The sequence below is a fragment of the Bufo bufo genome, chromosome 6 (assembly GCF_905171765.1).
Source record: "Bufo bufo chromosome 6, aBufBuf1.1, whole genome shotgun sequence".
Classification (NCBI taxonomy): domain Eukaryota; kingdom Metazoa; phylum Chordata; class Amphibia; order Anura; family Bufonidae; genus Bufo; species Bufo bufo.
Genome location: NC_053394.1, coordinates 300,506,442 through 300,650,620, shown reverse-complemented (window position 1 = coordinate 300,650,620; position 144,179 = coordinate 300,506,442).

The following is a 144,179-nucleotide window of genomic DNA, read 5'->3' as shown; positions in this document are numbered from 1 at the left end:
CCTGCTGCCTGGCAGCCCCTGATCTCTTATAGGGGGCTATGATATGCACCTGAGGGGTTAATTGTGTGGATCACAGCCCCCTGTAAGAGATTGGGTGCTGCCAGGCAGCAGGGGGCAGTCATGTACACAGTTCGTAGTATATTCTAACTAGAAGCGTCCCCATCACTATGGGAACGCCTCTGTGTTAGAATATACTGTCGGATATGGTTGGATATGGTCAAGCACATGCCATGCCGCTCCATTTTTTCTCTTTGGGACTTGTGGTAATAGCCGAGTGCTGTCTACAGCGGTGTCATAGAAAATGAATGGAGCAACATGATACATGCTCACCTAGTTGCTTCATTAATTTTGGAGTACAAGGCCCATGTTCTTAAGATCTGTGGGGGTCGGAACGTTTGGACCCCACTAATTTCTAATAGTTATTCCGTATTCTGTGGATTGGGCATAACATCTTAAAAATTATATGGGAAATTACTTTTTATTTCTTTTTTACTTACTTGCTTACTATTTGGACCCGTTTATCTGCCATTGTTTTAGGCGATATATTAATGTGGAACCCCCCCAGGTACATAATCCAGATATAAAACACTCAATATGCAAATCATATCAGCAAGGTAACAGCACATAAATATTTAGATGCAGTGCAACATCTGGTCATCTGAGTGAGGTACAAAGCTGCCCCTGAGAATTTAATATTATGTAAACAAGCCAGAAAAAATACTTGAAAAAAGGTCACAGGAGAACAAAAAACATTAGTGATTACAGAGTAGGCCAATATAAACCCTCACCAAGTAGCAAAGCTCTTTATCTGCCTGCAGAGACCCAGCATTTGAAGATAGGATCATCTTCAGATATTAATCTGGTGTTTCACAGAGTTGGGTAGAGTGGTGATGGGAACTTAAAAACATGAGTAGGCACATGAATTGGAGCAACAAAAGGACATCGGGCATATCGTTTGATGTAATCTGAGAGGGCCTAAATAGAATTATTGACCCAAGGAATAGATGAAAGTAGGACAGGGCAAAACTGTTTTAATTGCACCAAAGGCTTCAGGTGTGAATGGTTACACAAGATGAGTGAGAGACCAGTTAGTAGGCCTGAAAATCAGGTAATCCCATCACTCCCCTGTACTTTGGTTTACCAGGAGGGTCCACTGTATTTTTTGGACCCAAATAAACCTTATCTGTGTAGAATGAAGGGATTTGAAAAATGGGGTTGGGACTGTAACTGGTAACTTCTAGAAATAATATAATATACTTGACAGAGTGTTCATTTTAAAGATATTACTGTGGCTGAACCATGTTAATGCGCCTATCAACCATCTGGAGCAATCTTCTTGAAAACAGCGAAACAGCTGCAAGAAATTGAATTTGTATGTAGATTCAGGACCCACTGTAAGCTGGATGACAAGATTCTTAAGAGACTGAGGTCCCCAATGAAGACTGAAGGAGCATTCTAGAGAACAGGCAAAATGTGAATGTAGTGAAATGTTCAAGGCAACTTGAATTTCCTAATAAACCTAAGGAATGGTAAAGTCTTCAGACAGGATGTCTTTCACCTAGACCTTCACAGAGGGGCTAGATTAGAGGGAGGTGATCTACTTCTACATGTTGCCCTTGAGGCCTATACTACAAAGTGTCTCCTTCATAAAGACCCAGTTGACCTGGTCGAAGTTCTTGGATGGAAGGTGGATCTAATCGCATTTGACTCTGTCCACCTCATGTTTAGTACTTTTTTGGTATTGTCTCGGAGCTCTCTGCCCACCATAAAACCCGCTTGGTGTGTTTGAATGACAGCTGCAAGCAGTGTGAACCGTCTGGTTGACCAAATCTTGTCAAAAAGTTTCACATCTGCATTTAGTAGAGAGATGAGTCTATAATTAGAACTTTGGATATGATTCTTCCTTTTCCTGTAAACTACCATAGCATGAGCTCTAAGGGAGTCCCTTGGAAGAACGGTTCCCATCTTGAGCATAGGGCCAAAGTCAAATCTGGTCTAGGTGTATCTATTAGTTTCTTATAGGAGGGAAGCGAGAGGCTGTCTGGCTCCAGAGTCTGCCCTGTCTGATATTCCTTAATTGCTGAAGCTCAGTTTCCAAAATTGGATCCTCTAGAATGTGCCTTCACTTTGCTAATATAAGTTAGACTAGAATTATAAATATACTCTTGACTGCTTTTTTTAATTTTTTTAATCAAAACTGTATTTATTGAACAGCAAAAGTCATTTACATATAGAGTCAACTGCAAAGTGTAGTATGCAGGTCAGTGCAATCTAGGACATCATCTTTACATATCAGCATATCTTGTTGACATTGACAGTAAAGGATAAGTACTTTTGTAACAAAACACAGCATTCGATTAAACAAACTACCCAACATAGAAACAAAAAGTACAGTGCAAGAGAAGAGGGGTGGAAACCAAGAAACATACAAGCAATCGAGGCTTGTTTGAGTATGTTTAGTGCATTATATCAGAGGAGTGGGGGGGGGGGGGGGGGGATCTATTATGCAGCCCTATCGGAAGCTGGGTTTAGATACTCAGAAGACAACTAAGGTGACCAGACCCACAAGAAAAAGGCCCTGTTTTTATTCTTACTTTTGAATTCTAATACAGAAATGAGGAAATAAGTGCAGCAGTATCCATTCAATTCAAGACTTAATCAGTTAGTTGGTGGTTGTCAGGAGTCCTTTTAAAGTGTCTTAGGTTAGAGGGAATTGAGAAGAGCTCTTTAAGGTGTTGTAAACGGGATCCAATGCTATGTTAAAGTCACCTCCAGAATTGCCATGCCTTCTGCAAAGTCATCGAAAAGGTCCATGTAGCTGGATGGTGCACAGTCCTGTCCACTGTTAAGAAGGTAAAAGGAGGCAAAAGTAAATACTTAAACAAACACAATGCAAAAACAAAAAACTAAATACTGGCTGAAAAATGTTAGTGTGTCTTATAGGACGAATGCTTAATGGAAGCGCTCATTAGTACCGCAGGATCTGGAAGCAGTGAATACAGTGCTCCTTGTGCTCTCTCTGTACTCACCGCTTCCTGGTCTTCTTCTGCAGATGCCATACGCTGTGCTGTGTCCTGCACAAAGTGTGAGGATAACGGAACAGGAGGAGGGAATTGATTTATTTATTTTTTGTCTGATCTGAGGGGGTCTGAACTAAGGTTTGATTAGGGGTCTGAGCTGTGGTCTAATTAGCATTAGTGGTCTGAGCTGCAGTCTAATCAGCATTGGGGTCTGATCTGAAATCTGATTGGGGGAATGAGCTACAGTCTAATTAGCATTGGTATGATCTGAGGTCTCTTTTGGGTGTCTGATTAACATTGGGGTCTGAGCTGAGGTCTAATTAACATTTGTGTCAAATCTCTTTTTATTAACCACTTCACATCTGGTTATAAGATATAAACATCCTATGGGTGGATGTTTAGCTCTGAATGGACGTTCTGGAACGTCCATTCAGAGATGGCAGCTGCACGCTAATCGTGCAGCTGCTGAGCAGGGGGCTCGCTGTCAGTGACAGCAGGGCAACCCAGAGAGAAGGCAGGGACAGTTCCCAGGTGTCCCTGCCTTCTAGATCACTGTATACACAGCGCTCGATGAGCGCTGTGTATACAGATCAGGAAGCGCTATGCGCTTCCTGTCCCGGCCCGTTGGTCATGTGACCGCCGAGGTCGGGAGATGGCAGGAGCTGTTGGTTCTTCCATAGACCTCGATCAGCCCTGCATTGAGGCTGTACAGCGTTGTATTCTGCTGTACAGCCTCTCTGGGGGTTGTATTTCCCCTGTAACTGGGGCTACTATGTCAGCCCCAGTTACAGGAGAAATCAACAGTGAAAAAAAAAAAAAGTTAAAGTTAAATGTCCTCCAGAGGTCTTGTATGACCTTATGGGGGACGCAAAGTGTAAAATAAAATAAAAAATGTTAAAAAAAATATATAAAAAAAGGTTTCACATGTCAAAAAAAAAAATCCCCAATTAAGTAATTTAATTTTTTTTTTTTAAATAGAAAAAAATTCATAAAATAAACATATTTGGCATTGCCGCGTCCATAACGACTAGCTCTACAAATATATCACATGATGCACCCGTCCGATAAACACCATAAAAAATAAAAACTGTGAAAAAAAAAACATTTTGTCACCTTACATCGCAAAAAGTGCAACTCCAAGTGATCAAAAAGGTGTATGTGCCACAAAATGGTACCAATAAAACCGTCACTTCATCCCACAAAAAATGAGCCCCTACATGATAATATCACTCAAAAAATATAAAAAAAATATAGCTCTCAGAACATGGAGACATTAACCACCTCCGGACCGCTGTACGCAGATTCGCGTTCCGGAGGTGGCAGCGCTGCGCACAATCACGCATATACGCGTCATATACGCGCATGCGCATCGCGGGCCGGCAAAATTAAAAGAACAAGTTCGTCACCAGCCTGCCAGCAACGATCATTGGCTGGTAGGCTGGCGATTTTCAAAAAATCCAATCACAAGTCATATAACAGATCATATTAGTAAATATGATCTGTTATATGGCTTGTCTGCTCCTGTGCTGGTCCTTTTCGTCGGTTGGATCCAGCACAGGAGCAGACTGAACTGTGAGTACACCAAACACTACACCTTAGCCCCAGATCACCCCCCTGCACCCCAATTAACCCTTTGATCACCCCTTTGATCGCCCCTGTCAATCACTAGTGAAAGGAAAAAAAGTGATCAGTGTAAACTGTCACTTTTTTTTTTTCACTGGTATTGACTGTTAGGTTTTAGGGATAGTTTAGGCCCCTTGGTTAGGTAGTTAGCGTCAGTTAGCGCCCACCCCACCGCACCGCAGTCACTTTTATTCGCTGATTAGCGTATCGCTAATCAGCATTTGTACTTTTATAGTATCTGTAAGTGATCAAAACTGATCACGGTCAGATCTATAATAGTATTAGTGTCACCTTAGCTCGCCCTCCACCCAAAACGCAGTGTTTGCCCGATCAGGCCTGATCGGTCGCCCACACGTGCGTTCACCCACGCCCGCCCCACCGCAGTGACAAAAAAAATATATTTTTTTGATCACTGCACATTCATTTTACACGCACTGCGGCGATAAAAAAATCAGTTTTGATATTTTTTATCAACCGCAGCGGCCTCCGGTACTTCGCTAGCCTCCCCTTTGTAAGACAGGTTTGCTTTTTTTCTTGGGTAGTCTCAGGGAATACCCCTAAATTTAGTAGTCTAAAATGTCAAACAGGGGGTATTCTTCTGAAGAGGCCTACAGGATTCTGACCCAGTCGGATGAGGAGTGGGAACCCTTATCTGACGAATCTAGCGGGTCAGAATATGAACCTGTGGAAAGCAGTGGCTCTCTGACCCAAAGTTCGGACGAGGAGGTTGAGGTCCCTGGCAGCACCAGGCGTACCCGGCCCCGTGTCGCTAGACCACAGGTTACGCAGGATCCGCTTCTAGAGCAGCAGAGTGGGGCTGTCGCTGCCGGATCACGTGATTGGCAGTCACCAACTTCAGCCGCACCTGTAGTTCCCCCTTTCACCGCCCAGTCTGGAGTTCGGGTTGAGACGGCTCAAATCGGTTCGGCCCTGGGATTTTTTGAGCTGTTCTTGACTGCGGAGCTCTTGGACTTAGTCGTGGCAGAGACAAACCGGTATGCCACACAATTTATATCCGCCAACCCGGGAAGCTTTTATGCCCAGCCTTTCCGGTGGAAACCAGTCCAAGTTTCCGAACTTAAAATTTTTTTGGGCCTTCTCCTCAACATGGGTCTAACTAAAAAGCATGAATTGCGGTCATATTGGTCCACGCACCCGATTCATCACATGCCCATGTTCTCTGCTGCTATGTCCAGGGCACGATTTGAGGCCATCCTCCGTTTCCTGCATTTTAGCGACAACACCACCTCCCGTCCCAGAGGCCACCCAGCTTTTGACCGGCTCCACAAAATTCGGCCCCTCATAGACCATTTCAACCAGAAATTTGCAGATTTGTATACCCCCGAGCAAAACATCTGCGTAGACGAGTCCCTAATACATTTTACCGGGCGCCTTGGCTTCAAACAATACATCCCAAGCAAGCGTGCCCGGTATGGGGTCAAATTGTATAAGCTCTGTGAAAGGGCCACAGGCTATACCCACAAATTTCGGATCTATGAGGGAAAAGATCAGACCCTGGAGCCGGTCGGTTGCCCTGACTACCTGGGGAGCAGTGGGAAGACAGTCTGGGACTTGGTGTCACCCTTATTCGGCAAGGGGTACCATCTTTATGTGGACAATTTTTACACAAGTGTGGCCCTCTTTAGGCATTTGTTTCTAGAACGGATTTGCGCCTGTGGCACCGCGCGAACTAGTCGCGTGGGCTTCCCCCAACGGCTTGTAACCACACGTCTTGCAAGGGGGGAGAGGGCTGCCTTGTGTAACGAAGAACTGCTCGCGGTGAAATGGAGAGACAAGCGTGACGTTTACATGCTCTCCTCCATTCACGCAGACACGACAATCCAAATTGTGTCATTGAAAAGCCCCTCTGTGTCCACGACTATAATGCACTCATGGGAGGGGTGGACTTCAATGACCAGATGTTGTCTCCGTATTTAGTTTCCCGCAGAACCAGACGCTGGTATAAGAAGGTGTCTGTATATTTAATTCAATTGGCGCTGTACAATAGTTTTGTTCTCTACAGTAAGGCTGGGAGAACACGATCCTTCCTCAAATTCCAGGAAGAGATCATCGAGAACCTCCTTTACCCAGGAGGTTCCGTGGCCCCATCCACCAGTGTAGTTAGCCGTCTACACGAGCGACATTTCCCCAGTGTCGTTCCTGGTACCTCAACCCAACCGTCACCCCGAAAAAGATGTCGTGTCTGTAGCAGGAGTGGAATAAGGCGTGACACCCGCTATTTCTGTCCTGACTGTCCTGACCACCCTGCCCTATGCTTTGGTGAGTGTTTCCGGAAGTACCACACACAGGTACACCTAGCATAGGGATTGCATCTCACAGGACAGGCACACAGGGCTATTAGGGCCCTTTTACTCACAGCTGCTGCAAACCTCTCCTTTCACCTACCCATTTTGGAAAGAAGACACCCCAAGGTATTCCGTGAGGGGCATGGCGAGTTCCTAGAATTTTTTATTTTTTGTCACAAGTTAGTGGAAAATGATGATTTATTTTTTTTTTTTTTTTCATACAAAGTCTCATATTCCACTAACTTGTGACAAAAAATAAAAACTTCCATGAACTCACTATGCACATCAGCGAATACCTTGGGGTCTCTTCTTTCCAAAATGGGGTCACTTGTGTGGTAGTTATACTGCCCTGGCATTCTAGGGGCCCAAATGTGTGGTAAGGAGTTTGAAATCAAATTCTGTAAAAACTGACCAGTGAAATCCGAAAGGTGCTCTTTGGAATATGGGCCCCTTTGCCCACCTAGGCTGCAAAAAAGTGTCACACATGTGGTATCTCCGTATTCAGGAGAAGTTGAGGAATGTGTTTTGGGGTGTCTTTTTACATATACCCATGCTGGGTGAGATAAATATCGTGATATGAGAAATATCTTGGCAAAAGACAACTTTTCCCATTTTTTTATACAAAGTTGGCATTTGACCAAGATATTTATCTCACCCAGCATGGGTATATGTAAAATAAAACAGTGCCAAAAAAGCAATTTTTTGTCACCTTACATCACAAAAGTTGCAACACCAAGCGATCAAAAAGGCGTATGCCCCCTAAAATAGTACCAATCAAACCATTACCTCATCCTGCAAAAAAATGAGACCCTAACTAAGACAATCGGTCAAAAAATAAAAAAGCTATGACTCAGACTATGGAGACACTAAAACATCATTTATTTGTTTAAAAAATGCTATTATTGTGTAAAACTTAAATAAATAAGAAAAAGTATACATATTAGGTATTGCCACGTCTGTAACGATCTGCTCTATAAAAATGTCACATGACCTAACCCCTTAGGTGAACGCTGTAAAAATAACTAAATAAAAACTGTGCTAAAACCTTGCCCCATAAATTGTAATAATGAATGATCAAAAAATCATATGTACCCAAAAATGGTACCAATAAAAACATCATCTCTTCCTGCAAAAAACGAGCCCCTGAACAAGACGATCAGCAATAAAATAAAACCTGCTCTATTAAAAGTGCACATGATCTACCCTGTCAGATGAATCTTGTAAAAAATAAAAACAGTGCCAAAGCAGCCATTTTTTGGTTACCTTGCCTCACAGAAAAAGTATTATAGAGCAATTAAAAATTATATGTACCCCAAAATAGTACCAATAAAACTGGCACCTTATCCCCTAGTTTACAAAATTGGGTCACTTTTGGGGAGTTTCTACTGTAAGGGTGCATCAGGGGGGCTTCAAATGGGACATGGCATCTAAAAACCAGTTCAGCAAAATCTGCCTTCCAAAAACCATATGGCATTCCTTTTCTTCTGCGCCCTGCCGTGTGCCCTTACATCAGTTTACAACCACATCTGGGGTGTTTCTGTAAACCGCAGAATCAGGGTAATAAATATTGAGTTTTGTTTGGCTGCTAACCCTCAATGTGTTAAAGAAAAAAATGGATTAAAATTTAAAATCTGCCAAAAAAGTGAAATTTAGAAATTTAATCTCCATTTTCCTTTAATTCTTGTGGAACACCTAAAGGGTTAACAAAGTTTGTAAAATCAGTTTTGAGTAACTTGAGTAACTTAAATAAGTTTCTGCAATGGGGGCATTTATGGGGGGTTTCCACTATGTAGGCCCCACAAAGTGACTTCAGACCTGAACTGGTCCTTAAAAAGTGGGTTTTGGAAATTTTCTTCAAAATGTTAAGAATTGTTTCTAAAATTCTAAGCCTTCTAACAAAATTAAATGACATTTACAAAATGATGCCAACATAAAGTAGACATATGGGGAATGTTAAGTAATAAATATTTCTGTTTTAAAAGCAGAGAAAATGAAATTTAGAAAATTGCAATTTTTTTCAATTTTGGATAAATTTGTATTTTATAAATAAAAGTTAAATATATCGACTCAAATTTACCACTGTCATGAAGTACAATGTGTCACAATAAAACAATCTCAGAATGGCTTGGATAAGTAAAAGCGTTCCAAAGTTATTACCACATAAAGTGACACATGTCAGATTTGCAAAATTAGGAAGTGGTTAACAGGATGGAAAAACAGATGCAGTACATAAATGCATAGAAATATATTTATCATTTTCACAAAAAGCATCCGGTATGTAAGGGTTAGTAAAGTAGCATTTCTGTATACTAACAAAGTTAAAGGGGTATTCCCATCATAATGATCACTGTTAAATATGTTAATGATTTGACAGTGATAATTTTTCTAAATATACTTGATTAACAAATTCCCACCGCTTAGGATAAAATTCATCCCTACTTACCTCATTGTTGTGATTCGGTCTCCCCTGGTTACGGCCACCGCTCTTCTCCAGAATCCCGGTGGCCGTGCTTGCGCAGAAGACTCCTTTTCTCCCGACCGGGCCGCTCTCTCTCCTGAACGCGCATGCTGCCGCACATGCGCGATGATGACTTCTTCCCGGCCAGAATAGTACAGAGCTGCGGACAATCAACGATACCGACGCCAGGTTTTTTAGGCAAGCAAGTGAACTTAGAGACCGGCTTCTGGATCGGGGTTACTCACCGAGGACAGTCTCGGCAGCCCTCCACAGGACGGCAAAGCTGAACCGTAACTCCTTGCTGGTGGAAAGGGTTAGAGACAAGACACCATCACACTTCGCCTTCAAGTATAACCCCGCTGCAGAAGTAATTAGGCGGGTCATTAATGAGAATTGGGATTTATTGAGAGGGGATCCTTCTTTAAACAAGTTTTCCAGTCAGCGACCGTTGGTCACATTTAGAAAATGCCCTACCCTCAAGGATAGGTTGGTCAATAGTGTATTTAGCAAACCCCAGGTGGAGACCTGGCTCAAAAAATCCAGAGGGAACTATAATTGTGGGCATTGCTCGTTTTGTGCACTTATGGTATGCAGCAAGTGGCTGCACATAGGGGGAGTGAAACACGCAGTACGCGACTTCATTAATTGTCGCACACCATATGTTGTCTACATAATTTTTTGTCCTTGTAAAAGATTTTATATTGGAAAAACCATACGTCCCCTTTTTGAACGTATCCGTGAGCATGTCGGGTCTATACGTTCAGGCAAAGGATTGACCATATCCGCACCGCCCACGATGCCCATCCGCGTTGTCTTTCCTTTGCAGGAGTTGAACATGTCCGACCCCTCCCTAGAGGAGGGGATCGGCACCGCCTGCTCCTGCAGAGGGAAGCAAGGTGGATAATGCTCACTGGGGCCATGGGGGATGCGGGGCTGAACGATATAAACGACATGACGGTTTTCCTTTAAGGGTTACCTTTGTGATATACATTTGTGCCGTTAATTAGTTATTTATTATTTATTAATTTTTCTAACCTGTCAGAGAGCCTTTCTGGCTCCTCTGGTTCTGAGTGTCCCTTTGTCCGTGCAGGATGATGAACCATCCACTACAATGCTGCGTAATGTTCTATAGTAATGATTTCATCCTTTGTATTTACTTATGTGTTACATGTCCCTTTCCGCATTTGTATGGTTTCGACTGTCATTTAACTGCGGCGCACAGCTGTTGGCCTCGGCTACTGAGCGCCGCCCCTATAAAGCGCAAGGAGGCGCGATGACGTCCACAGCGGCCAGAGGAAGCGCGATCACAAGCGCGAAACGGCCGTAGCCGCCACCACCTGCAATAGAATGTCCGCCCCAGAATCCCGCATGTAACTCTTTCAGAGGATGTTACAATAAAGAAGCTACTTCACAGCAACTTCGATGAGTGCCGCACATCTTTGTTTATCTTCTCTACATTGTTGCACATCTATGCACCATAATTTGCGACTTTTTGAGCTTCTCGGCACTTTCCTGAAGCGCTGATAAAAGCCGTCGCATTTACTATAACTTTCGCCAGAAAATTGTGGAAGTTATACCTGAAGTCTACGCCAGCCTGTAGCTGCCATAGACTTCAGTTTCTGGGGCACAGCAGGACAGAGATGCGCCTGGTTTCTTAAGAGGCTTCTGCCTCTTAACAAATCAGACACATCTCATTCCATTGCAGGGAGATCAAGACTGGCGGATGGATCTATATCTACCCCAATGTGTTTTCCAATGGATTCAAAATGAAAATCTTTCTCTATATTTGAATAACTAATGGTAAATATTAACTAACATATTTGTGCAATATGGTTATTTTCCAGACAGTAGTTCATTCCATGGTTGCTCATCTATTAGCTTACTTCTATCTAATATGTATGGCCACCTTAAAAAGTTGCTCAATGGTGAAAGTGACACAAAAGTTCAATTGTCAAATATGAAGCCACAGGTTGATGACCACTGCCCCGTTTTGTGTAAGATAACGATGTAATTCAGTAGGATTACTGTTTAAGATACAGTATATGAAGATAATAACCCTCATATAGTACAGAATACATGTGTTGTGTAATTCCAAAATGATTTGCAGAGGAAAACAGAGACGATGCATTGTGGTGACAGATGTTCTTTAATAATTACAGAAGTTTTTCACCTCTCTGTGTATCTACATTTTGTCACTTTATTTTATTTTTTTAGCTTTTCACCTTGTATCTTGCTAAAGCTTCCTTATAATGTGTCACTATATTGCACCTTCATCTTCTCACACACCTCAACTTACCAGGTTTTTCTCCCTTTTACTTCTATCACTTTTTTCCATCTTACAAGATGCCTACACTATCATCTGACAAGTTTCTGTGTCGTTCATTTTGCTCTTTGCCACATCTTTTAATTCTAACATCCTATATTAATTTCTGGATGAGTTCCCTCACTCTTCTCTCATCACTTCTAGATTGCCCCTATTTTCCTTTTTCACATTTCTACTTTTCATAATTTCAGCCACCTGCCTTGATTTGTTACCCTTTTGGTGTGTCATCGCCTGCCCCTCAAGCATTTCCTTTGTGTTTTTCATGCTTTCACTTTACTGTTTTCCATGCTGCTTTACCCATTCTCTTATCACGTTTCCTTTCTTTGCATACCATTTACGATACACTTAATTGGGTTGTGCCACGAAAAATATTCTACAGTTTTCAAACCAGCAACTGGATTTGAATACACTTTTGTAATTGCGTGCAATTAAACATTTAGTATAGCTACTGAGCGATTATAAAATGTATCTGTATAGCACCACCTGCTGTTTTTCCCTTATTTCTCTGTCCACCTCACTGAGGTGGTTGCACACACTCAGTTTAAATCTTCAATTGCCACTAGCCATATGTTGTTAGAAGCTGTGGCAGTTACAGGGTAAGAGCTACAGCAGAAAGGACATGCCCCCTAAGAAAGGACATGCCCCCTGAGCTGCCAGCCTGAAATAAATCTCTGAGAGTAATTGTAGCAATGAATGGAGAGATCTCTGGATCCATGAGAGGTATGGGGCTGGTTCTAGCTTTATTAGAAAGAGATTGCCATTTAGTATATGATGTCTGATTAAATTTTTTTACATCAATCATGGCATAGCCCTTTTAAAATTTACCTCTACTTTCAGGTGACTTTTCAGAATAAGCGCATGTGTGTACATTACAAATAGCAAAAATGTGTGGTTTACAGATGTGGTTTTTACAGCAATCCAACTGCTGTGGGTAAATATTCCTTACTTGTCAGTGTTCTCTGAGATAGTGGGGACTAGCTGCTATGATGTCTCCCATACATAGCTCACCTGGAAAAGAGAGTACCCTGCTCCCCTGTATCTGTATAGCACAGTCTCATAAGCAGCAGCGTGGAGGCAATTATACAGCTGTATTGAACAGTGTAACTATAAATCCAGCACTGGCATAAGATGGAAAACCTACTAGAAGCTGCATCATCATGGATGATATTATAGTGCATTGGATTTGTGAATCCAGTACAGCAGCGCCTCAGTAGCAATGTCTCATTTTTTTTAATTTTGAGCATTTTGTTTTCCTGGTGTATTTCAAGTCATATAAGAAAAACACAATACCTGGAGCATGCTGCATTAAAAAATAAATGTCACTGACCCATGAAATCTGCCACAAACAAAAATGTATATAGTGTGTTTTATATTCCAACATAGACTTTAAAGCATATGTGTCATTTCAGGTCGTGTGTGTAGATGAGGAGTGGAAAGTGGAACTAGACCTGGCAATATAATATAACATATTTTGATTTTTTTCACTATTTGCAGGTTCCAACTCTAATTGTTAGCTGTCCCTAAACTATTGGTTAGAGACTAGCTGCTATAATATATCTCATACACAGCACACCGAAAAGAGATCATGCACCCTGATTATTTTGTAGCACGGCCTCAAAGGATGCAACAGCATAAAGTACATTATAAAGCAGTACTGAGCAGTGCAGCTATGAATCTAGCACTGAGATGAGGCAGTAAAACACGGCAATTTCACACTCCGTGTGACAGCACTGTTTCCTGGAGTAAAAATTGTTGTTGTGACACAAACTTCTAGCATTATAATGATTTATATTGCTTTGTGTTCCTGCCCTACTTTGGCTGTACTGTACTGAATTGTACTCGCATAATGATGTCAGTACAATTCAGTACAGCCGCCATCAGACAGGAACACGCAGCATTATAAATCATTATAATGATGGGAGTTTATCACGATGTACACTGAATAAGTTACTGTGCACATTGATCACCTGCCCATATTTGGAGGAGCCTGGGGGCTGGCACGTGTATTCTTGCATGAGGTGTGTCGCCGCGATCTTGTGTTGTATCACGTGACCGCTCCGTCACTTAGGTTCTGCCTGTGCTGCTGGGGTTGGGCGCTCCCCACTGCTTGTGTCTCTGCAGTGGGGGCGTTGCTTCGCCGGCGCCTGTGACGTCGCGGTCACGTGCCTCGTCACGTGATCGCCGCGTCACTACCCCTCCGCCCCTTGGAGTTTGTGGCCTTAGTTTCTCCGGTGGCGCTGCCACTCAGACGCTCGGCCGCACCTACCGCACCGCCCCTGGCCCCTCCTCTATGGGATCATATGGGCCACTGATTGGTTCCCCTGGTGTAGTCTGGGCGTGCCTTCTGATGCACCTCTGACACTGCGGTCATGTGTTTGTTCACATGATCGCTCTGTCAGTCTAGTCCCGCCCTCACTAGGTGCTTTTGCCTCCTCTGATTGGTTCTCAGGTACTGGAGCCTCAACTCCATTGGTGCTGGCGTCATTCAGGTCCTGCAATCTTAATTATCTTCCACACACCTGTGTGGGCACTATATAGGGGAGATGTTTTTATATGTTTCCATATCCCTGGAAGAAGCCAGGTCTACTGGCGAAACGGCATTGGGTCAGGAGTCGGCCGAGAGATCTTTGCACCACTCAGGGTATGTTTATTTTTTTTCTTCTATTTAAACCTCAATTTCTACAATCGCCTCCTCTGTACTTTGTTTGGGTGTGGCTGTCATGAGGTTCTGAGGTATGCTTATTCAGCTAGCATTCTTTTTCCCTGTTATTTCGTGCACTGATCTCCCGGCCTCTCCTTGGGTCTTGCTCCTTATCTGTGTGTCCCGCCTTGTGCTGCCTTTTTTATCATGCATGTATGTATTGTTCATATATATTTATAATAAAGTTTTTTGGATTTTCATATATACGAAAGTCAGTTTCATTTTTTGGTGATTATTATGACTCCTTGGGGGTCCGTTTTCGATATTTATACTGTCCGGTTAATATTGGTTGACCATTATAAATCATTATAATGATGGGAGTTTATCACAGGACTCGGGAAATCCGTCTGTCACACAGACAGGGGCATACATAGAAATAATTAGGCCCCATATAAAAAATCTAAATTGGGCCCCTATGCTCTGTTCCTAGCCCCTCCCACTACCCACACATGGCTCCTCCCACTACTTACATTGGCTGCTCCCTGGCCACGACCCCTTTTCACCCAGAAACAAAGAAATAAAATGTACCACAAATAACCTAATCAAACAGGGATAACAAATAAAATACATGTAGCATCATAGAACGCCAGCTATTAGCAGAGCAAGTGCAGGGTAGCAGCTCACATGAGGCATTGCCCTCCTGCCTGTGCCCATGTATACTGGGCTTTAGCAGCTACATTTTAAAGGTTATGTACACTTTAAGCTTACAGCACTGGCAGTCACCCTTATGAACTCTGCCTGTTTGCTCTGCTGCTAAGTGTGCCCCCATAGCTCACCCCCCCTTATAAACTGTACCAGTGCCACCATAGCCCCCCTTACGAATAGTACCAGTGCCACCATAGTAACCCTAATGAACTACATTTGTGCCATCATAGGCCCCCTTATGAACTACACCAGTGCCACCATAGCCCCCTTTTGAACCGTACCGTTGCCACCATAAACTGCCTTATGAACCGTACCAGTTTCACCATTGCCCGAACCATACCAGTGCCACCATAGCCCCACTTTTGAACTGTACCAGTGCCACCATAGCACACTTTTGAATCAATGCCACCATAGCCCCCCTTTGTACACTGTCCCAGTGCCACCATAGCCCCCCTTATGAACAATACCAGTGCTACCATAGCCCTCCTTAAAGGCTAACTATTATTTTTATTTTATTTGCTAGTTTATTAGAGCTAGGCATGTATACCTGAGTTAGTCTGTCAATGGTTGTCAAAAGATCTGTAATTACCTTATAATAACAGCTTTCATTAATGTCCTCTGCCCCTTAAAAGACCGTTGCTATGCCTTATCTGCAGTGGCGACTCTAGGAACAATATATAAGGGGGGGGGGACAAAGATACCACAGTCAAAAATTGGGGAGGGGGGGCAAAAACTAAATAAGTATATATAAATAAGATTACTAAATACGAGAGAATTGCGGTATGCAGGGATACATTTATAATAAAACAATTTACTTACAAAATAAGCTATTCAGTCGTTTGCTGTGCCGTCCTCTGCTTGCTTCCGCAGATTCTTTCCCCTTCTTTCTGTCTCTCGTCAGTGCGCAGGCGTACTGTTATGGTAGATCTGTGGAAGACACACTGTTATGGGGGCATCTGTGGATTACACTGTTATTATGCCTCTCATCACTCCCATATCAGCCCCCATGCCTCATTATCCCCCATTATAAGCCCTTATGCCTCATTAGCCCCTATTATGCCTCTTATCACCCCCATATCAGCCCCCATGCCTCTCATTAGCCCCGATATCAGCCCTTATGCCTTATTAGCCCCATTATAAGCCATTATGCCTCATTAGCCAACATTATGCCTCTTATTAGCCCCCATATGCCTCATTAGCCCCCATATGCCTAATTAGCTCCCATATGCCTCATTAGCCCCCATTATAAGCCATTATGTCTCATTAGCCCACATTATGCCTCTTATTAGCCCCCATATGCCTAATTAGCCCCCATATGCCTCATTAGCCCCATATGCCTCATTAGCCCCCATATGCCTCTAATAGTCTAATTAGCCCCCATTGTGTCTCTAATTAGCCCCCATGATGCCTCTCATTAGCCCCCATTATGCATCATTAGCCACATTTTTTATAAAATAAAATAAACACTTACCTCTCCTGCTCCTGGACGCCGCCTGCAATTTTCTATCTCCTCAGTCGACTGTGCTCTGAACTGGCACGCACAGCGTGAGGTCACAGAGCGCCCTCACGCTGTGCGCAGCCCTGCACAGCCGACAGCCGAGGACCAGGAAGTGGTAAGTACAGAGCGTTTACCGCTTCCTGGTCCTTCGATACTAATGAGCGCTTCCATAATGGAAGCGCTCATTAGTATTCACCGGCCTGCTTTGGGGGGAATCAGCGGGGGGGCACCTGGGGGGGGCAAAAAATAACATAGGGGGGCCATTGCCCCCCCTCGCCCCCCTGTAGTGACGCCACTACTTATCTGTCTTTCCTTTAGTATAAACAGAAGACAGAGGGGCGGTCTTCCACACTGCATGCCTGCATTAGGCTTCAGAGTGAGGAGGCGTGTCTCTCAGTAATCCAATCTGATTGGCTGGCAGGGAGCTGCTGGCTACAGCAAGTGTGTATGGGAAGTGAGGGAAAGCAGATTTGGCCTCAGAGAACTGGCAGAGGAGCCCTCTTGAGAAGGTCCTCATATTGTAAATGTTTAAACTGCCGTAACTAAGGGATAAACTCAAGGAAAACAGTGGTATGTGAATAAACTAAAGATTGCTTTATGCATAATGCTGCTGCAGCAGTAACATATGCTAAAATTGATTTTTTGATGAAAACATGACAGTTACCCTTTAGGAACAGTACCACTGCCACCATAGCCCCCCTTATGAACAATGCCAGTGCCACCATAGCCCTCCTTAAGAACAGTACCACTGCCAACATAGACCCCCATAAGAACAGTACCAGTGCCACCATAGCCCACTGCTGTGCCTGCTGCTGCTTATAGTGTGGATAAGCAGTGCTCCTGGGCCCAACTCATGAACTTTTTATTTAAAAGAAACAGCAGTGCACAGGGCTGCTGACTTACTGTGTGCACTGTGGCTTGCTGGTCACAGAGAGGCAGACAGGGCCAATCTTCACACACACTGCAGATGACTGACCTTTGTCTGAAGCCTGGAGGATGATGCTGATCACAGCAGTCAGGTCAGTTCACAGCAGGGCCATCCAGCGGCAGTCCTGTGCCAGCACACATTCCCTTGCTAGGTGCACTGCGAGGCTAGCCACTCATTAGAGCTCCTTCATTGCTAAATGCTGATTGGTACATCAGCCAGTGCTGGACACACTTTATGTTATGGGTGAGGACAGTACCTGTGGCCGGGACGTGAACTGTGTAAGGGAGGGGGAGCCAGCCTGGGCCCGGCCCCCCTTTGGAGCCAAGCACAGGGGCTGCAGAAAGCCAGTAAGCAGGGCCCAAACCCAGTGAGTCCTTACTCTGCCCCCCCCAATACTTTAAAATAATTTTACCCCCTCACAGTAGTATTTCCCTCATTGTACAACTTTTACAGTAGTTTTGTACAGATGTGTGCCCCCTCACAGTAGTTATGCCCACATTGTGCCCTCCCACAGTAGTTATGCCCACACTGTGCCCTATCACAGTAGTTATGCCCACATTGTGCCCCCCTCACAGTAGTTATACCCTCTCTGTGCCCCTTTCAGAGTTGTAATGCCCTCTTTGTGCCCCTTCACAGTAATAATCCCCATTGTGCCCCTTTATAGTAATAATGCCTACTGTGCCCCCTTCATCGTAATAATCCCAATTGTGTTCCCTTCATATATATCAGAAAAGGCTTGTGGGAAGCTCACCAGAATAGAGCACGACCTGCTATCATCCCGTAGCTAGTAGTAATAAGAAATACAAAAAATGGTTGGCTCACAAGAAGTCAAATATAACTTATTTAATCCTCACTAATAAAATAACAATAATCCTTACGGGTCAATCATATCTAGACATGTAAGGGTCAGCCCCTAGAATACTGTTCTTTGCACAGATATCTACAATATGGTGCACATGACTGTAATGACACTAGAGGCCACTGTGGCTCTGAGAAAGAGGAAGCTGAACTGTTTCTGAGATACACAAGAGGTAGGAGGAGCCAGAAGTTCCCGGGGTTTGAGTCCTGGCTAGAGGTGGGAGTGCCCTGAGAGCTGGGAGAGGATGGCTGCAATGTTAGGAGCCAAGTAAAGGCTAGTGATGGGACATGGAGCCTGACTGATGGAGTCCTGAGAAGCTGGCTGTGCTGGAGACAGGCCAAGATAGACTCTGAACTGAAGTGCTGCAGTTGTGACCCAGAGAAAGAGACTGCACAGTGTGTTACAGAGGAGCCGGACCGTGTGTCAGAGACCACTACAAGCCGGATCCTTCCTGCCAGAGCTGAAGAAGATCTGCATCTGCTGTAACCAGAGAGAGAAAGACAGACAAGCAAGCGACCGAACCTGGAGCCAGACTGCATCTTATGGGATCAAGGAGAATCTGCAGAACTGTAAGTGGCACCGGTGCTTATCTGTGATAGGTTATAGAGTCATGGACTTAGTCAGTGCGCTGTAGAAACGTCCCCTGGGTAGCAGGGCTAGATAGGAGTATATTAGCTGAGTGTAGCCTGGACTCTGATGTGTATACTGTGGAACGCTTTTATTCTAACTCATGTTCATGTAATCTGTGTAAACCTGTTTATACTGTTAATCCGATTTTCCGGTAGTTACATCTGGTTCTTTAATAAAGATGGTTTTTGCTTCAGTCTCCTTGTCCGCTGTACTGTACTTGAATCCTGCCTTGCGGTCTCTCCCTCCTCTGACCGCTACAGACAGAAGCAATATATGTTACCAATGTAAAATGACAAATATAACAACATAAAATATCTAAAATAATCACGGTCCCTCCTTTGTAATGAGCTGCGGAGCTCTCGCAGCTCACAATATGATATGGTGACTGCAAAACTGTATATCCCAAGTTATAATTCCCTATGCAAAGTTCAAGCTTAGGCTCTATTTAAAGAGCGACATGTCCCCCTTGTTAATATTTTTGCCACTGAGGAAGAAACCTTTGCGGTTTTGAAACGCGTCTGGTGAGAAGAGTGACTGCATCCTTTAAAGACCCTGTGCTATAAGTCTATACCTTCGAATCCAGAGTGCTACTGAGTACAGAAAAAAGAAACCAACTCGATACAACTTGGCGACTGCAAAATCCAAGCATGCGTGCGCGGAGTCTCGATAATAGCGAGGAACAACTCGTGGAGCTGTCAGCATCCGGAAACTCACACTGCGCAGGGCGCGAAGTGCCGCCACCAGTGAAAGAACATCTGTGGAGCCGCCGGTGGGTAGCTAACATACAAACAGATATCGCTTTGTGGATCGAGCTACGAGGACCCGGTAAGAAGTGCACTTCATTTATACAACATCGATATATATGGGATGTCCATGCGGCGCATATGCGAGTGAGTGAACTTCCATATACTATACTAAGCCGGTTACTGCCAACTACCAAACGCACCAAATTAATCGCATAAGCATACTGGACTTAACCAGAAAGCTTGTGTCTTTGTTCAAAATCTGGATGACTTTGCATAGGGAATTATAACTTGGGATATAAAGTTTTGCAGTCACCATATCATATTGTGAGCTACGAGAGCTCCGCAGCTCATTACAAAGGAGGGACCGTGATTATTTTAGATATTTTATGTTATATTTGTCATTTTACATTGGTAACATATATTGCTTCTGTCTACATATGATTGATCCGTAAGGATTATTGTTATTTTATTAGTGAGGATTAAATAAGTTATATTTGACTTCTTGTGATCCGACCATTTTTTGTGTTCCCTTCATAGTAATAATGCCCATTGTGCCCCCTTAATAGTAGCAATGCCCACTGTGCTAGTAATAACCTCTGTGCCCCCTCCATAGTAGAAATCCCCATTGCGCCCCCTTCACAGTAATAATGCCCACTGTGCCCCCTTCACAGTAATAATGCCCTCTGTGCCCCCTTCATTGTAGTAATGCCCTCTGGCTCTGTGCCCCCTCCATAGTAGAAATGCCCATTGTACCCCCTTCACATTAGTAATGCCCTCTGTGTCCTCTCCATAGTAATAAAGCCTTCTGTGCCCCCTGCATAGTAATAAAGCCCTCTGTGCCCCCTCCATAGTAGTAAAAACCACAGTAACTTCTCAACTTGTCCCGTTCCTGAAGCTCACATACCTCTCTTCCCTGCAGGCACAGATCGCTCTGCGGCACTGTGTGGGTGGAGTTTATGCAGATTTCTGGGCTGCAGGCTCCGCCCATACAGGCTGGCAGCACGATCTGTGTGTGCAGGCTGAATGGTGGAGCGGGGACAAGCAAAGAGCTGAGCGGTGAGTGACAGGACCACAGCTCCCAGCGCTACAGCAATGAGCGCTTCCATCTGAATTGATGAAAGCGCTCATTGCTTCTGGCACCCTCCTGAGAGTCGGCACCCAGGGAGGACCGCCCCCACGCCCCCCCCCTCCCCCTTCCTTAGTACGCCACTGCCCAAACCTCACACATGGACTCAGGTTAGAAGCAGGATTTATTTAGCATAATTAGGGGGCAGAGCCTTCCATACATGACCCTTTCCCCACGGGCCCCATAGCAGCTGCGTGGTCTGCCTCTATTAGAGGTAGGCCACCGCACACAGAGCATATTTCTCACCCTAAATACTCTTGTGTGAAATTGTCCTTACTGAAACAAGCAGTCTGTGTGTCTCTCTCACTCCATCTCCTGACTGCCCTCTACATATACTTCTATGGGCAGCATGTAACCAGTCATCTGATCTGTCAAGAAGGTTTGAGCAGTTGTGGCTCATAAGTGGAGAAAGAGGCATTTTTCTCTAATAAGATATTTTACTTATATTCACTTGTACCACAATCTTAGACCCATTTCATTCCACTATACCTAATTTTGATCACCATAAAACCCAACAGTAGTACATTAGAGCCACTGAGGTCCTGTTATTATGTCTGTAACATGGATGCTCATTAGATTTGCAATAATGTGTTACTGTACTGCTATCTTGGTCTTAATCATTGCAGTCTGAGTTGGAGAATATTGGGTTAACAGCTGAGTACTTGCTTCCAATGTGCAGCAAATTACTATTTTTTTTCTTTAATTGCGCAGAGCATAAAACCATTGAGTCAGGCTTGCAATGATTATAGCCACATCCTCTGTCCTCGAACCTGCCGTAAACTTTTAGAGGAAGACTAGAGCAATTACTGTGTATTAAGGTGGGCACCTCTGAGACTGCAGAACCACAGACACGGCCGCTCTCTCTGGCCTTAGAAGCTAACACTGGAACATTTGGGGATTGCTTTGATATGATAGTTTGATATTGATCGTCAACAGATCCCTCATTAGCATCACTGTCATGGAAATGAAACACTTAGAGCTCTTCTTTGTCCTTAGCTTCTCATTGCACTTTACGTGATCCAGACATAATGCCTAAACGCATAAAGGCCTGTAGGAGACCTGCATTACATTGGGGCCGGGGTGTCAGGTAAAGTGCCTAACTCCCCACAATCACGTCTGAGGGGTCACCAGGGTTTGTTTGTCTGCTTTGAACCACTGACGGCAGCATTCACATCCTCCCACGCAGCATCCTTAGTGAGAGTTACCGTGACAACAGACAGCGAGGACCATACATGTAAGGAGTTATCACTTGTCTTGCTGCAGCTAGGCAAACTAGATGCCCTATAGTATGAGCGGCCATGTGCTTGCTTATCAGGTTATTTTTTCCTTCGTAAGGAACTGACATCCTGAACATGGAATTTAAGAATTTGATAGATAATTCACACTTGGCCTGAATAGCCTGCTCGTTTACTGCCAGCTGTAAAGCCACATAATCTGTTTGATCCTGTATCCAGTAAAATTTGTACATCCCCACACACACCTTTTTCATAAAGTTTATAACTGTGGCCTGCAATCTGTGGCTCTTCAGCTACTTGGAAACTATAACTCCTGACAACTGATTGGGTATGTTGTGTGTTGTAGTTCAATGAGACCTACGGCCACATTCTAAAAAGGGTTGTCTCAGAGGAAATAACCCCTATGTTGATCACCTTGACATATTTTACTAAATACTTGTATTCCCCACGAGATAACAAAACTGGAGCAGCTATTCTTACAGCTCTGCATCATGCCATTCTTCTTCTTTTCTTCTTAGAAATGTATGAATAGATTGGCAACTGGGTGTTACCATTTTCCTTGTTGTATGGTTGTCCCCCAGAACAGCTGTGACTGGACAGTATTTAGGGACATGATCCATGGTTGTAGAGTTCTAAGAAAAGATGATGCAGAATTGTTATTGGGGAACATAAGTATTTAGAGACTTGTCAGGAGAGCAGACATTTTGTCTTTAATGTCTTTTCCTCATTTCATTAGAACTAAGATATTGCCTTCTACATGCTGCTCATTTCTAGAAGATATTTCCTACTATGCCTAGCTATGCCGTTGTATGTAATCTCTCCCTGTTATCAGCCTTTTCAGAGGGGTCGAGGTTGAGCGTCATAGTTCTGTGATATTGTTATTGACAAGAAGACCAGGAAATTGTATGCTGCTTCCATGATGCCTGCGTTATTTCATGTATGTCCAGTCCTGGAAACCTCCAGAAAAATCTCCATCCATATGTGGGATAATAACCGCTCTTTTTATAAACTTTGCTGTTGTGAGCCACTGACTTTAGGATTAGTGCTACTTTAAGGGCTCATGCACTCAACCGTTGTCTGTTTTGCGGTCCGCAAAATACGGATACCAGCTGTGTGCATTTTGCTGAATGGAATGTCCGGCCCCTAATAGAACAGTCCTATCCTTGTCCATAACGCGGACAGGAATAGGACATGTTCTATAATTTTACAGACGGCACACGGAGTGCTGTCCGCATCTTTTTGATGCCCCATGTAAGTGAATAGGTCCACGTCCAACCCGCAAAAAATGTGGATTGGATGCGGCCCAAAAATATGTTTGTGTGCATGAACCCTAACACTAATTCATTGTGCAACTGCAATCAAGTAGTCAAACTACCTCCTGGGTTATCTACAGCCTCACATGGCTGATAGGAAAGCTCTGTGCCGCTTGAACTCACACAGGTAGCCATTGACTGTAATGGCCGTCCATGTGCATGAAGTAGCAAGGAGCATTGCTAGCGTGACCCTTGGGTTTTTTGCATAGTAAAATGAGACAGTTGTCACAACAGATGTTTTTTTCCTCCAAATAACCCATTTTTTTTGCTTATAACATATTAAGCAAGACACCTGTGCCCAAGCATGTATGTCTGTGCCACATGAGACAAGTGGGTGGGCATATTAATGCTTCCCCTCCTTATAAGTAGAATGAGATGTGCCAACTCATATTCCTAAGGCATAAGCAAAGTGGAAAGCTGCATTACCTAAAGCCATTCATGGATGTGAATGGTTCCTTTTAGTTGACTTAATGTGTGACTCTTTGAACTTCTGTACACATAAGGTGACCCTTCGTTGAACGATATACAAAAGTGATGAGTGGTTTCTGTCCACAGTGCCTCCTCGAAAAAAACAGAGCACACTGTCCATTGGGCTGCTGTGAGAGTGGATATGTAATAAATATACATTATGTATTTTTCATTCTGCACACACACACCCTCCCTCATCCCCTCACGTCAGTCTTCATTCCCCATGAGTCCTGATTAGCATGTTGGAACTCAGAGCAACTGGCGTCTGATTCTTCTCTCCCAGCCAAAAATTGATTAGACGCTTTCTGGAAATATGTGTAGCTAAACCGCTATGCTAATTGAGGGAAATGGAGTTGTGTTTTTGCATGCTTCTGCAGTGATATCACTCCTCCTGCACTGTTTTATGTTACAGACAGTAACTACTTCACTGCCAAGTGCAAAGTCTTACGCTTTTGAGACAAGAGAGTTAACTTATGATAAAAAGGGGGTGTCAGCTGTCATTCTGGAATGAAATGCTAAACCTGTGATGGCAATCTGCATAGAAGCCTTCCACGTGGCATTGAAACCCAGCCCTTTCACTTATTTTACACTGGTTATTGTATGTACTGATAGAAATCATGCCCTGCCTGTTCATATCCTTTTAATAAGCATTGTACTTGAGGTGCCTGCGGCATAAATGAAATTCAGACAATACCCAGTCATGCCAGTCACCATCTGATCTTGATCATTCACATGTAGCTTGGGATGGAATGTAAACACAAGTATACTACAAAAGTAAAGGTGAATGACTTCAAACTGGAATTGTTAAAGTGTTCAATAAACATACAAAAAGGGTTAAAGTTAAAAAAAGGGCATTTTGAGCTCTTAAAGGGGTTGCCCATTCCTTATATAGATGGTCTATCTTCCGGATAAGCCATCAGTATCTGATCAGCAGGGTCCAACTCTCTGCACCCCTGCCCTTTTGCAGTAGTGCTGGTGCCTGAACTACACAGCTTCATCCATTGTGCAGTAGTTCATTGAAGTGAATGGGAGCACTACTGCAGTAACCAGCTCCATCCAGTACACAATGGGTAAGACTGTGTAGTACAGTGCCAGAGCTACTGCAAAACAGCTGGTCAATAGACCCCCCACCAAACAGATATTGATGATCTATTGAGGCTGGGCAATCAGTAAATCAGTGGACAACCACTACAGTAAGGAGATAACTATACTGTACATTATAAAGAAACAGTGGAGGTCATTTACAAAGGCAGGCTTCTTTGCTGCTTGGGATTTGCCTAATTTGATAAGGCGTGCAGTACTACTTTACTGGAGTACATTTACGCCAACATTTTCACCTGTTTTCAGGCATAAATGTTTGTAAATTTGCCAGGGCTGATGTCTCGGCCTGGCCCCCGCCACTCACAAGTGGCTAGCACAGCGCTCATGCGACAAAATATTGTTGTGCTGGAATTAAAGTTCCAAAAAGGAGCCTTGCAACTATTTTCACTCCAAAATCTGGAGTAAAAATGTTTGTAAATGACCCCCAGTGTGTGTGTGTGTGTGTGTATATATATATATATATATATATATAATGTTCTTCACCACTGTGTGATCCTGATATGATAGCTTGTAGTCTGAAGACTGTTGTATGTTTCATGGCAACTCTGTACTGCGGTATATATGCTTCAGTCCTGATAATCTACTTGGAAATCACTCTACACTTTGTACAGATCCAGCTCCGTTCCATAGTTATGTTGCTGGCGGCTGCAGGTAACAGCCAATCATTGGGGGTGTCTAGCATCAGACTCCTGCTAATCTGGTATAGAGAAGAATTCCCAAGAATAGGTTATCAATATGCTTAGCCTAAAAAACCCTTTTAAAGTTTTTCTGATGCAGAGAATCAAATTTGCTGTATAGACAAAAAACTAAATTCTGTTTGCTCTCAGCCACCACTAGATGGAGCTTACTGTATACTGTTGATGCATTGAGCACGATAATAACATAGTATGCTGCAAATTCCAAAACTCCTTCTAGTCATAGCTGTAGCAGACAGGATTTTATCTTTGGATTCTGACTATGAGATTTGGGGCTCTTTTTCATAAAAAATAGAACCTTGACTCATTAAAAAATACATTAGAAATAAACTGACACAGAAGGTTGGAAACAAAAAGTGTATGGTTTTAAACAGTGGTCAGTTACTTTAAGGTCAACTGGAGTTTCCATTGCAATTATTTATTAGGGAGTCAAAATGAATAATGCCTGAGCAGTGCTGATAACTACTAAGCAATAGCCTTAATATGTTCAGGCTGCTGCTTAGTAATAAGGCCGTCGGGTGGATCTTCATGCTCTTTTGTGATGAAGGGCTTCTGCCATAGACAGACACATTGCCGAATTGTGACTATTAGAACAGAGTAAATGAGGCTGTTCTGGGTGCTGACAGGGGACTATATATTCTCTGCTGGAATGTTTCCTAAAGTCTTTTAAAAGATAAGAGTATTGAAACTAATTGAGGGGGTATATGACCTTTTAAAGGCCTGATATGTGCTAAAATTATACCGTTTTTTTTTTTACTCACGGATGTTCAAGTTTTTTAATTTTTAATTTTATTTTTTAAACCCCCCTCAGCCAATGGTACCTGTGAAGAAATTTATACTTAACTGCTCATGCCACTTTATTACTTCCACGCTTTCTTCATTGGACTTCTGGTCCCTTTCTGTCAACTTATGTACATATGGGTCAGGGGCGTAGCTAAAAGCTCATGGGCCCTGGTGCGAGAGTTCAGCTTGGGCCCCCGTCCCTCGGTGCTTGTTGGCAAGGGGCAGGGGAGCATATATCCTTCCTACTGCCTGAGGCAAACATTGAAAGGGCACCCCCTCATGCCAAATTCTTAACCTAACCCCTTCCCTCCAGCCAGAGGTGTAAATTGACCAGTATGCACTTTCTATAATGCCAGTGTCTTATGTGGCACAAGGGTCTTTGGGCCCCTCAGGCTCCTGGGGCCGGTAGCGACTGCTACCTCTGCACCCCCTATAGCTACGCCCCTGATATGGGTGTAACAACAAATACCTGAAGAAGTCAAAGGACCACAATACTATGCACATCCAAACAGTAATAGAAATGTATAAAAGAAAATTTTATTGGACAACACTAAGACATACACATTTAAAAAATTGTATACAATAGAACAATGTATTTGGTAGACAATAAAAACTAAACACAAATGCTGAACCCACAAATGTCCATAAATAAGGACCACAAATATAACCCAGCCAAATCGGATACACATATAAAGGTACCATTAAAGTGCATTAAGTAAATATAATGTGGCATCAGATAGAAGTCAAGAAAGACCAAGTTAGGTCAAAAATTTCTGCCATAACCTGTCTGCAGGACTGGTGTGGTGGGTTCGCAAGGGAAAGACGCCCCACGCGTATCGCCGGCGCAATCCGGCTTCCTCAGGGGTAAAGAGTAAATGAATAGTGTGCCCTATACATACTCATAACTGAACTCAATGAATTAAATGAAAATATGTACACATGTGCCCCCCAAAATATAATTATTGTCAAGCTTATGTACAGATGTGGTTATGTGCGTCACTGTACCCAATGACTGGCCTCAGCAGTGTCATGTCCCCAAATGGCACATTACTCCTGCTTGCTGTACAGCTTCAGAACAAGTTACTGCTGAGACCAGTCATTGGCTGCAGCGGCACACGTAACCCCATCTGTCCATAAGTTGACAAAGACCGGAAGGGGTTGATCAGCTTTTGCTTCCATACAATAGGTCATCACTAGCTGATCAGTGGGGGTCTGACACCCTGCACTCCTGTTGATTAGCTGTTCGGGTGTAGATCCAGTGCTGGAACCACAGAGCTCTGTCAACTGTGTAGTTGACAGAGCTTGTCACTGCAGCCCTGTTCCTATTGACATCAATGAAAGAAGCGCTGTAGTAATGAGCTCCTTCCTCTGTACAGTTGACGGTGTTGCTTAGCTCCTGTGCTGGGGCTACCCCTGAACAGCTTTGGTTAGGGGGCAGTTAGTGATGGCCTATCTTGAGAAAAGGACATCACTTAATAAAACCTGAACAGTCACTGTAAGCTAGCTAGCATTGTTTATTTGTAAGTTAATTTTCTGATCTCATAGTCCTCAGAAGATCACTGTAAATTGTGTAGAGCTACTACATTGTCCGATGTCCTCTTAAGGATTTATAGTGCAGTCCAGTGACAGATATAAGACTGTCCTGACACTCCTTATAAATCAAGGTAAATCCTGACCATAGTTTCTACGGTAACTTTCTAGGAGCTCTGCCAAGAGAGATGTTGATAGATTTTATATCCTTTTACATTTCTCCTTAGAAATTAAGGTGTGTTTCTGTGGTCTTATATGTGCTTACAAAGAAAAATGCAGGTAGAGATATGGCCACACTAGCACCACGTGCACAGTATAGATGCACAACTATGCTTTCTATTGCTGTTTGGGTTGTGTGTGTGTGTTATGCCTTAGTCTTTAGGGATCTGACTAAATGCAATTTTCTTTTCTAGATCTGACATGATGCTGTGGGATGCAGATTTATGAAGTTGGGGTTTCGGGAGCCAAAACATCTTTGACCTACAAGAGGCCCACTTAGGACTGTGTGGCTGCTGAAGAGAGGGGCTCCCTGCTTAGGGTCGGGGATGGTGGGTTAAGCTATAATTGTAGGGTTATGTATATGTTTTTAACCCCTTATGTTATTGTCTACACATTAGGTAACTACATCCCTATAAGTTATTTAAAGGTTGTAGCCACTTTGTGGGTCACATGGAATAATATTTTAAGCAAAAGTTACACAGTTCAAGTAAATTTACTTTATTATGATAAACTTAAATTTGTGAATATTAAGCTCACTTACTAGGGCACTTTCACACTAGTGGCAAGGAACTCCAGCAGGCTGTTCCGGCGGGTGAACAGCCTGTCGGATCCGTTCTGCCGCTAGTGCACGCGTGCCCCTGGACTACCTCTCCGGCCCCATTGACTATAATGGGGGCGGGCCGGAGTTCCGGCGGCACTACGGCAAACACGCCGAGAGGCAGCCGGAATAAAACTACATGAGGCGAATAGTATTGATTTTTCACCTTATTTTTGTCCTTCTGTAATACCACGAGTGACATGCCAATTATACAGCATATTAAAGGGGTTTTCTAGCAGAACAAAAAGCGGTGACGGTGGGGCCAGAGCGGCTTGAAACCATAAAACCTCCACCGATTACATGCCAATGCTGTTTTTACGCTACATGGGTCCCTGGTGATTTCAACTTCCTCTTCCTGTCTCGGCATGCAAAAAATGCCTCAAAATGCCCACTCTGTCGATTACTGGCAGAGACAGGGCATTGAGGCAAGGGCATTTCAAGACAATTTTTCTTTTGCAGGGTACCACGTTTAAGTGTGGACAGTCTCTGTATGTATTCATATGATATTCACATTAACCACTTGCCGTTACGGTAACGCCGATAGGCATCCGGACGGCAGCGCTCTCAGGTCTCAGTGACGCCTATTGGCGTCATCTCGTGAGACCTGAGATTTCCTGTGAATGCGTGCTCACAGGAGCGTGCGTTCACAGGATTGCGCAGTTCACAAGTTGAACTACAGCCTGCCAGCACTGATCATTGGCTGGCAGGCTGTAGATTTTTAAAATAACCAATCAAATAGGTATATCAGACGCTATTTTGTAAATAGCGTCTGATATACCTGCTACCTGCTCCTCTGGTGGTCCCTTTTGCTTGGATCGACCACCAGAGGACACAGGCAGCTCTGTAAGTATCATCAAACACCACACACACATTACACCCCCCTGTCACTTATTAACCCCTGATCACCCCATATAGACTCCCTGATCACCCCCCTGTCATTGATCACCCCCCTGTAAGGGTCCCTTATCACCGCCAGTTACTTAGCTACTTGTTAGGTAGTTAGCGCCCAGCCCACCGCACCGCAGTCACTGATTAGTCGCTGATTAGCGTAATCGCTGTCGCTAATCAGCACTAGTACTATATAGTATCTGTAAGTGATTAAGACTGATCGCAATCAGATCTATATCAGTACATTAGGGTCACCTTAGGCTCTACAAAAAACGCAGTGTTCGCCCGATCAGGCCTGATCTTGTGCCCACACTTGCGTTCAGTCCGCCCCACCGCATTATTTTTTTTCTGATCACTGCAAAAACACCGTAAAAACGCTGCGGCGCTATAAAGATCACTTTTGAGCTTTCTGGATCTTTATTACCGATCGCAGCTTTACTTCGCAAGCACTCCTTTTTACTAGGCAGGTCTGCTCTTTTTCCTGGGTAGTCTCAGAGGAATACCCCCTAAATTTAGTTAGCCCAAAATGTCAAACAAGGGGTATTCCGCTGAAGAGGGACGCCTCACCAGTGGTTCAGAATATGAACCTGTAGACAGCAGTGGCACTCTAACCGCTAGTGAAGATGATGAGGTGGAGGTCCCTGCTATGGTCAGGCGTACCCGACCCCATGTCAGTGTTCTGTATACCCCGCGTGATGAGCCTCATTTGCAGCAGAATGGTGCTAGCACTGATCTTTTTTATGGTGTTGCATACACCAGCAGCGCAGCACATCCTGGACCTTATACCAGCACTGCCGTATTCCCTGGTGAAGTGGTGAGCACCAGAAGGGCAGTTCAAGCCGGTACGGTGGCACGTGCAGTAACTCCCCCGTCGCAGCCACCACGTTCACAGGCCCGTAGAGCCCTTAGTCTCCCAGAGGTGCTGGCAAACCCAAATTGGCAATCCCCTGCTTCCACCGCACCCGTATTGCCCCCTTTCACCGCCCAGTCTGGAGTTCGTGTGGAGACAGCTCATTTAGGATCAGCCCTTTTTTGAGCTGTTCTTCACCGCAGATCTCTATGACTTTGTTGTGGCAGAAACCAAATGCTACGCCACACAATATATAACCGCCAATCCGGAAAGCTTCTATGCCCAGCCTTACCGGTGGAAACCAGTCACAGTTTCTGAATTTAAAATATTTTTGGGCCTTATCCTCAGCATGGGTCTAACTAAAAAAAATGTATTGCGGTCCTATTGGTCTAAAGACCCAATACATTACATGCCTATGTTCTCTGCTGCTACGTCCAGGGCACGTTTTGAGGTCATCATGCGCTTTATGCATTTCACTGACAATAAAACCTAGAGGCCACCCTGCTTATGACCGGCTCCACAAAGTTCGGCCTCTCATAGACCGTTTGTCATCCAGGTTTGCAGATGTGTATACCCCCAATCAGAACATCTGCATAGACGAGTCCCTTGTACATTTTACCGGGCGCCTTGGCATCAAACAGTACATCCCCAGCAAGCGCGCCCGGTATGGGGTCAAACTGTATAAGCTCTGTGAAAGGGCCACAGGCTATACATATCGTTTTAGGGTCTATGAGGGAAAAGACTCAAAACTGGAGCTGGTCGGATGCCCTGACTACCTGGGGAGCAGTGGCAAGATTGTCTGGGACTTGGTGTCACCCTTACTCCACAAGGGGTACCACTTATACGTGGACAATTTTTACACAAGAGTGGCCCTCTTTCGACACTTACATATAGTCGGAATTCAATGCTGTGGCACCGCGCGACCTAGTCGCCGGGGCTTCCCCCAACGGCTCGTTAATACCCGACTTGCACGGGGGGAGAGGGCTGCCTTGTGTGACCAAGAACTGCTCGCGGTGAAGTGGAGGGACAATAGGGACGTTTACCTTTTGTCCACCATTCACGCAGACACGACAGTACAAATTGAAAGGGCAACTGGAGTCATTGAGAAACCCCTCTCTGTCCACGACTATAACCTTCACATGGGAGGGGTGGACTTCAATGACCATATGTTGGCTCCCTATTTAGTTTCCCGCCGCACCAGACGCTGGTATAAGAAGGTGTCTGTTTATTTTCATTCAATTAGTTGTCTATAATAGTTTTGTTCTCTACAGTAAGGCTGGGAGAACGGGATCCTTCCTAAAATTCCAGGAAGAGATCATTTCGGAACTCCTGTATCCAGGAGGGTCCGTGCCCCAAGTCCCTGATGTAGTTAGCCGGCTACATGACAGACACTTCCCGAGTGTCTATCCTGGTACCCCAACTCAGCGTTCCCCAAGAAAAAGATGTCGTGTCTGTAACAGGGCTGGAATAAGGCGTGACACCACCGTTTTTTGTCCTAACTGTCCTGACCAGCCTGCCCTATGCATAGGGGAGTGTTTCCGCAAGTACCCCACACAGGTACACTATTAGTGTAGGGATTGCGTGACACAGGACAGGCACACAGGGATCTTAGGGCCCTTTCACACAGAGCTGCTACAAACCTCTCCTTTCACCTGGGACAAAGTGCATAATGTACTTCGCCACATCTCTGGGCGATTTGCGCTTTGCACATTGTCCCATGGGGAAGGAGAGGTTTGTCCTATAAAGGTTAAAATTTTTTTTAAAATAATCACAGGTAAGCAAAAAAGTTAATGTTCTGTTTCAAATGTTATATAAAGTTTGTAAAAGTTGATGTTAATAAATTTATTGCGTTACTGACAGTTTTTTTTTTAGCTTCTAGGTGGACCAAGCGATCAACCAGCTGCAGCACTGATGTGCATTCTGACAGAAGCATTGCGCTGCTGTCAGATTACACAAAGTCGGTGTATGCGGCGCTGCAAGACGAGATTTCTCCTCTGCAGTAAAAAAGATACGTTTGCCGAGGCTTATGAGCTGAGGGGCGGTGTTCATATGCTTTGGCAAACACTTTGTATAAAAAAAATAAAAATTCTGGCAATGATTTATTCATCCACATCGATTGATGTGAATGGAGAAATCGGGTTTGCCAGGGCATACGAGCTGAAGTGGGTTTGGATGTTGGGCGGAGCTCCTATGTCCTGGCAGACGCCTTTCCCCTCTTTTTTTTTGCACATTTTTTGGCAGAGATTTTTTCATCCACATTGATCGATGCGAATGAAGAAATCTGTGCCGTTCATTTTTTCTTTCAGCCCAGAGGCTGAACGGGAAAAAAAAAATCTCATTACCCGTATGCTCAATATAAGGAAAATAGCAGAAACTCCTAATGCTGGCCATACATGTAATGATTGTGGAGACCCTCAAATGCCAGGGCAGTACAAACACCCCACAAATGATGCCATTTTGGAAAGAAGACACCCCAAGGTATTCGCTGAGGGGCATATTGAGTCCATGAAAGATTGAACTTTTTGTCACAAGTTAGCGGAAAGGGAGACTTTGTGAGAAAAAACAAAAAAAATCTATTTCCGCTAACTTGTGCCAAAAAAATATCTTCTATGAACTCGCCATGCCCCTCACGGAATACCTTGGGGTGTCTTCTTTCCAAAATGGGGTCACATGTGGGGTATTTATACTGCCCTGGCATTTTACGGGCCCTAAAGCGTGAGAAGAAGTTTGGAATCCAAATGTCTAAAAATGCCCTCCTAAAAGGTACTCATTGGAATTTGGGCCCCTTTGCGCACCTAGGCTGCAAAAAAGTGTCACACATGTGGTATCGCCGTACTCAGCGGAAGTAGGGCAATGTGTTTTGGGGTGTCTTTTCACACATACCCATCCTGTGTGTGAGAAATTTCTCTGTAAATGACAACTTTTTCCATTTTTTTATACAAAGTTGTCAATTTACAGAGATATTTCTCTCACCCACCATGGGTATATGTAAAAATACACCCCAAAACACATTGCCCTACTTCTCCTGAGTACAGCGATACCACATGAGTGACACTTTTTTGCAGCCAAGATGCGCAAAGGGGCCCAAATTCCAATGAGTACTTTTATGATTTCACTGGGCTTTTTTACACATTTGGATTCCAAACTACTTCTCACGCTTTAGGGCCCGTGAAATGCCAGGGCTGTATAAATACCCCACAAGTGACCCCATTTTAGAAAGAAGACACTCCAAAGTATTCCGTGAGTGGTATGGTGAGTTCATGTAAAATTTTATTTTTTGTCACAAGTTTGTGGAATATGAGGCTTTGTAAGAAAAAAAAAATTTAAAAAAAGAAATTTCCGCTAACTTGTGCCAAAAAAAATTATCTTCTATGAACTCGCCATGCCCCTCACGGAATACCTTGGGTCTTCTTCTTTCCAAAATGGGGTCACTTAAGGGGTATTTATACTGCCCTGGCATTTTAGGGGCCCTAAAGCATGAGAAGTAGGCCTCCTGCACACGAACGTATTTTTTTGCGGTCCGCAAAAACGGGTCCCGTTTTTCCGTGATCCGTGACCGTTTTTTCGTCCGTGGGTCTTCCTTGATTTTTGGAGGATCCACGGACATGAAAAAAAAGTCGTTTTGGTGTTCGCCTGGCCGTGCGGAGCCAAACGGATCCGTCCTGAATTACAATGCAAGTCAATGGGGACGGATCCATTTGACGTTGACACAATATGGTGCCATTTCAAACGGATCCGTCCCCATTGACTTTCAATGTAAAGTCTGGAGTCCCTTTTATACCATCGGATCGGAGTTTTCTCCAATCCGATGGTATATTTTAACTTGAAGCGTCCCCATCACCATGGGAACGCCTCTATGTTAGAATATACTGTCGGATATGAGTTAGATCGTGAAACCTCATTTCCGACAGTATATTCTAACACAGAGGCGTTCCCATGGTGATGGGGACGCTTCTAGTTAGAATATACTACAAACTGTGTACATGACTCCCCTCTGCTGCCTAGCAGCATCCGATCTCTTACAGGGGGCCGTGATCAGCACAATTAACCCCTCAGGTGCCGCACCTGAAGGGGTTAATTGTACTATCATATCCCCCTGTAAGAGATCAGGGCTGCCAGGCAGCAGGGGGTAGACCCCCCCCTCCCCAGTTTGAATATCATTGGTGGCCAGTGCGGCCCCCCCCCTTCCTCCCTCTATTGTAATAATTCGTTGGTGGCACATTGTGCGCCCCCCCCTTCCTCCCTCTATTGTAATAAATCGTTGGTGGCACAGTGTGCGCCCCCATTGGCACCCCCTCCCTCTATAGCATTAACAACATTGGTGGCCAGTGTGCGGCCTCCCATCTACCCCCCCCCCCCCCCGATCATTGGTGGCAGCGGGTTACTAGCAATAGTACAATAGTAAAAGATTCATACTTACCTGGGAGCTGCGATGTCTGTGTCCGGCCGGGAGCTCCTCCTACTGGTAAGTGACAGTTCATTTAGCAATGACACTTACCAGTAGGTGGAGCTCCCGGCCGGACACGAACATCGCAGCAGCAGCCAGCAGCAGGTAAGTATGAATCTTCTACTATTGTACTATTGCTAAGTAACCATGGCAACCAGGACTGTAGTAGCGTCCTGGTTGCCATGGTTACCGATCGGAGCCCCAGCGATTAAACTGGGACTCCGATCGGAACTCCGCTGCCACCAATGATGGGGGGGGGGGGAGAGGGGAGATGGGAGGCCGCACACTGGCCACCAATGTTGTTAATGCTATAGAGGGAGGGGGGGGGCGATGGGGGGCGCACACTGTGCCACCAACGAATTATTACAATAGAGGGAGGGGGGGGCGCACACTGTGCCACCAACAAATTATTACAATAGAGGGAGGGGGGGGCCGCACTGGCCACCAACCTATTATTACAATAGAGGGGGGGGGGCCGCACTGGCCACCAATGATATTCAAACTGGGGAGGGGGGGGAGGGTCTGCCCCCTGCTGCCTGGCAGCCCTGATCTCTTACAGGGGGCCGTGATCAGCACAATTAACCCCTTCAGGTGCCGCACCTGAAGGGGTTAATTGTGCTGATCACGGCCCCCTGTAAGAGATCGGGTGCTGCCAGGCAGCAGGGGGCAGTCTTGTACACAGTTTGTAGTGTATTCTAACTAGAAGCGTCCCCATCACCATGGGAACGCTTCTGTGTTAGAATATACTGTCGGTTCTGAGTTTTCACGAAGTGAAAACTCAGCTTTGAAAAAGCTTTTATGCAGACGGATCTTCGGATCCGTCTGTATAAAAACTAACCTACGGCCACGGATCACGGACACGGATGCCAATCTTGTGTGCATCCGTGTTCTTTCACGGACCCATTGACTTGAATGGGTCCGTGAACCGTTGGCCGTGAAAAAAATAGGACAGGTCATATTTTTTTCACGGCCAGGAAACACGGATCACGGAGGCGGCTGCAAAACGGTGCATTTTCCGATTTTTCCACGGACCCATTGAAAGTCAATGGGTCCGCGAAAAAAAACGGAAAACGGCACAACGGCCACGGGTGCACACAACGGTCGTGTGCAGGAGGCCGTAGTTTGGAATCCAAATACTTAAAAATGCCCTGTGAAATTCTAAAGGTACTCATTGGAATTTGGGCCCCTTTGCGCATCTTGGCTGCAAAAAAGTGTCACTCATGTGGTATCGCTGTACTCAGGAGAAGTAGGGCAATGTGGTTTGGAGTGTATTTTTACATATACCCATACTGTGTGTGAGAAATATCTCTGTAAATGACAACTTTAAAAAAAAATTTATACAAAGTTGTCAATTTACAGAGATATTTCTCTCACCCAGCATGGGTACATGTAAAAATACACCCCAAAACACATTGCCCTACTTCTTCTGAGTACGGAGATACCACATGTGTGACACTTTTTTGCAGCCTAGGTGCGTAAAGGGGCCGAAAGTCCAACGAGTACCTTTAGGCTTTACAGGGTTGCTCACAATTTAGCCCCGCCCAAAATGCCAGAACAGCAAACACACCCCACAAATGACCCCATTTCGGAAAGTAGACACCCCAAGGTATTCACTGAGGGGCATAGTGAGTCCGTGGGAGATTTTATTATTTTTTGCCAGAAGTTAGCAGAAATGGAAACTTTATATATATATTTTTTTTCTCAGAAAGTGTCATTTTCAGCTAACTTGTGAAAAAAAATTAAATCATACATGAACTCAGCATGCCCCTCCGCGAATACTTTGGGGTGTCTTCTTTCTAAAATGGGGTCATTTGGGGGGTATTTATACTATCCTGGCATTCTAGCACCTTAAGAAACATGACAGGTGCTCAGAAAGTCAGAGCTGCTTAAAAATGCGGAAATTCACATTTTTGTACCATAGTTTGTAAACGCTATAATTTTTGCGCAAACCAATAAATATACACTTATTGGATTTTTTTTATCAAAGACATGTAGCACTATAAATTCTGACACAAACTTGTATAGAAATGTAATTATATTTGAACAATTTTACCAGGAAAAGTTAATAATACACTTTTTTTGATTAATATCAGAAAAATGAAAAATCTCAGCAGCAATCAAATACCACCAAAAGAAAGCTGTATTTGTGAGAAGAAAAGGAGGTAAAATTTATTTGGGTGCCAAGTTGCATGACCGAGCAATAAACCGTTAAAGTTGTGAAGTGCCGATTTGTAAAAAAGGGCCTGGTCACTAGGGGGGTATAAACCTGTGGTCCTTAAGTGGTTAAAGAAGCTGTCATCTTTTTTTTATCTCTAAACCTAAAGATATGTCTACATGTATGTCAAGTCAGATCTTACTGTTGCTTCATCCCTGCTACAAGTCTCCTTTCTGGTTATCCTGTGCTGCTCTGCTGTTTCTCTCTACTATATTCATTAAAATGGCTGCTGCTGTTTCAGAATTGCTTCCCATGTTGATGCAGTCTTGCCTTCAAGTCCCAAAATACTATTGTTCTAAGGGGGAGAGTGTAAATGAGGCTGGACATTTCCTCCATAATTTTGTTTCAACCCACTGATCCTCCTCCTGGCAGTCTGTATTCCCATCGCCCTAACAGGACCTTATTATGTTACTTGACCCCTGTTTTCAGACTTCCAAACATCAAAACACTTATTTGATTAAATTATGTTTAATTTCCTAATATAAAGGGGCTAACATAGATATATGCATATGTTGATTGTTTCATTTATCTGCTAAGCATAACCCATGGGACTTGATCTGGTCACATGATCATGAAATGTCAAAAGGTCCTTGAAGCTTAGTGATTCTAAGTAGTGTTGATCAAGCACCAAAGTGCTCGGGTGCTCTGGCCGAACATATCGGTATGCTCGTGTGTTCTACCGAGCACCCGAGCACAATGGAAGTCAATGGGAGAACCCCAGGCACCCCTTGCTCGGAAAAGAAGTGGGTGTCTGGTTCACAAAAAAAGGTTAGAAATTGATGGAAACCCCATCAAAATGGTTTGAAAACAGCATTAAGAGGATAGCTGGATGAGTCTTGGACTCCTACAATAAACAACAACATAAAGGCTATACGCCAAAATCCAGGTATATGCAAGCCATCAATCTATCCATGAGACAGATGACAGGCTTAGTCAGCATACCTTACAATGGCAGCCTTGTGCACTATGAGACATTCCAAACCAGCTCTCATCTGACTGAGAGCCAGCAAGCCTCAAAGTTACTTGAGATCTGTTGCATGGCTTGGGTGGACCTGTGTACCTAGATCAATATCATTAGGGAGACAAAGTTTTCTGATTGTCCTAACATAATATTCAATAACCTTTCTATACAGTTTTGTCATGTAAAAACTCATTTGCATAAACAGGGGCATATGAGCAGAATCTGCCTTGTTTTTCAGCTGAAAAACCATTTGCATGGAAAATTTGCGATCTACACTACTCATGAACAACGCCATCTATTGGTTTCATAGTCTTATGACAATACTATTACTCTTGTCATAAGACTATGAAACCAATAGATGGCGTTGTTCATGACATGAAGAGTGCCATCTATTGGTTTCATAGCTTTGTGACAAGATTATAAGTGTAGCCTTTTGCTTGGAAAATTCACGATAAAAATTTGCGATTAGAATATTCGCGATCTGCACTACTCATGAACAGCACCATCTATTGGTTTCATAGTCTTATGACAATACCATTACTCTTGTCATAAGACTATGAAACCAATAGATGGCGATGTTCATGAGTAGTGTAGATCGCGAATATTATAATCGTGAATTTTCCATGCAAAAGGCTACACTAATAATCTTGTCACAAGACTATAAAACCAATAGATGGCGCTGTTCATGTCATAAACAGCCCCATCTATTGGTTTCATAGTCTTATGACAAGAGTAATAGTATTGTCATAAGACTATGAAACCAATAGATGGCGCTGTTCATGACATGAACAGCGCCATCTATTGGTTTCATAGTCTTATGACAATACTATTACTCTTGTCATAAGACTATGAAACCAATAGATGGCGCTGTTCATGAGTAGTGCAGATCGCAAATTTTCCATGCAAATGGTTTTTCAGCTGAAAAACAAGGCAGATTTTGCTCATTTGCATGTCTTTCCCATATGTCCATGTTTATGCGTTTTTACATGACAAAACTGTATAGAAAGGTTATTGAATATTATGTTAGGACAATCTCCCTAATGATATTTATCTAGGTTCGCAGGTCCACCCAAGCCATCCAACAGATCTGAGGTAACTTTGAGGCTTACTGGCTCTCAGTCAGATCAGAGCTGGTTTGGAATGTCTCATAGTGCACAAGGTGGTCATTGTAAGGTATGCTGACTAAGCCTGTCATCTGTCTCATGGATAGATTGATGGCTTGCATATACCTGGCTTTTGGTACATAGCCTTTATGTGGTTGTCTATTGCATGTTGTAGATAATACGAGTTGAAGACACATCCAGCCATCCTCTTAATGCTGTTTACAAACCATTTTGATGGGGTTTCCATAAATTTCTAACTTTTTTTGTGAACCAGACACCCTCTCTTCTTCAGAGCAGGGGGTGCCTGGTTTAATGCTCGGGTCTCCCATTGACTTTCATTATATTAAATTGGACTCGAGCGCCCGCAGTATTCGGTCGAGCACTCGTATGTGCCGAGCATAGCGATGCTCGAGCCGAACAGCAGTTCGGCCGAGCATCCTCGCTCCACACTAATTCTAAGCATTCTATACTGGTGTGGAGAAGGTGGGGACTGTGATGGGAGGAATTAAGAGCTTCTGAGGGCAGAGGTACAGCAGAAGACAGTCTTCCTTTAGACTCTGCTTGTAGGTGGATCTGCACAGGAAGGAGATAAACTGGCTTCCTGTGGAAAGACATAATTATAGGGACAAAATGCTTAGTCCTATCTAAGTCAGGTGGTGCAGTAACTGAAAATGAAGATGTGAATTTCTGTTTAAATCAAACATCTAAGAATGTAACTTTATTAGTAAAGGAGGTTTAATATCTATTTGAAATGCAAGTCTGAAAATAACAAACATGGGAGTGGTTCTTTAAGCATCTCATAGGAATTCACAGAGAGACTGACTTCCTGTCCATGCATAGAGTGTCTATAATTTATAATTTGTCAGAATCAAGTAGTACAACTGAGAAACAGAAGAGAGCTGATAAATCAGAAATTAAGCACTTGGTAAGAAGATTATTTACCTCATGTACACTGCAAGTTGATGAAACAATACATTTTTTTACCAACGTGCTTTTATAAAGGCATATTCAACTTGCAAAACCCCATTTCTAGAATCCAGTAGCACATCTGATTCTTCCCCTTCTTTGTTCTCATGCCTCCTTATCCCCAGCTGTTAATCACTTCCTGTGTTGTTGACCACTCTGCGTATACACTTGATAGACACAACATAGGTGTTTATATATATATATATATATATATATATATGTATATATGTATATATATATATCTCAAAAAAACTACGGATATTTGGCTTGTGGATAACATTTCAGGATGAACCTAAAATGCACTATAACCTTTACAGGTGAACTTAATGTTACCTTCTCTAAACTTTTGAATGCACATGTCAGCTGTTCAATGTTTCGGTACTTTTTGCACAACTTGTTCTCTAACAAGGAGCTTAACAGCAAAATTCACAACAGATGTTTGATCCATGAATCGCCCAATAAATTTTCTGGTTCAACTAGAATTGGTATTTAAACAGTCCTCCTTATCATGAGACCAAAACGACACCTTACAATTGATCAACAGTACATCGTCATTGCGAGGCTTCAAGCAGGATGTTCTCAGACGGAAGTGGCCACTGAGCTTAGAGTGTCACAATGTGTCATCAGCAGGTTGCATCAGAGATACGGGGAGACTAAAAGAGTCACAGAAAGGCATAGAAGTGGACGTCCTTTGGCCACATCTCACACTGATGACCTCTTTATTGTGAACATTGCCCTGTAAAATCAGTTGATGAATGCCACACAACTCCAGGTACATTTAAGGGAGGTGAGAAGCACCCGAGTGTCATGTCAAACCATTCAAAACCATTTACATCAGCATGGTCTGCGTGCTAGATGGCCTGCAAGGGTACCTGACCACAGGCGTCATCGTCTTGCATGGGCCAGGGAGCATCTACGCTGGATGAGGGATCAGTGGGCCTCAGTGCTGTTCACTGATGAAAGTCAATTCGCGCTGAGCAGAAATGATGGTCACCAATAATGTTGAAGATGTCAAGGAAAGTGCTATGCATCAGCCGCTGTTTGCCTTTCGTGGTGGTGGAGTTATAGTGGGGGCAGGTGTGTCTAGTCAATACAGAACTGCCCTACACTTTGTGAATGGTACAGTGACAAGCCCATACTACTTGAATAACATCATTAATCCAGTCATTGTGCCTGAATCTCATTGAAAACCTATGGGATCAGCTGAGTCGCCGTGTAGAGGCTTGTAACTCTGTACCCCAGAACCTTAAAGACCTGAGGGCCGCCCTTCAAGAAGAGTGGGATACCATGCCTCAGCAGACAATAAGACGACTTGTGAACAGCATGAGACGTTGTTGTCAAGCTCTAATTGATGCTCAAGGCCACATGACAAGTTTTTGAGACATTGACATTTTTTGTGGGGGTATACCCACCAATGTTGTTGGCTTCTTTTTCAAGAAATTGTTTGAGATGAGGAAATCACCATTGCATGCTTCTACTTAAATGCCCTACTTTCATGATATAATATCACTGTAGCGTGAACTTTTTAAGTTTTCTATAAATTTCACCCGAAAGCCAAATATCTCTAACTTTTTGTGAGGTGTGTGTGTGTGTGTATATATATATATATATATATATATATATAATTGTAGGAAGGTGCAAGGGTCCGTCGTTGATGGAAGGTATGTGTCACTGAGGTTCCTGGCCTCGGTAAAGTAAGAGCCGGCATTTTCAAGTGTCAGCGGCAGCTAGTGCTGGTTGACACGTTGCTATTTTACTATGGCTGAAAGCTGATTCGGGCCGGCTCTTACTGGGAGTAGCCAAAGTGCTGGGTGGGTGGCTTCTCCCCACGCTCCAGGCCGGGTCTTTACTGGCCTATATCAAACCCAGCCAGCATTCTCAGCTGTGTGTGGATTACTCCTCTCTGACAGTGGAGCGCTGTCAGTCCCTGTGTGTTTTGGGATCTGAAAACGTGTGCCGTGCAAAAGGGCTGGGAGCCGCATGCTAAGAAACAGGCCCCTAAAGCCTGCTATGGACCACAGGTGGAAAAACTGCAAACCAGGTGAAGGTTTTTGTTCTGTGGACTTTTCATCGTGTGAGCAAACACCTAGACTGCAAAATGTCACTTTTTGTTTTTCCTTATGTGTGAATAAAACACTGAACTGTTTAAGTTAAAGACTTTGTGGTTGCCTCTATACTGCATCCGCTAGCCTGTCTACTAGAGCAAATCCCCACAGTTGGTGTTGGATGCAGGCAAACGCAGTGAGGCACGAGTGTATGTCCTATATTAAGCCGGCAAGGTTGCCACCCGTGTCCCCTGACAAAATGGGGACAGCCCTAGTGGAGGCTAACAAGCAGCAGCAGGAACTAACCAGCTGCTATTACAACATATGATGGCGTTGCAAGCGGCAGGAGCGTCCCAGAACGTCCACAATTCCCGGAAAGCTGTCCGTGCGGCGATCTCTAAGATGACCCCCCTCGGATGATGTCGAGACCTATCTGACAGTGTTCGAAAAGGTGGATGTGAGGGAGAGGTTACCCCGAGACCAGTGGGCTGAGATCGTCGCTCCATTCCTCGCATCTGGACCCCAGCAATTGTTTTTCAATCTATCCGATGATCAAGCGTCAGACTACCCGACCGTAAAAGATGAGATCCTGCCAAGACTGGGGGTGAATGTATTGGTCCGGGCCCAGTGGGTGCATCAGTGGGAATTTAACCCGGCTGAACATGCCAGACCACAATATTATGACATGCTACACCGGTTTCAAAAATGGCTGCAGCCTGACGTATTGACTCCCACTGCTATGCTGGACCGTTTGTTGGCGGATGTGTTCTGGAGGGCTTTGCCATACCCTCTCCAGCACTAGATCGGCCAGGTCTCTCCTGGTAATGCCTTAGAGATGGTCGACCTGGTGGAGCGCTGCGAGGCCACCAGAAGACTACAGATGGGTTCTTTTGGGAGGGGGCCCGTCAAACCCCGGAAATCTCCACCCCAGACCCGGCGGCTGGTGCCAGCAAAACCCGCCCGGGATGTACCCCCTAGAGACCCAGCCCCCGTGGTCTGCTGGCGGTGTTAGGATCCTGGACACATAAGGGCCACTGGTACCTCCGAGACTATAGACAATAGCCACCTGTGCCAGGTGGAAGTGGGGGACACTCTGGCAGTGGCACTGCTGGATTCAGGGAGCCTGGTGTCCCTGGTAAGTGTCACGGTGTGCTCTGTGCGAGGATGGCCGGGGCGCGCCTGGCGTCACCCGTTCCCATGGTAACCGCAATGGGGCTGAGCGCCGAGCTGCTCACTCGGCACTCGGCTGTATTGGAATTCAGAAGTCATGTGATGCTGGCCATGTCGCATGACTCCACCAGCGCCCTATTTAAACAGGCAATCTGCTGGCCACAGATTGCCTGTTATTGAGGTCTTTCCTGCGATTACTTACCTGGTTTGTTGATTCTCCTGCTCGTATTATACTTACCATCCGTCTCATCCTCCTGACGATCCTCTGCTTGCTCCTCTGGTATCTTGCTGCTCTCTTGGTTATAGACTCGGTTCGTTTTGACTGCTCTGTTGTGTGTTTTGTCCGTCTTCTCTGCACTTATGCTAGTTGAGGGTTTGTCGACCAGTTGTCCCTTGTCACTAGGACTTGCGAGGCAAGTAGGCAGGGACAGGGGTGCGGGTTGAGCTCAGTGGTCACTTCCCCACTCCCTGTGTGTGTGTGACAGAATAACAGGACCAAATTACCACTGTTACCATGAATCCTTTGGTTGCCCTGACAGAGTGCCTCCACTCCGCATTCACCTAGTTATGATATGGAGCCCCAGATAAAGCTTCCGGAACCATTTTCTGGTGACCGTAAAAAGTTTCTTTCCTTCAAAGAGAACTGTAAGCTTTACTCCAGCTTACCTTGTCATCTGGTTCTGAGAGTCAACGAGTAGGCATAGTTATCTCCTTACTACAGGGGGATCCCCAGGATTGGGCTTTTTCCTTGCCTTCCGATGCTAGTTGTCTCAGTTCCGTCGAGGGGTTCTTTCAGGCCCTGGGAACCTTGTATGATGAACCTGACAGGGCCATGGTAGCTGAAACCGTTCTTAAAGCTCTGGTTCAGGGAGATCAACCTGCAGAAGAGTATTGCACCCAGTTCAGAATATGGTGTGTTCCCTCTGGCTGGAATGAACCAGCCCTTAAAAGTCAGTTCAGTTCAGGGTTGTCCGAGAATCTTAAAGACCTATTAGTAAACTATCAGCTTCCTGAGAAATTGGAGGAGACTATGACCCTCGCTGTTCGACTTGACAGACGTGTTAGGGAGAGACAGCAGGAACGTTTGCTTTTTCCCCAGGAGACGGTCCAACCAGAGGTCTGTCCTATGAGCAGAGCCGATATCTCTTCTGAGGAACCCATGCAGGTCGGGATGACTCGTAGAGATTAGCGTCACCGACGTGGAGCTTGTTTCTTTTGTGGAGACTCAGACCATTGGATTAGCCAGTGCTCCAAGAAGCCTTCCTCCAGTAAATCGACCAAGACAAGGGATCCTAAGAACCAGGTATATCCAAACATGGTCAAGAATAAGGTATTAGTACCTATTACTATCTCCATGGGTAATAACAAATGTTCTAATAATGCTTTTATCGACTCTGGTTCTGCTGCCAACTTTATTGATCATAAATTTTCACTAGGGTTGGGCATTACGATTTTGACACTACCCACTCCCATCCACATCATGGCGATCGATTCCACCCCTCCCCCCTGGTGGTGATATCCTTCAATGTGGGTGTGTGTCACTCCGAAATGTGCTCCTTGTTAGTTCTTGAGAACTTACCAGTACAGATGGTACTGGGGATGCCTTGGCTCAAGTTGCATAATCCCATTATTAACTGGACCAAAGGAGAACTGGTGAAATGGGGGGTTAAATGCGACTCGTGCTTGTCTGTGGTGCAAGCTGGGGTTTCAGCAGAATCCGATACATTGCCTCTACTCATTAAGGAATATATGGATGTGTTCTCCTCATCTGACCCCGAGTCTCTACCACCCCATAGGTCTTACGATTGCGCCATTGAATTGGTAGAGGGTGCCAGGTTTCCTAAGGGACGCATCTATAATCTTTCTAGGCCTGAACACAAAGCCATGGAGGATTATGTTAAGGAGAATCTCAGTAAGGAGCACATTAGGCCTTCTGTTTCTCCTATGGGGGCGGGATTTTTCTTTGTCAAAAAGAAGGATGGACCTTCTAACGATTATCGGGAATTTAGATTACGATTAAGAATCAATACTCCCTCCCTTTGATTCTGCTGATTTGTTTCATCAAGTACAGCGGGGCTTCCTAGTTCTCTAAAATTTATTTGAAGGGGGCATATAACTTAATTTGAATCAAGGAGGGAGATGAGTGGAAGACAGCTTTCAATACTCCAGCTGGACACTTCAAATATCTTCTAATGAATAAAAAATTACTTAATTAAAAAATATCTTCTAATGCCTTTTGGACTCAGCAATGCGCCAGCGGTGTTCCAAAATTTTATGAATGATATTTTCAGAGAATTCTTGGGTAAATTTGTGATTCTTTACCTTGATGATGTTTTGATTTTTTTCCCCTGATCTTGAGAGTCATGTGTTTCATGTTAAACAAGTGTTGGAGATTTTGAGGAATAATCATTTGGCTGCCAAACAGGAGAAATGTATTTTTAAGTCACAAGAGATATTACATCTTGGGTATGTTCTCACTCCTCACGCCTTTAAAATGGATCCGAGCAAGGTATTAGCAATTATAGATTGGGTAAGGCCATCGTCCTTAAAGGCCTTACAACGTTTTTTTGGGGAACGCTAATTATTACCGTAGATTTATAAAGAATTTTTCAGTAATTGCTAAACCCTTGACCGACCTCACCAAAAAAGGCGCGGATCTGGATAACTGGTCTGTTGAAGCTACTGAAGCATTTGAAACTCTAAGAAAGGCCTTCAGTAGCGCTCCTGCTTTGATTCAGCCGGATCAAGAGAGACCTTTCATTGTGGAGGTGGATGCGGTCCTCTCACAAGGCCTCCCTACTCTTACCAATTTAAGGCCTTGCACCTTCTTTTCCAGAAAATTTACCCCACCGAGAGAAATTATGACGTGGGGAATCGGGAATTGCTAGCTATTAAATGGGCGTTTGAGGAGTGGAGGCATTTTCTTGAAGGGAAAAAAAGTGAATAGGCACAACCACCTTCTGGAGTGTATACTAACAATTTAATTCAGCACTTAAGCAATAAAACATTTATAATAAAATCTGGTATATATAGTGATCAATAAATAGCAGCAGTAGTATACAGCAATTCACACATCAAATAAAACAATATGGCAGAAAAATGTCCCAAAAATATTTTGGTGAGGATGTAATATATATCAGAGCAATATAGCAGCAGAATTGTCCAAAAAAGCAGCAGTATATGTCAAAATGGCAATAGGAATGTCCAATGTATTTGGATTAAGGATAGATAATGTGAATGAGGATAAATGCGCAATTAGTTTGATAAATGCGTCACACTTGATCCATGCGTCACACTTGGAAACAATCCAGAAAGGTCCCACTTATATATATATAAAGTTCTGATGCCCAGTACAACCACATAAAATTGCTTACCGCTCCTTCTCTCTGGTGTGTAGGTAGTCGTGGCATAAAATGCCTACTCATGTGTATGTCCAGACACAGTCCAGGAGGTGCGGGATGCCGGTTGTTCGCAGGGACGCTGGAGACACGTGTAACAGCTGAAATCGCGGAGTCAAGGACCTTCCGCTACGTAATCCAGTGGGCTTGTCTTTAGTGATGTCTAGGTCAGGTGTCTAATCAGGTGATCCGCAGGTCCTATGCTGATATAGGCAAACACTGTGTGTTTTCACAGGTCCTATGCGATAGCGATATGTAGTCTCTTCCTTCTTTAAAAATTCTTCTGTGTGCACACTGTACTTTGGTCCAGACTAGTTATGCAGGGTAGAGACGCTGCAGTTAGCTGGGGACTAGACGCGTTTGAGGCTACTTGCCTCTTCCTCAGTAGTTCCAGAACTGCGGTCTTCTAGTCCTTTATATAGGGCGTCTTTAAAGCGAACCTTTCACCTCATTTTCACTTTATAAACTAGCAACAGTACCTTATAGATTATCTTGAGTGTGTTGTTATCCATGTTAGTGCCGCTTTCCTGGGCTCTTTATACTTCAAAGAATCGTCTTATAAACTTCACATTCTGTGCTCCAACAGTCATGCAACCAGTCAAGGGGGTAGCCCTTCCATCTCCTCTGGCCGTACCGCCCCTGCCCTAACCCCTCCTCTATGCTCCTTAACTGACAGCCGGCTCAGTCGCCCGGACGGCGCTTCTGAAACCTGCGCATGCGCCGTCCTCCTGATTCGCCGCGCGATCCCGTCTTTCTTGCTGACAAAAGCGCGATCATGTAAGAGAATCGCGCATGCGCCTTACGCGATGCCGGCCTGTCTGCTCTCCTGTCTGCTCTCCCTCCCGTGCGCGCGCTCCACTATTGTCAGCAAGAAAGACGGGATCGCGCGGCGAATCAGGAGGACGGCGCATGCGCAGGTTTCAGAAGCGCCGTCCCGGCGACTGAGCCGGCTGTCAGTTAAGGAGCATAGAGGAGGGGTTAGGGCAGGGGCGGTACGGCCAGAGGAGATGGAAGGGCTACCCCCTTGACTGGTTGCATGACTGTTGGAGCACAGAATGTGAAGTTTATAAGACGATTTTTTGAAGTATAAAGAGCCCAGGAAAGCGGCACTAACATGGATAACAACACACTCAAGATAATCTATAAGGTACTGTTGCTAGTTTATAAAGTGAAAATTAGGTGAAAGGTTCGCTTTAATTGAGCATTAGAGAGGAAAACATGGGTCAAATTCCATATATGTAAGTAATGGAATCAGATCAGAGAATCCACTATAAATGGTAGTAGGTGCAATCCAATATATATTAAAATTATTACAATGCCATATATGATAAAATTATATATATATAATGCATATATAATAAAAATGTATATAACAAAAGTTGCATATATAATCACAATATTTAAAAATATAAAATCTCAAAATATAAAAAATATACCCATCCATCAATCTTAACCTATTGCGGTTTTGTTGCGTTTTCTCTGCAATTTGATCTCTATTCCATGGTAGTGGAATAATAGATGAAATTATTGGTGCCTGGGAGCAAGGGGAGATCAGAGTGCTGGAAAATAAAACAGCCGAACTCCGATGTCCCATCGGTCCCAGGCGACCAATTTAGAGAAAACCAAATACTTCTAAATCTGCATTAAGGCCCCTTGGAGTCAATGTTCCAAATTCAAAAATCCTTCTTGATTCAATACGAGACATACGTTTAATATGATTCCCTCTTCTCCAACTTGGTTGTACTTTCTCTATGGCTACATAACGTAGTGTACTGGGGTCCTGGCTGTGATATGTCTTGAAATGCCTTGATACAGTATGTTTCTCATATTGGCAATGTGTTCGGAAATTCTTTTCTTCAATGTTCGCTTTGTCCTCCCTATTAGGGATGAGCGAACCCGAACTGTACAGTTCGGGTTCGTACCGAATTTTGGGGTGTCCGTGACACGGACCCGAACCCGAACATTTTCGTAAAAGTCCGGGTTCGGGTTCGGTGTTCGGCGCTTTCTTGGCGCTTTTTGAAAGGCTGCAAAGCAGCCAATCAACAAGCGTCATACTACTTGCCCCAAGAGGCCATCACAGCCATGCCTACTATTGGCATGGCTGTGATTGGCCAGTGCAGCATGTGACCCAGCCTCTATATAAGCTTGGGTCACGTAGCGCTGCACGTCACTCTGCTGTTACAAGTGTAGGGAGAGGTTGCAGCTGCGACGTTAGGGCGAGATTAGGCAGTGATTAACTCCTCCAAAAGACTTCATTCAGTGATTGATCTACAGCTGTGGATCATTGAACTGCTGCTATTCAATTGCTCACTGTTTTTAGGCTGCCCAGAGCGTTTTTCATTCACTTTTTTCTGGGTTGATCGGCGGCCATTTTGTGTCTTGTGGTACGCCAGCACAAGCTGTCACCAAGTCCATTTAACCATCAATAGTGTGGTTATTTTTTGGCTATATCCTACATCAGGGTCAAGCTGTCATCAAGTGCATTTAACCATCAATAGTGTGGTTATTTTTTGGCCATATACTACATCAGGGGCAAGCTGAGCCTGTCACCAAGTGCATTTAACCATCAATAGTGTGGTTATTTTTTGGCTATATCCTACATCAGGGTCAAGCTGTTATCAAGTGCATTTAACCATCAATAGTGTGGTTATTTTTTGGCCATATACTACATCAGGGGCAAGCTGAGCCTGTCACCAAGTGCATTTAACCATCAATAGTGTGGTTATTTTTTGGCTATATCCTACATCAGGGTCAAGCTGTCATCAAGTGCATTTAACCATCAATAGTGTGGTTATTTTTTGGCCATATACTACATCAGGGGCAAGCTGAGCCTGTCACAAGTGCATTTAACCATCAATAGTGTGGTTATTTTTTGGCTATATCCTACATCAGGGTCAAGCTGTCATCAAGTGCATTTAACCATCAATAGTGTGGTTATTTTTTGGCCATATACTACATCAGGGGCAAGCTGAGCCTGTCACCAAGTGCATTTAACCATCAATAGTGTGGTTGTTTTTTGGCTATATCCTATATATGGGGCAAGCTGTCACACCAAGTGCATTTAACCATCAATAGTGTGGTTATTTTTTGGCTATATCCTACATATGGGGCTTGGCTGTGCTTGCTATTTTATTGAGGGGTGAAATACAATTGCCAAAATAGCAGTACCCTAAATCTGGTGTTTCAGCTGTGGCCAGCCAATTGTAATACTGTCTGCTGTCTGGCAAAGGATATATTTTTGTTCAGGGTTGAAATACAATTCCCAATTTTGCAATTCTCTAAATTAGTGGTTTCTGCTGTATCAGGCCTTCTTTAAATCTATCCCTAAAAGGGTATATTAGATTCAAGGTGCTGATAGGGTTATTCTCAATAACTTCACACACACGCTACTGTGCAATTCCAAGTCTAATTCTGTGTGTAAACGTATACCTGTCACCCAGCGCCTAAAAAATAGGCCTCCAATTTATATTCATCCAAATCTGTCATTATTCCTTTAGTTGGTCAAGTTATTTAGTGTCCGTCAAAGCACAGTTTTTGTTCTGGGTTGAAACACAATTCCCAATTTTGCAATTCTCTAAATTAGTGGTTTCTGCTGTATCAGGCCTACTTTAAATCTATCCCTAAAAGGGTATATTAGATTCAAGGTGCTGATAGGGTAATTCTCAATAACTTCACACACACGCTACTGTGCAGATCCAAGTCTAATTCTGTCCGTAAACGTATACCTGTCACCCAGCACCTAAATAATAGGCCTCAAATTTATATTCATCCAAATCTGTCATTATTGCTTTAGCTGGTCAAGTTATTTAGTGTCCGTCAAAGCACAGTTTTTGTTCTGGGTTGAAATACAATTCACAATTTTGCAATTCTCTAAATTAGTGGTTTCTGCTGTATCAGGCCTACTTTAAATCTATCCCTAAAAGGGTATATTAGATTCAAGGTGCTGATAGGGTTATTTTCATTAACTTCACACACACGCTACTGTGCAATTTCAAGTCTAATTCTGTGTGTAAACGTATACCTGTCACACAGCGCCTAAAAAATAGGCCTCCAATTTATATTCATCCAAATCTGTCATTATTGCTTTAGCTGGTCAAGTTATTTAGTGTCCGTCAAAGCACAGTTTTTGTTCAGGGTTGAAATACAATTCCCAATTTTGCAATTCTCTAAATTAGTGGTTTCTGCTGTATCAGGCCTACTTTAAATCTATCCCTAAAAGGGTATATTAGATTCAAGGTGCTGATAGGGTAATTCTCAATAACTTCACACACACGCTACTGTGCAGATCCAAGTCTAATTCTGTCAGTAAACGTATACCTGTCACCCAGCGCCTAAATAATAGGCCTCAAATTTATATTCATCCAAATCTGTCATTATTGCTTTAGCTGGTCAAGTTATTTAGTGTCCGTCAAAGCACAGTTTTTGTTCTGGGTTGAAATACAATTCCCAATTTTGCAATTCTCTAAATTAGTGGTTTCTGCTGTATCAGGCCTACTTTAACCACCTCAGCCCCCAGTGCTTAAACACCCTGAAAGACCAGGCCACTTTTTACACTTCTGACCTACACTACTTTCACCATTTATTGCTCGGTCATGCAACTTACCACCCAAATGAATTTTACCTCCTTTTCTTCTCACTAATAGAGCTTTCATTTGGTGGTATTTCATTGCTGCTGACATTTTTACTTTTTTTGTTATTAATCGAAATTTAACGATTTTTTTTGCAAAAAAATGACATTTTTCACTTTCAGTTGTAAAATTTTGCAAAAAAAACGAGATCCATATATAAATTTTGCTCTAAATTTATTGTTCTACATGTCTTTGATAAAAAAAAAATGTTTGGGTAAAAAAAAAAAATGGTTTGGGTAAAAGTTATAGCGTTTACAAACTATGGTACAAAAATGTGAATTTCCGCTTTTTGAAGCAGCTCTGACTTTCTGAGCACCTGTCATGTTTCCTGAGGTTCTACAATGCCCAGACAGTACAAACTCCCCACAAATGACCCCATTTCGGAAAGTACACACCCTAAGGTATTCGCTGATGGGCATAGTGAGTTCATAGAACTTTTTATTTTTTGTCACAAGTTAGCGGAAAATGATGATTTTTATTTTATTTTTTTTTCATACAAAGTCTCATATTCCACTAACTTGTGACAAAAAATAAATGCCCTGGCATTCTAGGGGCCCAAATGTGTGGTAAGGAGTTTGAAATCAAATTCTGTAAAAAATGACCTGTGAAATCCGAAAGGTGCTCTTTGGAATATGGGCCCCTTTGCCCACCTAGGCTGCAAAAAAGTGTCACACATCTGGTATCTCCGTACTCAGGAGAAGTTGGGGAATGTGTTTTGGGGTGTCATTTTACATATACCCATGCTGGGTGAGAGAAATATCTTGGCAAAAGACAACTTTTCCCATTTTTTTATACAAAGTTGGCATTTGACCAAGATATTTATCTCACCCAGCATGGGTATATGTAAAAAGACACCCCAAAACACATTCCTAAACTTCTCCTGAATACAGAGATACCAGATGTGTGACACTTTTTTGCAGCCTAGGTGGGCAAAGGGGCCCACATTCCAAAGAGCACCTTTCGGATTTCACTGGTCATTTTTTACAGAATTTGATTTCAAACTCCTTACCACACATTTGGGCCCCTAGAATGCCAGGGCAGTATAACTACCCCACAAGTGACCCCATTTTGGAAAGAAGACACCCCAAGGTATTCCGTGAGGGGCATGGCGAGTTCCTAGAATTTTTTATTTTTTGTCACAAGTTAGTGGAAAATGATGATTTTTTTTTTTTTTTTCATACAAAGTCTCATATTCCACTAACTTGTGACAAAAAATAAAAAGTTCTATGAACTCACTATGCCCATCAGCAAATACCTTGGGGTCTCTTCTTTCCAAAATGGGGTCACTTGTGGGGTAGTTATACTGCCCTGGCATTCTAGGGGCCCAAATGTGTGGTAAGGAGTTTGAAATCAAATTCTGTAAAAACTGACCAGTGAAATCCGAAAGGTGCTCTTTGGAATATGGGCGCCTTTGCCCACCTAGGCTGCAAAAAAGTGTCACACATCTGGTATCTGCGTATTCAGGAGAAGTTGAGGAATGTGTTTTGGGGTGTCTTTTTACATATACCCATGCTGGGTGAGATAAATATCTTGGTCAAATGCCAACTTTGTATAAAAAAATGGGAAAAGTTGTCTTTTGCCAAGATATTTCTCTCACCCAGCATGGGTATATGTAAAATGACACCCCAAAACACATTCCCCAACTTCTCCTGAGTACAGAGCAGCCTAGGTGGGCAAAGGGGCCCATATTCCAAAGAGCACCTTTCGGATTTCACTGGTCATTTTTTACAGAATTTGATTTCAAACTCCTTACCACACATTTGGGCCCCTAGAATGCCAGGGCAGTATAACTACCCCACAAGTGACCCCATTATGGAAAGAAGAGACCCCAAGGTATTCGCTGATGGGCATAGTGAGTTCATGGAAGTTTTTATTTTTTGTCACAAGTTAGTGGAATATGAGACTTTGTATGAAAAAAAAAAAAAATCATCATTTTCCACTAACTTGTGACAAAAAATAAAAAATTCTAGGAACTCGCCATGCCCCTCACGGAATACCTTGGGGTGTCTTCTTTCCAAAATGGGGTCACTTGTGGGGTAGTTATACTGCCCTGGCATTTTCCAGGGGCCCTAATGTGTGGTAAGTAGGTAAATGACCTGTGAAATCCTAAAGGTGCTCTTTGGAATATGGGCCCCTTTGCCCACCTAGGCTGCAAAAAAGTGTCACACATGTGGTATCGCCGTATTCAGGAGAAGTTGGGGAATGTGTTTTGGGGTGTCATTTTACATATACCCATGCTGGGTGAGAGAAATATCTTGGCAAAAGACAACTTTTCCCATTTTTTTATACAAAGTTGGCATTTGACCAAGATATTTCTCTCACCCAGCATGGGTATATGTAAAATGACACCCCAAAACACATTCTACAACTTCTCCTGAGTACGGCGATACCAGATGTGTGACACTTTTTTGCAGCCTAGATGCGCAAAGGTGCCCAAATTCCTTTTAGGAGGGCATTTTTTGACATTTGGATACCAGACTTCTTCTCACGCTTTGGGGCCCCTAGAATGCCAGGACAGTATAAATACCCCACATGTGACCCCATTTTGGAAAGAAGACACCCCAAGGTATTCAATGAGGGGCATGGCGAGTTCATCGAAAAAAAAATTTTTTGGCACAAGTTAGCGGAAATTGATATTTTTTATTTTTTTCTCACAAAGTCTCCCGTTCCGCTAACTTGGGACAAAAATTTCAATCTTTCATGGACTCAATATGCCCCTCACGGAATACCTGGGGGTGTCTTCTTTCCGAAATGGGGTCACATGTGGGGTATTTATACTGCCCTGGCATTCTAGGGGCCCTAAAGCGTGAGAAGAAGTCTGGAATATAAATGTCTAAAAATTTTTACGCATTTGGATTCCGTGAGGGGTATGGTGAGCTCATGTGAGATTTTATTTTTTGACACAAGTTAGTGGAATATGAGACTTTGTAAGAAAAAAAAATAATAATTCCGCTAACTTGGGCCAAAAAAATGTCTGAATGGAGCCTTACAGAGGGTGATCAATGACAGGGGGGTGATCAATGACAGGGGGAGTGATCAATGACAGGGGTGGTGATCAATGACAGGGGGGTGATCAGGGAGTCTATATGGGGTGATAACCACAGTCATTGATCACGCCCCTGTAAGGCTTCATTCAGACGTCCGTATGCGTTTTGCGGATCCGATCCATCTATCAGTGGATCCGTAAAAATCATGCGGACATCTGAATGGAGCTTTACAGGGGGTTGATCAATGACAGGGGTGTAAACAATGACAGGGGGGTGATCAGGGAGTCTATATGGGGTGATCACCACAGTCATTGATCACGCCCCTGTAAGGCTTCATTCAGACGTCCGTATACGTTTTTGCGGATTCGATCCATCTATCAGTGGATCCGTAAAAATCATGCGGACATCTGAATGGAGCTTTACAGGGGGTTGATCAATGACAGGGGTGTAATCAATGACAGGGGGGTGATCAGGGAGTCTATATGGGGTGATCACCACAGTCATTGATCACGCCCCTGTAAGGCTTCATTCAGACGTCCGTATACGTTTTTGCGGATCCGATCCATCTATCAGTGGATCCGTAAAAATCATGCGGACATCTGAATGGAGCTTTACAGGGGGTTGATCAATGACAGGGGTGTAATCAATGACAGGGGGGTGATCAGGGAGTCTATATGGGGTGATAACCACAGTCATTGATCACGCCCCTGTAAGGCTTCATTCAGACGTCCGTATGCGTTTTGCGGATCTGATCCATCTATCAGTGGATCCGTAAAAATCATGCGGACATCTGAATGGAGCTTTACAGGGGGTTGATCAATGACAGGGGTGTAATCAATGACAGGGGGGTGATCAGGGAGTCTATATGGGGTGATAACCACAGTCATTGATCACGCCCCTGTAAGGCTTCATTCAGACGTCCGTATGCGTTTTGCGGATCCGATCCATCTATCAGTGGATCCGTAAAAATCATGCGGACATCTGAATGGAGCTTTACAGGGGGTTGATCAATGACAGGGGTGTAATCAATGACAGGGGGGTGATCAGGGAGTCTATATGGGGTGATAACCACAGTCATTGATCACGCCCCTGTAAGGCTTCATTCAGACGTCCGTATGCGTTTTGCGGATCCGATCCATCTATCAGTGGATCCGTAAAAATCATGCGGACATCTGAATGGAGCTTTACAGGGGGTTGATCAATGACAGGGGTGTAATCAATGACAGGGGGGTGATCAGGGAGTCTATATGGGGTGATAACCACAGTCATTGATCACGCCCCTGTAAGGCTTCATTCAGACGTCCGTATGCGTTTTGCGGATCCGATCCATCTATCAGTGGATCCGTAAAAATCATGCGGACATCTGAATTGATCAATGACAGGGGTGTAATCAATGACAGGGGGGTGATCAGGAAGTCTATATGGGGTGATCAGGGGTGATCAGGGGCTAATAAGGGGTTAATAAGTGACGGGGGGGGGGTGTAGTGTAGTGTAGTGGTGCTTGGTGCTACTTTACTGAGCTACCTGTGTCCTCTGGTGGTCGATCCAAACAAAGGGGACCACCAGAGGACCAGGTAGCAGGTATATTAGACGCTGTTATCAAAACAGCGTCTAATATACCTGTTAGGGGTTAAAAAAAACACATCTCCAGCCTGCCAGCGAACGATCGCCGCTGGCAGGCTGGAGATCAACTCTCTTACCTTCCGTTCCTGTGAGCGCGCGCCTGTGTGCGCGCGTTCACAGGAAGTCTCGGCTCGCGCGAGATGACGCGTATATGCGTGACTCTGCGCAGGGCTGCCACCTCCGGAACGCGAATCTGCGTTAGGCGGTCCGGAGGTGGTTAAATCTATCCCTAAAAGGGTATATTAGATTCAAGGTGCTGATAGGGTTATTCTCAATAACTTCACACACACGCTACTGTGCAATTCCAAGTCTAATTCTGTGTGTAAACGTATACCTGTCACCCATCTGACAATGGACTGTTCCAGTTTTGGGTGACGTGAAGCCTGATTCTCTGCTATGACATGAAGCCTGATTCTCTGCTATGACATAAAGACTGATTCTCTGCTGACATGAAGCCAGATTCTATGTTATGGGACCTCTCTCCTCTGCCTGGGTGCCGGGGCCTAAATATCTGACAATGGACTGCTCCAGTTTTGGGTGACGTGAAGCCTGATTCTCTGCTATGACATGAAGACTGATTCTCTGCTGACATGAAGCCTGATTCTCTGCTATGGGACCTCTCTCCAATTGATATTGGTTAATCTTTATTTATTTTATTTTTATTTTAATTCATTTCCCTATCCACATTTGTTTGCAGGGGATTTAACTACATTTTGCTGCCTTTTGCAGCCCTCTAGCCCTTTTCTGGGCTGTTTTACAGCCTTTTTAGTGCCGAAAAGATCGGGTCCCCATTGACTTCAATGGGGTTCGGGACGAAGTTCGGGTCAGGTTCGGATCCCGAACCCGAACATTTCCGGGAAGTTCGGCCGAACTTCTCGAACCCGAACATCCAGGTGTTCGCTCAACTCTACTCCCTATATACTGCTTATCACATGTACATTGCAACAGATAGATCACATCTGTGGTGTTACATGTGAGGAAGTCTTTAATTTCCCATTTAAAATCGTTACTTGTAGATGTAATCTGATCTATTTTTCTATGATTATTTGTAATCTTACAATTCGAGCAACTTCCACATCTGAAGAAACCTTGCAAACCCACCCACTTAGTTATAGTGCCTAAGTTGGTATTATGATTATATTTGATAGTAGGCGCTATTTTAAGCGCTAGGGAGGGAACTTTAGTATAAATAATCTCAGGATGTGTTGGTAAAAGGGGGCCAGTTGTTTTATCCTCACGTAAAAGGTGCCAGTGCATATTAATTAGTTTTTCCACCTTCTTATATTAGGAATTAAAAGGAAGGATAAGTCTAATCTTCTCATCTCCTATTTCTATTTGTTTTTTATCTGTACTATCTTTGAAGAAAGAGGCCCTATCCATTGCTTTTACTTTATTCAGTGCTTTTTCTAGCAACAATGGTGGGTATTGTTTCTCATCAAAAAATTTTCTCATTTGTTCTGCCTCTTCTTCAAAATGTCCTTTCAATGTCCTTACAGTTTCGTTCAAGACGTCTGAATTGACTAACTGGAACATTGGCTAACCACCTAGGGAGGTGGCAGCTTGTATGTAAAATGTAGCTATTCCTAGTTATTGGTTTGCGGTATGTGCTGCAAATCAGTTGTGACTCTTTTACTGAAATACATAAATCTAGGAATTCAACTTGTCTCCTACTGACTATAGCAGTAAAAGTCAAATTTTTATCATTTTGATTTAATTCTGCTATGAATTCCATTAATCCATTCTCTTCCCCACTCCATATAAAAAGGATATCGTCAATATATCTTCGCCATAGGACCAGGCTGGCCCCCAGCCTCGGCTCAATCACCTCATGTTCCCATTGGGCCATGAAGAGATTGGCGTAGCTGGGGGCGAACCTGGTCCCCATGGCGGTACCCTTGGTCTGGAGGAAGAATTCGGAAGAATACCAGAAATAATTATGTGACAGAATATTTTCAATCCCTTTCACTGTAAACATAATTTGTTCTTCCTTTAAATGACTTTCTCTATTCAGCATTGTTTGTATTGCTTCAAGACTTTGATTATGTCTAATCGAGGTATATAAGGAACTGACATCTAATGTAACTAGGTACCATTGTGGATCATGTCTTAACGTCTCAATGGTTTTAATTATGTCCGTTGTATCTTTGATATAGGAAAAGGTCTTTTTAACACAGGGTTGAAGAATTCGATCTATGTAGTGTGACAGGTTACATGTGATGGATCCTATCCCTGAAATAATGGGACGTCCTGGTGGATTTTCACTATTCTTGTGCACCTTGGGTAGGCAATAGAATACAGGGATCCTCAGTTCAGTGTCCAAGGCAGAACAACATATGGCCCGGCACCCACACCAACAGATAAGTTGTTTGTCCCCGATCAATTCCGTCTCCGGATGTTGGGTGAGTGTCATGATTCTGTTTTGTGTGGACATCCTGTATCAAGAGTACTAAAGAGCTGGTATCAAGGTCTTACTGGTGGGTCCAAATAGTTTGCACCTCGCTTTATAGGTCCGTACGAGATTACGGAGGTAATTAACCCAGTATCTTTTAGGTTGAAACTGCCCAAGTCTTTCCACATCCATGACGTCTTTCACAAATCTCTGCTTAAGAGACATGTTGCACCTGTTGTTCCTTCTCAATCCGCCGCCGGTACTGGTTAATGATTCCGTGAAGTTTGTAGTATCCAAAATACTGGATGTTATGCTTCTGGTGCACTGGAAAGGTTATGGACCGAAAGAAAGGTCCTGGGTACCAGCTAAGGATGTTCATGCCTCTAGACTCAAGGTCCATGAGGAACATCCTGAGAAGCTGTAGCCTGGGGCCTTGGGTCCGGTGGCCCCGCGGGGGGTACTGTCACGGTGCACTCTGTGCTGAGGTGGGGACGGCCGGGGCGCGCCCCGGCGTCACCCATTCCCATGGTAACTGCAATGGGGCTGTATTGGAATTCAGGAGTCATGTGACGCTGGCCACGTCACATGGCTCCACCAGCACCCTATTTAAACAGGCAATCTGCTGGCCACAGATTGCCTGTTAGTGAGGTCCTTTCTGCGATTACTTAGCTGGTTTGTTGATTCTCCTGCTCGTGTTATACTTACCGTCCGTCTCATCCCTTGGTCTTGGTGTTCCCTCCTGGTTCTGACTTAGGCTTACTCCTGACTATCCTCTGCTTGCTCCTCTGGTACCTTGCTGCTCTCTTGGTTATAGACTTGGTTCATTTTGACTGCTCTGTTGTTTGTTTTGTCCGTCTTCCCTGCACTTATCCTAGTTGAGGGTTTGTCGACCAGTTGTCCCTTGTCACTAGGACTTGCGAGGCAAGTAGGCAGGGGTGCGGGTTGAGCTTAGTGGTCACTTCCCCACTCCCTGTGTGTGTGTGACAGTAAGAGCTTTCCTGGTGCGGCCCGCCGAGTATACTTGCCGAAAAGTCGGCATTGTGTGCATTTATGGAGAATTAAAGGGCTATCCCACAGCAATTCTCTCTCTGTCAACGGTGGCCGGCAGGTTGACTCATGAGGTTTCCGTCGCCACAAAATTAGAGTATTAACTAATAATTGGGAGAGACTTCCCCGATTTCCCGGCACTATGGCCGGATACGAAAGTGACCGATATCCGTGAGACAGATGTAACCCTAGCAGAGTGGCCCGGCTCAGGGGGGAGACCAGAACCCTGGGAACTTGAGTCCGAAGGGCCAGTGGTAGGGGTGACCGCCACTTCTGTGGAAGAGGGGGAGACAACCCCGCTAAGTGTTATGGTGGGAGACATGGAGGACTTGCCGCAGGGTCCTGAGCTGGCAGACCTCAATGTCTCCGAGGATAATTTTCGTTCTGCACAACACTGGGACCCAACCCTATCCTGAGCCTGGGAAAATGTATTAATAATAGATGGGGAATCACAACAACTGGGGGCAGAGTCAGTGTTTCACCTTTTTGTGGTTTATCAAGATATGTTGTATCGGGTAAACCAGCTGCGAGGTGAATCCATTGAACAGTTGGTGGTGCCCCAGGCTAATCGCAAACTCGTGTTATAGTTAGGCCACCAGCATGTTCTCGGGGGTCATCTGCGAATGCAGTAAACACAGGACCCGATACTTCAACGTTTTTACTGACCCAGTGTGTTCAGAGAGGTAGAAGAATATTGTAAGTCTTGCCCAACCTCGACTACACCACTTGGTACCCGCAGGCGGTGCCACTGCGTCATACATCAGCCAAACTCATAGCTAAGGAGTTAATGGAGATGTTTTCTCGAGTGGGTCTGCCTAAGGAGGTTCTGACTGACCAAGGTACCCCGTTTATGTCCAAGGTCATGAGGGAACTCTGTAAGTTGCTTCACATAAAACAGCTATGGACGTCCGTGTATCATCCGCAAACGGATGGCCTGGTAGAGAGGTTTAATCAAACATTAAAAACTATGCTAAAAAGAGTGGTGTCTAAGGATTGGAGGGACTGGGACCTTCTTCTGCCCTATCTCATGTTCACAGTGCGAGAGGTGCCCCAGGCCTCTACTGGGTACTCGCCCTTTGAACTCATATACGGCAGACACCCTCGCGGTCTGTTGTATGTGGCCAAAGATACGTGGGAACAACAACCCACACCGCACAAAAGTGTTGTTGAGTATGTCACCCAGATGCAAGGACGGATGGAAACAGTGTTACCTCTGAAGGCAGCGCAGAGAGCCCAGAGTAGGGTCTATAATCGGCAGGCTCGGGTCCGGAAAAGTCATTGAGGCAGGGGTGTTATATACCAATAATATACTTTCTATATAGTGCATTTGGGTAGTGCAGAATTTGTTTGTGGTTTTGCTGCATTACCGTAGCTACTCAAAGTGACAAACGCTATTCGAGCAAATAATTTCTACTGGTGTAATATAATCTTCCACAAATGCTGCTCTTCTATAGGGACTTTTGTCACAGGGTCATTTTGAAAATGACAGGCAGAGGAAGAGGCAGACCATTCTGCAGGGGTGGTAGGGGACAGGCAGGTGCACCAGGCTGGAGCCTAAGTGGGAAGTTGCAGAAGGTTCGTGTGATTACGTGAAAGGACGCACTAGAGTTGGTTGAGTGTCTCACTCAGCCTTCCGCTTCTGTACCCTCCTCATCCTCTTTCTCTGCGCCCTCTTCACTCTCTGCTGTGTGCATCCCCAAAGACACCACCGCCACCACCATATCCCCTCCACTTGAGTCAGAGGAATTATTTTCCTATCCATTCGAAGACCTTACCGATGCGCAGCCATTCTTGGCATTGGATTAGGAAGAGGAGGTATCAACGGTCTGACAACAGTACCCAGATCAGCCCAAGGAGGGTTCAGAGTGAGAGATAGAGCAGCAGATAAGGAGGAGAAGCAGGCAGAACCTACAGTGCACAGGAGGCATAAAGCAGACTGCAAATGTATCTGGAACGAGCCATCCACCATGCATGGTCACATCTGGTACTCCCAGGACGCCGGCACATGGCTCCGCAGTGTGGGCTTTTTTTAACTTGTCCGCTGCTCACAGTAGTGTTGCCATCAGCAGCCTGTGCTGTCAACGCATAGGTCGCGGTAAGCCCAACACTCACCTTGGGACGACCGCCTTAAGAAGGCACCTGGTCTCCCATCACTAAGCCCAGTAGGAACAGCACTGTCAGAACCCACAAAGCCACACTCACGACACTCCATGTCCTGCCTCTTCTCCTCTCTCCTCCCACTTGTCCTCCACTCCACCTTCCACCGTGCCGCCGACGCGTTCATCTGGCAAAAGGCAGGTTTCCGTGGCCCAAATGTTCGAGCGTAAAAAGATGATGATGCCGGATAACCCTCTTGCCCAACAATTGACCGCTGGCTTGTCGGAACTACTAGCCCGCCAACTACTGCCATATAAACTGGTGGACTCAGAGGTCTTTAGAAAATTTGTGGCCATTGACACACCGCAATGGAAGGTCCCCGGAAGGAAATATCTCCCAGAAGGGCATCCCAGAGCTATATGTCAGCGTTCAGAGGCAAGTGAATATATCTCAGGCACAAAGTGTCGGTGCCAAGATACATCTGACAACAGACACGTGGTCTAGCAAACATGGGCAGGGAAAGTACATAACTTTTACTGCCCATTGGGTAAACCTTCTGATGGCCGTCAAGCATGCAACCCATGGCACCCGTGTGGATTTGGTGTTACTGCCACGGATTGCATGCAGGCCTGCCTCTTCTTCTCCACCTCCTACTCCATCCTCCGTCTCCTCTTCGGCTGACTCCTCCTTTTCCACTGCTACCGCCTCTTCCGCTGCGCCCCCCAAGCCTCCAAGAACCTATTCAACGTGCCAGGTGAGATGTTGCCATGCTGTGCTGTGGCTGTTGTGCCTGGAAGCCAAGAGCCACACCGGTCCTGCACTTCTTTCAGCTTTGCGGTCACAGGCCGATCAGTGGCTAACCCCGCTCAATTTGACAGTTGGTAAAATGGTGTGCGACAACGGTGCCAATCTGCTGAGCGCGCTTAAACAGGGCAAAATGACACACGTGCCGTGCATGGCACACGTCCTGAACTAAGTTGTGCATCAATTCTTTGCCAAATACCACGGGGTCCAGGACGCCTTGCAGCAGGCCAGGAGAATCTCTGGCCATTTTAGAAGATCTTACACGGCCATGGCTCGCCTTGCTGACATTCAGCGGCGACACCACCTGCCCGTCAGATGTCTGATTTGTGACTGCCCAACGTGCTGGAACTCCACCTTGTATATGCTTGATAAGCTGCTCCAGCAGAAACGTGCAGTTAACAACTACCTGTACGAACTCTGCAGCAGGACAGGTTCTGGGGAGCTTGTTTTTTTTTTCACCACGCCAGTGTCTGCTCATGAGCGACGCATGCAGACTTCTGCAGCCATTTGATGAGATCACCAAACTAGTCAGTCGCAGCCAGGGCGCCATCAGTGACATCATACCTTACGGCTTTCTAGAGCGTGCATTGCATCGTGTCATTGATCAAGCCGTCGAGGAGCAGGAAGATGAGGAAGTCGCAATGCTGGATGAATTCCCAGGGGGGCTACTCCATCTGAGACAAGTCAGCAGGAGTCTGAAGAGGAGTCAGAGGAGGATGGTGCCGGGGCGGAGGAGGATCAAGAAGAGCATGCTTTAAACTTTTCTGGGATCCATGGTGTTGTCCGTGGCTGGGGGGGCTTCCAGTTTAGTGCAAATGGGGGCCTTCATGCTCCAGTGTTTGAAGAGGGACCCCCGTATAAAAATCATAAAGGGCAAGGACCAGTACTGGGTGGCAATGTACTTAGACCCCCGGTACAAAAACAAAATGGCAAACATGTTACTAGCATCACAGAGGGCTGTCAGAATGCAGCACTTCCAGGCCTTGCTTCGAGAAATGCTGCATTCTGTTTTTGCGGGCGCTGGCAGAGGAATTTCCACTCACAGAGAAACAGTTGCGGGTACAAATCCAACAGCACATGCAAGAAGAGGAGGGTTTGAAGATGTGTTGGTCACTTCGGATATGAGATCATTCTTGCAGCCAACCCATCAACAGCCGCCCTCCAGATCCAGCCTCAGGGAACGCCTAGACCAATAGGTGTCCGACTACATCGGGTTAACGGGCGATGTGGACGCTCTGAGAGACGAGGAACCCCTGGACTACTGGGTGTACAGGCTTGACCTGTGGCCAGAGCTGGCCCAATTTGCCATGGAACTCTTGGCTTGCCCCTCATCCAGTGTCCTGTCCGAAAGGATGTTCAGCGCAGCAGGGGGGATCGTGACCGATAAGCACACTTGCCTAGCTCACGACAGTGTGGACTACCTCACATTTCTAAAAATGAATGAGGCATGGATCTCGGAGGAATTCAACTCATATGACAACCACGTTTAATTGAATTTCCTCATGACAGCCCACAAATATCCGCCACCACACAGAACAAATAATGGTCCCTGTCTTAGGTAAATACAGCGGCATGAAAGGCCTTTTCTGTCTGGTGAATGCCTAATGTTTTGGGCTTCGGAGGAATTCAACACCTGTGACGACCACGTGTTTCAACTATTATCATTAGGGTTTTTTTCAAGAGGGGGGATTTCGTTAGCCATGTTTTTAATCCAGTTTTATATTTTCAGTTCTTTTAAACATATGTATTTGACCTGTATTTGTACTGGCCTTCAGTAAAATTGATATCCAGACGGTCAATGGATATTAATTTTACTGAAGGCCAGTACAAATACAGGTCAAATACATATGTTTAAAAGACCTGAAAATATAAAATTGGATTAAAAACATGGCTAACGAAATAGACCTCCAGCCACATACTTACTTGTTCTTTTCTGTCCGCTGAATGCATACTTTGTGGGTTCTGTAGTCCACTGGCCTGCTGTAAAATTGATATCCAATGACCGTGTAATCTACCTCCAGCCACATACTTACTTGTTCTTTTCTGTCTGCTGAATGCATAAGTTTTGGGGCCTGTAGACCACTGGCCTGCTGTTAAATTGATATCCAATGACCGTGTAATCTACCTCCAGACCCATACTTACTTGTTCTTTTCTGTATGCTGAATGCATAATTTTTAGGGCCTGTAGTCCACTGGCCTGCTGTTAAATAGATATCCAATGACCGTGTTATCTACCTCCAGTCACATACTTACTTGTTTTTTCTGTACGGTGAATGAATAATTGTTAGGGCCTCAGAGGAATTCAACACCAGTGACGACCACGTGTTATCGAATTTCAACTATTATCATTAGGGTTTTTTTCAAGAGGGGGGATTTTGTTAGCCATGTTTTTAATCCAATTTTATATTTTTAGTTCTTTTAAACATATGTATTTGACCTGTATTTGTACTGGCCTGCAGTAAAATTGATATCCATTGACCGTGTAATATACCTCCGGCCACATAATCACTTCATCTTTTCTGTCCGGTAAATGCCTAATGTACAGTCCAGTGGCCCACAGTAAAATTTTTATCCATTGACCGCATAATATACCTCAAGCCACATAATCAGAATTTATTTTATGTCAGGTGAATGCTTAATTTTTAAGGCGCGTACTCCCGTGACCTAAAATAAAAATTTTCTAGGCTCCGACAGGGCACATTTCAGAGAATTTCCCTTTAAGACGCATAAAAATGTCCCCTGATTAAGATACATATTTTTTGTTGGAATTTTTGTCATTGATCCCCCTGTAGTATATCATTGTCCATGTTGTGGAACTATTTGTGCACTTCTACTAAGTATTTGGTGGCTGCAAATATGAGCTGAAGGTTTTTCTGGTTCGCCTGCCATTAACCCACCGCGAACTTGCGGTTCGCGAACAGTTGATCGCATTCGCTCACCGTCCCGACCGATGTTCGTCCATCACTAATTGTAGAGATGGCACTGCATAATGTTTACATGTTCGTTCTACAGGCTATACAGAAACATTTCTTAATTTTCAATACTTGGTGATCAATGCCCTAATTTTTCAAAACTAGGAAGGGGAGGGCCTGGGTACTTCTGAAAGTAATGGTGCCCATATTGTACCAGGGCAACATTTCCCTGGTAAAGTCCCCAAAAAGCAAGGAAAGGAAGTACCTATAAAGATGCGTAGTGTGTTCTTAAAGGGGGATACAAAACGATACCATTTATCACTGTGAAACCTCCCTGAAAAACCTTGCCTTTCCACACATCCATGGTTTAATAATTTTACCATTTATGTACACTGTAATTTTACTGCTTTATCACACTCTGATACATTCTGCACGGCTTACATATTTACTTCTCCATCCAATACACATTAAATTCTGGAAAACACCTGTGGGGTCAGAATGCTTACTACACCCCCTGAAAAAATCCTTCAGGGGTTTAGTTTTCAAAATGCGGTCACTTTTTGGGGGTTTCTACTGTAGGGATACATTAGTGTTTCTTCAAATGTGACATGCAGGGCCGGTGCAAGGATTTCTGCCAACACAAGCGAAGCTACATTTTGGCGCCCCCCTCCCCCCCACAGCTCACCTGGCTCTGGTCCTGTCTGCAGCAGCTGGTTTCTCCTCTGTGTGGCCCTGGTATCTTCTCTTTGCTTCAGACAATTGCTGGTTTGAGGACTGTATTTTTCGCCCTCTAAGATACACCGGCCCATAAGACGCACCTAGGTTTTAGAGGAGGATAAAAATAAAAACATATGTTTCATTGCACCTCAGGTCAGACCAGCAATCAGACCCCCAATGTTAATCAGACCTCAGATCAGACCGCCAATGCCTCAGATCAGACCCCCATGTCAACCATCAGCCCCCCATGTCAGCCATCAGTCGCCCATGTCAGCCATCATGTCCCCATGTCAGCCATCATGTCCCCATGTCAGCCATCATGCCCCCATGTCAGCCATCATGCCCCCATGTCAGCCATCATGCCCCCATGTCAGCCATCATGCTCCCATGTCAGCCATCATGCCCCCATGTCAGCCATCATGCCCTCATGTCAGCCATCATGCCTCCATGTCAGCCATCATGCCCCCACGTCAGCCATCATGCCCGCCATCAATCATGCCTCCCATGTCAGCCATCAGCGCAAATAAAATTAAAAAAAACTTACCTCTCCTGCTCCTGGACGCCACCGCTCCTCACCACCAGCTCTCTCTCTCTTCTTCCTGGTTCTCGGCTGCCAGCTGTGAAGGCTGTGCACAGTGAGGTCACATGGTGCGCAGCCCTGCACAGCAGACAGCCGAGCGGAGGACCAGAAAGCGGTGAGTACAGATCCTTTACCGATTCCCGACCCTCCGGTACTTCATTAGTATTCACTCCATAAGACCCAGGGGTGAAAAATACAGGGTATTTAAAAAAAAAAATTATAATTTCATTTTTTCATCCCCCCGTCTCTGCGCCCTAAGGCTGCCACTTGGTCTGCCTTATTATAGCACCTGAACGCCAAAATTCATATGGCACTTCTTTCCTGCGGTGTTCCCATATAGCAGTTTATGAGCACATATGGTGTGTTGCCGTATTCAAGAGAAAATGGGTAAGAAATTTTGGTTTAAAATGGAAAATCAGCAAAAAAAAATACCTTTTTTTTATTTCACCTCTATTTTGCTTTAATTCCTATGAAATACACCTAAAGGGTTAACAACGTTTTTATAAATTCAGTTTTGAATGATTTTAGGGGGGCAATTTCTAAAATGGGATCATTTATGGGTGGTTTTTATTATGTCAACATAAGGAAGACACAAAATGAATATTAATAACTATTTTACGAGGTATCACTATCTGTCTTAAAAGCAGAGGAATTCAAATTTAGAAAATTAGGAGCACATTTATTAAGACCGGCATTTTAGACGCCAGTCTTAATAAAGGCACATCCCTGGCGGTGGATCCACTGAAGTTATAAAGAGGCAAAGGCCTCTCCATAACTTCAACACATCCAGCTCCAGTTCTAAATGTAAGACAGCTTCCTAGCTGTCTTATATTTTGACCATTTTCTATGCCTAAAACAGGTGTAGAAAAAAATGCCACACCCACATTTTTAGAATTGGCGTGAGTGGGAAGAAGTTGCAGATAGCTGCGCAACTGTAAGTTGCAACGGCGTGTTTCAGCTTAGTAAATTACCCCCTTAGTTTTTCCAAATTTCCTGTAAATTTAGCATTTTTTTATTTATTTTTCTTTCGACTGTGCAGACAGCATAGTGTGACATGTGGAGGGGCGACCTGTTTGTTGTATCTTCTGCACATAAAGGCAATGCTAGCTGCATCCTCTGGTTTTAGGTGACTGCAGTTCACAAGCCCCTGTGCCTATTTCATTTCCCTCGTCCCTTTCTGCCCTTTTTTTTTCCAGAGCCTCTAAATATTTAACTGTTTTTCTAGGCATGGAATGAATAATAAAACAGACATTTCACATTGTCACTTGGGACTCTCTGTCCTTCCATGGCCACTAATGTTTGCATGTAACATATAGCATTTTGTGGAGATCCTTCATTCTTCTGCTTCTTTTTTGCATGTAATCTATTGAATTACCATTAGGAAACAACATTTTGTGGGCTTCTTTATCTGTAAAAGAAGAATTCCTGCGCTTACTCTCTGCACCTAAGTACCAATGACTGGAAGCGGGGTTCTACCACATCTGCTGTCCTCTAAGTTCTAAATGGTATCTATATGTGACACCGTCATGCCTACCTTTACTTGTAGAGCAGAGTCCTTGATGTTGATGTGTAGTGGTGAATACTTGATAGTTGTCCCGATCCTCTAGTCCAGGCCTCCTCAAACTGCGGCCCTCCAGCTGTTGTAAAACTACCACTACAACTCCCACAATGCCCTGCTGTAGGCTGATACTTGTAGGCTGTTCGGGCATGCTGGAAGTTGTAGTTTTGCAACAGCTGGAAGGCCGCTGTCATGTCCTGCTCAGGCTATGTGCGGAGGTCTGCCAGATTAGCAGCACGTGTCTAGCCTTTTGTTTTGTTTTGAAGTCAAGCTAGATCCGCCTCCCTTCAGGTACATTCCCACCTTAAGGGTCTGAACGTGGGCTTAGCAGTATAGGGAGAGCTGGTAGGGATTTATCAGGAGGTGACCTTGATCCCCAGCTTCTCGCCTAGAAACGTGTTTGTTTATTTATCTGTGTTTCTATCTCCTGTCCGCCGTGACATTATAACCCGCCAATACTTTGACTGCCATTGCTCAGCGGTTTTGAGATGGAATTGATGCGCTAGTTGATCGCATGCAGGGATTATCCCTAGAGGTTGCGGATCTGCGCAATTCAGTCACACGGTGTCAGAATGCTCTGGCATCAGGTGCAAGTCAAATTTATGGGGAGCCTAAAGTGGCGCTCCCTGATAGATTTGCAGGGGGTGTAGATGACTTTATCCGCTTCAAAGAATCATGCAAGTTGTATTTTCGGCTGCGTCCATCTTCATCTGGTGATGAAAGTCAGAGGGCTGGTATAATCATTTCTCTGCTAAATGGGGACGCGCAATCCTGGGCCTTTTCTCTGCCGCCCGGTTCTCTGGCCCTCCGGTCGGTGGAAGAATTTTTTAAAGCTTTGGGATTAATATATGATGATCCAGATCGGGTCTCGATGGCGGAATCTAAATTGCGCAATTTATTACAAGGTGAACATACTGCAGAGGCTTATTGCGTTGAGTTTAGGAGATGGGCTACCGAGTCAGAGTGGAATGAACTCGCGTTACGTAGTCAGTTTTGTCAGGGGTTATCTGAGAGATTAAAAGATGCCCTTGCCTTTCATGAGTACCGGGATACATTGGAGAATGCAATGTCTTTGGCAGTACGGTTAGATAGACGTATTAGAGAGAGGTGTAAGGTTCCCTCCACGCAAGGGATCCCTTCTGTGAGTGGTTTCGTCTCATCTGCTCCCTAGGGTGATATTACATGTAACTCTGGGGTAGGGGAGGAACCCATGCAGCTGGGTCAGGTATCTTTCCGTTCTGGTCGTAGAGACTTTAGGAGGTTGCATAAACTATGTTATTACTGTGGAAAAAGTGGTAATTTTATTTTTTCTTGTCCTTTCGTTAAACCGCATGTTGATGAGAAAGAATCACCAAGAGGTTTACTTAAAGAAAACAAAAAAAACATTCCTGACACTTGGTAGTGTGAATAGAGTGGTGGAGCAAGCAGGTATGCAAGCTCCCTGTAGTGCTCGTTTTCTCCTTCCAGCTATGGTGGCGCTAGACTGTGGTGCTGGGGTAAACCTTATTGATTTTCTTTTTCTTCAAAATCTGGGTCTAAGTACTTGCACTTTAGAAAGAGAGATTCCGGTTTTCGCAATTGATTCTTCCCCTCTTTATCAAAGGAGTCTCACTCATATTGCTCAAGGTATTCTGTTAAGGGTGGGTGATTCACATGTTGAGATTATGTCTTGTTTTGTCATGAAGGACTTACCCGCTCCTTTAGTCTTAGGGTTACTATGGTTGACAAAACATAACCCAATTATAGATTGGCAAGCAAGACAGATCATTGGTTGGAGTGAGTTTTGTTCAGATAATTGTCTTGGCACATCTATCTCTGGTGTGTCTACTACGGCTCTACCTCTGTATCTCTCAGATTTTGCAGATGTCTTTTCGGAGGGTGGGGCTCAGGAATTGCCCCCTCATCGTGACTATGATTGTCCAGTTAATCTCATCCCAGGGGCTAAGTTGCCAAAGTCTCGGCTTTACAATCTTTCTCAACCTGAAAGAGAGGTCATGCAGAAGTATTTTGCCAAGCGTTTGGCAAAAGGTCATATTAGGCCATCTAAGTCTCCAGTGGCAGTGGGTTTATTCTTTGTAAAGAAAAAGGATGGATCGCTGAGACCTTGTTTGGATTTCCGGGAATTGAACGGTATTACGGTCCGTGATCCGTATCCCCTTCCTTTGATCGCCGATCTTTTTGATCAGATTGTTGGAGCCAAGGTGTTCTCCAAGTTGAATTTAAGAGGGGCCTACAATCTGATCAGAATCAAGGAAGGGGATGAGTGGAAAACGGCCTTCAACACACATGAGGGTCATTTCGAGAATCTGGTTATGCCTTTTGGGTTAACGAACGCGCCAGCGGTATTTCAGCGATTCGTCAATGACATTTTCCATCATTTTGTGGGGAGGTTCGTGGTAGTTTACTTGGATGACATTTTAATTTACTCTCCTGATCTGAAGACCCATCAGGATCACGTGAGACAGATTTTGACGATCCTTTGGGAGAATAAATTATATGCCAAATTGGAGAAATGTGTGTTTTCTGTGCAGGAGCTTCCGTTTCTGGGATATCTGCTTTCTGACTCTGGTTTTCGTATGGACCCCGAAAAGGTCCGGGCGGTTCCGGAATGGGACCGACCAGAGAATCAGAAAGCTTTGATGCGGTTTTTGGGGTTTACAAATTATTGTGGAAAATTTATTTTGAACTATTCGACCATTGTAAAACCTCTGACCGATATGACTAAGAGGGGCGCCGACGTCTCTGTCTGGTCGGATGAGGCATTGCAGGCCTTTTCGACTTTTAAAGAATGTTTTGCGTCTGCTCCCATTCTGGTGCAGCCCGATGTGTCTCAGCCATTCGTGGTGGAGGTTGATGCATCAGAGGTGGGGGTTGGAGCAGTGCTGTCTCAGAGTTCATCTCCTGGCAAATGGGTTCCGTGTGCTTTTTTTTCCAAGAAGCTCTCAGTCGCCGAGAGGAATTATGATGTAGGAGATAGAGAATTGCTGGCCATGAAATTGGCCTTTGAGGAATGGAGTCACTGGTTGGAGGGGGCGTCTCACCCCGTTACTGTATATACGGATCATAAGAATTTGGCTTATTACCTGCAATCTGCCAAGCGTCTGAACCCTAGACAGGCCAGATGGTCACTGTTTTTTACCAGGTTCAATTTTGTAGTTACTTTTCGCCCGGGGGTTAAAAACGTTAAGGCAGATGCGTTGTCTCGCAGTTTTCCTGGGGGATGTGATTCAGAGGATCCTGCTCCGATTTTGGCTGATGGGGTGGTGGTCTCCGCTCTGTATCCCGAATTGGAGATAGAGGTGTTGGGAGCCCAGGAGGGGGCTCCTGGTTCTTGTCCCCCCAGGGAGGTTGTTTGTTCCTGACGGACTGCGATACAAACTGTCCTTGCTGGACATCCTGGTGGTAAGTCCACCTTTGATCTTGTGTCCCGGAGGTTCTGGTGGCCCGGGTTACGTAAGAGCGTTGAGGATTCCGTGGCAGCTTGTAAAATCTGTGCACGGTCAAAGATTGCTCATACTCGACCTGCTGGTTCACTTCTTCCTTTGTCTATTCCGTCTCGTCCTTGGACGCACTTGTCTATGGACTTTATTACGGATCTGCCGAGTTCCTCCGCGAAGATAGTAATTTTGGTGGTTGTTGACCGTTTTAGTAAAATGGCTCACTTTATATCGTTAGCTAGTCTGCCCAATGCCAAGACTCTTGCGCAGATTTTTGTGGATAATATCGTGAAATTGCATGGCATTCCTTCGGATGTGGTTTCTGATAGGGGCACACAGTTTGTCTCCAGGTTTTGGAGGGTGTTCTGCTCTCGGCTTGGCATTCAACTTTCGTTCTCTTTGGCTTTTCATCCGCTATCGAATAGGCAGACAGAGCGTACTAATCAAAACCTGGAGACCTACTTGAGGTGCTTTGTGGCTGAAAATCAGGGGGACTGGTCCTCATTTTTGTCCCTAGCAGAGTTTGCTTTGAATAACCGTAGCCAGGAGTCCACGGGTAAGTCGCAATTTTTTGGCGCATACGGTTTTCATCTTAAGTTTGGTACCTTTTCTGGGACTAGTTCCTCTGGGATGCCAGAGGAGGAGAGACTTTCTTCTGCCTTGTCTTCTATCTGGCAGAGGATCCAAGTGAATTTGGAGAAGATGGGTGAGAGGTATAAGCGAATGGCTGACAAGAGACGTATGACTGGTGTGTGTGGGTGATCTGGTGTGGTTGTCTACTAAAAATATTAAACTGAGAGTACCGTCTTGGAAACTGGGTCCAAGATTTATTGGACCGTACAAAATATCTGCGGTGGTCAATCCAGTGGCGTTTCGGCTGGATCTTCCGCAGACTTGGAGGATCCATGATGTGTTCCACAGGTCTTTACTGAAAAAATATGTGAAACCGGTGGAACCATCGCCTTTGCTTCCTCCTCCTGTTCTGGTTGATGGAAATTTAGAGTTTGAGATCTCCAGGGTTCTTGACTCAAGAGTTCTTCGGGGTTCCCTTCAGTACCTGGTACACTGGAGGGGATACGGCCCTGAGGAAAGGATGTGGGTTCCGGCTCGGGATGTTAGTGCCAGCCGTCTGGTGAAGGCTTTTCACAGATCCCACCCGGATAAGGTTGGGCCAGGGTGTCCGGAGGTCACCTGTAGAAGGGGGGGGGGGGGGACTGTCATGCCCTGCTCAGACTATGTGCAGAGGTCTGCCAGATTAGCAGCAAGTGTCTAGCCTTTTGTTTTGTTTTGTTTTGGAGTCAAGCTAGATTCGCCTCCCTTCAGGTGCACTGGGTGGGGTCGTTGGTTTCAGTTTAAATCACACCCACTCCCAGTGTTCCTGCGGGTTATAGCTTCTGTCTGGCTCTGTGTTTGCAAGGAAGGAAGGATTGGCTGTTCCTGCTCAAAAGATAAGTTGGTTTTTGTTCTCTTGTGGTTTGCTGTCTAGGCTGTTAGAGAGACGCCTGTCCCTCCAGGGTCAGAGGGAGCAGGCTGCCTCTATTCCCCTTTCATCATCTTAGGGATTTTAGGGTATTCTCAGCCCAGGCACGAGGACACGTTATTCCCACCTTAAGGGTCTGAACGTGGTCTTAGCAGTATAGGGAGAGCTGGTAGGGATTTATCAGGAGGTGACCTTGATCCCCAGCTTCTCGCCTAGAAACGTGTTTGTTTATTTATCTGTGTTTCTATCTCCTGTCCGCCGTGACAGCCGCAGTTTGAGGATGCCTGCTCTAGTCCAATGGAAGCAGTTAGGCTGTGTAGTTGGAAAACATGCCCTGGCCGACAGCACGTTTCCTATTCAAAAAAGCTTGCGCTCCAGATCTGAGTGACGGTGACGTCACACTAGCTTACAGCTACAGGAGCTATTGTGGACCAAAAATCTGACTTTCTTCCTCAGGGGTAGGGTCCTCTTGCCTGTGCCTCTCTGGATTTTCATTTTCTTTGTCACTATATACAGTATATTAAAAAAAATCTAAAATCTTGCAGTTTTCACACTGGCCATTAGGCCGAATAATATGCGCCACTTATCTCGTGTTTACGCTCGATCTCCCGTTCACAACAGTTGATGTCAAAGCTTATTTGCTACCTCCTGACCTCTGCAGAAGTCACCAAGCTTGACTAGAAAACTCTCCCATAGAATTCAATAGGGTCATCGCCCTTCTGTTGTGTCTATGACCCATAGTGGCTGTATAATCATATCCAAGAAAAGGGAATTAAAAAAATCTACAATCAAAAGAAATAACCAGATTACAAAAAAAGGATGTGTGTCACTTTCTGGATTCAACTGGCAGAAAAAAATGTAGGCAACTCATTCCTTTTGCAATAGCTATTCAGCAATATTGAATATTGTATCATTCATTGAGGTTTCTGAACTACTTCCATATACTATGTTACAAATGCAATTATTTTAAAAGACAATCATCAGGCTTGGTCGTCTTTGGCCAGTACTTGTGTATATGCACCGTTGTATGCATGGAAAGCTGTTTTATAGCTGTGAACTTTTAATTCTCTCCTCTATTTATATTCCCAGCGCTGTGGCTGTCTAGACTCCTCTTTTTATCTCTTGTACAATATTTAACTATACATGCATTCCATTTTATAGATTCTCCAGGTTTTTTCTTTTTTTACCGTCTGTGTTTCAGCTTGTGTGCCTGTACATCCCCCCTCTCTGGGTACCCCTCTCACTCTCATTCTCTTAAGAGTTGTGACCCCATCCATAATAGGACTGGGTTGGGTTTTATAAAAGCAGTATGAAGTTATTTGGGGCCTGCTGACCTCTGACCCCATCTCTCTCTGCCTCAAAGCACCATCGTAAAGACGCCTTCCTTCCGCCTGGCGTTTTATAGAGACTCAGACCTCACGTGGGGAAAATTTGAAGGGGCCCCTTCAAGTTAACCTGTTTGTTCCTGCACTGGAATATTGTGCTCTCTCTCTCTCTCACTCTTTCTCTCTCTATTTCTTTCAGAATGATGATGAGTATGAATGGCTTTGATCTTTATGGTGAAATATATAAATCTTGTGCAATAGATATAGAGTTATGGTGCCCACATATATACTTGTGATGTTAATAGCTATTTTATATTGTAATATTTCATTATAATGCTTTACAGTTGCAACCGAACATGAGGGTTTCTGTAGAGGATTTGCAGACTGGAACCAGGAAAGTGAATATATTAAAAGTACAAGGGCTATACTTTGCTGGCACAAGACTTCAGTGATTACCAGGTTACAGTCACCAAGGAAGTCTAGTGTTCTCTGTGACGTGAGTCTTTAGCTATGTACAGCAAACCATCCTAGTTGTGTTGCAGAGCTATACATCTCTGTAGCTTGGCCTCTACAGTTGGATTTTCTTTTCTTTCAGATGTGATTTTTTTTTGGGGCTTTAGCTTGAAGTGTCATTCTTCCAAGGATTCATTCCTTGTCTGAGGGCTTGGAATGAACCAGGAACAATAATATTGTATACCCATGAATACACTTGACTGTGTGTGAAGAAGAAATTCCAGCAGTCACCCAAGGACTCCACTCAGCCTTTTGTGATCTTAATAGAAGTCCTTTGAGCACTTTATTTACCATATCACGTCAGCTTTTTCTTTGCAATCAGGGGTTTTCTGTGCTCCATTGAGAAATGATGGAACATTTTTGACTGTACAGACAGTCAGTGGCTAGTTACAGACCTGGAAAAGTCATTTTGACTTTCAAATAGGTCAAGAAACAAATATATGTACAAACTGAATGGTCTAGAGATCCATTATACTCATAATCTAAGTAAAGCCATAATACAAAATTATACCACGGACTATGACATATTTTTAGAGCAGGTGATGGTTTTAGTGGTTGGAAAGCATGCCATCCTATTGGTTTCTACCCTACTTAGTAAACAAGGAACATATGGAAAACGTGTTGTGTTAAAAGAATTACCCACATCATGCAACTGATCAAGCTCAAGTTTCTTTCTGTTTCTTTCTTTTCCTTTTGTATATAACGAAAGTCCTTATGTTCTGACTCCACCATCTTATAATTTGCCTTCAGAACGAGGTTTCTTTGCTAGGGTGTAAGCACATGTAGCATGTCTGCTATGGATTTTCTGGATGAACCTGCAGTGGTAAGATCCAATCCAAATCGTACAGATATTGGTGTGTAAAAGCTGCTGATTTATCTCGCAACTGCATGGCAGAAATTCTCAACCACAATTGACATGCTATGGATTTAAATCCGCACCCCATGTCAAGTTTGCAGATTCCATTGCCGAAAATGCCCTAGTGCATGAATGAGATTTGTTAGGTCTCATCCATTTGGCTGCTACTGTAAGCTCTTCATATTTTCTGCATGCAATTCCACTGTGGAATATATACAGCATTTACACTACGTGAAATCTTATGGCTTAGGCTCAGTGCAAGTGGAGGAAGATTCACTAATCCTTTAAATAGGGTCAGGCTGGATGATATATTTGCTGCATGGTAAGACACTTTTGTCTACCTCTGTTGGTTGGTATGGTTCGAAACAGAACTTTATGCCAGAATGGTGGTGTCATTTTGGCACTAAATAGCGCACATGTGCATTGGCATTAGTAAATGTGGGCCATTGGAGGAGATTTATCTCTGTTTTTACACCACAGATTTTACTCTATATTGTAGCATAATTTTTTGAGCTTCTAAACGCTTTTTCAAAGAGTTGGGGTTTAGTGGGAGGGGAAAAATTTACTAACGTAAATTGTAGCTGAAATCTTCACCAGCTCATAGACTCTAATTTCAGGAAATCTGGAAGATCTGTGCTTCTTAATAAACTTGCCGCATTTTACTCCAATGTACTTTTGTAGTAAGACTGGTGTTGGAAACGCTAATCTTAGTAAATCTCTCCCATTGTGTTTAAACATTATTTTTGGCGCATACGGCCATAGGGTTCCATATATTTGACTGAGGTCAAAAGAATGTAATTTGGCCTTGGTCAAGGTCCTATGCGTACCTGCAGACTGCACTTTCCTATATAGAGGGCCATTGCAAGAAAATGTTTACGCTATACATTTACCCTGTGGGAGACACAGCTGTCATGGCGTGGTGTGGGAGGGGACCTCCACACCAAACACAAAAGGGAGAGAGAAGGTACCAGGCCTGCAAACTAGGAAAGGAGAAAGGTCACCATGTAATAAATCCCAACCGAGCCCTGACTGCTAACAGAATGAACAGACCCCGATGGTAGGACTGTTCATCCACAGGAACCTAAGCCTGGCTCACCCTAGAAGGCCCTGAATATAGGTATTGGGCCACAGACGACCTGGTCCTTCCCAGCTGAAGGAACAAGAGTCTGCCTCAGGTCTGGTACCAAGAGACAGGGAAATAAACACAATACAAAAAGGAAAGACACTCAACTCCGGGTAAATGGAGAGCAGGAACTCAGCCTAGATCCAGACACCAAACGATCCACAACCAGAATGAGCTATCAACCGCAAAGACTGATGGGTAAAGCCAGACTAAGAAGGGAGTAGTAATGGTCACATGATCTACACCTGAACAGGAGGTATGGGCAACACATGGACAAAGTGAAACATGGTGTGGGCAACACATGGACAAAGTGAAACCAAAAGAATCTGTCAGATCACTGACGTGCAGTCAGTCTTTCAGATCTTCTACCACCTGTCACGGGTGTGACAGTACCCCCCGTTCTACGGGTGGCCTCTGGACACCCAGGACCCACTTTATCTATATGAGCTCTGTGAAAAGCTTTCACCAGACACTTAGCATTAACGTCGGCCGCTGGGACCCACATCCTCTTCTCCGGTCCGTAACCCTTCCAGTGCATGAGATATTGGAGGGATCTATGGAGAACTCGGGAGTCAATTATCCTGGCGATTTGAAATTCTAAATTACCGTCCACCATCACAGGAGCGGGAGGCAAGATGGACGGTTCAACAGGTTCAACATAACTCTTCAACAATGACTTATGGAACACATTATGAATTTTCAAAGCTTGGGGGAGCTCAAGACGAAAGGCTACTGGGTTAACAATGGCAGTGATCTTATGTGGACCAATAAACCTTTTACTGAACTTCCAAGTAGGTATTTTCAACTTAATGTTTCTTGTGGACAGCCACACAGAATCACCCCCTGTCAGATCCGGATCATTCATACATCTTTTGTCAGCCATACGTTTATATTTCTTGCCCATCTTTTCCAGATTATTTTGAATTTACCACCAAATAGCTGACAAAGAAGAAAATCTTTCCTCTTCAGGTATACCAGAAGTCTCAGTGCCAGAAAATGTGCCAAATTGCGGGTGGAACCCATATGCCCCAAAAAACGGCGACTCATCAGTAGATTCCTGTCTGCGGTTGTTTATGGCAAATTCGGCCAAAGACAAGAATGAAGACCACTTCTCTTGATTCTCTGAGACAAAACATCTCAAGTAAGTCTCCAAATTCTGGTTTGTGCGTTCAGTCTGTCCGTTCGACTGAGGGTGAAAGGCCGAAGGGAAAGACAGTTGTACCCACAGATGAGTACAGAGCGCCTTCCAGAACTTGGAAACAAACTGAGTCTCTCTATCAGACACCACATCAGAGGGAATACCATGTAGTTTCACAATGTTATCGACAAACACCTGTGCAAGAGTTTTAGCATTGGGAAGACCTGGTAAAGCTATAAAGTGCACATCTTACTAAAGCGATCAACAACCACCAGAATCACAGTTTTCCCCGAAGAATTTGGTAAATCTGTGATAAAATCCATGGTCAAGAAGAAATGGGCAGCGGAAGTAAAGATCCGGAAGGCCGGGTATGTGTCACCTTAGCACATGCACAAGTTCTACAAGCTGACACATAGTGCTCAACACACTTGCGTAAACTTGGCCACCCGAATCTACGACATATGAGATCGACAGTGGATCTGCTCCCTGGGTGTCCTGTGAGAACAGTCCAGTGATGTTCCTCAAACACCTTGTGACCGAGCTCAGAAGGAACAAACAACTTCCCCAGAGGGCAAGAATCAGGTGCTTCTCCCTGGGCCTCCAACACCTCTGCTTCAAGTTCGCGGGATAGGGCAGATATTACTACCCCTTCGGACAATATCGGGCCAGGAACTCCCGAATCACCTCCCCCAGGAAAGCTACATGACAAGGCATCAGCCTTGATATTCTTAACTCCAGGGCGATAGGTGACAATGAAATTAAATCTGGTAAAAAACGACCATCTGGCCTGTCTTGGGTTCAGACATCTAGCTGGCTCCAAGTAAGCCAGATTTTTGTGATCAGTGAGCACCGTAATAGGATGAATTGCTCCTTCCAACCAATGATGCCATTCTTCAAAAGCCAACTTAATGGCCAGCAATTCCTGGCTGCACCAGTATAGGGGCAGAAGCAAAACATTCCTTCACCGCTGAAAAGGCTTTTAATGCCCATCTGACCAGACTGAGATATTCGAACATTTCCTAGTCATGTCCGTTAAAGGTTTAACCACAGTTGAGTAGTTCAAAATTAATTTACGGTAGTAGTTGGTGAACCCCAAAAACCGCATACGGGCTTTCAAATTTTCGGGACGATCCCAGTCCAGCACAGCACGGACCTTCTCAGGATCAATCCGAAAACCTGAGGATGAGAGTAGATAACCCAGGAATTGCAGTTCCTGAACTGCAAATACACACTTCTCCATCTTAGCATACAATTTATTCTCTCTTAGGATCTGTAACACCTGTCTCACGTGATCCTGATGGGTCTTCATATCAGGAGAATAAATTATATCATCCAGATATACCACAACAAACCTCCCAACCAGATGATGAAAGATGTCATTAACGAAGTGTTGAAAAACTGCAGGCGCATTGGTTAACCCAAAAGGCATGACCAGATTCTCAAAATGACCTTCAGGGGTATTAAATGCCGTCTTCCATTCATCCCCTTCCTTACCAGATTATATGCCCCCCTCAAATCCAACTTGAAGAACACCTTGGCACCAACAATATGATTAAACAAATCTGGGATTAAAGGAAGGGAATAAGGATCACTGACAGTAATACGATAAAATTCACGGAAGTCTAAACATGGCCTGAGAGTACCGTCCTTTTTCTTAACAAAGAAAAATCCTGCATCCACTGGGGATTTAGACGGTCTGATATGTCCCTTAGCCAAACTCTCGGTGATATATTCTCGCATGGCCGTTCTTTCGGGTTCAGAAAGATTATATAATCGAGATTTGGGCAATTTAGCTCTGGGAATAAGATTGATAGAGCAATTAAAATCCCGATGCGGCGGTAATTCCTGGCCTCCACTTTCAGAAAATACATCAGAGAATTCAGATATAAATGAGGGTACAGCTTTAGTGGTTACAACAGCAATCGATGTATTAATTTTCTGTGCACTAATCACTCCCATCGAGAATCTGTCTCGCTTGCCAATCGATGGTAGGATTATGTTTACTTAACCATGGAAAGCCCAAAACCAACGGAGCAGGCAGACCCTCTAACACAAAACACGAAATGAATTCCTGATGAAAATCACCCACCCTCAATTTGATGTTCTGCACCATCTGTTATAAGTATTTTTGAGTAAGTGGAGTGGAATTAATTGCAAACACAGAAATATTTTTTTCTAATGCACTTGTTGACAATCCATGCATGCGAACGAACTGACCATCAACTAGGTTAACCCCTGCCCCACTGTCAATAAAGGCCTAAATTTTCACAATTTTGGACTCTAGCGCCACCTCAGCAGACAGAAGAAATTGGGTACTATCAGCAAATTATAAATTTTAGTTCTCTGGCTTTCCACCCACACTACCAAGAGTAAAATGGGAATTGAACGTTTTATTTTTGTTTTCACCTTGACGCTGAATGTAGGGACAAAATGTCTCTTTTTACCACAGAAAAAACAGGCTCCTTTCTTATGACCAACATTCTTTCCCACAGGTCTAGTGGTAGCTCCCCCCAACTGCACAAGCTCGTCACTAGACATGCATTCAAGTGTCTCTTCACCTAAAGTGTCAGAGGAAGCCGCCACCTCATAGGATAGTACATACTGAGACTGAGTGACCTTAGATCTCTCTCTCTCTCAGACGTCTATTGATACGTACAGCAAGTGACATAGCCGCCTCCAATTACTCTGTGAAAGGCCAACGCATCTTTCAGCCTCTCTGATAACCGATGACAAAATTGACTACGGAGAGCTGGATCATATCCGTAACCCATCTCCTAAATTCAGAGCAATAGATCTCCGCAGACCACTTTCCCTGGGGTAAACCACACAACTTGGTCTCAGCCAGGGAAATCCGATCCGGGTCGTCGTAGATCAGACCTAGAGCTCTGAAAAACTCATCTATTGACAGGAGGGACTGCGATCCGGTCAGCAAAGTAAAAGCCCACGCCTGAATGTTTCCTTTAAGCAACGACATGATTATACCCACTCTTTGACTCTCATCACCAGGAGAATGAGGACGTAGCTTAAAATATAATTTGCATGATTCCTTAAACAGCATGAAATTGTCACTGCCCCCGGAAAATCTGTCCGGGAGGGCAACTTTAAGTTCAGGGACAGACTGATTCCCACTGTCCGAACCAGCCGCCTGAGGTCTCTGGATCTGCGAGACAGTTTTGCGGAGGTCAGCTACCTCCAAAGACAACCACTGTAGTTGTCCGACTAGTGCAGAGATTGGATCCATCGCCACACTGACACAAACAAAATGGCGGTTTTGGCGGTTGATAATGTCTCGGCGTGGTGTAGTAGGGAAACTCCACTCCAAACACAAAAGAGAGGGAGAAGGTACCAGGCCTGAAAATTTGGGAAAGGGGAAAGGTCAATACCTAATAAATCCCAACCCGAGCCCTGACTGCTAACAGAATGAACGGACCCCGATGGTAGGACTGTTCATCCGCAGGAACCTAAGCCAGGCTCACCCTAGAAGGCCCTAAAGATAGTGATTGGGCCACAAACGACCTGGTCCTTACCAGCTGAAGGAACAAGAGTATGCCTCAGGTCTGGTACCAAGAGACAGAGAAATAAACACAATACAAAAAGGAAAGACACTTAACTCCAGGTAAATGGAAAGCAGGAACTCAGCTGAGACCCAGACACCAAACGATCCACAACCAGAATGAGCTATCAACCGCAAGGAGTGATGGGTAAAGCCAGACAAAGAAGGCAGTAGTAATGGTCACATGATCTACACCTGAAAAGGAGGTGTGGACATCCCAGCAACACATAGACAAAGTGAAACCAAAAGAACCTGTCAGATCACTGAAGTGCAGCCAGTCTTTCAGATCTACCACCTGTCTTCCAATGGAGGTATACATAAGGAAAGCTTTCAGGCTTATAACACCAATAACAAGTGCTCAAATGCAGTGTGAATTGAGCCTTAAGCTAGTGGTCTGGACAGCGCTGTCTGAAGTCAATTTTAAACCAACCAAGGATCAGGGTGAACGTAGATAGGAACAATAGTAAGAGAGATACCACCGCACACTCAGGGTTATCATGCAAATAAAATTATTTTATTGTGATCCAATAAATGCATAAGTAATTGCGGAAGAATGCCTATTTTGTGACTCTGAGTCTTGACGTTTCGGTCACTTTGGACCTTGGTCACATAAGTCAGTAATGGAAAAAGGAACATAAATTCATTAGTCGGAGGTAAAGGGTTATGTTATATAAAGAGATAGTCATATGGCTAATTATAGCTGAGACCAATTTATAAAAAAGAGAGATATTGGAAGATAATGGTCAAAGCCTATATAAATGTGTCAATGAGTGGCTGTTGAAATAAGGGCTATAATGTTTAACCAAAGCTAAGTAAGCAGAAATTATTTGCTAATGATATAAAATTATATCAAAGTATATCAAGATAAATGTCTGGAGAAAATGTAAATCAAAATGTATATATGATGTATAGTACGTGTACCCAAAGGGTATGGGCAAGCCAATGATAACAAAGTAATAGAGAAAATTGAGTTATCTTATTATAGGGAAGTAGTATGTTGTCATGTAGCACAGTAGTATTGTCACAGTGTAGGGGGAAGGAAGGAATACCAGAATGACAACAGGAGGAAAATGACCAGGAACTAGGCCTCAAGGCTAGGGAAAGGGAAATAGTGACCACCTAAGGAAACCCTAAACCTAGCCCTGACTTCTGTCAGTATGAATAGACCCTGAAGTTGGGAATATTCATACACCGTAAACCTAGGCCCTAGTAACCCTGAAAAGCCCTAGGATTAGTGACAGGGTCTGAGGCTACTGGTTCCTTCCCAGATGAACGAACCAGCATCTCCTTGAGGCCTAGTAAACAACGAGCAAATGGGAGCAACAAAATACCAAGAGAAATACACTTATCTTCAATAGAAAATGGATGAGCAGGAACTCAGATGAGGACCACACACCAGCTCTTCTAACTCCAGGCGGAGAATATCAACCGCATGGTATGAAGTGTGAGTCCAGACTAAATAGAGGAGCAGTAATGACCACAAGCTACACCTGAGACAAGAGGTGTGTTAATTAGCAACAACAACACTGCAACAAGTGAAAACAGATAGGCTGTCAGATGACCTAACGTGCAGCCAGTCTCTAGGATCTTCTAACCTCTGTCACTGGAGGGACCGTGACAAGTATGTTGTCATGTAGCACAGATTATCACAGTAGTATGTTGTCATGTAGCACAGTAGTATATTGTCATGTAGCACAAATAGCACAGTTGTTATGTAACAGATAGCACAGTAGTGTGCTGTCACGTGGCACAGATAAATAATAGCACAGAGTAGTACAGATAAATAATTGATCAATGATAGCAGTATGTTGCTGGGGGCAACCCCAGTGTCGGCAGCGGAGCATACCAAGATTAGGGTATGGGATTTCAGCAGGACCCCCGTGGTAAAGCGTGAACGCGCTGCGGGGAGAGGCTGTGGGCCAGTATGGATGAGAGTGCCAGAGACGGCGTCTAAGTATGCATAATGAGCCTGCGTCATGAGTAAAGTTGCGCAAGACTTCGGGCGTATGATAGAGCAGACTGGGTGTGAGGCTAGGCGGGGACTCACTGAGACTGGTGCAGCCATGTTAGTTGTGGGAAAGGATAGGGGAAAAGGTGGAAATTGCTGTAGTGAGTGTAGTGATAGTGTGAAACTGGTGGGCGGTATGTGAGTGTAAGAAAAGAGGGGGAGGATTAGAGAATAAAAAAAGGGACATTTTGGCAAATGTGTGTGATGGTGTATGTGTGGGAGGCAGGGAAAGGAGGAAAAAGAAAAGGAGGGGTGTGACGAATACCGCACCTCGCTGCCGCCAGATGTCAACTACGTAGAGCCAGCGAGATACGGTATGGTCACTGGTTACCAAGGTGTGACGTTACGCCGTCCCTGAGGAGCAGGTAAAGTCAGCTCGGTACAGTGTTCACAGACTCCTCCTGTCCACAAGGGCACAGAGAGGCAACAAGCGGAGGGAGCCTTTTCACTGCCCCAGTGAAACAGCGTTTCCTCAGCCCGGGAAGACTGCCACCAGCTTCTCGTTTGATATAAGCCCGGTCCGCTAACGGGATTATATAGGGTGAGAAACCAACCTGCAGTAGCGTATAACTAGGCCGAAACACGGACGTGGGGATTCGTGATCGAGATACCAGGACAGCCAAGATTTAATTATATATTTAATTGCCTTAAGGGCTCACTAGACATAACACAATATACACAGAAAATATATACAGTGGTTTGAGTAGTAAATACTGATGGCGTGGTACAACAGGGTTAAGCAGAGCAAAAGTCAGTTTACCAGATGGATGAGTCCTTTGGGTGGTGATGAATAATGAGTTTCTGTAAGGCTTGGCTGTAGTCACATTGAAGGCAGTGATGTCAGCCGTTTCCAGGTCCCTTCCAAACACTTATGCAGCGTAACCCCCCCTTCAGAAAAAAAGGCATGCCCGCTTACTGGCACAAGCCTTTTGACCTGTAGCCTGTTTCTTCCGGCCTCTGGGAGGAGTCCACTCCCCCTCTTGTGGGGCTGGCAGCAAATGAGTCACAAAACCGATTAGGGCTCATGGCTCCAGACCAGAATGTCGCAGGGAGGTGGTTCTGGGACCAATGGATCCACCTGGGTTCCGGCTACCAGTAGAGTCCAAGCATGGAACAGTTATTTGGTTTCTGCGGGGAGTTCACTACCTCTGCTATCATACAGCAGATGGCTGGTGTGGGAACATGGCTGACAGTACATAATAATCCATTAAGGAGAAAAGGAGGGGGGGGAAGAAGGGAGAAAGAAGAAGGGGGAAAGATGGGTGTGTGAGAAAAAAATGTGAGTGAAGGACTAAGTGAGAAAAAGGGAGTGGAAGAAAAAAAGGGCAGAAGTATAGACAAAGGAGGAACAAAGGAAAAAAGGAAAAGAAAAAATAAAACAGAAATAAAAAATAAAAATAAAATACAAAATAAATATAAATGAAAAAATAAAATACAAAATAAAGAAAAATTATTTAGATTAAGGTAATGTTTTTGGTAAGACTGTTGATGACATGGGTCTGGTTTTCACGGGATATTCCAACTGTGATTAAATGGCTCAACAAGATTAAAGGATAGAAGAAAGTTCTTTATAAACAAAGGAATATAGAGGATAAATGGATTAAGATATGGGGGGTTGACAATTTTAAATCTTTATTTGATTTCCCCCTTTCTTAGAGAGATGCACCGCAATGGGATGGTGGGTTGGAAGAGTATTACGAGGTTAGGATAAAAAGTAATTTAGTTATAATGTTTAAAAAAAAAAAAAAAAAAAAAAGAATTAAAGAAAAAATTAATATAAATGAAAATTTTTTTTCATTTATTTAATTTTTAAAATAAATAAATGAATAAATATTAAATAAAAAATTTATTATAAATAAAAATGTTTAATGTAATAATGAAAATGAAGAAAAGAGAGTGTGTTATGTGGAATGTGTGGTGTGTGGGGACTAGGGAAAAGAAAACAGAAGAAGGCCGGACTGGAGTGCATACTACCTCTGGGGTCCAACGGAGGATCAATGGGTCTGGAAAGTAAAACGTAGAATGTTAGTTATAGCGAACATTTAAATAAACTCATCCTAAGGTACAAAAATTTGATGTATGGATTAAAGTCCCGGTTAAAGCCTTTGGGATGTAAGCTCTGTAGCGTGTAGATCCAATATGCTTCGCATTCTTTTAGTAGGCGTACATGGTTTCCACCGCGTTGTACCTTTTCTATGATTTGAAACTTGATTTGGGCAATGCTGTGGGGGGGCTGTATTAAAATGGTCAGCAATTGGGAGCCAGTTCTTCTTGCATCTAATCGTGGACTTGTCATGCGATCACGTATGGTTCACGTGGTTTCTCCCATTTAGAGGAGTCCGCAGGGGCATTTAATAAGATAAACGACAAACGTTGAGTCGCACATAAAAAAATCTTTGGTTGGAACTGGTCTGCCTGTATGTGGATGTGTGATATAATCGCCCTTGATTATGTTGCAACAGCAACTGCAATGCAACCAAGGAAAAGTGCCATGGCGTCAAATCTTTAGGAAAGTTTGTCTTGGTTGGAGTACCTGGCTTCCTATGTCAGCTTTAATGAGTTTGTCTTTGAGGTTTGGGGGTCTTTTTAGACACATTAAGGGTGGGGTTTGGAAAGATTGTATCGTGGGTAGGCATTTTTCAGAAGAGGCCAATGTTTACGGATTGTGTATTGGATTTTAGGCATAAGGGGATTATACGTGTGAACAAAAGGAACCCGTTCAGGGTTTTTTTCTCTTGGTTTTACAGAAATGGATGTGGGAGGCATTTAGTCGTCTAGTAGTTTCTTTGGGTAGCCTCTAGTGGTGGATTTATCGGCCATGGTTTGAAGTTGTATCTGTTGGGTATGTGGGTCAGAGACAATGCGTTTGATGTGGTGAAACTGGGATTGTGGAAGGGAGTTTTTAGTAGCGGAAGGATGACCACTGGAATAATGTAGGAGACCATTGCGGTCAGTCTGTTTTGTTTAAAGATCAGCATTGATGTTGCCCAGATCGTCCTTTAAAATTCTTTTGTCGAGAAAGCTAATGGAGTGATAGTCGTGATTTAAGGTTAATTGTATTTCCGGTCTAGGGCGGTTGAGTAAACGTGTGAACTCAGATAAGGAGGTTTGGTTCCTATTCCATATGCAGAAAATGTTGTCAATGAATCTGAACCAACATGTAGCATGTTGTTTAAAGAGCTCAAGGGAGTATATGTATGACTCCTCAAAGTGGGCCATGTAGCCATTAGCATAAGGCGGGGCCACGTTCACGCCCATGGTGGTCCCGCATGTTTGTAAGTAGAAGGTGTCAGCATAAAGGAGGAAGTTGTCTTTTAGGATAATGTCAAGTTAGGCTACTTTCACACTAGCGTTCGGAGCGGATCCGTCTGATGTTTCATCAGACGGATCCGCTCCGATAATGCAGGCGTCTGCATTAAAACTTAGAAAATTTTCTAAGTGTGAAAGTTGTCTGAGCGGATCCGTTCAGACTTTACATTGAAAGTCAATGGGGAACGGATCCGCTTGAAGATTGAGCCATATTGTGTCATCTTCAAGCGGATCCGTCCCCATTGACTTACATTGTAAGTGTGGACGGATCCGCTCGCCTCCGCACGGCCAGGCGGACTCCCGAACGCTGCAAGCAGCGTTCAGGTGTCCGCTCACTGAGCGGATCGGAGGCTGAACGCTGGCAGGCGGATGCATTCTCAGTGGATCCGCCTCCACTGAGAATGCATTGGGGCCAGACGGATGCGTTCGGGGCCGCTCGTGAGCCCCTTCAAACGGTGCGCACGAGCGGACACCCGAACGCTAGTGTGAAAGTAGCCTAATTTGAGGACTAGTTGGACGGAATTGTGATCATGGGTGGACTGTTCTAAGAGGGATTTTATGGCAAAAATACCTTTATCGTGCTTTATACTGGTGTAAAGGCTATTAGCGTCAAAGATAACCAGGGTACTGTCTGGTGTAACAGGTGTAAGGTCTCTTAGTTTTATTAGGAAATCATTTGTGTCCAGAATATTGGATTTAGCTTTCCCCGGTAAGGGGAGTGAGATTGAGATAGGAGCTAAAATGGAATCTGTGGATGCAACTATGGGGCGGCCTGGTGGTTTGTGTAGAGACTTTGGGTAGAGTGTACAGTATATGACAGGAATTATTTTAATTTTTTAATTTAATTTTAATTTTTTCATTTATATTTATTTTTACTTTTATTCTTTATTTAATTTTTTTCCCCTTTCCTTTTTTCCTTTGTTCTTCCTTTGTCTATACTTCTGGCCTTTTTTTTCCACTACTTTTTGCTCACTTAGTCCTTTACTCACATTTTTTTCACACACACCCTTCTTCAACAATATTTCCCCCTTTTTTCCCCTTCTTCTTTCTCCCTTCTCCCCCCCCCCCTTTTTCTCTCCTTTTCTCTTCACATTTGCGCGTGACGTAGGAGCACTGTGCCTACTTAGAGGCCGTCTCTCATCCATACTGGCCCGCAGCCTCCCCCCAGTACTTTCTTGCTGTACCATGGGGGTCCTCCTGAAATCCTGTACCCTACTCTTGGTAAGCTCCTCTGCCGGAACTGGGGTTGGCCCCAGCAACATGTTGCTATCATTGATCAATTATTTATCTGTACTACTCTGTGCTATTATTTATCTGTGCCACATGACAGCACACTACTGTGCTACATGACAACATACTACTTCCCTATAATAAGATAACTCCATTTTCACTATTGCTTTGTTATCCTCAGCTTGCCCAAACCTTTTGGGGATATACTGTACATTTTGATTTAAGTTTTATTGGGACATCTATCTTGATATAATTTTATATCACTAGCACATCATACACCCCAGAAATTTCTGCTTATCAGGCTTTGGTTACACATTATAGCCCTTATTTCAACAGCCACTCATTGACACATTTATATAGGCTTTGACCTATATCTTCCAAGATCTCTTTTTTATACATTGGTCTCAGCTATAATTAGCCATATGACTATCTCTTTATATAACATTACCCTTTACCTCCGACTAATGAATTTATGTTCCTTTTTTCATTAGTGACTTATGTGACCAAGGTCCCAAGTCACCAAAACGTCAAGACTCGGAGTCACAAATTAGGCATTCTATGTATTTATTGGAGGATATGTCACAATAAAAGATGTTTATTTGCATGATAACCCTGAATGTGCGGTGGTATCTCTCTTACTATTGTTTACCTGGACTCCACTTTTGTTTACATCCACTCCACTGAAGCACCTCATAGATTGGACAATGAGTGCAACCAAATCAATTTACCTTACTTGTACATAGGGGCTACCAATTTATTACCGGACAGAAAGAATCGCAAAAAATTGCTGACCCACAAGGAGCCTAAACTGTCACCAAAAAATTAGCACAAGAAACTTTGCATAGTAAACATAAATAAACTTTATTAACAATGTAAAATTACATACATGATGGTAAAGGAGGCAGCACAAAGGTGGAACACAAAGGAGAGGAATAGGACGGACCCAAGGAGAGGCTGGGAGGTCAGCACACCAGACTTCAGGAAAAATTATAATTGTACTCAGATGCTGGTCACCAAGAAGCCTCAGAACAATAAGCCCCAAACACAAGAAGATGGAGGCAAATGTGAGGATGAACAGACTTGGTGCTTTAAAAGGAAAAAAATATAAAAAAATAAAGCATACCCTGAGTGGTGTGTCGATCTCTCAGCCACCTCCTGACCCAACGCCGTTTCGCCAGTGATCTGGCTTCTTCCCCGGAAGAAGCCAGATCACTGGCGAAACGGCGTTGGGTCAGGAGGTGGCTGAGAGATCGACACACCACTCAGGGTATGCTTTAGATTTTTTTCCTTTTAAAGCACCAAGTCTGTTCATCCTCACATTTGCCTCCATCTTCTTGTGTTTGGGGCTTATTGTTCTGAGGCTTCTTGGTGACCAGCATCTGAGTACAATTATAATTTTTCCTGAAGTCTGGTGTGCTGACCTCCCAGCCTCTCCTTGGGTCCTATTCCTCTCCTTTGTGTTCCACCTTTGTGCTGCCTCCTTTACCATCATGTAATTAATTTTACATTGTTAATAAAGTTTATTTATGTTTACTATGCAAAGTTTTTTGTGCTCATTTTTCGGTGACACTTACCTGTACATAGGAATACTCATTCCTCATAATTACTCCATCTAAATATCCCACCAGTCATCTGACAAATGAGCAAAATATTTTCTCAGTGATTACATTTTTTATGTGCCACATAAAATCGTTTACTGGTAGCACATTGTGTTTATTTCAATCCTGTTTTTATTTTAAACATATTTTAAAATTATTTTGGTAATATTTTTCATTTTCCATGTCACTATCTATTTAAAAAATAAATAAATAAAATACTGTACTCCTCACACTGGCCACTAAGCCTACAAAATAGGTGCCATTTCTTGCTCTGTACAGATCACTTTTCCACAGTTATCTCATCCACCATTCACAGTAGGTAATAACACAGCTTATCTACTTCTTTCTGACCTCTGCAAATAGATCATGCCTACAAATCTCTCCCATAGAAATCAATTAGACCCTCCTGTTGCTCGTTCATTGGCTGACTGGCTGCTCGATGAGCCAACTATTGAGAGCAAGTGTTCGTATTCCCGATTATTATACATTGTAATAGTGCCTTTAGAGTATGAGGTTTGAGATGACTCACAGCCTTTTTAACAGTGTTTTTTGCAGCCAAATGTTTTAAATGTTTATTCAATTTGTATAAATCAAAGATAATAAGAATAAAATATCTTATTATCGGAAAATCCTCTTTCTCCACTTATGACCCTCTTCTTCTTCGATATCCTGAACTGATCATTTATTCACTGTGCACTGCTTAAAGGTGTTATCCCATGACTAATGTAAAAAATCTAAATCAGGCATCATCTAGTAAGTGACAGCCTCTTTCTAACAAAGCTAGAACCAGCCCTGTACATCACATGGATCCAGAGATCTCCACACTCACTGCTCTGCTAGATTTATATCAAGCTGAAAGCTCAAGGGGAGTGTCTTTTCTACTACAGCTAAGGGGGCGTGTCTCACTTGAATGGGTCCGCAAATCCGGAGATGCGGAACGGAAGCAAGAAACAGAACCCCAAGGAAGCACTATGGAGTGATTCTGCGGCGTTCCGTTCAGTGCTTCCGTTGCGCAAAATAATCAAACTTGTTCTATCTTTTTGCGGGAACAGACGGACCGCGGTGAATGGGTCCGTGATCCGCATGCGGCTGCCCCAAGGTCGGTGCCCGTGCATTGCGGACCGCAATTTGCGCTCCGCAGCACGGGCACAGAGCCCTTACGTTCGTGGGCAAGAGGCCTTATCGGTTGTATAGATATATGGCTGTTTTTTAGCTAATAAAAGATGTTTTACGTTAAATTGGTAATTATTTATTTAAAGCATGTTACAAGCATAAGCACCTTAGAATATAACATTAAGCACCAAAGAATATAACATTAAAAATGAAGGTGCCAAAGACAATATATCATACAGTTAGACTTTGTTCACACTGGCCCTTTTGCTAGTCCATTAGTGTTCTTGTACTTTTGGCAGCAAGTATATTACTGCCGATATTCCTGTCCTCTTAGTAGCATAATTCTATCATCAAAAATACTGGTCCATCAGATTTTTTGTATTTTTGTCTCAGTCAATATCAGTTTGCAAATAGATCCACCATAGCTGACCTGCCTCAATTATAATCGGAAGCAATTATGCTATTGTGAACATAGTCTAATGCATGCAAAACAAAATCCCTGGTAATTCTTAACCCCTTCCTGACCAGCACCATACTAGTATAGCACTGGCCTGATCTTTAAACATGGCGCCCATGATAATAATGGTTGCGGATAGTGTTGAGCATGCATGCTCGGCCGAACACTGCGATGCTCGGCACATCGCAGTGTTCGTCCAAATACCTTGTGTGCGATGCTCGAGTCAGTGTATTTAAATCCAATTTAGCCTCTATTTCTGAAAAGTTTCTGCCGGGATTTGAGCTCACAACCTTCTACATTAGAGGCTAGGCCTTTAACCACTCAGCTATAAAGCTGAATGATAAACAATATCAGAAAAAACTCATAGTAGTTTGTCATGTAGTAAGTATTCCTATATAGCAGAAGTATCATTTCATATTTAACTGCAGGTTAACATGTAGCTCTATAGCATAGTGGTTAAGGTTCTTGGCTCTAATGTAGAATGCTGTGAGTTCAAATCCTGGCAGAAACTTTTCAGAAATAGAGGTTAATTTAAGTATATATATATATACACTCATCTAAAGAATTATTAGGAACACCATACTAATACGGTGTTGGACCCCCTTTTGCCTTCAGAACTGCCTTAATTCTACGTGGCATTGATTCAACAAGGTGCTGATAGCATTCTTTAGAAATGTTGGCCCATATTGATAGGATAAGAAAGAGAAAAATCCGGCTCTCTACAGGTGAAATGAATTGTCTTTATTCCAGCGAAGTAAAATCCGTACAGGTGTACATGAAACAATCTACGCGTTTCAGACCTCTGAGAAATATGGGTCCTTCCTCATGACAAACATGTTTATGAAATGGGAGCTCCCTCTTAAATATCACAGACTAATCCCTGGTTGATGAACATCACCTGGGAGGTGGAGACCCAAGAGGGCGTTCCCATGCACATGACAAATAAAGGTCACAAAGATGTATTCCCTCCACCCCTCAGACCCATTGTGGCTGGTATAGGCTCATATTCTGAGCGCTTTTCTGAGTGGGTGGACTCCCTGCTACAGCCACTGATACCACTTATTCCAGGGTTTCTCAAGGATACCAGGGCGGTGTTACAGGCTTTTGCTGACTTTGAGTGGAGGGACAACTATTCGTGGATAACAGCGGACATTACGTCCTTATATACTAACATTCCCCATAATTTGGCCATCATTGCGCTCAGGTGGTTCTTTGAACACTACAGCGATTACACCCAGGTACTCAGGGAATATGTTGCCCACGTGGTGGATTTCCTCCTCAGGCACAATTATTTTTTGTTTGATGAGAATTTTTATTTACAGGTGTCGGGGGTGTAGATGGGGGCTAAGTTCTCTCCCTCCATAGCTAATATATTTATGGCATGGTGGGAGGGACACTTTCTCCTCATCGACACCCTCCCACTCCTGGACCACCTACTCTGGTATGGACGTTACATCGATGACCTACTGATGGTGTGGTCTGGCGATGTGGCGTCCATACCTGAGCTTATGGATTATTTTAACTCCAAGGTGGATGATATACAATTTGTTTTTCACACCCATCAAACTGAGATTCAATTTTTGGATCTGTGCCTGAGGGGGGAAACTTCCACTCGTGCAGTCAGTACATTCACCCATCGCAAACAATTAGCTGGGAATACCATACTTTTGGCCCAGTCTTGTCATCCCTCCCATACTATTCACAGTATCCCCAGGGGTGAACTTATACGTGCCCGCCGGAATTGCTCCGATCAGAGGGCCTTTGAGACAGAGGCTTCAAACATAACTGATAGATTGTTACGCAGGGATTACTTACAGGAGGATATACATTATGTCAAAAAAATGGTTTCGCAAATGGATAGACAGTTTCTTATCTTCCCAAGACAGTCCCAGGTTTGTAGACAATCAGTGGATACCAATCACAGCCAGCAAGCAACCTATTTCGTTACACAATATAGCCAAGAGTTTTCTGCCATATGAAAGATTATGAAAAAATATCTTAATGTACTTAATTTCGAGGGCGATTGGTCTGATATTGTGTCTAACGGAATCAAGTGTGTAGCCAAAAAAGCACCCACCTTGGGCAATATCATTAGCCCTAGCCTTTTTTTCAGTAGGTAAAAAATCACAAGCCACTTGGTTACAGCATAAAGGCAATTTCAAGTGTGGCCACAAAAAGTGTATTTGTTGCCATCATATGACCATTGAAAAAACGTTCAAATCCATGAACAATGAAAGGGTATACAATATCCAATCTTATATCAATTGTAACACTAAACACGTGCTGTATCTCATCACATGCACAATTTGTTCCTTATTGTATGTGGGCTGCACCACTACCCCTTTAAAAAATCGGATCCGCAGACACATATCCGATGTGCCCTATTATAAGGACCGGAATATCTCTGCGGTTAGCCTGCATTTCGCAGTTGCACATGCTGGTGATGTGTCCCACTTACAAGTTAAGGGTATAGAAAGAGTTTTTCTACCGCCAAGGGGGGGAGATCACAGGAGGAAACTCCTTAACAGGGAGGCCTTCTGGATCTTCCAGTTAGAATCTCGTCAACCCTGTGGATTAAACAAACGTCATGATCTCATTTTACAGTATTGATATGGGACCATGACGTTTTTCTGTTATATATACTCATTGCCACCAATATTTTTGCTCTCTTTGTATTTGTATTTTTATTCAGACTGATGATCGCTGTTTTAGTGACCTGATTTATATTTATATTTAAGTCCTCCTTCCTCATGTTGGTTTGCTTTTGGTTAAAGAGGTTTTCCTTTTTTTGTCATGTGCATGGGAATGCCCTCTTGGGTCTCCACCTCCCAGGTGATGTTCATCAACCAGGGGTTAGTCTGTGATATTTAAGAGGGAGCTCCCATTTCATAAACATGTTTGTCATGAGGAAGGACCCATATTTCTCAGAGGTCTGAAACGCGTAGATTGTTTCATGTACACATGTACGGATTTTACTTCGCTGGAATAAAGACAATTCATTTCACCTGTAGAGAGCCGGATTTTTCTCTTTCTTATTTTGGATTTCACCGCACCCAGGGGTGGCATCCGTGCACCTCAGGTGATTCTACCACTGCAGGTGAGAGCTGCCTTACAATTTCCCATATTGATAGGATAGCATCTTGCAGTTGATGGAGATTTGAGGGATGCACATCTAGGGCCCGAAGCTCCCGTTCCACCACATCCCAAAGATGCTCTATTGGGTTGAGATCTGGTGACTGTGGGGGCCATTTTAGTACAGTGAACTCATTGTCATGTTCAAGAAACCAATTTGAAATGATTCGAGCTTTGTGACATGGTGCATTATGCTGCTGGAAGTAGCCATCAGAGGATGGATACATGTTCTCATTCTGTTTACGCCAAATTCGGACTCTACCATTTGAATGTCTCAACAGAAATCGAGACTCATCAGACCAGGCAACATTTTCCAGTCTTCAACAGTCCAATTTTAGTGAGCTCGTGCAAATTGTAGCCTCTTTTTCCTATTTGTAGTGGAGTGGAGTGGTACCCGGTGGGGTCTTCTGCTGTTGTAGCCCATCCGCCTCAAGGTTGTGCGTGTTGTGGCTTCACAAATGCTTTGCTGCATACCTCGGTTGTAATGAGTGGTTATTTCAGTCAACGTTGCTCTTCTATCAGCTTGAATCAGTCGGCCCATTCTCCTCTGACCTCTAGCATCCACAAGGAATTTTTGCCTACAGGACTGCCGCATACTGGATGTTTTTCCCTTTTCACACCATTCTTTGTAAACCCTAGAAATGGTTGTGCGTGAAAATCCCAGTAACTGAGCAGATTGTGAAATACTCAGACCGGCCCGTCTGGCACCAACAACCATGCCACGCTCAAAATTGCTTAAATCACCTTTCTTTCCCATTCTCACATTCAGTTTGGAGTTCAGGAGATTGTCTTGACCAGGACCACACCCCTAAATGCATTGAAGCAACTGCCATGTGATTGGTTGACTAGATAATTGCATTAATGAGAAATAGAACAGGTGTTCCTAATAATTCTTTAGGTGAGTGTATATATACAGTACAGACCAAAAGTTTGGACACACCTTCTCATTCAAAGAGATTTCTTTATTTTCATGACTATGAAGGCATCAAAACTATGAATTAACACATGTAGAATTATATACATAACAAACAAGTGTGAAACAACTGAAAATATGTCATATTCTAGGTTCTTCAAAGTAGCCACCTTTTGCTTTGATTACTGCTTTGCACACTCTTGGCATTCTCTTGATGAGCTTCAAGAGGTAGTCCCCTGAAATGGTCTTCCAACAGTCTTGAAGGAGTTCCCAGAGATGCTTAGCACTTGTTGGCCCTTTTGCCTTCAATCTGCGGTCCAGCTCACCCCAAACCATCTTGATTGGGTTCAGGTCTGGTGACTGTGGAGGCCAGGTCATCTGGCGCAGCACCTCATCACTCTCCTTCATGGTCAAATAGCCCTTACTTTCAAAGTTTTCCCAATTTTTCGGCTGACTGACTGACCTTAATTTCTTAAAGTAATGATTGCCACTCGTTTTTCTTTACTTAGCTGCTTTTTTCTTGGCATAATACAAATTCTAACAGTCTGTTCAGTAGGACTATCAGCTGTGTATCCACCTGACTTCTCCTCAACGCAACTGATGGTCCCAACCCCATTTATAAGGCAAGAAATCCCACTTATTAAACCTGACAGGGCACACCTGTGAAGTGAAAACAATTTCAGGGGGACTACCTCTTGAAGCTCATCCACAGAATGCCAAGAGTGTGCAAAGCAGTAATCAAAGCAAAAGGTGGCTACTTTGAAGAACCTAGAATATGACATATTTTCAGTTGTTTCACACTTGTTTGTTATGTATATAATTCCATAGTTTTGATGCCTTCAGTGTGAATCTACAATTTTCATAGTCATGAAAATAAAGAAAATTCTTTGAATGAGAAGGTGTGTCCAAACTTTTGGTCTGTACTGTATATATATATATATTATTATTTTTAATTGCTAAAATTAATTGCTAAAATTAATAAATTTAATTTAGCCTCTATTTCTGAAACGCTTCTGCTGAGATTTGAACTCACAAACTTCTACATTACAGCCAAGAAGATGAACACCAATAGTGAACGGCTCACAAAGTGAGTGTAAGTGCTAGGCCTACATACCAAATATCAGCACCAAAAGGAGAAAAGGCATAGCACAGCTAGCAATGTATATAAACTTTATTAATGTACCAAAATGAAAAAAGTTAAATACAATGACAAACAATACAATGGTGGATAAAAAACACACAGGATGGATACAAGGATCACAATCTGGACAATGTATTAGAACAATTAATGAATAAGTCAGGGGAATACTAGATGATTAGTCAATACCCTAACTGGGAATGTAATACAAAGACCTGATCCAAAGCCGTAGACAAGATATTGGAGCCAGATACAATACATATATATAAAGTGCAAAGTGCAAAATACAATGTAAATGGACAATATAATGGACGGTATAATAAATAAGCAATCACATAAATACCAGAATTATGATCCACTGCCCCACAGTGTATTTTGCACTTTGCACTTTATATATATGTATTGTATCTGGCTCCAATATCTTGTCTACGGCTTAGAATTTTTTTCCTGCTTCCCACTGCATCATATGCAATATCAAATGGTGGCATTGGAAAGTACAACTTGTCCCGCAAAAAAAAAGCCCTCATACGGCTATGTAAACGGAAAAATAAGAAAGTTAAGGTTCTGTGAACACAGGGATGAAAATACAAAAAAGAAATAACCTCTGGTGTAGAAAGGGTTAAAGTACAGGTCCTGCGCTTCATGCCATAGAAACTGCAAGTAAGGTTTACTGAATGTAGTGTGGTGTGCAAGAGTACAGTAAAGTGCAAGATACAGATAAGTGCATAGTTTAACACTTCGTCCATAGTTCAACACAAGGATATAGGACCCAGCTAGATTTTCCTTGTGCATTGTTGGCTTGTATTCTAAAAGGTTTCCCCAATTAAAAGGGTTAAACTTAAATTCATATTCTGTATTTTTTCTCTAACTGCTCACCCCTATTTAAATATGTGCCACATGGACAAGTGTGTGTTCTGTGCAGTGTATGCATGCTTTGAACAGCTGTTTGAAGGTTACATTTACACTAGATGCATGAACCTTTCATATTTGGAAGCCCAAGTTTTTTATCTGAATGCGCAGCTTGCAACACTCAAAACCATAGCAAACCTGGAAAGAGGGTTAGACCTCACTGTGCAGACTAGCTGGGGCCAGTGAAAAGGAGGTAGGTGAATGAGGGTAAGATCAGGACTCTGGGATAACTACCTAGGTAACAGTTAGAAGAAGCGGTGGGGGGGGGGGGGGGTCACAGAGGCTATTTCTGGGCTAGTACTCCCTAGTAAATATGTCTGTTTGGCTGATATTAGGGATCCAAGCCCAGGGCCAGCATCACTGCAACACGGCATTGATAGGAAGAGAAGTGCAGCAAAAGTCAGGCAGATGCTAGTGATAGGGGACTCTATTATTAAGCGGACAGACAGGGTCACCTGTCAACGAAACTGTGATTGCTGAACAATGTGTTGTCTTCTGGGTGCTTGGGTTTGCATATTGTGATTTAGACAGATTGCTGGGTGGTGCTGGGAAGGACGTGGGGGTCATAGTACACATTGGCACCAATTATAATGTTGGGGGGAGATGGAAGGTCCTTTAAGAATGATTTTAGGGAACTAGGTTAGCTGAAGTCTGAAATACTACCAGTGCCGCAAGCATCAAAAGACAGAAGGAGCTTAGGGAGCTAAATAAGTGGCTCTGAGGCTGGTGCAGAAAGGAAGCGTTTGGGTTCATGGAGAACTGGACAGACTTCTCTCTTGGCTACAAGCTCTACAGTAAGGACAGGCTGCATCTTAATGGGGAGGGTGCAACTGTGCTGGGGGAAAGAATAGTTGGACAGCTTGAGGAGCTTTTAAACTAGAATCTGAGGGAGAGAGGGTGTTCATGCCAATATGTGGGTAGCTAGAGAGTGGAATATAGAAGAGGACAGTGGGGATTTAGTGGGGGCAGAGGTTAGTGGGGAAAGTAGGGAGGTAACTAGGAATATGTGTGCACCCATGGAAAACAAGCATGTTACAAACCAAAAATTAAAATACAAGGTGCCTACTAAATCTTAAGTATTCACAACCCTAGAACTGAATGTGGAAAATTAAAGGGTAACTTAAAAAGCATTTTGACAAATGCCAGAAGTCTAGCATACAAAATGGGGAGCTTTACTTGGGGACCATATACAAGTAGTTGGTGTGGCTGAGACATGGCTGGACTCTTTGCATGACTGGGCTGTTAATATTCAGGGTTTTAAACTCTTTAGGAAAAACAGGGACAGTAGAAAAGGTGAAGGCATGTGTCAGTATGTTAGGTCTGATATGAAGGTGGGTGTGAAAGAGGCAATTGAAGGTGGGTGTGAAAGAGGAATAAACATTTAGAAAATACTACTTGGTGTAATTGATAGACACCTCCCCCACCCCCCAACATCACTGAGGAGATAGAAGTTTAGCTGTATAACCAAATAGAGCAGATAAAGCAGGCTGCATAGGCGAGTACAGTGGTCATAATATGAGATTTTAACTATCCCCAGCTATTGACCGGAGTCATGGTTTTGCCTCACTTGTAAAGGGGAGAAAAATCCTCAACTAGCTGGAGGGCTAGTTCACGGTCCAGTTTTCAGAAGACCCCACTGGGGCGATTTTCTATTGGATCTGGTAATTTCGAACAATGCAGAACTTGCTGGGAAAGTCACTGTTCGTAAAATTGATGATCACAATATAATTATATCCCCCTGAACTGTAAGAAGCAAACTCTGGCTGGAAGGACAAAAACACTTAATTTTAAAAAGACCAATTACCCATATTGAGGACAGCACTGCTGGGCATAGACTGGGAGCAGTTATTGTCACAAAATAATACATAGGATAAAGGAGTGCTTGAAATCTACATTGGATATTTATTCTGCAAAATGTATTCCTGTAGCTAACAATTATAAATGGCTTTTATTAAACCACACATAGCTTTTGTAAAAAAAAAAAAAAAGCAATAAACAACAAAAAAGCGCATTTAAAAAATACAAATTTGAGGGGTCACCTGTAACCTTTGAAATATACAAAGGGCTTAATCAAATCTGTAAAAAAGAGATAAAATCTACAAAAATACTAAATGAAGAGGAGATGACCAAAGACAGCAAAACAAATCCCAAAAATATATAAATGCTAAAAAAAAAAACAAGATCCAAACAGGTGGGTCCCTTTAATGATGGTAATAGGGAGATGGCCACTGAGGATCACGAAAAGGCAGTGCTACTAAAAATATTTTTTGGCTTTGTATATACAAAAGAAGAGAAAAGAGCTGATGTGGGTGGTGCCAGGGCTCTTATTACATCCAGTAATATACTAAATTGGCTAAAAGCTCCTGGTCCAGATGGCGTACATCCAAGAGTTCTTAAAGAGTTTTTGCTGTGCCCTTGCTCATAATTTTTTGAGATTCTCTAGTGACTTGTACAGTGCCAAGCAACTGGCGCAAGGCAAATGTAGTGGCCATATTCAAGATGGGCTCTTTCCCAAGTAATTATACATCAGTAAGCTTAATTTCTGTTATGATAAAAATGTTTGAAGCACTCTTAAGGGACTATGTAATGGACAACATTAGTGATGGCCAGCATGAGTTCACCAAGGACAGAAGTTTTTGGACTAACCTAATTTGTTTTTATGTGGAGGTTAGTAGAAACCTAGTCAGAGGGGTGACTGTGGATATTGTATTCTTGGATTTTGAAAAGGCATTTGATACTGTCCCTCATAGACCTAATAGGTAAAATAAGGTCTATAGTCTTACATAGTATAGTTTGTAATTGGATTGAAAACTGGCTTACAAACCGTGTCCAGAGAGTTGTGGTCAATAATTGCTTTTCTCAATGGTTCCCAGTTATAAGTGGTGTACCCCAAGGTTCAGCGCTGGGTCCCCTATTATTTAACTTATTAATAATGACATAGAGCATGGGATTACTAACACTGCTTCAATTTTTGCAGATGACACCAAGCTATATAGTACTTTGCAGTCTATAGAAGATGTCCATAAACTACAAGCTGACATGGACACTCTGAGTGTTCAGGTTCAGTGTTGATAGATGTCAAATTAGGCATCTGATTACTAATAATCTATGTGTTTCATATGTCCAAGGGGGAGTAATACTGGGAGAGTCAATTGTAGAGAAGGATTTGGGTGTACTGGTAGGTCATAAACTAAATGACAGCTCTTTGTACTATCATGTAGTAAAAGAGGTATGGACTCATGGGATAGGGACGTAATATTACTACTATACAAAGCGTTAGTGTGACTTTATCTCGATGTGCAGTTCGGTTTGAGAAAAGGATGTTCACCAGTTCAAAGAAAGGATGCCCTGAACCTGGAAAAAGTACAAAAAAGAGCAACTAAACTGGTAAGGGGCACGGGGGTCTTAGTTATGAGGAAAGATTAAAAGGATTACATTTATTTAGTCTTCAGAAGAAGTGTCTAAGAGGTGACATGATTAACTTGTACAAATATATAAATGGGCCGTACAAAAAATATGCCTCTGTCTGGAGAAGAAAAAGTTCAGTTTCCTGAGGCTTAAAAGCTTCTTTACAGTCAGAACTGTAAATCTATGTAATTGTCTACCTCATAACTGCAGGAATAGTGGGCAGTTTAAAACATTACTGCTTACGAAAATGTTTAGAAGTTTGAGTTTCACTCCCCTTCCCTAAAATTCACATCCCCACCCATCTCTTGGTTGAACTTGATGGACTTGTCTTTTTTTTCCAGCCATAGTAAGTGTGTAACAATGTAACTGTTCAGGTCAAGGCATGATGAATGTCTTGACTATACATACAAAGGTACTGTCAAGCTTCTATACAGGACTGCATGCCAATTCTCTGAACTCCATTCAAGAAAAGTTAACCTTGTCCTTGGGAGTTCCTGTCTAAGAGCTGTCATTACTGTAATGAATGTATGGCCAATTTCATGATATACAGAGAATGAGCTAAATATTGATGAAAATGCTTTATATAAGAGTCTCTCTAATACTAGTTTCACATCTGTGCAATAGCTGTCTGGCAGGCTCTTACGGCAGAGGAACAACCTGCTGGAGTTCACCGTATCTGGCCTAGCTGTATACATTTATCACCACCAGACCCCACTGACTATAATGGGATCTGGTAGGGATCCAGCCAGTCTCTGGCATGAACCCCGGGTCTGGATCCAGCACTGATGCAGGAAAGTGGCTGAATCCCGCCACATCCCGTTATAGTCAATGGGGTCTGGTGGCGAACAGCAGTAACTAGCTAGGTCAGATATGGTGAAATCCAGCAGGTTGTTCCTCTGCCAGAACAGCCTGCTGGATAGCTTTAATGCAGGTGTGAACGGTTCCTAACCCATCCTCAATTTTCCATGTGTAGTACTCATTTATTTACCCGGACTTTTCAGTTTACTTTGCCATGCCCATCTTTTGTGCGACTTTTTTTTATCAGACCTCAGATTGGACCCCTGTTCTTCTTCAGACCTCAGATCAGACACCCACTGTTCCTCAAATCAGACCCCCACTGTTCCTCAGACCTCAGATTGGACCCCCACTCCTCATCACACCTCAGATCGGACCCCACTCCTCATCAGACATCAGATCCATCCCCCAGTCTTCACCAGACCTCAGATTGGAACCCCACTCTTCATCAGACCTCAGATTGGACACCCACTCTTCATCAGACCTCAGATTAGATGCCCACTCTTCATCAGACCTCAGATCGGACCCCCACTCTTCATCAGACCCCAGGTCGGACCCCCACTCTTCATCAGACCTAGCTGTCACAGCCTATGGTGTACGCTGTGACACTTTTGCCACACTTGCGGTTGCCCACAGCAAAGTAAGAGCATGCAGTGGCTCGGCCTTCTGGGTGATTGCCGTGACATGGTTGCCACGCATGCTGTTGCCGGTGGTAACGTGTTTGGTATGCTTGTGTGTGCATTTCCCCTTTTAGTTGTAGCCTCCCTCTGTCTGGTGCTGTTAGGGTTAACTCCCTGACTGGGTGTGGTCACTTGGCTTATATCTCCTGTAGTTCCCTGGCTGGAGTCAGTGGTATTTCAGCTGTTGTTGGTGCTAGAGCTCTGCTCCAGTCCAGGGTGTTCCATCTGTCTAGTGAGGGCCACCCTTGTGGTCATCAATGTTATCCCGGTGTCTCCTTCCCTTCCTGTCCCTATTTGTATGGAGTGGGTTCAGTTCAGGGTGTCTGTATGTCTAGTTTGGTGTTTTTTCATGTCTGGTGGTGTTTGTTGTCATGTTTGCTAGACATTCCCCTGTCTTATGTTTATTGCAGCTATGGGTGTCCTGAGTCCCTGTGTGGTTTGTGGTGTGTGCTGTGTCCTCTAATGTTGGTGTGGACACCAGCACTTGTGCACGGGTTCCAGTCAGTGTGTCTGTTGCAGGTAACTGTGTTATGGGTTTTGCTTACCTGCCATCTCAATAGCTGTATGTGTTCCCCTCTCCTTGCAGCCTGGCCTCAGATAGAGACTCCTGTTCCTCCATGACTGGGATGAACAGGTCCTCTCTTCCCTGCTCCTTGGTGAGGGATTACCAGGGCGACTTAGGATCTCTAGGAATCCTGTGTATGACTCGTCCTACCATCGGGGTCCGCTCATACTGTTTTTCTTCAGACCTCAGATCGGACCCCCACTGTTCCTCAGAACTGAGATTGGATGCCAACTCTTCATCAGACCTCAGATCGGATGCCCGCTCTTCATCCGACCTCAGGTCAGACCCCCACTCTTCCTCAGACCAGACCCACAATCCTCATCAGACATCAGATTGGACCCCCACTCTTCATCAGACCTCAGAGCAGACCTCCACTTTTCATCAGACCCCCCAAACAGACCCCAAACTTTCATACCATAGATCAAACCCCTGAATCTGTATCAGACCTCAGATCAGACCCCCAATCCTCATCAGGCCACAGATCAGGGTTGTACAGGCAGTTTATATTACAGTGCAACAGGTAGAGTGTTGTTACATTGTCTTTTTTTCTTTGATGCAGAGTCAGCTCATAGTGCATACCTACGTGAATTATGTCATGGTGGTACACGCACTCAGGATACAGTGCAGCGTGGCACCCGGAAGAAGACTAGGGAGCGGGAGTACAGCTAGCACTACAGTCATCACTCCCCATGCCTCCTGTATACTAATGAGTGCTTCCCTAGTATAAATACTCATTAGTATTCGCCTTATAACATGCACTGCCATTTCCCCCATGCATCTTATAAAGCACAAAAATACAGTTATGTGTTTATGATAATAAAAGCACAGTTTTGCTACTATTTTTCTCTTGCTACATTTGCAGTCTCCCTATACTATACCATGCACCAAGTATGATTCCCTACTTTCTCCCTGAACTGTCACCCATTCCTCGACTCTCCTCACCTCCTCCTGCGCACCCACCACACTCCCCCTTACTGGCGCCAGCCCTAATCTCATTATCTTTTCTCCGACTTCTGCATGCTATATACAATATATACAGTATTTAACTCCTTCCATCCCACACACCTGGAGAGACACCTGACACTTTTGCAGGCTCATAACCTCAGTAATATGACACACATGGCAAAAAGGATCCCTTGAGCACTTGGTGAAATTAAGTTACCCGAAAGCCTACTTAGCTCTGTGCTCTGATTCTACTTAAGTGACATACTTTTTCCCTTTCTCGTTTCCCTCTCTAGTTCCTCCTCAGATTCTTGCTATTCTTGTATTTTTTTTTTTTTTTATCCTACCCCGGTAATCGGCCTGTCTCATTATGCTCCCCCTCCCTTGTCAAGCAGTCTCGCTTCCTTGGGTCTCCCTCGCTGTCACAGCACTAGTTACATGTTCTGCATTGATGAGATTTTTGTAAACTAATTCTGGTAAAGTGCTCTGCTTAAGTAAGTAGTAAATGTGAGGAGAGCTAAAATAGATGCCTGAGAGAAATATTTCCAAGTAACACCAAATATTAAATCAATGAGAATGCTGTTTTGTCAGTGTAGGGGCATTATTACATTGATAATTACTATAATCACCCCTCCCCCAATACTCTCTTCTTCTTTTTTCTCTCTCTCTCTCTTTCTCTTTCCCTTTACATTCTGGGCTTCTCCCTCCTCCCCTCACATTTTCTTTTCCATTAGATTAAACATGTAATAAAAGGCTTTTGAGTGTTGTATGAAACACACCCAGATAAGCAGCATAAGACACCTTAACCCTTTGACAACCAGTATAAAACATCCTATATCAACTGCTCATTTTGCTTTTGTGGCTTGCTTTATCTTTATCTAACTGACCATGCTGATTACTTTCTGTTGATTCCAATAGGCATGTGTATAGACAAAGCAAACACCCAGACTTCCCACTTGGAAAAGGAACAGGCCCATATATCCCCTTTGCCTTTTGAAATAATGTAGGTGTGGGTAATTTCAGTTTAGTTGTATGTTTTTAGGGAGTTTGGGAACTTTTCTGATTGACATGTTTGTGGGAAAGCTGAAGTATCAGGCAGTAGCTTATGTTTCTCTCCTTTTTGCTGAAAACATGCACCCTCAGCCGATTTCCATGCATATTTATGGTTGACTCTAGGGAGATCCCTGTCATCTGAATGAACTTTTGGTCACAGCATCATGTGTACAGTCGTGGCCAAAAGTTTTGAGAATTACATAAATATTGGAAATTGGAAAAGTTGCTGCTTAAGTTTTTATAATAGCAATTTGCATATACTCCAGAATGTTATGAAGAGTGATCAGATGAATTGCATAGTCCTTCTTTGCCATGAAAATTAACTTAATCCCAAAAAAACCTTTCCACTGCATTTTATTGCTGTCATTAAAGGACCTGCTGAGATCATTTCAGTAATCGTCTTGTTAACTCAGGTGAGAATGTTGATGAGCACAAGGCTGGAGATCATTATGTCAGGCTGATTGGGTTAAAATGGCAGACTTGACATGTTAAAAGGAGGGTGATGCTTGAAATCATTGTTCTTCCATTGTTAACCATGGTGACCTGCAAAGAAACGCGTGCAGCCATCATTGCGTTGCATAAAAATGGCTTCACAGGCAAGGATATTGTGGCTACTAAGATTGCACCTCAATCAACAATTTATAGGATCATCAAGAACTTCAAGGAAAGAGGTTCAATTCTTGTTAAGAAGGCTTCAGGGCGTCCAAGAATGTCCAGCAAGCACCAGGATCGTCTCCTAAAGAGGATTCAGCTGCGGGATCGGAGTGCCACCAGTGCAGAGCTTGCTCAGGAATGGCAGCAGGCAGGTGTGAGCGCATCTGCATGCACAGTGAGGCGAAGACTTTTGGAAGATGGCCTGGTGTCAAGAAGGGCAGCAAAGAAGCCTATTCTCTCCAAAAAAAAACCATCAGAGACAGATTGATCTTCTGCAGAAAGTATGGTGAATGGACTGCTGAGGACTGGGGCAAAGTCATATTCTCTGATGAAGCCTCTTTCCGATTGTTTGGGGCATCTGGAAAAAGGCTTGTCCGGAGAAGAAAAGGTGAGCGCTACCATCAGTCCTGTGTCATGCCAACAGTAAAGCATCCTGAGACCATTCATGTGTGGGGTTGCTTCTCATCCAAGGGAGTGGGCTCACTCACAATTTTGCCCAAAAACACAGCCATGAATAAAGAATGGTACCAAAACACCCTCCAACAGCAACTTCTTCCAACAATCCAACAACAGTTTGGTGAAGAACAATGCATTTTCCAGCACGATGGAGCACCGTGCCATAAGGCAAAAGTGATAACTAAGTGGCTCGGGGACCAAAACGTTGACATTTTGGGTCCATGGCCTGGAAACTCCCCAGATCTTAATCCCATTGAGAACTTGTGGTCAATCCTCAAGAGGCGGGTGGACAAACAAAAACCCACTAACTCCAAGAAGTGATTATGAAAGAATGGGTTGCTATCAGTCAGGAATTGGCCCAGAAGTTGATTGAGAGCATGCCCAGTCGAATTGCAGAGGTCCTGAAAAAGAAGGGCCAACACTGCAAATACTGACTCTTTGCATAAATGTCATGTAATTGTCGATAAAATCCTTTGAAACGTATGAAGTGTGTGTAATTATATTTCACTACATCACAGAAACAACTGAAACAAAGATCTAAAAGCAGTTTAGCAGCAAACTTTGTGAAAACTAATATTTGTGTCATTCTCAAAACATTTGGCCACGACTGTATATTGCCAGATTTATTGTAAAGATAATTTTGAAGCTTGTGTTTAAAGGGTTTTTAACTTAGAAAAATCCTACTTCTTAGAAGGACTCCTTGGTAATAAGCCGGTTGAAAAGTGTCTGTCTGCTAAGAGTCACAGTGATCAACTGTTGTCTGCTGGGATACCTGGCAGTAATTGTTTTATTTCCCTGCAGTGTCATCACAGGAAAAATTAAAGGTTTATTCTCATGTAGACATGTATGACCTCTTCATATCCTGGTATCATGCTTCCATGACTGATGGCTATGCATGTGTGACTTGCTCTATTCACTTCTATCGGATATGTGAAAAGAGCTGGGCATTCTTACTTGGCTATTTTTGGAACTCCCATAGAAGTGGCTAGAGAGAGCTGTGCATGCGCAGCTACCACCCTGTTCCCCACAGTGCAAGTTGGTGTCCTGTTCCCAGAGGAGAAAGCCACACTCATCTCTGGGTCCCACACCCATCAGACGTTTTATGTCCTAGCATATGGGCATACCATAAATGTCCAGGTCAGAGTAGCTCTTTAGTGAAGCAGTGCCCAATTTTTTTTTTTTTTTTACATTCCCCCCCCCCCCCTTTGTAGGCTACATCAGTGATATAGTAATGCTATTAATTTTATTATCTAGCGCTTTGCTATGGATTTATCAGCCTCTGTTTCTCATTTGTACCACTCTGACTTTCTGAATTATAAAGCGGTTGTAGCCTAGACCCAAAGTTAGGTTGTCTATGCCTCACATTAATCAGATTCACATTGAGCATCTCTTAGGAATGCATAGAAAGACATACCAGTACTTCTGGTCTTTACTAAAAATGTATGATTCGGAGTGTGGTTGTATTCAAATGACTGACCTTTTATACTGGCAATTTACATCAATCTTTTTTAGTAAAGTTCTATGATCCAAATGATCGACAACTTAGAGGATCATAGACAGTGGGTAGTCATTTGCATATATATGTGAATGCGGCCTGAAAGGGGCTTGAAAAAATTCATGCACATTATGCAGATTACTGCAACAAATCTGTGTGTGAATATACTGTACACTAAATCTTGTGACCAGGGTTGGTAACTGTAGCAGCCACAGCAGAACATCATCATAATGATAGGCCAACGATCTTGGGCATGTTATACTTTATAAATAGATATAACTTACACAGAAACTTTGCAAATGTAGGATATTTGTTTTTTGCTGATCCTGCTTGAAAGCATGTCGCATAGCCTTTGCTCAAGCACTGATATATTCATAAGAGCCCACTCACATGACCATATGGTCGCCATGCAAATAGCAGTCCGCAAAACATGGTCACCAGCCATATGAACTCCGTATCGCAGTGTGGCCCATTGCCTTGAATGGGTCAGTGATCTGCAAGATACGGCAAAAGATAAGAAGATAAGATGTGTTCTATCTTTTGCAGTGTGGAGGCACAAACCCGAAAGGCTAGGGGAATGGCTTGCGAGTTTTTTTCCATGGGCTTCCGATCTGTGCTTCTGCATAGGCTATGATACCATAGTGGGCCCCAAAGGTCCAGGAGAACCAAAAACACTCAGAGCTGCCCTTGGAGTTGCCTCTAGGTTATATTTGATTTAGAACTTTATCAATGATAAAAGGGTTTTGCCCTGAGAATAATTTCCTCTGGTGGGCCCAAGGAACCCCATTACGGCACTGGTAGTAACTGCAGTGTAGTAACATCACAAAACTAGCGTTCATTGGAGCTTTATGATTTGATGATATCATCAGACAGAGCTTCTTTCTTGCATTATAGAAACGTAGCAATGAAATAGGAATTGGAAATAGCATTCCCCTACCTTTTTACTAAACAGTATCAAGGTCTATGAGGCACTGAATATCGCATGTAACAGTTTTTTCTTTGTTATAATTCACTGTTTTACTAAGTAAAAGAGCACAGAAAATAGGTACAGTAATTCAGCAATAGGAATCTGCAGATGTGGTTTAAAACTTGACTTTTATTGTATAGGTATATACAACATATGGGGGAATGAATCCCACTTCTGCATTTTAGACTAAGTCCTTATTCATAGCATTGCTGTGAACCTCATCCGTGCACAGAATCCCACATTGGTGAACATAGCCTAGTGAGCTGACTCTCATTTCTTTCTTTCAGTAAAACAGCAAGTTTAGAAAAAAAGTATTTATACTTTTCATTTACCATTAACTATCTATGTTTTCAATCAGGATTGATCTTGCAAACTCAGTTTCTATGATAACAAGTGCTTTAGATGAAAAATTGCTGCAGGCCATAGAGAAAAGGCATGTACAGTTAGAAGTGTACCCTGTATCTAAGTAGAGTGTGATTTCCCTTCAGTGGTCTTTCCACATAGTTTCTGTATGCTGTAATTCAGGGCTTAACATTTATAGTACTTGATCTTTTGAGCTTCAGTCTGCAATTCCACCAAAATGCTTTACTGTAAAATAATTTTGGACATTTTTTGATATTGTGACACAAAGAGAAACAGGAAAAGCCATGTAAAGAAGAAAACTCATTGTACAACTACTGTGATGAATACCATACTCGGACTGACGTCGGACGTCAAATACGTAGAGGCAGCGAGATACGGTATGGTCACGGATTACCAAGGCGTGACTTTACGCCCTCCCTGAGGAGCAGGTAAGGTCCGCTTGGTACAGTGTTCACAGACTCCTCCTGTCCACACGGGCACAGAGAGGCAACAAGCTGAGACAGCCTTTCCACTGCCCCAGTGAAACAGCTCGTTCTCAGCCCAGGTATACTGCCACCAGTTTCTTGTTTGATATGAGCCCGGTCCGCTAACGGGATTATATAGGGCAAGAAACCAACCCGCGGTAGCGTATTACTAGGCCGAAACATGGACGTGGGAATTTGTGATCGAGATACAAGATAGCACAAGATTAAATTATATATTTCATCGCCTTAAGGGCTCACTAGAAATAACACTATACACACAAAGAATATATACAGTGGTCTGAGGTTACAAATACAGATGGCATGGTACAAACAGGGTTAAGCAGAACAAAAGTCAGTTTACCAAGTATAGGAGTCCTTTGGGTTGTGATGAGTTCTTATCTGTGGTCACATGGGAAGCAGTGATGTCAGCTGGTTGCAGGTCCCTTTAAACACATGGCACGATGTGACCTCCCTTCAGAGAAAGACACGCCTGCTTGCTGGCACAAGCCTTTTAACATATAGCCCGCCCCTCCCCTCTCGGCTTCTGGGAGGGGTCCACTCCGCCTCTTCTGGGCTGGCAGCAATTGAGCCACAAAACTGATTAGTGCTCATGGCTCCAGACCAGAATGGGAGGTGGTTTAGGGACCAATGGATCCACCTGGGTTCCGGCTGCCAGTAGAGTCCAAGCATGGTATCGTTATGTGGTTTCTGCAGGTAGATATCTATATCTCCCATCCCGGGCATCCCACCGCCCAACTAAGACCACAGGCCTGTTCATTGTAGCCACAGGAACACAAATATGCATGTGGTTTATGTCTGTGATGGACGGGCGATTCATAATTCCTTATGAATTGCCGGTTTCATGATGTCTGATAATGTTCATTGAACTGAGGAATGGCCTAGACCCCCTGCAGAGAGTTTTTTCCTGTTCAATTAGCTGGGTTCCTGGCTGGCTGAATGGAGGTGAGAAATTGTAAAAGTGGCCTGCAAGAAGTTCACTGCCACTTGGCTGGGCTTTGAAGCAGGCCCCCCCTGTGGAGTTCACTACCTCTGCTATCTGACAACTGATGTCTGGTGTGAGAACATGGCTGACATTGAACAATAATCCATATTCCTCACAACTACGTTATCCTCTGGCACAGGTGCCATTAAAGGGGTATTCCCTTCTCAGACAATGGGGAATATCGCTAGGATATGCCCCCATTGTCTGATAGGTGGGACCGCACCTATCTTTAAAATGAAGCCTAGCACGAAGCCGGTAAAGTGGTGGCTAGCGGTGCTGGGTCCGGCCACCACCAAGCCTTCCCATTGGCCTGCTGAAAATAGCCGGGGAATCGCCATAGATATTAATTGGAGCACACCACGTTTGCACGGCGACCACTCCCATTCATTTCTATGGGGCCGACAGAACTAGCCAATAGAGAGCAGCTGCGCATGCATGGTGCACCCTCAGGGACTTTGCCGACTCTGTTTGCAAGTTAGGTGCAGGTCCCAGAGGTGTGACCCGCACCTATCAAACAATGGGGGCATATCCACTGCTACTGCCATATCTTCTGTTAGAAGCTGTGACAGTTACAGAACACGCCCTCCAAGAAAGGACACGCCCACTGAGCTGAATGCTTGAAATAAATCTAACTTGGCAATAGGAGCAATGGGTTGTGGAAGCTCTGGATCCATTTGAGGTACAGGACTGATTCTCACTTTGCTAGAAAGAGATAACCATGTACTATATGATGTCTGATTTTTTACATTCGTCATGCCATAACTCCTTTAAGGCTTCAAGCACCTGCATGAGAACAAATAAGTCCTTGCAGATCTTTATAACAGACCTGTAGGCTCTCTTTATGCCATCATACAGTTCCTTTCTGAGATTCTGTGTTCTCTGCTAGAACAATAGAGAGTACTCTACTTCAATAATATGGTATATGATTTAGGCCAAGTTCACACTTCAGTTATTTGGTCAGTGATTTCAATCAGTTATTGTGAGTCAAAACCAGGTTCGGGTCAAAAACACAGAATAGGTACAAATGTTTCCATTATATCATATCTCTCTGTAGATTTCACTACTAGTTTACTGGTTTTAGCTTACAATAAATGATGGTAATTGACCAAATAACTGAAGTGTGAATGTAGCCGTACTGTATAGGTAAGTAATATGTTTTTTAAATGAGGTTTTACAGCAGTATGTGCCTTTTCTGTGTACGAATGTACAACATATGGCTGATTTGTTTTAAATACTACAGTCCTCTTTTCGATAAAACAATTCATGTTCTTCATCAAGACAAGCCAAAAGCCAGTGTCTTGCCTTATAAAGCTATGAAGTAGTTATTTAGTAACATAGTACATAAGGCCGAAAAAAGACATTTGTCCATCCAGTTCGGCCTGTTATCCTTATTGTAATTGAGACCATTGGTCTGCAATACTGACTAATTAAAACTGGTATAATTTACATCTGTACTTTAAAGGCTATGAAAAACTTTAAAATGCAAAAAACAATATTTTTTTCATATCTTAGTAGTTTGGTTATAAAAAAAAAGGTATGCAATCTTAATTATTTTATTCATTTTTTAGAGCCACATTTCCTGATATTCAGTTTTCAACCTGCTCCTACTGTAGTTTCAGACTTTTCTCATGAGGATGTGACCCTCCCAGTAATACATACTGGATGTGAGGTCTGTATGTCCAGGATGTTGCTTCCTTCACTAGCTCACGTATCAGCACAACTTCTTTACCTTTATGAGGAACCTCCTTTCACTTGACAGTCACTGTACCCAGGCTATATGATTATTCCCCGGCAAACTAGCTTGTGTGTGCTTTCATCCCTGTCTACAGCCTGTATTCTGGGAGCTACCCTCCCTGAGTGCTGCCCTTTTCTTTCTTCAAAAAGATATGAATTTGCCAACCTCTTCCAGCTTGCTGGAATACTAATACTACTAACAGTACACAGGGGAAACACAGAGAACCATCAAATATGGGAGCAGAACTCCGCCAAATTTGTCATATTCAGAAACATGAGTAGGTGAAGGAATCACACACACTCTAAAGAAGCAAAAGGGTAGGATTTTTTTTAAATTAAAGGGGTCATCCAGCAGTGACATGCTGCATGGGAAGATGTCACCACTGAGGCCAGTCATTGACTATTGTGGTGCATGTGACCCCATCTTTGTGGAAATTAACAGGGACCTGGTAAAGTGTCTGGTGAAAACAGCCTGGAAGCCATAAAGTCTGAATTGAGCAGTGGGGAGCAAGTAAGTATATATCTCTGCACAGGTACAGCTGGGTGAAGTCAATAAAAAAAAATGTTCTGGCCAACCCTTTTAAGACTATTCAGAAATTTGCTTAAAGAGTCTCTGTCACCAGTATCAACCCTATTAAACCAGATATGTAGCCTGGTAGCATTGATTCAGCTGAGTAAAACGATACTTGTATTTTTTTTGTAGTTGGCGTTTTGCAGAAAAGTACACTTTTACTTATATGCAAATGAGGCATTGGAGCACCAGGAGGCGGGCTTATGCGGTTTGAGCACTGCTCCAGCGACACCCCTGGTGCTAAATAGAGACTCCTCCATTGTTGAGTCTAGCTCTGAGCCTGCACACTGGTTCCCTAGCAAAGTGCGTTCGCACCATGTTTCTGCTACTTGCCGAGCAGTAAAGATGATTAGTGCACATACACTGGGACGTCACTGAACCTGGTGCTTGTCTGTGAGTTGATGCTGGTGACAGAGGCTCTTTAATTTTGCATTTAGGAAACTAATGAGCAATAAACAAAATGTAGGTGTCCATAGTATTTAAAGGGGTTGTCACACCAGAGAGAACTTCTTTTTACACTGGGTAAGCTAAATGCCATTGGTTCAGCTGCCACCACTCCTGGCAAATAGCTAATTTCTCTCAGGGAAGCTGAGGCTAGCTAGACTTTTCTTATTCAGGAGCCTGTGCAGTGGAAATGTAGTATTAAATGGTGGCCATTCAGATGAATGGTTGTCCATGTAATATATTTGCTGGAAAGTAGGGGGGGGGGGGGGGGGGAGCAAATCTGACAGAGTGACTCTGTGTTCTGACCCAACGGGCATGTGGACAGCAGTTGTCTTAAAAAAATAGACTGGTGTTCTGGTGCTCTTAATAGTGGAGCCAAGATGGATATGAACAATCAGACTATAAAGTATCCCTTTTCAATCCGTTACTGAGCCATATTTTATTGCTATATTGCAACATACAAGTGCCACATTGTACTGAACTGTAATATGGCTCTTTTAGAAGTCTATGGGTCCATACAGTTCCTCTGTACACCTCTAATTTTATACAGGTTTTTTTCTGAGAGATAAAAATTGCCAGGTCCCCTTATAGAGATATGATGACTACAATACAAGCACCAGATAGCAGCAGTAGCATGCAACCATAAGGAATACCGCTGTACAGGCTCTATGCTGTGTGCTTGACACCATACCCTCATGGCTTTCATAATCAAGGACATTTCATAGAAAAACAATTATAGTTTATTTTACACATGTATTTTTTTTATACATAGTGTGAATGCTTTCCTTCTGCAGAAGAGCATTTTCTCCCCGAGCCTTTGACATTTTGGCAAACAAGAAATGGTCTCTTTGACTGCATGAAATCTGAGAGCCTATGAACAGCTCAGTGCTGAACTATAGACTGCTGAACTATAGACTCCTGCATCTGTCACTTTGTGTACTTATCATGCATAGCTTTTCATATATTTTTTTATGTTTTGCGTCCCGCCTAATCATGACTAGAATGCCTTCTCTTTTCTTTTAATTCCTTGGGTCTTTATAGCAGTTCAGAGCTTGTATTGACCTGCAATTCTTTAACTGTAGACATTCTTTTCCAAAGTCTTACTCCGGTTCCAATTTGCCTTCATTCTTCCAAGCTTTTCAGAAATTTAATTCTCTAAAGGTTTCTTACTGTACAAGTTCAATCAGTCACAAGCATTTGACAGGCCCACATTAGGACCATGTGCCCAACTGACTGGAAGACGAACCCTTTTACTTGAAGGCTGCTTAAACAAATATATGGCTGTAGTAAGAAAATGTTCTTTGCCATTAGAATGAATCAGTCTTTTCAGCAGTTCCAAAGATGTTGTTGTCTTCAACTCTCTTTTAACCTTCTTTTTAGCCCCAGAAACTCCTCCATTCTTAGGGTCCATTCACACGTCCGTAGTGTATTGCGGATCCGCAATACACCCGGCCGACACCCCCCATAGAACTGCCTATTCTTGTCCGTTCTTGCGGACAAGAATAGGACATGTTCAATTTTGTGGAGCCGAAGCCCGGAAGTTCGGGGCCGCACTCCGGAAATGCGGATGCGGAGAGCACATAGTGTGCTCTCCGCATCCATTCCTGCCCCATTGAGAATGAATGGGTCCGCACTCATTCCCGATATTGCGGAACGGATGCGGACCCATTTGCGGACGTGTGAATAGACCATTATACCGGAATCTGTACTTGACATTGTAGGAAGGATTTCTTCTGTATAATTGACCTTTATTGTTTGAATGTCTATGTTTTGCATTTTTCAATCAGATTCTTGTCATTTATTCCATTAGTTAAGCATAGACTTTTTTTAAGCGGAAGGGTTTTGTGAGCAGTTTTAAAGGGTTGTCTCACTTCAGCAAGTGGCATTTATCATGTAGATAAAGTTAATACTAATGTATTGTGATTGTCCATATTGCTTCCTTTGCTGGCTGGATTCATTTTTTAATCACATTTTACACTGCTTGTTTCCATGGTTACAACCACTCTGCAATCCATCAGTGCTTGCACACTATAGGAAAAAGCGCTGGCCTCACTGGTGTCTGGGACCGTGTGAGCACACATAGGCTAGTGCTTTTTCCTACAGTGTGCAAGCACGGCCACCTCTGATGGATTGCAGGGTGGTTATAACCATGGAAACAAGCAGCTTATAATGTGATAGATAAATGAATCCCGCCAGCTAAGGAAGCAATATGCATAGTAATAATACATTAGTAAGTGGCTTATATTAACTTCCTCTACATAATCAATGCTGTTTGCTGAAGTGAGACAACCTCTTTAACATGCAATTAATATTAGGCATTAAAAATAAGGAGTTTTCCGGTTATGTTATCCCCTATCCACAGGATAGGGGATACTTATTAGATTGGTAGGGGTTAGAGTTGAGCGGACACCTGGATGTTCGGGTTCGACGGGTTCGGCCGAACTTCAGAAAAAAGTTCGAGTTCGGGACCCGAACTTGACCCCGAACCCGAACCCCATTGAAGTCAATGGGGACCCGAACTTTTGAGCACTAAAATGGCTGTAAAAATGTCATGGAAAGGGCTAGAGGGCTGCAAATGTCATCAAAATGTGGTTAAGAGCATGGCAAGTGCTCTGCAAACAAATGTGGATAGGGAAATTACTTTAAACAACATAAAATACGTAAAAAAATAAAATAAAAATCTTGATATAGGAGGACGAGGTCCATATGGAGTAGGAGGTTGAGGAGGCGGTGGATGTGGCGGTGTAGGTGGAAGTGGCGGTGGAGGAGGAGGAGGTAGCCTACACTGCTTTATTGGTTAAAAATTTTTTTTTATTTTTTTTAATTAGGGTACACCCCAAAACATTGGGAAATATAACCCTCCAGTCGTGCTAAACACACGTTCAGACAATACACTGGCTGCAGGGCAGGCCCGCACCACCAAGGCGTAAAGGGCAAGCTCAGGCCATGTGCCCAATTTGGAGACACAGAAGTTGCAGGGGCTGACCCCTGTCAGTCAGTTTGTGTAGGCGTGTGCATACTTACTGCCCCACCATGTCGCACGTCCCCGTGATGTTCACGATCCAATTTGATATCTGCTCTATCAACTTTCGATGTTCTTTTATGCGCCTACCATGGTGATCACGGGTGGCGGTGAATCAGGGTTCCGGGCCGGAGAGGGAGCGTGAGAAAGAGAGACCACATCCAAGAGAGGATTAATTTTTTTAAATTTAAAATTATAGAGCGGAAATATGGGACAAAGTATTAAAGCGTAAAAGTGGGACAACTTTTTAAAGTTTAAGCATTGAATGAAAGGCTGTGTCGGGCATCAATTAATGAAGAATTTCTTAAATTTTATTCCCTGTCAACTATGCAGAGCAGGGGTTTCTATCTAAAATTTGAAAAATGTCCCCTGACAATGTAATTGATGATTTTTTTTTAATTTATGTTCCTGTCACCTATGTAGAGTTGCCCCAGTCACATCCACCATCCATTTGGATATCTTCTCTATCAACTTTCGATGTTCTTTTCTGAGCCTACCATGTTGATCACGGTTATCGGCGAATCAGGGTTCCACGCCGGAGAGGGAGCGTGAGAAAAAGAAACCAAATTTAAGGGAGATAAATTTATTTAAAAAATTTGGATCGAGCTGAAATGTAGGAAAAGTTATTGAGGCGCAAATGTGGGACAAATTACAAAAGCCCAAATGTGGGCCAAAAGAGTCAAGTGGAAATGTGGGAAAAGCTATTAAGGCGCAAATGTTGTACAAATTACAGAAGCCCAAATGTGGGCCAAAAGAGTCAAGCGGAAATGTGGGAAAAGCTATTCAGGCGCAAATGTTGGCCAAAAGAGTATAGCGGAAATGTGGGACAAATTATTGAAGTGCAAATGTGGTACAACTTGTTTAAGTTTAAGCATTGAATCAAAGGAGGTGGCGCGCATCAATTAAAGAAGCATTTCAGAAATTTTATTCCCTGTCACCTATGCAGAGCAGGAGTTTATTCACGTCTAAAATTGTATAATGTCAACCCAAGAATGTAACAATAAAATTACAGAAATGTATTAACCTGTCTACTTGGTAGAGCAGGGGTCTATGACAGAAAAAAATTGTTAATTGTCACCCGAAAATGTAAAATAAAAATTATTGGAATTTATTAAGCTGTCAACTAGGTAAAGGAGGGGTATATTACACCCAAAAATTGGTGAATTTTACCCTAAAATGTAACTGACAAATGTAATTATTTTTTTTACCGGTCTAATAGGTATAGCAGTGGTACATCACACCAAAAAATTGCTGAATTTTACCAGAAAATGTAACTGCCAATTTTTTTTAATTTTTTTATTTTTTTTTACCGGTCTACTAGGTATAGCAGTGGTACTTCACACCCAAAATTTTTTGCATTTCACCAGAAAATGTAACTGACAATTATTTTTTTTTCTTTTTTACCGGTCTACTAGGTATAGCAGTGGTACTTCACACCCAAATATTTTTGAATTTCAACTGAAAATGTAACTGACAAATTTATTTATTTTTTAACCGGCCTACTAGGTATAGCAGTGGTGCATCCCACCCAAAATTTTTTAATTTCACCCGAAAATGTAGACAAATTATTGATTTTTTTTTTTTACCTGTCTTACTAGGTATAGCAGTGGTACATCACACCCAAAAATTGGTGAATTTCACCGGAAAATGTAACAGACAAATAGTTTTATTGTTTAACCTGTCTACTAGGTATAGCAGTGGTACTTCACACCCAAAAATTGGTGAATTTCAACAGAAAATGTAAATGACAATTTTTATGAATTTATGAGGTGGAGTTCCATATGGAGTAGGAGTTTGAGGAGGCGGTGGACGTAGCGGTGTAGGTGGAAGTGGCGGTGGAGGAGGATGAGGTAGCCAACACAGGTTTTTGGTTTTAATTAAATTTTTTAAAATTAGGGTACACTCTAAAAGAGTGTGAAATATCCAATATACAAGAATGAGCAATTGCGCTGCAGTAAAACAATGGCTGGTTAGTGCCGGTATACATGTCTATTCTGCACAAGGTACGGACTGGTCCTGGGTGATCCATGCCTGGTTCATTTTAATGAACATGAGCTTGTCCACATTAGCTGTGGACAGGCGGCTGCGCTTGTCTGTGATGACGCCCCCTGCCGTGCTAAACACATGTTCAGATAATACACTGGCTGCAGGGCAGGCCAGCACCTCCAAGGCGTAAAGGGCAAGCTCAAGCCATGTGACCAATTTGAAGACCCAGAAGTTGAAGGGGGCAGACCCGTCATTCAGTACATGTAGGCGTGTGCACACATACTGCTCCATCATGTTGGTGAAATGCTGCCTCCTGCTAAGACGCTCCATATCAGCTGGTGCTGCTGGTTGTTGTGGCGTGCTGACAAAGCTTTTCCACATTTCGGCCATGCTAACCCTGCCTTCTGAGGTGCTGGCGGTGCCCCAGCTGCGTTGGCGACCTCTTCCTCGTCCTCTGCCTTCGCCTTGTGCTTCCACTATGCCCCCGCTGTCAGGTGGGAATGCCACCAGCAGCGCGTCTACCAGCATGCGCTTGTACTCGCGCATCTTACGATCAAGTGAGGGAATTAAGGACGGTACATTATCCTTGTAACGGGGATCCAGCAGCGTGGCCACCCAGTAATCAGCACAAGTTAGAATGTGGGCAACTCGGCGGTCGTTGCGGAGACACTGCAACATGTAATCGCTCATGTGTGCCAGGCTGCTCAAATGCAACAAATGACTGTCCTCTGTGGGAGGTGTATCATCTGTGTCCTCTGTATCCCCCCAGCCACGCACCAGTGATGGCCATGAGCTGGTCTGGGTGCCACCCTGCTGTGAACATGGTTCCTCCTCCTCCATCTCCTCATCCTCCACCTCGTCACCCTCCAGAACTGTGCCCTGGCTGGACAATTGTGTACCTGGTGTTTGTGGGTGCAGGAACCCACCCTCAGAGCCATTTGTGAATGACTGTCTGGAAACCCTACAAAATGATCCTTCTTCCTCCTCCTCCTCCTGTGCCACAACCTCTTCCATCATCGCCAGGAGCGTTTTTTCAAGGAGGCATAGAAGTGGGATAGTATTGCTGAGAACGGCGTTATCAGCACTGGCCATGTTGGTGGAGTACTCGAAACAGAGCAACAAGGAACACAGGTCTCGCATGGAGGCCCAGTCATTGGTGGTGAAGTGGTGCTGTTCCGTCGAGCGACTCACCTGTGCGTGCTGCAGCTGAAACTCCACTATCGCCTGCTGCTGCTCGCACGGTCTGGCCAGCATGTGCAAGGTGGAGTCCCACCTTGTGGGCACGTCGCATATGAGGCTGTGAGCGGGAAGGCCGAAGTTACGCTGCAGCGCTGACAGGCGAGCAGCAGCAGGATGAGAACGCCGAAAGCGCGCACAGACGGCCCACACTTTATGCAGCAGCTCTGACATATCGGGGTAATTTTTAAGGAATCTCTGCACCACCAAATTCAGCACATGAACCAGGCAAGGGATGTGCGTCAAACCGGCTAGTCCCAGAGCTGCTACAAGATTTTGCCCATTATCGCACACCACTAGGCCGTGCTTGAGGCTGACTGGCACAAACCACTCATCGGTCTGTTGTTCAAGGCCTGTCCACAGCTCCTGCACGGTGTGGGGTTAGTCCCCCAAACAGATAAGTTTTAAAACTGCCTGCTGTCGTTTACCCCTGGCTGTGCTGAAGTTGGTGGTGAAGGTGTTACGCTGACCGGATGAGGAGCTGGTAGAGGATGAGAAAGCAGAGTAGGAGGAGGAAGCAACAGGAGGCAAACTGAAGCGCCCTGCAATCCTCGGTGGTGGAAGGACATGTGCCAAACTGCTATCTGCCTCAGGCCCAGCCACCACTGCATTTACCCAGTGTGCTGTTATGGAGATATAACGTCCCTGACCGTGCTTACTGGTCCACGTATCCGTAGTGAGGTGCACCTTGCCACAGATGGCGTTGAACAGTTCACACCTGATTTTGTCCCCTACTTGGTTGTGCAGGGAAGGGATGGCTCTCCTGGAAAAGTAGTGGCGGCTGGGCACGACGTACTGTGGGACAGCCACCGCCATAAGGCCTTTAAAACTATCCGTCTCCACCAGACAGAATGACAGCATTTCAAAGGCCAGTAATTTAGAAATGCTGGCATTCAGGGCTAGGGATCGCTGGTGGGTAGGGGGTACTTCCTCTTCCTCTCCAGCTTTTGGGAGATTGAGAGCTGAATGCTTCCGTGGGACATTGTGGAGATGCTTGGTGACCCAGGTGTTGGTGTTGCTGGCAGATCCTCTGTTTGCGGGGTGGCAGGTGGCACTGCAGCAGAAGAGGAAGCAGGAGGAGCCAGAGACCTTTCTTGGTTTTTGAGGTGTCTACTCCACTGCAGCTCGTGCTTTGCACTTAAATGCCTTGTCATGCAGGTTGTGCTCAGGTTGAGAACGTTTATGCCTCGCTTCAGGCTCTGATTGCACAGCGTGCAAACCACTCGTGTCTTGTCATCAGCACATTGAAGAACTGCCACGCCAGGGAACATCTTGGAGCTGGCTTTGGTGTGCTCGGTTCCTTTCTGCGGTGCTGGTGGCTCTGTGCGACCACCGCCTCTTCCTCCGAACTACATAGGTCACTCGCATGACCTTGATTCCATGTGAGTTCGAGGACCTCATCATCCTCCACATCATCTTCCACCCAGTCTTCACCCCTGCCTTCATTGTCGGTCTGCACACTTTCGAAAGCCCCAGCAGTTGGCACCTGTGTTTCGTCATCATCCGAGACGTGCTGCGATGGTCCTCCCATGTACTCATCTTGAAAGATAAGTGGTTGGGCATCGGTGCACTCAATCTCTTCCACTTCTGGGGCAGGGCTAGGTGGATGGCCCTGGGAAACCCTGCTAACAGAGTCATCAAAAAGCAGAAGAGACTGCTGCATGACTTGGGGCTCAGACTGCTTGGCTGATTTGCAAGGGGGTGAGGTGAAAGACTGATGGACATCGGCTGCAGGTGCCAACTGTGGTCTTTTAGCAGGAGAGTGGGTGGGAGACAATGTAAAGGAACTGGATCCACTGTCAGCAACTTCATCTACTATCGCCTGTACTTGTTCAGGCCTCACCATTCGTAGAGCCGCCCAAATACCAATGCAGGTTCTGTCGCCTACTTGCACCTGAGGAAGGGTTTTCACTTGTGCGTGTAGCTGGTACAGATCGACCACGTCCTCTCCCTCCAACAGGAGCTCCACCAGCAGCACCACGACCTGGGCCACATCCCTTATTTGACGCTATCTTCAGATTTCTCAAATTTAGGATCTTGCCCTAAATGGGTATTTAATTAATAGTAGAATAGAACGAAAGTATGTAAAGGGTGTATCTCACACGGCCTAGACCAGACTAGGCCTCAATTAAAGATTTGTTTGCCCAAAATGGCTGTATTTCAAATACCTGTATTTAACCCCTTCAGGACACAGCCTTATTTCACCTTAAGGACCAGGCCATTTTTTGCAAATCTGACCAGTGTCACTTTATGTGGTGATAACTTTAAAACGCTTTTACTTAGCCAGGCCATTCTGAGATTGTTTTTTCATCACATATTGTACTTCATGACACAGGTAAAATTGAGTAAAAAAAAATCATTTTTATTTATAAAAAAATACCAGATTTACCAAAAATTAGCAATGATATTTTTTTTTGAGGGGGATGTTACAAGGCTTAGAAGTTTAGAAGCAAATCTTGAAATTTTTCAGAAATTTTCAAAAACCCAATTTTTAGGGACCAGTTCAGGTCTGAAGTCACTTTGCGAGGCTTACATAATAGAAACCACCCAAAAATGACCCCATTCTATAAAATACACCCCTCAAGGTATTCAAAACTGATTTTACAAACTTTGTTTATCCTTTAGGTGTTCCACAAGAATTTATGGAAAATAGAGATACAATTTCAAAATTTCACTTTTTTGGCAGATTTTCCATTTTAATAATTTTTTTCCAGTTACAAAGCAAGGGTTAACAGCCAAACCAAACTCAATATTTATGGCCCTGATTCTGTAGTTTACAGAAACACCTCATATGTGGTCGTAAACCGTTGTACGGGCACACGGCAGGGCGCAGAAGGAAAGGAATACCATACGGTTTTTGGAAGGCAGATTTTGCTGGACTGTTTTTTTTGACACCATGTCCCATTTGAAGCCCCCCTGATGCAACCCTAGAGTAGAAACTCCATAAAAGTGACCGCATGTAAGAAACTACACCCCTCAAGGTATTCAAAACAGATTTTACAAACATCATTAACCCTTTAGGTGTTCCACAAGAGTTATTGGCAAATGGAGATGGAATTTCAGAATTTAAATTTTTGGGCAAATTTTCCATTTTAATCAATTTTTCCCAGTAACAAAGCAAGGATTAACAGCCAAACAAAACTCAATATTTATGGCCCTGATTCTGTAGTTTACAGAAACACCCCATATGTGGTCGTAAACTACTGTACGGGCACACGGCAGGGCGCAGAAGGAAAGGAATGCCATACGGTTTTTTGAAGGCAGATTTTGCTGGACTGTTTTTTTTGACACCATGTCCCAGTTGAAGCCCCTCTGATGCACCCCTAGAGTAGAAACTCCAAAAAAGTGACCCCATTTTAGAAACTACAGGATAGGGTGGCAGTATTGTTTAAACTAGTTTAAGGTACATTTTTGGTTGCTCTATATTACACTTTTTGTGAGGCAAGGTAGCAAGAAATAGCTGTTTTGGCACCGTTTTTATTTTTTGTTATTTACAACATTCATCTGACAGGTTAGATCATGTGATATTTTTATAGACCAGGTTGTCACTGATGCGGTGATACCTAATATGTATACTTTTTTTTATTTATGTAAGTTTTACACAATGATTTCTTTCTTGAAACAAAAAAATCATGTTTTAGTGTTTCCATAGTCTGAGAGCCATAATTTTTTCAGTTTTTGGGCGATTACCTTGGGTAGGGTATTATTTTTGCGGGATGGAGGAGATGACGGTTTTATTGCCACTTTTTTGGGGTGTGTGTGACTTTTTGATCACTTGCTATTACACTTTTTGTGATGTAAGGTGACAAAAAATGGCTTTTTTTACACCGTTTTTTTTTTTTTTTACGGTATTCACCTAAGGGGTTAGGTCATGTGATATTTTTTTAGAGCAAGTTATTACGGACGCTGCGCTACCTAATATGTATACTTTTTTTTATTTATGTAAGTTTTACACAATGATTTCATTTTTGAAGCAAAAAAAATCATGTTTTAGTGTTTCCATAGTCTGAGAGCCATAATTTTTTCAGTTTTTGGGCGATTACCTTGGGTAGGGTATGATTTTTGCGGGATGAGATGACGGTTTGAATGGCACTATTTTGGGGTGTGTGTGACTTTTTGATCGCTTGCTATTACACTTTTTGTGATGTAAGGTGAAAAAAAATTGTTTATTTAGCAGTTTTTATTTTACATTTTTTACGGTGTTCATATGAGGTCATGTGATATTTTTATAGAGCCGGTCGATACGGACGCGGCGATACCTAATATGTATACATTTTTTTTATTTATGTAAGTTTTACACAATAATATCATTTTTGAAACAAAGAAAAATTCATGTTTTAGTGTTTCCATATCCTGAGAGCCATAGTTTTTTTAGTTTTTGGGTGATTATCTTAGGTAGGGTCTCATTTTTTGCGGGATGAGATGACTGTTTGATTGGCACTATTTTGGAGTGCATATTACTTTTTGATTGCTTGCTATTACACTTTTTGTGATCTAAGGTGACAAAAAATTGTTTATTTAGCACAGTTTGTTTTTTTTTTTTTTTTTTACGGTGTTCATCTGAGGGGTTAGGTCATGTGATATTTTTATAGAGCCGGTCGATACGGACGCGGCGATACCTAATATGTATACTTTTTTTTATTTATGTAAGTTTTACACAATAACAGCTTTTTTAAAACAAAAAAAAATTATGTTTTAGTGTCTCCATATTCTGAGCTATAGTTTTTTTTATTTTTTGGGCGATTGTCTCAGGTAGGGGCTCATTTTTTGCGGAATGAGGTGACGGTTAGATTGGTACTATTTTGGTGTGCAAACGCCTTTTTGATTGCTTGCTGTTGTACTTTTTGTGATGTAAGGTGACCAAAAAATGGCTATTTAGCACAGTTTTTATTTTTGATTTTTTACGGTGTTTATCTGAGGGGTTAGGTTATGTGATATGTTTATAGAGCAGGTCGATACGGACGTGGCGATACCTAATATGTATACTTTTTTTCCCCCCTAATTTTTACCAATTTTTTTTTTTTACTTTATTTGGGGGAAATTAAGTTTTTGTTTATTTTTACTTGAAACTTTTAATTTTTTGGGGAAAAACTTTATTTTTTCAACTTTTTTTTCACTTTATTTTTTGTCCCACTTTGGGACTTGAACCTTTGGGGGTCTAATCCTTTGCAATGCATTCCAATACATCTGTATTGGAATGCATTGGCTGTAAGAGTAATACTGTGTGTATTACTCATACAGCTTCCGGCCTGTGAGATCCAGGGGGCTGGATCTCACAGGCACATCACAGGAAGGCAGCGCGATGCCTTCCTTAGGCATCGTGCTGCCTTCCATTACATCGAGTCCCCCTACAGCCGCATGAAGACCCGATGGCACCGCTCATCACCGCCGCAAACCGCAGGTCTGAATTGGGACCCCCCTGCGCGTTTAGCCAAGGTGCCTGCTCAATGATTTGAGCAGGCACCGGGTTCCGATCACCGCCCGCCAGGCGGCAGTTATTGGAGATACACAGGACGTACCAGTTCGCCCTGTGTCCTTAAGGACCAGGACATCAGGGCGTACCGGTATGCCCTGAGTCCTGAAGAGGTTAAAGGGTGTAGCTAACACGGCCTGAACCAGACTAGGCCTCAATTAAAGATTTGTTTGCCCAAAATGGCTGTATTTCAAATACCTGAATCAAACTGTCACGGGGCGCCAAAGGCGCACTCTGTCTCCCATCAGCCACAGACCTGCTGCTTAGCTTCGGGAGCGAGGATCTGTGTTTGGCCTCGTTCCCAGGGCTGCTTTGCTAGCTGGGAGGCTCCCTGCTCCTAGGTATGCCTTGAGCGCCGAGCTGATCACTCGGTGCTCGACTTGTCTGTCTGCCGGTCATGTGACGCTGGCCACTTCACATGACCCTCAGACCCGACTATAAATATAGGCAGCCTGCTGGCCACAGGTTGCCAGTTAATTCTAGGTTCCTGGCTATTTGTTGGACTACTGAATACTCATATGATCCTGTTCCCTGACGATCCTTTGCCTGCTCCTCCTGTACTGCGCATCCCTCCTGGTATTGTGACCTCGGCTCCCACCTGACTACTCTTTGCGGACTCCTCTGGTACTTCTCTACTCTCCTGGTATTTGACCCCTCCTGGTATTGTGACCTCGGCTCCCACCTGACTACTCTTTGCGGACTCCTCTGGTACTTCTCTACTCTCCTGGTATTTGACCCCGGCTTCTCCTGACCATTCTTTGCTTAACCCTTTGTACTGCATAGCTCTCTTGGTTCTGACCCGGTCCGTTCACGTTCCGTATTTTGTCTTGTCTGTCTTCCCTGCACATATCCTAAGTAAGGGACTGTCGTCCAGTTGTCCCCTGTCATCAGGACTCGTGAGGCAAGTAGGCAGGGCCAGGGGTGAGGGTGAAGCGCAGTGGTCACTATCCTTCCCCCTGTGTGTGTGTGGACGTGACCGTTACAGATTAACAGGCCCAATAACCACTGTATCATGAATCCTCTTGTGACCCTGACTGACCATGTCTCTAACCTGACACAGATGGTGCAGGAGCTAGGAGAGAAACTCTGTTCTTTTGAGTTTGGGCAAGGTTCTTCCACTCCTCAGCCCTCCAGTCCACATTTTGAGCCCCAGATCAAGCTCCCAGAACCCTTCTCTGGAGACCGAAAGAGGTTTCTCTCCTTTAAGGAGAATTGCAAACTCTACTTCCGTTTGCGCCCTGTGTCCTCCGGTCCCGAGAGCCAACGCGTGGGTATTATCATTTCTCTACTACAGGGTGATCCCCAGGACTGGGCATTCTCGTTACCTGTTGTGTGTCCCCTCAGGATGGAATGAACCAGCCCTGAAGAGTCAGTTTAGGTCTGGTCTTTCTGATAATTTAAAAGATCTATTAGTCAGTTATCAAATTCCAGAGACCTTAGAGGAGATGATGACCCTAGTTGTCTGACTTGACAGACGAGTTAGAGAGGGACAACAAGAACGACAGTTCTGTTCTCAGATGGTGGTCCAGCCAGAGGCCTTTTCCAGGGACAACACTGAGGTCTTCACCGAGGAACCCATGCAGGTTGGCATGACCCGGGGTAATCTTCGTCGCAGACGCGGAGAGTGCTTCTACTGTGGAAATCTTGCCCGTTAAGTGTCCTAAGAGGGTCCTCTCTGACAAGTCTCCTAAGGCAAGACAACCTAAAGACCTGGTACACCCTGATTTTTCTAAATGTAAGCTTTTGGTACCCATAACAATTTCTCTGGGGGTTAATAAGTGGCCGGGTAAAGCCTTTATTGATTCCGGTTCAGCGGCCAGCTTTATTGACTGTGAATATGCTAGTAAATTGGGTATTCCAATGTTTGCTTTACCTACAAATATCTATGTCATGGCTATTGATGCTACTCCCCTGATTGGTGGTACGGTGAGGTCATGTACCTCTGAAATTTCTCTAACCGTGGGTGTGTGCCACTCCGAGAGATGTTCTCTTTTAGTCCTGGAGATCCTACCAGTTGAGGTGGTACTAGGGTTGCCTTGGCTCCGTTTACATAACCCCAGAATAGATTGGTCCAAAGGAGAGTTGGTGAAATGGGGACCTAAGTGTGACTCATGCTTATCCGTGGTCCAGGCTGGGGTTTCAGTAAGGTCTAATACATTACCCTCAGTTATTAAGGAATATTCTGATGTATTCTCATCCCCTACTCCAGAGGTTCTACCCCCCCATAGACCTTATGATTGCGCCATAGGGCTAATAGAGGGTGCCAAATTTCCTAAAGGGCGAATTCATAATCTTTCTAAGCCCGAATGCAAGGCTATGGAAGATTATATTAAGGAGAGCCTTGCTAAAGGGCATATTAGACCTTCAGTGTCTCCTATGAGAGCAGGGTTTATCTTTGTTAAGAAGAAGGATGGTGGTCTTAGGCCTTCTATTGATTACCGGAGATTAAATAAAATCACTGTCCAAAATAGATACTCTCTCCCATTGATTCCGGATTTATTTAACCAGGTTCTGGGGGCAACCTGGTTTTCCAAGATTGACCTGAAAGGGGCATACAATCTAATCCGAATCAAGGAGGTAGACGAATTGAAGACAGCGTTCAATACTCTGATAGGACACTTTGAATATCAGGTGATGCCTTTTGGACTCAGCAATGCCCCAGCTGTGTTCCAAAACTTAATGAACGATATTCTTAGGGAGTTCTTAGGTAAATTTATTATTGTCTATCTTGACGACATTTTGATATTCTCTCCTGATTTTGAATCTCATGTGTCTCATGTCAAACAAGTATTAGAGGTGTTGAGGGAGAACCAGCTATCCGCTAAGCAAGAGAAATGTGTCTTTGGTGTACAGGAGATACTGTTTCTAGGGCATGTTCTGACTCCTCACGCCTTTAAGATGGATCCTGGTAAGCTTTTGGCAAGTAAGGAATGGGTATGGCCTTCATCCTTAAAGGCCTTACAACGGTTTTTGGGTTTCGCTAATTACTATCATAAATTTATCATGAATTTTTCTGTAATTGCTAAACCATTGACCGACCTTACTAAGAAAGGGGCGGATTTGGAGAATTGGTCTACCAAGGCCATTTCTTCATTTGAAACATTAAAAAAGGCATTTAGTAGCGCTCCCATTCTGATCCAGCCTGATAAGGAGAGACCCTTTATTGTGGAGGTGGATGCGTCCGAGGACGGCGCAGGAGCAGTCCTTTCACAAGGTCCTGCTAGCCTCACTAACCTGAGACCGTGTGCCTTCTTCTCCAGGAAATTCTCTCCCACGGAGAGAAACTACGACATAGGGAATAGGGAGCTGCTGGCTAGAGTTGAGCGAACACCTGGATGTTCGGGTTCGACGAGTTCGGCCGAACTTTCGAAAAATGTTCGGGTTCGGGATCCGAACTCGACCCGAACTTCATCCCGAACCCGAACCCCATAGAAGTCAATGGGGACCCGAACTTTTGGGCACTAAAAAGGCTGTAAAACACACCCGGAAAGGGCTAGAGGGCTGCAAAAGGCAGCAAAATGTAGTTAAATCCCCTGCAAACAAATGTAGATAGGGAAATGATGAGTTAACATAAAATAAATAAAAATTAAACAATATTAATTGGAGTGAGGTCCCATAGCACAGAATCAGGCTTCAAGTCACCCACCAATGGAGAAGGTCACTTACTATTATTTTGACCACAGCACCCAGACAAAGGAGAGAGGTCCCACAGCAGAGAACCAGGCATCATATCACCCACCACAGGAGTAGGCCACCATTTAGTTACTTTGACCCCTACACCCAGACGGAGGAGAGAGGTTACACAGCAGAGAATCAGGCATTTAGATCACCCACCACAGGAGTAGGCCACCATTGAATCAGACCCCGGCAACCATGTCAGATGGCACAAGCATAAGCTTTATATCAATCAGCACAGGAGAAGGCGACTTTGACAGACTTTGACCCCTACACCCGGATGGAGGAGAGAGGTTTCAAAGCAGAGAATCAGGCATTTAGATCACCCACCACAGGAGTAGGCCCCAATTTAATGGGACCCCGGCAACCATGTCAGATGGCACAACCATCAGCTTCATATCAATCAGCACAGGAGAAGGCGACTTTGAAAGACTTTGACCCCTACACCCAGACGGAGGAGAGAGGTTTCACAGCAGAGAATCAGGCATTTAGATCACCCACCACAGGAGTAGGCCCCCATTGAATCAGACCCTGGCAACCATGTCAGATGGCACAACCATCAGCTTTATATCAATCAGCACAGGAGAAGGCGACTTTGAAAGACTTTGACCCCTACACCCAGATGGAGGAGAGAGGTTTCACAGCAGAGAATCAGGCATCATATCAACCACTACAGGAGAAGCCACCATTTAGTTACTTTGACCCCTGCACCCAGGAAGAGGAGAGAGGCACCACAGCACATATTCTGGCATCAGATCAGCCACCACAGGAGAAGCCACCATTGAGTTACTTTGACCCCCGCACCCAGGAAGAGGAGAGAGGCACCACAGCACATATTCTGGCATCATATCAGCCACCACAGGAGAAGCCACCATTGAGTTACTTTGACCCCCGCACCCAGGAAGAGGAGAGAGGCACCACAGCACATATTCTGGCATCATATCAGCCACCACAGGAGAAGCCACCATTGAGTTACTTTGACCCCTGCACCCAGGAAGAGGAGAGAGGCCCCACAGCACATATTCTGGCATCATATCAGCCACCACAGGAGAAGCCATCATTTAGTTACTTTGACCCCTTCACCCAAACAGAGGAGAGAGGTTCCACATCAGAGAATCAGGCATCATATCAACCACCACAGGAGTAGGCCACAATTTAATGGGACCCCGGCAACCATGTCAGGTGGCACAACCATCAGCTTCATATCAATCAGCACAGGAGAAGGCGACTTTGAAAGACTTTGACCCCTACACCCAGACGGAGGAGAGAGGTTTCACAGCAGAGAATCAGGCATTTAGATCACCCACCACAGGAGTAGGCCCCCATTGAATCAGACCCTGGCAACCATGTCAGAAGGCACAACCATCAGCTTTATATCAATCAGCACAGGAGAAGCCACCATTGAGTTACTTTGACCCCTGCACCCAGGAAGAGGAGAGAGGCCCCACAGCACATATTCTGGCATCATATCAGCCACCACAGGAGAAGCCACCATTGAGTTACTTTGACCCCCGCACCCAGGAAGAGGAGAGAGGCACCACAGCACATATTCTGGCATCATATCAGCCACCACAGGAGAAGCCACCATTGAGTTACTTTGACCCCTGCACCCAGGAAGAGGAGAGAGGCCCCACAGCACATATTCTGGCATCATACTAACCACCACAGGAGAAGCCACCATTGAGTTACTTTGACCCCTGCACCCAGGAAGAGGAGAGAGGCCCCACAGCACATATTCTGGCATCATATCAGCCACCACAGGAGAAGCCACCATTGAGTTACTTTGACCCCCGCACCCAGGAAGAGGAGAGAGGCACCACAGCACATATTCTGGCATCATATCAGCCACCACAGGAGAAGCCACCATTGAGTTACTTTGACCCCTGCACCCAGGAAGAGGAGAGAGGCCCCACAGCACATATTCTGGCATCATACTAACCACCACAGGAGAAGCCACCATTGAGTTACTTTGACCCCCGCACCCAGGAAGAGGAGAGAGGCACCACAGCACATATTCTGGCATCATATCAGCCACCACAGGAGAAGCCACCATTGAGTTACTTTGACCCCCGCACCCAGGAAGAGGAGAGAGGCACCACAGCACATATTCAGGCATCATATCACACACCACAGGAGAAGGCCTCTTTCAGTGATTTAGGCCTTTGGACCCAGACAGAGGAGAGAGGTCAGAGATTAGCTTCATATCCCCCAGCACAGCAGAAGACCGCTTTATTTGACTTAGGCCTCAGCACCCAAACAGAAGACAGAGGTAGCATGGCAGAGGTTATGGCTTCATGTCACCCGTTAGTTTAACCGGCCACTTTCATCTGGTTAGGCCCCGGCGCCCAGACAGAGAAGAGTTTCATTCAACTGTGGGTTTCAAAAAATTTGTATCAAATAAAGAAGTGGCCCGTAGCACAACAAGACATGTTTTAGGCAGTTAATAAGGACTACTCTGCACAAGGGAGGGACAGGTCCTGTGGGATCCATGCCTGGTTCATCTTTATGAAGGTCAGCTTGTCCACGTTGGCTGTGGACAGGCGGCTGCGCTTGTCAGTAATGACGCCCCCTGCCGTGCTGAATACGCGTTCAGATAAAACGCTGGCCGCCGGGCAGGAAAGCACCTCCAAGGCATAACATGCTAACTCTGGCCACGTGGACAATTTCGAAACCCAGTAGTTGAATGGGGCCGAACCATCCGTCAGGATGTGGAGGGGTGTGCAGACATACTGTTCAACCATGTTAGTGAAATGCTGCCTCCTGTTAACACGTTCCGTATCAGGTGTCGGTGCAGATAGCTGTGGCGTGGAGACAAAACTTTTCCACATTTCTGCCATGCTAACCCTGCCCTCAGATGAGCTGGCCGTGACACAGCTGCGTTGGCGACCTCTTGCCACTCCTCTGCCTTCACCTTCCACCTGTTCCCCTGTGACATGTGGGAATGCTCTCAAGAGCGCCTCTATCAGCGTGCGCTTGTACTCGCGCATCTTACGGTCGCGCTCCAGTTCAGGAATTAAAGTGGGCACATTGTCTTTATACCGGGGATCCAGCAGGGTGGCCACCCAGTAGTCTGCACACGTTAAAACGTGGGCAACTCTGCTGTCGTTGCGCAGGCATTGGAGCATATATTCGCTCATGTGGGCCAGGCTACCCATGGGTAAGGACAAGCTGTCCTCTGTGGGAGGCGTATCGTCATCGTCCACCGTATCCCCCCAGCCACGCACCAGTGATGGGCCTGGGCTGCCACCCCGCTGTGAACTTGCGTCATCCTCGTCCCCCTCCACCTCCTCCTCCTCATCCTCCTCGTCCTCCAGTACAGTGCCTTGGCTGGCGACTTGTGAACCTGTCCTCTGCTGCTTAAACAAACCTCCCTCTGAGCCACTTCGAACAGACTGGCCCGAAAGTGTTAGAAACGAGCCCTCATCCTCCTCCTCCTCCTCCACCTGGGCCACCTCCTCTAACATCATTGCCCTAAGTGTTTTCTCAAGGAGACATAGAAGTGGTATTGTAACGCTGATAACAGTGTCATCGCCACTGGCCATGTTGGTGGAGTACTCGAAACAGCGCAGCAGGGCACACAGGTCTCGCATGGAGGCCCAATCATTGGTGGTGAAGTGGTGCTGTTCGGCAGTACGACTGACGCGAGCGTGCTGCAGCTGAAACTCCACTATGGCCTGCTGCTGCTCGCACAGTCTCTCCAGCATGTGCAAGGTGGAGTTCCACCGGGTGGGCACGTCGCATATGAGGCGGTGAGCGGGAAGGCCGAAGTTCCGCTGTAGCGCAGACAGGCGAGCAGCGGCAGGATGTGAACGGCGGAAGCGCGCACAGACGGCCCGCACTTTATGCAGCAGCTCTGACATGTTGGGGTAGTGGTGAATGAACCTCTGCACCACCAAGTTCAGCACATGCGCCAGGCAAGGGATGTGCGTCAAACCGGCTAGTCCCAGAGCTGCCACGAGATTTCGCCCATTATCGCATACCACCAGGCCTGGCTTGAGGCCCACCGGCAGAAACCACTCGTCGGTCTGTTGTTCAATACCCCGCCACAACTCCTGTGCGCTGTGGGGCCTGTCCCCCAAACATATGAGTTTCAGAATGGCCTGCTGACGTTTACCCCGGGCTGTGCTGAAGTTGGTGGTGAAGGTGTGTGGCTGACCGGATGAGCTGGTGGAAGCAGTGGAGGAGGAAGCCGAGTAGGAGGAGGAGGCTACAGGAGGCAGAGAATGATGCCCTGCGATCCTAGGGGGCGGAAGGACGTGCGCCAAGGAACTGTCCGCCGGGGGCCCAGCCGCCACTACATTCATCCAGTGTGCAGTTAGTGAGATATAGCGTCCCTGGCCGTGCTTACTGGTCCACGTATCTGTGGTTAGGTGGACCTTGCCACAAATGGCGTTGTGCAGTGCACACTTGATTTTATCGGACACTTGCATGTGCAGGGAAGGCACGGCTGTCTTGGAGAAGTAGTGGCGGCTGGGAACCACATACTGCGGGACAGCCATGGCCATCAGCTGTTTGAAGCTGTCTGTGTCCACCAGCCGGAATGACAGCATTTCAAAGGCCAGCAGTTTAGAAATGCTGGCGTTCAGGCCAAGGGCTCGAGGGTGACTCGTGGGGAATTTGCGCTTCCTCTCTAAGGTTTGAGATATTGAGAGCTGAACGCTGCTGTGTGATATAGTGGAGACGCTAGTTGACGGTGGCGGTGGTGGTGGTGTCGGTGGCACATCCTCTGTTTGCTGCTCGGCAGGTGGCAACATTCCTCTCGAGGCGGAAGCCGAGGCAGCAGCGGTAGAGGGAGCAGGGGGAGCCTCAGCGAGTGCCTGGTTTTTAAGGTGTGTACCCCACTGCAGTTCATGCTTTGCATGTAGATGCCTGGTCATGCAGGTTGTGCTGAGGTTCAGAACGTTAATGCCTCGCCTCAGGCTCTGATGGCAGAGCGTGCAAGTCACTCGGGTCTTGTCGGTAGGACATTGTTTAAAGAAGTGCCATGCCAGGGAACTCTTTGAAGCTGCCTTTGTGGGGCTGGGTCCCTGTTGGCGATGTCCAGTAGCAGGCGAACTCTGGGGGCGGCGGCTCGTCTGCTTTGGCCCCCTGCTCCCTCTTTGGCTTCGCTGTTGTCTCGGTCTCACCACTACCTCTTCCTCTGAACTGTGAAAGTCATCGCCACGACCTTCAGTCCATGTGGGGTCTAAGACCTCATCGTCCTCTGCATCGTCTTCCACCCAGTCTCCCTCCCTGACCTCCTCCTGTTCAGTCTGCACACTGCAAAAAGACGCGGCAGTGGGCACCTGTGTTTCGTCATCATCAGAGAGTCGGTGACTCTGCTGTGGTGGTATTCCCATGTCCTCTTCATCTGGAGACATAAGTGGTTGTGCGTCAGTGCATGGTATGTCTTCCTCCACTGGGGAAGGGCTAGGTGGACGCCCCTGGGAAACCCTGGAAGCAGAGTCTTCAAACAGAAGAAGAGACTGCTGCATAACTTGTGGCTCAGACCGTTTCCCTGATATGCTTGGGGGTGATGTGACAGACTGATGGGCTTGGTTTTCAGGTGCCACCTGTGCGCTTTCCGCAGAAGACTGGGTGGAAGACCATGTGGTGAACGTGCTGGAAGCACTGTCGGCCACCCAATCGATTAATGCCTGTACCTGCTCAGGCCTTACCATCCTAAGAGCGGCATTGGGCCCCACGAGATATTGCGGTACATTCTGCCGGCTAGTTGAGGGAGTTCGTTCCCTACTGTGTGCGCCTGGGGCCGAACGGCCACGTCCTCTACCAGCAACAGAGGCTCCACGGACACCACCACGACCGCGTCCTCGTCCCTTAATAGTATTTTTCTTCATTGTTGCGATTCAACTCGCACCACAATGAAATATATTATTTTTTATAAGCAAAATCCCCTCACTGGAATACTTTCAGTCTTTTGACTGTATGGATTACAGATGGAATGACTGTTATATGTGAGTACCGCTTTCTTTGACAGATTCTAGTATGGGTACATATATGTTTTCCCAACCCCAGCACATTAGTTTGCTAATTCCAGATGTATGAAACGCAGGCCTAACTGTATCTAGTATATTGAACGCCAGATAAACTAACTTGGCCTTTTTTAAATAAAAAAAAAATTCCCTCACTGGAATACTTTCAGTCTTTTGACTGTATGGATTACAGATGGAATGACTGTTATATGTGAGTACCGCTTTCTTTGACAGATTCTAGTATGGGTACATATATGTTTTCCCAACCCCAGCACATTAGTTTGCTAATTCCAGATGTATGAAACGCAGGCCTAACTGTATCTAGTATATTGAACGCCAGATAAACTAACTTGGCCTTTTTTAAATAAAAAAAAAATTCCCTCACTGGAATACTTTCAGTCTTTTGACTGTATGGATTACAGATGGAATGACTGTTATATGTGAGTACCGCTTTCTTTGACAGATTCTAGTATGGGTACATATATGTTTTCCCAACCCCAGCACATTAGTTTGCTAATTCCAGATGTATGAAACGCAGGCCTAACTGTATCTAGTATATTGAATGCCAGATAAACTAACTTGGCCTTTTTTAAATAAAAAAAATCCCCTCACTGGAATACTTTCAGTCTTTTGACTGTATGGATTACAGATGGAATGACTGTTATATGTGAGTACCGCTTTCTTTGACAGATTCTAGTATGGGTACATATATGTTTTCCCAACCCCAGCACATTAGTTTGCTAATTCCAGATGTATGAAACGCAGGCCTAACTGTATCTAGTATATTGAACGCCAGATAAACTAACTTGGCCTTTTTTAAATAAAAAAAATCCCCTCACCGGAATAATTTCAGTCTTTTGACTGTATGGATTACAGATGGAATGACTGTTATATGTGAGTACCGCTTTCTTTGACAGATTCTAGTATGGGTACATATATGTTTTCCCAACCCCAGCACATTAGTTTGCTAATTCCAGATGTATGAAACGCAGACCTAACTGTAGCTAGTATATTGAACCCCAGATAAACTAACTTGGCCTTTTTTAAATAAAAAAAAAATTCCCTCACTGGAATACTTTCAGTCTTTTGACTGTATGGATTACAGATGGAATGACTGTTATATGTGAGTACCGCTTTCTTTGACAGATTCTAGTATGAGTACATATATGTTTTCCCAACCCCAGCACATTAGTTTGCTAATTCCAGATGTATGAAACGCAGGCCTAACTGTATCTAGTATATTGAACGCCAGATAAACTAACTTGGCCTTTTTTAAATAAAAAAAAAATTCCCTCACTGGAATACTTTCAGTCTTTTGACTGTATGGATTACAGATGGAATGACTGTTATATGTGAGTACCGCTTTCTTTGACAGATTCTAGTATGGGTACATATATGTTTTCCCAACCCCAGCACATTAGTTTGCTAATTCCAGATGTATGAAACGCAGGCCTAACTGTATCTAGTATAATGAACGCCAGATAAACTAACTTGGCCTTTTTTAAATAAAAAAAATCCCCTCACTGGAATACTTTCAGTCTTTTGACTGTATGGATTACAGATGGAATGACTGTTATATGTGAGTACCGCTTTCTTTGACAGATTCTAGTATGGGTACATATATGTTTTCCCAACCCCAGCACATTAGTTTGCTAATTCCAGATGTATGAAACGCAGGCCTAACTGTATCTAGTATATTGAACGCCAGATAAACTAACTTGGCCTTTTTTAAATAAAAAAAATCCCCTCACTGGAATACTTTCAGTCTTTTGACTGTATGGATTACAGATGGAATGACTGTTATATGTGAGTACCGCTTTCTTTGACAGATTCTAGTATGGGTACATATATGTTTTCCCAACCCCAGCACATTAGTTTGCTAATTCCAGATGTATGAAACGCAGGCCTAACTGTATCTAGTATATTGAACGCCAGATAAACTAACTTGGCCTTTTTTAAATAAAAAAAATCCCCTCACTGGAATACTTTCAGTCTTTTGACTGTATGGATTACAGATGGAATGACTGTTATATGTGAGTACCGCTTTCTTTGACAGATTCTAGTATGGGTACATATATGTTTTCCCAACCCCAGCACTTTAGTTTGCTAATTCCAGATGTATGAAACGCAGGCCTAACTGTATCTAGTATATTGAACGCCAGATAAACTAACTTGGCCTTTTTTAAATAAAAAAAATCCCCTCACTGGAATACTTTCAGTCTTTTGACTGTATGGATTACAGATGGAATGACTGTTATATGTGAGTACCGCTTTCTTTGACAGATTCTAGTATGGGTACATATATGTTTTCCCAACCCCAGCACATTAGTTTGCTAATTCCAGATGTATGAAACGCAGGCCTAACTGTATCTAGTATATTGAACGCCAGATAAACTAACTTGGCCTTTTTTAAATAAAAAAAATCCCCTCACTGGAATACTTTCAGTCTTTTGACTGTATGGATTACAGATGGAATGACTGTTATATGTGAGTACCGCTTTCTTTGACAGATTCTAGTATGGGTACATATATGTTTTCCCAACCCCAGCACTTTAGTTTGCTAATTCCAGATGTATGAAACGCAGGCCTAACTGTATCTAGTATATTGAACGCCAGATAAACTAACTTGGCCTTTTTTAAATAAAAAAAATTCCCTCACTGGAATACTTTCAGTCTTTTGACTGTATGGATTACAGATGGAATGACTGTTATATGTGAGTACCGCTTTCTTTGACAGATTCTAGTATGGGTACATATATGTTTTCCCAACCCCAGCACATTAGTTTGCTAATTCCAGATGTATGAAACGCAGGCCTAACTGTATCTAGTATATTGAACGCCAGATAAACTAACTTGGCCTTTTTTAAATAAAAAAAATCCCCTCACTGGAATACTTTCAGTCTTTTGACTGTATGGATTACAGATGGAATGACTGTTATATGTGAGTACCGCTTTCTTTGACAGATTCTAGTATGGGTACATATATGTTTTCCCAACCCCAGCACATTAGTTTGCTAATTCCAGATGTATGAAACGCAGGCCTAACTGTATCTAGTATATTGAACGCCAGATAAACTAACTTGGCCTTTTTTAAATAAAAAAAATTCCCTCACTGGAATACTTTCAGTCTTTTGACTGTATGGATTACAGATGGAATGACTGTTATATGTGAGTACCGCTTTCTTTGACAGATTCTAGTATGGGTACATATATGTTTTCCCAACCCCAGCACATTAGTTTGCTAATTCCAGATGTATGAAACGCAGGCCTAACTGTATCTAGTATATTGAACGCCAGATAAACTAACTTGGCCTTTTTTAAATAAAAAAAATTCCCTCACTGGAATACTTTCAGTCTTTTGACTGTATGGATTACAGATGGAATGACTGTTATATGTGAGTACCGCTTTCTTTGACAGATTCTAGTATGGGTACATATATGTTTTCCCAACCCCAGCCCATTAGTTTGCTAATTCCAGATGTATGAAACGCAGGCCTAACTGTATCTAGTATATTGAACGCCAGATAAACTAACTTGGCCTTTTTTAAATAAAAAAAATTCCCTCACTGGAATACTTTCAGTCTTTTGACTGTATGGATTACAGATGGAATGACTGTTATATGTGAGTACCGCTTTCTTTGACAGATTCTAGTATGGGTACATATATGTTTTCCCAACCCCAGCACATTAGTTTGCTAATTCCAGATGTATGAAACGCAGGCCTAACTGTATCTAGTATATTGAACGCCAGATAAACTAACTTGGCCTTTTTTAAATAAAAAAAATTCCCTCACTGGAATACTTTCAGTCTTTTGACTGTATGGATTACAGATGGAATGACTGTTATATGTGAGTACCGCTTTCTTTGACAGATTCTAGTATGGGTACATATATGTTTTCCCAACCCCAGCACATTAGTTTGCTAATTCCAGATGTATGAAACGCAGGCCTAACTGTATCTAGTATATTGAACGCCAGATAAACTAACTTGGCCTTTTTTAAATAAAAAAAAAATTCCCTCACTGGAATACTTTATGGCTTTTCACTGTATGGATTACAGGTGGACTGGTATTAGTAGGGGTGACACAAGCACACCCAAGTCCCTGATGTAGGATTTCTATGGCACAGACCACTATTACAAATGATTAATGGACGTTGGGAGAGATTGTGCTGCAGCACTAGTCCCAAGATGGCCGCCGCCTATCAGCCCAGTAACATGTGCCACAAAATGGTCTGCACAACCTTTAAAAAAAATAGCCTTGGACTGTGCTGCTAAATCGCTATTGGTCTGAATCCCAGGTGTAGATGTCTGACTTGTTTGGAGCTTTGGAATGCACACTGTGGCAGCTTCTGCTGCAGCACTACAAGTTGCAAAATGGCGGCCGGCGGTCAGCCCAGGTACATGTGGATGGAAAAATCACTCTGGCCACTCTAAAAATAGCCAATCCCTATCAAAAAAGCAGCTCAGCTGCAGTTGTTCAGATGAATCACAGGTGGAGGAGAGAAATTTGCTTCCAGTTATTTAATTATCCCTGCCTATTCTCGCCCTAGCATCAGCTGCGTCTATCCCTGTTCTATTCACATCGGGAGTGAGCACGTCCCGACGTGCGCACAAGCTTATAAAGAGGCTGAGTCACATGCTGCACTTGGCCAATCACAGCCTTGCCAATAGTAGGCATGGCTGCGATGGCATCTTAGGGCAAGTAGTATGATGCATGTTGATTGGCTGCTTTGCAGCCTTTCAAAATGCGCCAAAATACATGCCGAACGACGAACCCGAACCCGAACTTTTACTATGCTCGAACTGTTCGCTCAACACTACTGCTGGCTATTAAATGTGCATTTGAGGAGTGGAGGCATTTTTTGGAGGGGGCAAGGCATCGGGTAACTGTTGTCACTGACCATAAAAACCTAATGTTTCTCGAGTCTGCTAAGAGGTTGAATCCCCGGCAAGCCCGATGGGCTCAGTTTTTTACCCGTTTTGATTTCTCCATTACGTTCAGGCCGGGAAGTAAAAATGTGAAGGCAGACGCATTATCTCGGAGCTTCCATGCTTTTCAACCCACTGAGGCACCACCTGAATCCATCCTACCAGCAAACATCTTCTTAGCGGCTCTAACCCAGGATATCTCGGCTCGCATTAAGGCTGAACACTTCTGGCACCGGCATCGACCCCAACAGATAAGTTGTTTGTTCCCGTACAATTTCATCTCCAGCTGTTGGGGGAGTGTCACGATTCTGCCTTTTGTGGACATCCGGGTTTTGAGGGCACTAAGGATCTGGTTTCTAGATCTTATTGGTGGCCCACTCTGACCAGGGATGTCAAGTCCTACGTGTCAGCCTGTGAGGTTTGTGCCAGGTCTAAGACACCTAGGACTCGCCCTGCTGGTAACCTACGACCCCTACCCATTCCCAGTAGACCCTGGTCCCATATCTCGATGGACTTTATAACTGACCTACCGTTGGCAGAGGTTAAGACTGTGGTTTGGGTAGTGGTCGATAGGTTTAGCAAGATGGTTCATTTCATTCCCCTGTCTAAACTTCCGAATGCAAAAACCCTGGCGTCTATTTTTGTGAGAGAGATTGTTCGTTTACATGGCATCCCGGAAAATATTGTTTCTGACAGGGGTGTGCAGTTTGTGTCCAAATTCTGGAGGGCCTTCTGTCAAAGATGTAAAATTTCATTGTCTTTCTCTTCCGCCTACCATCCTGAGAGTAATGGGCGGACTAAACGCCTTAATCAGTCTGTGGAACAATTCTTGAGGTTGTATGTTGCTGATGACCAGCAATTATGGGTCAAATTCCTTCCGTTGGCTGAATTTGCTTTGAATAACCGTGTCAATTCTTCTGCTGGGGTCTCCCCTTTCTTTTGTAACCATGGTTTTCATCCCCGTTTTCATTCTGGGTCGTCCGTCTCCTCCTCTAACCCTGAAGCGGATAAACTCCCCTCCGAACTGTGGACAGTTTGGGCCCGGGTTCAATCGAACCTAGAAAAGGCTCAAAGTTCTCAAAAACTGAAGGCCGATGGGAGACGTTCAAGGGGGTGAACTTTCAGGTTGGGGATAAAGTATGGTTGTCCTCCAAGAATCTATCTCTCAAGGTAGCTTCTAGAAAATTTGCTCCTCGTTCAACATTTATAATGTATTTCATAAATCTCTACTTAAAAAGTATTTTGAACCTGTTGTACCGTTGAAAGTCTCGCCTCCACCGGTTCTTGTTAGTGATGCTGTCGAGTATGTGGTGTCTAAGATAGTGGATGTCAGGAGAGTGCGTAATTCCTTACAGTACCTGATTCACTGGAAGGGGTATGGACCCGAAGAGAGATCTTAGGTACCCGCCAGGGATGTTCATGCTCCTAGACTTGTTTGAAACTTTCATTTAGAACACCCTGAAAGGCCATCGCCTGAAGTCTTGGGTCCGGTGGCCCCTCGTAAAAGGGGGGGTACTGTCATGGGGCGCTAAAGGCGCACTGGGTCTCCCATCAGCCGCAGACCTGCTGCTTAGCTTCGCGAGCGAGGATCTGTGTTTGGCCTCGTTCCCAGCTGGGAGGCTCCCTTCTCCTAGGTCTGCCTTGAGCGCCGAGCTGATCACTCGGTGCTCGACTTGTCTGTCTGTCGGTCATGTGACGCTGGCCACGTCACATGACCCTCAGACCCCACTATAAATACAGGCAGCCTGCTGGCCACAGGTTGCCAGTTAATTCTAGGTTCCTGGCTATTTGTTGGACTACTGAATACTCACCTGTTCCTGTTCCCTAAAGATTCTTTGCCTGCTCCTCCTGTACTGAGCATCCCTCCTGGTATTGTAACCTCGGCTCCCACCTGACTACTCTTTGCAGACTCCTCTGGTACTTCTCTACTCTCCTGGTATTTGACCCCGGCTTCTCCTGACCGTTCTTTGCTTAACCCTTTGTACTGCATAGCTCTCTTGGTTCTGACCCGGTCCGTTCACGTACCGTATTTTGTCTTGTCTGTCTTCCCTGCACATACCCTAAGTAAGGGACTGTCGTCCAGTTGTCCCCTGTCATCAGGACTCGTGAGGCAAGTAGGCAGGGCCAGGGGTGAGGGTGAAGCACAGTGGTCACTATCCTTCCCCCTGTGTGTGTGTGGACGTGACCGTTACACAAACCCCTGTATTTAAAGGGTGTATCTCACACGGCCTGACCCACAGTAGGCCTGAATTAAAGATTTGTGCACCAAACGGCGGTATTTCAAATATCTGAATATAACGCAAATGTATAAAGGGTGTATCTCACAATGACATATGCAGCAAAGGCTGCCAAATAAACTTTTTTTGCCCAAACGGGTGTTTGTTTAATAACTGAATATGGCAGCAGTATATAACCCTGGAATTTCAACGTCAAGATGCTGCAAGGCCTGAAATATTGTGTATTTTGCCCCAAAAAGGGTGTTTTATTAATGAAAGAATATAAGCCCTGTATATACAGGGTGTATCTCACACGGCCTGACCCACAGTAGGCCTGAATTAAAGATTTGTGCACCAAATGGCGGTATTTCAAATATCTGAATATAACCCCTGTATATACAGGGTGTATCTCACACGCCCTGATCCACACTAGGCCACAATTAAATTTGTTAGCCCAAAATGGCAGTATTTCAAATATCTGAATAGAACCCCTGTATTTAAAAAGTGTATCTTACACGCCCTGATCCACACTAGGACGCTATCAAAGAATTGTGCCCAAAATGGCTTTATTTCAAATTACTGAATAGAAAGACAGTATGTAAAGGCGGTATCTCACAATGACATCTGCAGCAAAGGCTGCCAACTAATTTTTTTTTGCCCAAACGGGTGTTTGTTTAACCCCTTAAGGACTCAGCCCTATTTCACCTTAAGGACCAGGACATTTTTTGCAAATCTGACCACTGTCACTTTAAGTGCTGATAACTTTAAAACGCTTTGACTTATCCAGGCCATACTGAGATAGTTTTTTCGTCACATATTGTACTTCATGACACTGGTAAACTGAAGTAAAAAAAAAAAAAATTATAAAAAAAATACCAAAAATTTGTAAAAAAAATTGCAAATTTCCAAGTTTCAATTTCTCTACTTCTATAATCCATAGTAATACCTCCAAAAATAGTTATTACTTTACATTCCCCATATGTCTACTTCATGTTTGGATCATTTTGGAAATTATATTTTATTTTTTGGGGATGTTACAAGGCTTAGAAGTTTTTCAGAAATTTTCAAAAACCCAATTTTTAGGGACCAGTTCAAGTCTGAAGTCACTTTGCGAGGCTTACATAATAGAAACCACTCAAAAATCACCCCATTCTATAAACTACACCCCTCAAGGTATTCAAAATTGATTTTATAAACTTTGTGAACCCTTTAGGTGTTCCACAAGAATTAATGGAAAATAGAGATCCAATTTCAAAATTTCACTTTTTTGGCAGATTTTCCATTTTAATATTTTTTTTCCAGTTACAGCCAAACCAAATTCAATATTTATGGCCCTGATTCTGTAGTTTACAGAAACACCCCATATGTGGTCGTAAACCGCTGTACGGGCACACGGCAGGGCGCAGAAGGAAAGGAATGCCATAAGGTTTTTGGAAGGTAGGTTTTGCTGGACTGTTTTTTTTACACCATATCCCATTTGAAGCCCCCCTGATGCACCCCTAGAGTAGAAACTCCATAAAAGTGACCCCATGTAAGAAACTACACCCCTCAAGGTATTCAAAACTGATTTTACAAACGTCGTTAACCCTTTAGGTGTTCCACAAGAATTAATGGAAAATAGAGATACAATTTCAAAATTTCACTTTTTTGGAAGATTGTCCATTTTAATATTTTTTTTCCGTTTACAAAGCAAGGGTTAACAGCCAAACCAAACTCAATATTTATGGCCCTGATTCTGTAGTTTACAGAAACACCCCATATGTGGTCGTAAACCGCTGTACGGGCACACGGCAGGGCGCAGAAGGAAAGGAATGCCATACGGTTTTTGGAAGGCAGGTTTTGCTGGACTGTTTTTTTTTACACCATGTCCCATTTGAAGCCCCCCTTATGCAACCCTAGAGTAGAAACTCCATAAAAGTGACCCCATCTAAAAAACTACACCCCTCAAGGTATTCAAAACAGATTTTACCAACGTCATTAACCCTTTAGGTGTTCCACAGGAGTTATTGGCAAATGGAGATGAAATTTCAGAATTTAAATTTTTGGGCAAATTTTTCATTTTTATCAATTTTTCCCAGTAACAAAGCAAGGGTTAACAGCCAAACAAAACTCAATATTTATGGCCCTGATTCTGTAGTTTACAGAAACACCCCATATGTGGTCGTAAACAGCTGTACGGGCACACGGCAGGGCGCAGAAGGAAAGGAATGCCATACGGTTTTTGGAAGGCAGATTTTGCTGGACTTGTTTTTTGACACCATGTCCCATTTGAAGCCCCCCTGATGCACCCCTAGAGTAGAAACTCCAAAAAAGTGACCCCATTTTAGAAACTACGGGATAGGGTGGCAGTATTGTTGGTACTAGTTTAGGGTACATATGATTTTTGGTTGCTCTATATTACACTTTTTGTGAGGCAAGATAATAAGAAATAGCTGTTTTGGCACCGTTTTTATTTTTTGTTATTTACAACATTCATCTGACAGGTTAGATCATGTGATATTTTTATAGCTCAGGTTGTCACGGATGCGGCGATACCTAATATGTATACTTTTTTTTATTTATGTAAGTTTTACACAATGATTTCATTTTTGAAGCAAAAAAAAAAATGTTTTAGTGTTTCCATAATCTGAGAGCCATAATTCTTTCAGTTTTT